This window comes from Clavelina lepadiformis, chromosome 6 (assembly GCF_947623445.1).
Source record: "Clavelina lepadiformis chromosome 6, kaClaLepa1.1, whole genome shotgun sequence".
In the NCBI taxonomy this organism is placed as follows: domain Eukaryota; kingdom Metazoa; phylum Chordata; class Ascidiacea; order Aplousobranchia; family Clavelinidae; genus Clavelina; species Clavelina lepadiformis.
This window is the reverse complement of record NC_135245.1, coordinates 19104199-19245263: the sequence shown is the minus strand read 5'-3', so window position 1 is coordinate 19245263 and position 141065 is coordinate 19104199. Positions and strand designations below refer to the sequence as shown.

The window sequence follows — 141065 nt, the reverse complement described above, 5'->3', positions numbered from 1 at the left end:
TTCTTTGCATTGTGTTGTTTTTATGCATGTTCACGGTCTGCCGTATTTTACTTGTTCTTGTACACCTGTTTTTATCAAATCTCTTGTGACGTCTCACGTAGTTACCCCAAAGGCTAAATTAGTATCGTGTTTTACGTTCCACGTTGATTCCTTCATCGCGTGGAATTTGTTTGGTGTAGTACTGTGCGCGGCTGGGCAGTTACGTTTCGGTTTTAGTGAGAGATGATCGTTTTTATTAAGTAAAATGCCATTAAAAGTAAACAAGGCAAAACCGGCTAAGTGACTAGCCGTTAGAGCGGGAAGATTCCTGGCTAAGGAAAAGTTTCGTTACACAACAAGGCCTTTTTCCTTATGTCCATTATTACGTCATGTATTCAAATTGTTTTCTAATTGTGACGGAGGACTACAACAGTCATATCTCTTGAAACTCGTTTTGTGTGTATACTTACTTGTTTTTTTCCTTCCTGTTGTTTTGTGTTACCATCATTTTTAATTTTAAAATAATAATAATTTAGCAAAATTATAATAAGCTTACAACGTTAGGAAATAGTTTCGTCGTATTAGTAAATTGCATATACAGGAACACTAATAGAAATCTATAAAGACTCCCATTTCGACAGAAATCTTTGAACCGGGTAGTGCATCGTTTGCACCTTGTAGCGACTCGCTTGCCGCAAAGTATCACGATCGCATAATCTGCGCACCTCAGCACTATACAAGTTTATAGCTCTGATCACCTGCTGCGGTGTGAGTTGTCCACATCTCTTTGGGTGACAATGGCGAAGCAGTAAGCATACCCAATGGCTACAGACAAGTTATAATTACAACTTTAACCGGGCACCTGCCTGCTTAAAGGGTCAATTCCCATTTCAAAGAGATAGGCTTTTCAATGCAAAGTACATTAAATCAAGACGCTACTGTCGCAAATTCACATCATAAACCTACACTGAATTTTGGCTTGCAACGACATCTAGGTCAGGACTGTCTGCAGTCTTAATTTGGACAAAATCCATGTACTCAGTTTTCTATAACAGCTACCTAAACTTTACAGCAAGTTTTGAACTTAAAAATTTAGCACAAATACTCCTAAAAGCCGAAAAATAAATCAAACCCTCAAAAAATGTACAATTTAGCCTAAACCTGGAACCAGCTGTCGCCAAAACAACAACAAAACTAGTTCACATCGACGTCACATGCGCATTGGACCGGAAAATTTCTTACTTTTTTTAATATGACGCATTGACGTACGAACACGTAATAATCACTGTGTTGCCGGCTCGAAATTGTCTTTATATTGGGAATTGAGCCCTTAAAGAAAATACCCAATTTCACTTTGGTGCAAGCGCTTGTTTCTCGCGAGGAACAACATCTCACTTTCGAACATCTCGAAAAAGCAAAATGCAAACTACATTCATTTTTTTCAAACGTTAATAAAAATCTGGCAGCAATACACACGATAGCAAGAATTACTCGCGAAAAGGACGTACAGACAACACAACGCAGGAAAAAAACCATAAAGCGGTGCTAATAGCTAAGCGGAATTAACTCGTTGAAATGACGACAAAAGAAAATTGGATTTTTGCACAGACATCACATTCGGTACCAATCGCTTGAACTCAAGTTTGAATATTTCCAATTTACGAGATTGGATCAACTCCATTTACACAAGCTCCAAATCGCAAATGAAGCACAAAATCATAATAAATTAAGAAACTTGCGCAATGAAACACCGTAAACTTTGTCCAAAAGCATAGAGCCGCGCTATCTTTCCGAAACCGTGATACAAACTATACAGTATAATATCGAACAGAAAAATTGCTATAAACCGCGAATGTAGATAATTGATTTCGAAAGGAATCGCTGCAATTAAAAAGACCGTCTACTAAGCCACGGGAAGTGCCGATCATCAAAAGTGCGACGTTCCAAGGTCTTCCGTGAAGACGAAATTTTCCGAGTTTGGTATCGGACTGAGCAAGGGGTGGTACCTCTGCGACGGGCGTGGCAGCGACCGGGCCAGAGTAGCCGCAAGCGAGGGGTCGATCTTACCCCTGAAAAACAAACAGAAACGGTTGAAAGTCTGCAAATGAACCAAACTAAAGACCGACGCGAGGGCTCTCATAGGTTTAGCTACACGGGCGGAAAGAGATGAACCAAGAATGAAACGGGTCCAAGTAACGTGGTAGCTAAACTTTGTGGGATGAAGTGGACGCACGGAAATGGGTAAATGAAAGAACACCGAAAGAAAAGCTGATCTACATGCAGAAAGTTAAAAGAGTTTTGTCTACGTGATGTAAAAGAGACACCATAGTAATTACATTTATCGACGACACGTCATTTCACTGGTGCCGTCGTTATAGAAATTCAAGCGCACATGTAAAGCAATCACAATATTTCAACATGTATTACGCACAGAAAGGGACTTGCACGAATTTCAGCCCTGTACCGATCAGGAGCAATATGGCTGAAAACAATTTTTATGAAGGAAATTAACTTTTAAGCGAGAGCTCGAACACACCGAAACGAAAGCCTCCATACTGGGCTAAAATTTGTGCAGTCCGATGACAAAGAAATCCATGCAACTCACGACGTTCAGGTGCAGGTGTGACGAGCGGAACAACCACCCCGACTGGCCGAGGCCACGGAAAATGTTAGTGGAAGCACAGAGGACAGTTAGGCACGGCACACGGCACACACGAAACCGACGAGCGGGTGATGCTTGAAGTAAATAAGATGTCTACTGATAAACATATGGTGGTTGGCGCCACAAAAAGAAACAGCAGTCACTGTAAATTGGAAGATGATGGATTTGTGGAACATACTTTAGCACAAAACGACAGTTATAAAACACTCGGCGAATGACAACACGAACCGACGATGACGAACGCGGCGTGAGACTGTCGCGCACCACACAAAGAAACATTGAATGAAAAATACGCTTATTATAATGGACTTGTGGTAAAGAAGTTAGTTCTTGCCTAGATAGAATGCAACGATCAGTTTCAAACGTATCGAGCAAGAATGTACCACGTTTTCATCATCAAAGGCTTGTAAAAGTTAATGAATTGAAAATGTGGAACTAACAAAATGTAAAAAACATAACTATCGCTTTTGCCCGCGACAAGAACGCAGTTCAGCAACATCTGAGGCACAGTTATAACTCATTTTACAAGTTAAGTTCTAGATGTGCCGCGAGCAGGGCGATATAAACCATCACCGTGTAACAAGATTTTTCGCCAAAGGCACTGACGTGGAGAATAGCTCGTAGCTAAATGAAAGCTTAATTATTATCGACGTTCGTGGTGAAGCCTCCGTTTGGTGAAAATAAAGGAACGAAAACCAAGAAAAGTTGGTTCGAAGAATACTATCCGGCATACGACGTTAAAAGCGGCGCAAAGGGTCAGCTAAAATGTTAAGATTTGGATAAAAATTACCGTCACCGGTCTACGAAGTGCAATTATTAGAATGACAACAGAGCAAAGGTGAATGACAATCGTAACACTCTTTCGTAGCTTTTACGCCAGCTGCACCATCAAGCATTCTGCTAGAGATTTCTAAACCCACCGAAATAAGCGGGGTGTTTTTGAAGGGATTACTGATCGACAATACTGACATTTCACAAAGACTTTAAGAATCAACGATAGGTAGAAAATTTGCTTGCTGAAATATGATATAATCGTTTAACATCTGCTGCAAAAAACAGAAAAAATTCTTTCGTGCGACTCCGATAATACTCTTTCAAGGAATCACTCTTCAAGATCGTGAATGGTAGAAAAAGTGCCATGCCTCAATGGGTCGAAGAGCCTCTCGTGCGAAATTCCCCGATTAACCCCACCGCGGCGGGGATGAGAAGACAGAGACCTGGGAATCTGGGTCTGCAACTTCTTTAATATGCCCATGAGTCCGCCGTCACTAAAGTCCGGGCGTCGGCTCGGATCGAACGCCCACGACTGCATCAAGATATCCTGAAAATAACCGGTAAATTTGCTCGCTGCGGTATTTCATAGCATTTCGAAACTCTTTAAAACGATCTGTAAGTTTTAGGACGGGGATCACTTTGGTTTCTACCTTAACTTCTCCACGACCCTGCAGTTGGCTCAGATTCTGTTTCTTCCCGGAGCCCACTTGCCAGATAATTGACTCGGCGCAGAATCCACTGAAGGGCCACGACCCGGACAGCAGTTCGTACCAAACGGTGCTGAAAAAAACACCAGAGACCGTTTACACCTGCGGCATCCAACTTTTAACCACGAATAACTTTCTAGAAAATTAGTTTTCCCGCAAGGTTTGTAACAAAGGCAGAATTGACGTGAAACATTTCATAAATACGGCATTTTGTACGTTTTGGGGGTATTATCGCATTTCTTAGTACCTGTCGCGTTTTTGTGAATTTCGGAACTTTCCGGTCCATACCGAACGATTTCAAGTTGACCATCGTGAAGAGGAGGAAATCTTCTTTAAGAATCTGCAACAAGGCCTTTTTCCTTATATCCATTATTATGTCATGTATTCAAATTGTTTTTTAATTGTGACAGAGGACTACAACATTCATATCTCTTGAAACTCGTTTTGTGTGTATACTTTGTTGTTTTTTTCCTTCTTGTTGTTTTGTGTTACCATCATTTTTAATTTTAAAATATGTGTCTAAATTTTTTTTTTTAACTTGGATGATTGGAAGCGTTAAACTTTGTCTGCTTTGTTATAAAATGTTGTTTCATTCTGTTTTTGAAAATTTTGGAGTCGGATACACTGTTGTTCGTTTGGATAGTATGATTCTGCTAGGATTCTGCCAGAATGACAGCGTGGTTTTCAGATGACGCAACAAAATGCTGAAATACTACAACGCGATTGAAACAGCTGAGGCATGTGACGTAAACACAGGCATGTGACGTAGGCAGAAGCCACAATAGGGTACAACTTGCCACTTGCGTAAACTTTGTAAGAAACCACAAGTACGGTATTTAAGACTGACGCAGTTAACCGCATTAATCGAGCAGCATGTGTAAATTTTGTCTTGTTGGTTATGACAACTGAGCAGCCGACACGACTTGGCTTCCATGAATGCATGTTAAAGTTAAATGAATTCTTCCATGAATGTTAAAGATGTCTGTGAGTATGCGTGACACTGCCTGTCATAGACATAAGAAAAGATACTTGTTGCAAACACACTAAGTGGATGAAGGTGAATAAATTAAAAAAATATTCTTTATTGTCCACTTTTATATTAATAAAATAAATAAATCTTCTCCAAAATTGATTTTATTCAGTACAACAATCAATCGCCATTAAACTGGCGCCGGTAATTTTCTTCACATTGTCGTCATTGTTATTATTTAAGTGATATATGTTTTGAAACTGAACAATACCCTTTCTGAATTAATGAACGTATATGGACATCTATAATTCTAGAAGGTTCTTAATACTCTTCTTTTTATTGTTGATGATTTGCGGCAGGTGTGGTCAAAACAAAACTCTTCAACATCGGTTTCTATGAAATTTCATAACATTTATTACTTTAAAATTAGATTTAAGTTCTACATGGCAACTCTGCAACACTCGGGAGCAATTAGTTTAGGAAATTTAATGATTTTAGAAAGACACAAAAAGAAAAATTACATTAACTTACCAGTCACTATCAGTGCTGTAACCAAGTCATTTTTTTAGGACTCGAGTCAAGTCAAGTCATTTGGGAAGTTGACTTAAGTCATGCTGAGTCAAATTACTGATTGGATCAAGTCAAGTAAAAATATAAAGCAAGTCAAATCAAGTCATGTCATTTGCTATAACTCTTTGACACCTCCTTAATAACAATTTAGCAAAATTATAATACATCGTTAGGAAATAGTTTCGTCGTATTAGTAAATTGCATACACAGGAAAACTAATACAAGTCTATAAACCGATAGGCCACTCACATTTCGACAGAAAAACTTTGAACCGGGTAGTGCATCGTTTGCATCTTGTGACGTGTAGCGACTCGCTTGCCGCAAAGTATCACAATCGCATAATCTGCGCACCTCAGCACTATACAAGTTGATAGCTCTGATCACCTGCTGCGGTGTGAGTTGTCCACATCTCTTTGGGTGACAATAGCGAAGCAGTAAGCATACCCAATGGCTACAGACAAGTTACAATTACAACTTTAACCGGGCACCTGCCTGCTTAAAGAAAATACCCAATTTCACTTTGGTGCAAGCGCTTGTTTCTCGCGAGGAACAACATCTCACTTTCGAAAAAGCAAAATGCAAACTACATTCATTGTTTTCAAACGTTAATAAAAATCTGGCAGCAATACACACGATAGCAAGAATTACTCGCGAAAAGGACGTACAGACAACATAATGCAGGAAAAAAACCATAAAGCGGTGCTAATAGCTAAGCGGAATTAACTCGTTGAAATGACGACAAAAGAAAATTGGATTTTTGCACAAACATCACATTCGGTACCAATCGCTTGAACTCAAGTTTGAATATTTCCAATTTACGAGATTGGATCAACTCCATTTACACAAGCTCCAAATCGCAAATGAAGCACAAAATCATAATAAATTAAGAAACTTGCGCAATGAAACACCGTAAACTTTCTCCAAAAGCATAGAGCCGCGCTATCTTTCCGAAACCGTGATACAAACTATACAGTATAATATCGAACAGAAAAATTGCTATAAACCGCGAATGTAGATAATTGATTTCGAAAGGAATCGCTGCAATGAAAAAGACCGTCTACTAAGCCACGGGAAGTGCCGATCATCAAAAGTGCGACGTTCCAAGGTCTTCCGTGAAGACGAAATTTTCCGAGTTTGGTATCGGACTGAGCAAGGGGTGGTACCTCTGCGACGGGCGTGGCAGCGACCGGGCCAGAGTAGCCGCAAGCGAGGGGTCGATCTTACCCCTGAAAAACAAACAGAAACGGTTGAAAGTCTGCAAATGAACCAAACTAAAGACCGACGCGAGGGCTCTCATAGATTTAGCTACACGGGCGGAAAGAGATGAACCAAGAATGAAACGGGTCCAAGTAACGTGGTAGGTAAACTTTGTGGGATGAAGTGGACGCACGGAAATGGGTAAATGAAAGAACACCGAAAGAAAAGCTGATCTACATGCAGAAAGTTAAAAGAGTTTTATCTACGTGATGTAAAAGAGACACCATATTAATTACATTTATCGACGACACGTCATTTCACTGGTGCCGTCGTTATAGAAATTCAAGCGCACATGTAAAGCAATCACAATATTTCAACATGTATTACGCACAGAAAGGGACTTGCACGAATTTCAGCCCTGTACCGATCAGGAGCAATATGGCTGAAAACAATTTTTATGAAGGAAATTAACTTTTAAGCGAGAGCTCGAACACACCGAAACGAAAGCCTCCATACTGGGCTAAAATTTGTGCAGTCCGATGACAAAGAAATCCATGCAACTCACGACGTTCAGATGCAGGTGTGACGAGCGGAACAACCACCCCGACTGGCCGAGGCCACGGAAAATGTTAGTGGAAGCACAGAGGACAGTTAGGCACGGCACACACGAAACCGACGAGCGGGTGATGCTTGAAGTAAATAAGATGTCTACTGATAAACATATGGTGGTTGGCGCCACAAAAAGAAACAGCAGTCACTGTAAATTGGAAGATGGTGGATTTGTGGAACATACTTTAGCACAAAACGACAGTTATAAAACACTCGGCGAATGACAACACGAACCGACGATGACGAACGCGGCGTGAGACTGTCGCGCACCACACAAAGAAACATTGAATGAAAAATACGCTTATTATAATGGACTTGTGGTAAAGAAGTTAGTTCTTGCCTAGATAGAATGCAACGATCAGTTTCAAACGTATCGAGCAAGAATGTACCACGTTTTCATCATCAAAGGCTTGTAAAAGTTAATGAATTGAAAATGTGGAACTAACAAAATGTAAAAAACATAACTATCGCTTTTGCCCGCGACAAGAACGCAGTTCAGCAACATCTGAGGCACAGTTATAACTCATTTTACAAGTTAAGTTCTAGATGTGCCGCGAGCAGGACGATATAAACCATCACCGTGTAACAAGATTTTTCGCCAAAGGCACTGACGTGGAGAATAGCTCGTAGCTAAATGAAAGCTTAATTATTATAGACGTTCGTGGTGAAGCCTCCGTTTGGTGAAAATAAAGGAACGAAAACCAAGAAAAGTTGGTTCGAAGAATACTATCCGGCATACGACGTTAAAAGCGGCGCAAAGGGTCAGCTAAAATGTTAAGATTTGGATAAAAATTACCGTCACCGGTCTACGAAGTGCAATTATTAGAATGACAACAGAGCAAAGGTGAATGACAATCGTAACACTCTTTCGTAGCTTTTACGCCAGCTGCACCATCAAGCATTCTGCTAGAGATTTCTAAACCCACCGAAATAAGCGGGGTGTTTTTGAAGGGATTACTGATCGACAATACTGACATTTCACAAAGACTTTAAGAATCAACGATAGGTAGAAAATTTGCTTGCTAAAATATGATATAATCGTTTAACATCTGCTGCAAAAAACAGAAAAAATTCTTTCGTGCGACTCCGATAATACTCTTTCAAGGAATCACTCTTCAAGATCGTGAATGGTAGAAAAAGTGCCATGCCTCAATGGGTCGAAGAGCCTCTCGTGCGAAATTCCCCGATTAACCCCACCGCGGCGGGGATGAGAAGACAGAGACCTGGGAATCTGGGTCTGCAACTTCTTTAATATGCCCATGAGTCCGCCGTCACTAAAGTCCGGGCGTCGGCTCGGATCGAACGCCCACGACTGCATCAAGATATCCTGAAAATAACCGGTAAATTTGCTCGCTGCGGTATTTCATAGCATTTCGAAACTCTTTAAAACGATCTGTAAGTTTTAGGACGGGGATCACTTTGGTTTCTACCTTAACTTCTCCACGACCCTGCAGTTGGCTCAGATTCTGTTTCTTCCCGGAGCCCACTTGCCAGATAATTGACTCGGCGCAGAATCCACTGAAGGGCCACGACCCGGACAGCAGTTCGTACCAAACGGTGCTGAAAAAAACACCAGAGACCGTTTACACCTGCGGCATCCAACTTTTAACCACGAATAACTTTCTAGAAAATTAGTTTTCCCGCAAGGTTTGTAACAAAGGCAGAATTGACGTGAAACATTTCATAAATACGGCATTTTGTACGTTTTGGGGGTATTATCGCATTTCTTAGTACCTGTCGCGTTTTTGTGAATTTCGGAACTTTCCGGTCCATACCGAACGATTTCAAGTTGACCATCGTGAAGAGGAGGAAATCTTCTTTAAGAATCTGCAACAAGGCCTTTTTCCTTATATCCATTATTATGTCATGTATTCAAATTGTTTTTTAATTGTGACAGAGGACTACAACATTCATATCTCTTGAAACTCGTTTTGTGTGTATACTTTGTTGTTTTTTTCCTTCTTGTTGTTTTGTGTTACCATCATTTTTAATTTTAAAATATGTGTCTAAATTTTTTTTTTTAACTTGGATGATTGGAAGCGTTAAACTTTGTCTGCTTTGTTATAAAATGTTGTTTCATTCTGTTTTTGAAAATTTTGGAGTCGGATACACTGTTGTTCGTTTGGATAGTATGATTCTGCTAGGATTCTGCCAGAATGACAGCGTGGTTTTCAGATGACGCAACAAAATGCTGAAATACTACAACGCGATTGAAACAGCTGAGGCATGTGACGTAAACACAGGCATGTGACGTAGGCAGAAGCCACAATAGGGTACAACTTGCCACTTGCGTAAACTTTGTAAGAAACCACAAGTACGGTATTTAAGACTGACGCAGTTAACCGCATTAATCGAGCAGCATGTGTAAATTTTGTCTTGTTGGTTATGACAACTGAGCAGCCGACACGACTTGGCTTCCATGAATGCATGTTAAAGTTAAATGAATTCTTCCATGAATGTTAAAGATGTCTGTGAGTATGCGTGACACTGCCTGTCATAGACATAAGAAAAGATACTTGTTGCAAACACACTAAGTGGATGAAGGTGAATAAATTTAAAAAATATTCTTTATTGTCCACTTTTATATTAATAAAATAAATAAATCTTCTCCAAAATTGATTTTATTCAGTACAACAATCAATGGACACTTTACTGGCGCCGGTAATTTTCTTCACATTGTCGTCATTGTTATTATTTAAGTGATATATGTTTTGAAACTGAACAATACCCTTTCTGAATTAATGAACGTATATGGATATCTAAAATTCTAGAAGGTTCTTAATACTCTTCTTTTTATTGTTGATGATTTGCGGCAGGTGTGGTCAAAACAAAACTCTTCAACATCGGTTTCTATGAAATTTCATAACATTTATTACTTTAAAATTAGATTTAAGTTCTACAGGGCAACTCTGCAACACTCGGGAGCAATTAGTTTAGGAAATTTAATGATTTTAGAAAGACACAAAAAAGAAAAATTACATTAACTTACCAGTCACTATCAGTGCTGTAACCAAGTCATTTGGGAAGTTGACTTAAGTCATGCTGAGTCAAATTACTGATTGGATCAAGTCAAGTAAAAATATAAAGCAAGTCATGTCATTTCCTATAACTCTTTGACGCCTCCTTAATAACAATTTAGCAAAATTATAATACATCGTTAGGAAATAGTTTCGTCGTATTAGTAAATTGCATACACAGGAAAACTAATACAAGTCTATAAACCGATAGGCCACTCACATTTCGACAGAAAAACTTTGAACCGGGTAGTGCATCGTTTGCATCTTGTGACGTGTAGCGACTCGCTTGCCGCAAAGTATCACAATCGCATAATCTGCGCACCTCAGCACTATACAAGTTGATAGCTCTGATCACCTGCTGCGGTGTGAGTTGTCCACATCTCTTTGGGTGACAATAGCGAAGCAGTAAGCATACCCAATGGCTACAGACAAGTTATAATTACAACTTTAACCGGGCACCTGCCTGCTTAAAGAAAATACCCAATTTCACTTTGGTGCAAGCGCTTGTTTCTCGCGAGGAACAACATCTCACTTTCGAAAAAGCAAAATGCAAACTACATTCATTTTTTTCAAACGTTAATAAAAATCTGGCAGCAATACACACGATAGCAAGAATTACTCGCGAAAAGAACGTACAGACAACACAATGCAGGAAAAAAACCATAAAGCGGTGCTAATAGCTAAGCGGAATTAACTCGTTGAAATGACGACAAAAGAAAATTGGATTTTTGCACAAACATCACATTCGGTACCAATCGCTTGAACTCAAGTTTGAATATTTTCAATTTACGAGATTGGATCAACTCCATTTACACAAGCTCCAAATCGCAAATGAAGCACAAAATCATAATAAATTAAGAAACTCGCGCAATGAAACACCGTAAACTTTCTCCAAAAGCATAGAGCCGCGCTATCTTTCCGAAACCGTGATACAAACTATACAGTATAATATCGAACAGAAAAATTGCTATAAACCGCGAATGTAGATAATTGATTTCGAAAGGAATCGCTGCAATGAAAAAGACCGTCTACTAAGCCACGGGAAGTGCCGATCATCAAAAGTGCGACGTTCCAAGGTCTTCCGTGAAGACGAAATTTTCCGAGTTTGGTATCGGACTGAGCAAGGGGTGGTACCTCTGCGACGGGCGTGGCAGCGACCGGGCCAGAGTAGCCGCAAGCGAGGGGTCGATCTTACCCCTGAAAAACAAACAGAAACGGTTGAAAGTCTGCAAATGAACCAAACTAAAACCGACGCGAGGGCTCTCATAGGTTTAGCTACACGGGCGGAAAGAGATGAACCAAGAATGAAACGGGTCCAAGTAACGTGGTAGCTAAACTTTGTGGGATGAAGTGGACGCACGGAAATGGGTAAATGAAAGAACACCGAAAGAAAAGCTGATCTACATGCAGAAAGTTAAAAGAGTTTTGTCTACGTGATGTAAAAGAGACACCATAGTAATTACATTTATCGACGACACGTCATTTCACTGGTGCCGTCGTTATAGAAATTCAAGCGCACATGTAAAGCAATCACAATATTTCAACATGTATTACGCACAGAAAGGGACTTGCACGAATTTCAGCCCTGTACCGATCAGGAGCAATATGGCTGAAAACAATTTTTATGAAGGAAATTAACTTTTAAGCGAGAGCTCGAACACACCGAAACGAAAGCCTCCATACTGGGCTAAAATTTGTGCAGTCCGATGACAAAGAAATCCATGCAACTCACGACGTTCAGGTGCAGGTGTGACGAGCGGAACAACCACCCCGACTGGCCGAGGCCACGGAAAATGTTAGTGGAAGCACAGAGGACAGTTAGGCACGGCACACACGAAACCGACGAGCGGGTGATGCTTGAAGTAAATAAGATGTCTACTGATAAACATATGGTGGTTGGCGCCACAAAAAGAAACAGCAGTCACTGTAAATTGGAAGATGATGGATTTGTGGAACATACTTTAGCACAAAACGACAGTTATAAAACACTCGGCGAATGACAACACGAACCGACGATGACGAACGCGGCGTGAGACTGTCGCGCACCACACAAAGAAACATTGAATGAAAAATACGCTTATTATAATGGACTTGTGGTAAAGAAGTTAGTTCTTGCCTAGATAGAATGCAACGATCAGTTTCAAACGTATCGAGCAAGAATGTACCACGTTTTCATCATCAAAGGCTTGTAAAAGTTAATGAATTGAAAATGTGGAACTAACAAAATGTAAAAAACATAACTATCGCTTTTGCCCGCGACAAGAACGCAGTTCAGCAACATCTGAGGCACAGTTATAACTCATTTTACAAGTTAAGTTCTAGATGTGCCGCGAGCAGGGCGATATAAACCATCACCGTGTAACAAGATTTTTCGCCAAAGGCACTGACGTGGAGAATAGCTCGTAGCTAAATGAAAGCTTAATTATTATAGACGTTCGTGGTGAAGCCTCCGTTTGGTGAAAATAAAGGAACGAAAACCAAGAAAAGTTGGTTCGAAGAATACTATCCGGCATACGACGTTAAAAGCGGCGCAAAGGGTCAGCTAAAATGTTAAGATTTGGATAAAAATTACCGTCACCGGTCTACGAAGTGCAATTATTAGAATGACAACAGAGCAAAGGTGAATGACAATCGTAACACTCTTTCGTAGCTTTTACGCCAGCTGCACCATCAAGCATTCTGCTAGAGATTTCTAAACCCACCGAAATAAGCGGGGTGTTTTTGAAGGGATTACTGATCGACAATACTGACATTTCACAAAGACTTTAAGAATCAACGATAGGTAGAAAATTTGCTTGCTAAAATATGATATAATCGTTTAATATCTGCTGCAAAAAACAGAAAAAATTCTTTCGTGCGACTCCGATAATACTCTTTCAAGGAATCACTCTTCAAGATCGTGAATGGTAGAAAAAGTGCCATGCCTCAATGGGTCGAAGAGCCTCTCGTGCGAAATTCCCCGATTAATCCCACCGCGGCGGGGATGAGAAGACAGAGACCTGGGAATCTGGGTCTGCAACTTCTTTAATATGCCCATGAGTCCGCCGTCACTAAAGTCCGGGCGTCGGCTCGGATCGAACGCCCACGACTGCATCAAGATATCCTGAAAATAACCGGTAAATTTGCTCGCTGCGGTATTTCATAGCATTTCGAAACTCTTTAAAACGATCTGTAAGTTTTAGGACGGGGATCACTTTGGTTTCTACCTTAACTTCTCCACGACCCTGCAGTTGGCTCAGATTCTGTTTCTTCCCGGAGCCCACTTGCCAGATAATTGACTCGGCGCAGAATCCACTGAAGGGCCACGACCCGGACAGCAGTTCGTACCAAACGGTGCTGAAAAAAACACCAGAGACCGTTTACACCTGCGGCATCCAACTTTTAACCACGAATAACTTTCTAGAAAATTAGTTTTCCCGCAAGGTTTGTAACAAAGGCAGAATTGACGTGAAACATTTCATAAATACGGCATTTTGTACGTTTTGGGGGTATTATCGCATTTCTTAGTACCTGTCGCGTTTTTGTGAATTTCGGAACTTTCCGGTCCATACCGAACGATTTCAAGTTGACCATCGTGAAGAGGAGGAAATCTTCTTTAAGAATCTGCAACAAGGCCTTTTTCCTTATATCCATTATTATGTCATGTATTCAAATTGTTTTTTAATTGTGACAGAGGACTACAACATTCATATCTCTTGAAACTCGTTTTGTGTGTATACTTTGTTGTTTTTTTCCTTCTTGTTGTTTTGTGTTACCATCATTTTTAATTTTAAAATATGTGTCTAAATTTTTTTTTTTAACTTGGATGATTGGAAGCGTTAAACTTTGTCTGCTTTGTTATAAAATGTTGTTTCATTCTGTTTTTGAAAATTTTGGAGTCGGATACACTGTTGTTCGTTTGGATAGTATGATTCTGCTAGGATTCTGCCAGAATGACAGCGTGGTTTTCAGATGACGCAACAAAATGCTGAAATACTACAACGCGATTGAAACAGCTGAGGCATGTGACGTAGGCAGAAGCCACAATAGGGTACAACTTGCCACTTGCGTAAACTTTGTAAGAAACCACAAGTACGGTATTTAAGACTGACGCAGTTAACCGCATTAATCGAGCAGCATGTGTAAATTTTGTCTTGTTGGTTATGACAACTGAGCAGCCGACACGACTTGGCTTCCATGAATGCATGTTAAAGTTAAATGAATTCTTCCAGGAATGTTAAAGATGTCTGTGAGTATGCGTGACACTGCCTGTCATAGACATAAGAAAAGATACTTGTTGCAAACACACTAAGTGGATGAAGGTGAATAGATTAAAAAAATATTCTTTATTGTCCACTTTTATATTAATAAAATAAATAAATCTTCTCCAAAATTGATTTTATTCAGTACAACAATCAATAGCCATTAAACTGGCGCCGGTAATTTTCTTCACATTGTCGTCATTGTTATTATTTAAGTGATATATGTTTTGAAACTGAACAATACCCTTTCTGAATTAATGAACGTATATGGACATCTATAATTCTAGAAGGTTCTTAATACTCTTCTTTTTATTGTTGATGATTTGCGGCAGGTGTGGTCAAAACAAAACTCTTCAACATCGGTTTCTCTGAAATTTCATAACATTTATTACTTTAAAATTAGATTTAAGTTCTACATGGCAACTCTGCAACACTCGGGAGCAATTAGTTTAGGAAATTTAATGATTTTAGAAAGACACAAAAAGAAAAATTACATTAACTTACCAGTCACTATCAGTGCTGTAACCAAGTCATTTTTTTAGGACTCGAGTCAAGTCAAGTCATTTGGGAAGTTGACTTAAGTCATGCTGAGTCAAATTACTGATTGGATCAAGTCAAGTAAAAATATAAAGCAAGTCAAATCAAGTCATGTCATTTGCTATAACTCTTTGACACCTCCTTAATAACAATTTAGCAAAATTACAATACATCGTTAGGAAATAGTTTCGTCGTATTAGTAAATTGCATACACAGGAAAACTAATACAAGTCTATAAACCGATAGGCCACTCACATTTCGACAGAAAAACTTTGAACCGGGTAGTGCATCGTTTGCATCTTGTGACGTGTAGCGACTCGCTTGCCGCAAAGTATCACAATCGCATAATCTGCGCACCTCAGCACTATACAAGTTGATAGCTCTGATCACCTGCTGCGGTGTGAGTTGTCCACATCTCTTTGGGTGACAATAGCGAAGCAGTAAGCATACCCAATGGCTACAGACAAGTTATAATTACAACTTTAACCGGGCACCTGCCTGCTTAAAGAAAATATCCAATTTCACTTTGGTGCAAGCGCTTGTTTCTCGCGAGGAACAACATCTCACTTTCGAAAAAGCAAAATGCAAACTACATTCATTGTTTTCAAACGTTAATAAAAATCTGGCAGCAATACACACGATAGCAAGAATTACTCGCGAAAAGGACGTACAGACAACACAATGCAGGAAAAAAACCATAAAGCGGTGCTAATAGCTAAGCGGAATTAACTCGTTGAAATGACGACAAAAGAAAATTGGATTTTTGCACAAACATCACATTCGGTACCAATCGCTTGAACTCAAGTTTGAATATTTCCAATTTACGAGATTGGATCAACTCCATTTACACGAGCTCCGAATCGCAAATGAAGCACAAAATCATAATAAATTAAGAAACTTGCGCAATGAAACACCGTAAACTTTCTCCAAAAGCATAGAGCCGCGCTATCTTTCCGAAACCGTGATACAAACTATACAGTATAATATCGAACAGAAAAATTGCTATAAACCGCGAATGTAGATAATTGATTTCGAAAGGAATCGCTGCAATGAAAAAGACCGTCTACTAAGCCACGGGAAGTGCCGATCATCAAAAGTGCGACGTTCCAAGGTCTTCCGTGAAGACGAAATTTTCCGAGTTTGGTATCGGACTGAGCAAGGGGTGGTACCTCTGCGACGGGCGTGGCAGCGACCGGGCCAGAGTAGCCGCAAGCGAGGGGTCGATCTTACCCCTGAAAAACAAACAGAAACGGTTGAAAGTCTGCAAATGAACCAAACTAAAACCGACGCGAGGGCTCTCATAGGTTTAGCTACACGGGCGGAAAGAGATGAACCAAGAATGAAACGGGTCCAAGTAACGTGGTAGCTAAACTTTGTGGGATGAAGTGGACGCACGGAAATGGGTAAATGAAAGAACACCGAAAGAAAAGCTGATCTACATGCAGAAAGTTAAAAGAGTTTTGTCTACGTGATGTAAAAGAGACACCATAGTAATTACATTTATCGACGACACGTCATTTCACTGGTGCCGTCGTTATAGAAATTCAAGCGCACATGTAAAGCAATCACAATATTTCAACATGTATTACGCACAGAAAGGGACTTGCACGAATTTCAGCCCTGTACCGATCAGGAGCAATATGGCTGAAAACAATTTTTATGAAGGAAATTAACTTTTAAGCGAGAGCTCGAACACACCGAAACGAAAGCCTCCATACTGGGCTAAAATTTGTGCAGTCCGATGACAAAGAAATCCATGCAACTCACGACGTTCAGATGCAGGTGTGACGAGCGGAACAACCACCCCGACTGGCCGAGGCCACGGAAAATGTTAGTGGAAGCACAGAGGACAGTTAGGCACGGCACACACGAAACCGACGAGCGGGTGATGCTTGAAGTAAATAAGATGTCTACTGATAAACATATGGTGGTTGGCGCCACAAAAAGAAACAGCAGTCACTGTAAATTGGAAGATGATGGATTTGTGGAACATACTTTAGCACAAAACGACAGTTATAAAACACTCGGCGAATGACAACACGAACCGACGATGACGAACGCGGCGTGAGACTGTCGCGCACCACACAAAGAAACATTGAATGAAAAATACGCTTATTATAATGGACTTGTGGTAAAGAAGTTAGTTCTTGCCTAGATAGAATGCAACGATCAGTTTCAAACGTATCGAGCAAGAATGTACCACGTTTTCATCATCAAAGGCTTGTAAAAGTTAATGAATTGAAAATGTGGAACTAACAAAATGTAAAAAACATAACTATCGCTTTTTCCCGCGACAAGAACGCAGTTCAGCAACATCTGAGGCACAGTTATAACTCACTTTACAAGTTAAGTTCTAGATGTGCCGCGAGCAGGGCGATATAAACCATCACCGTGTAACAAGATTTTTCGCCAAAGGCACTGACGTGGAGAATAGCTCGTAGCTAAATGAAAGCTTAATTATTATCGACGTTCGTGGTGAAGCCTCCGTTTGGTGAAAATAAAGGAACGAAAACCAAGAAAAGTTGGTTCGAAGAATACTATCCGGCATACGACGTTAAAAGCGGCGCAAAAGGGTCAGCTAAAATGTTAAGATTTGGATAAAAATTACCGTCACCGGTCTACGAAGTGCAATTATTAGAATGACAACAGAGCAAAGGTGAATGACAATCGTAACACTCTTTCGTAGCTTTTACGCCAGCTGCACCATCAAGCATTCTGCTAGAGATTTCTAAACCCACCGAAATAAGCGGGGTGTTTTTGAAGGGATTACTGATCGACAATACTGACATTTCACAAAGACTTTAAGAATCAACGATAGGTAGAAAATTTGCTTGCTAAAATATGATATAATCGTTTAATATCTGCTGCAAAAAACAGAAAAATTTCTTTCGTGCGACTCCGATAATACTCTTTCAAGGAATCACTCTTCAAGATCGTGAATGGTAGAAAAAGTGCCATGCCTCAATGGGTCGAAGAGCCTCTCGTGCGAAATTCCCCGATTAATCCCACCGCGGCGGGGATGAGAAGACAGAGACCTGGGAATCTGGGTCTGCAACTTCTTTAATATGCCCATGAGTCCGCCGTCACTAAAGTCCGGGCGTCGGCTCGGATCGAACGCCCACGACTGCATCAAGATATCCTGAAAATAACCGGTAAATTTGCTCGCTGCGGTATTTCATAGCATTTCGAAACTCTTTAAAACGATCTGTAAGTTTTAGGACGGGGATCACTTTGGTTTCTACCTTAACTTCTCCACGACCCTGCAGTTGGCTCAGATTCTGTTTCTTCCCGGAGCCCACTTGCCAGATAATTGACTCGGCGCAGAATCCACTGAAGGGCCACGACCCGGACAGCAGTTCGTACCAAACGGTGCTGAAAAAAACACCAGAGACCGTTTACACCTGCGGCATCCAACTTTTAACCACGAATAACTTTCTAGAAAATTAGTTTTCCCGCAAGGTTTGTAACAAAGGCAGAATTGACGTGAAACATTTCATAAATACGGCATTTTGTACGTTTTGGGGGTATTATCGCATTTCTTAGTACCTGTCGCGTTTTTGTGAATTTCGGAACTTTCCGGTCCATACCGAACGATTTCAAGTTGACCATCGTGAAGAGGAGGAAATCTTCTTTAAGAATCTGCAACAAGGCCTTTTTCCTTATATCCATTATTATGTCATGTATTCAAATTGTTTTTTAATTGTGACAGAGGACTACAACATTCATATCTCTTGAAACTCGTTTTGTGTGTATACTTTGTTGTTTTTTTCCTTCTTGTTGTTTTGTGTTACCATCATTTTTAATTTTAAAATATGTGTCTAAATTTTTTTTTTTAACTTGGATGATTGGAAGCGTTAAACTTTGTTTGCTTTGTTATAAAATGTTGTTTCATTCTGTTTTTGAAAATTTTGGAGTCGGATACACTGTTGTTCGTTTGGATAGTATGATTCTGCTAGGATTCTGCCAGAATGACAGCGTGGTTTTCAGATGACGCAACAAAATGCTGAAATACTACAACGCGATTGAAACAGCTGAGGCATGTGACGTAGGCAGAAGCCACAATAGGGTACAACTTGCCACTTGCGTAAACTTTGTAAGAAACCACAAGTACGGTATTTAAGACTGACGCAGTTAACCGCATTAATCGAGCAGCATGTGTAAATTTTGTCTTGTTGGTTATGACAACTGAGCAGCCGACACGACTTGGCTTCCATGAATGCATGTTAAAGTTAAATGAATTCTTCCAGGAATGTTAAAGATGTCTGTGAGTATGCGTGACACTGCCTGTCATAGACATAAGAAAAGATACTTGTTGCAAACACACTAAGTGGATGAAGGTGAATAGATTAAAAAAATATTCTTTATTGTCCACTTTTATATTAATAAAATAAATAAATCTTCTCCAAAATTGATTTTATTCAGTACAACAATCAATAGCCATTAAACTGGCGCCGGTAATTTTCTTCACATTGTCGTCATTGTTATTATTTAAGTGATATATGTTTTGAAACTGAACAATACCCTTTCTGAATTAATGAACGTATATGGACATCTATAATTCTAGAAGGTTCTTAATACTCTTCTTTTTATTGTTGATGATTTGCGGCAGGTGTGGTCAAAACAAAACTCTTCAACATCGGTTTCTCTGAAATTTCATAACATTTATTACTTTAAAATTAGATTTAAGTTCTACATGGCAACTCTGCAACACTCGGGAGCAATTAGTTTAGGAAATTTAATGATTTTAGAAAGACACAAAAAGAAAAATTACATTAACTTACCAGTCACTATCAGTGCTGTAACCAAGTCATTTTTTTAGGACTCGAGTCAAGTCAAGTCATTTGGGAAGTTGACTTAAGTCATGCTGAGTCAAATTACTGATTGGATCAAGTCAAGTAAAAATATAAAGCAAGTCAAATCAAGTCATGTCATTTGCTATAACTCTTTGACACCTCCTTAATAACAATTTAGCAAAATTACAATACATCGTTAGGAAATAGTTTCGTCGTATTAGTAAATTGCATACACAGGAAAACTAATACAAGTCTATAAACCGATAGGCCACTCACATTTCGACAGAAAAACTTTGAACCGGGTAGTGCATCGTTTGCATCTTGTGACGTGTAGCGACTCGCTTGCCGCAAAGTATCACAATCGCATAATCTGCGCACCTCAGCACTATACAAGTTGATAGCTCTGATCACCTGCTGCGGTGTGAGTTGTCCACATCTCTTTGGGTGACAATAGCGAAGCAGTAAGCATACCCAATGGCTACAGACAAGTTATAATTACAACTTTAACCGGGCACCTGCCTGCTTAAAGAAAATATCCAATTTCACTTTGGTGCAAGCGCTTGTTTCTCGCGAGGAACAACATCTCACTTTCGAAAAAGCAAAATGCAAACTACATTCATTGTTTTCAAACGTTAATAAAAATCTGGCAGCAATACACACGATAGCAAGAATTACTCGCGAAAAGGACGTACAGACAACACAATGCAGGAAAAAAACCATAAAGCGGTGCTAATAGCTAAGCGGAATTAACTCGTTGAAATGACGACAAAAGAAAATTGGATTTTTGCACAAACATCACATTCGGTACCAATCGCTTGAACTCAAGTTTGAATATTTCCAATTTACGAGATTGGATCAACTCCATTTACACGAGCTCCGAATCGCAAATGAAGCACAAAATCATAATAAATTAAGAAACTTGCGCAATGAAACACCGTAAACTTTCTCCAAAAGCATAGAGCCGCGCTATCTTTCCGAAACCGTGATACAAACTATACAGTATAATATCGAACAGAAAAATTGCTATAAACCGCGAATGTAGATAATTGATTTCGAAAGGAATCGCTGCAATGAAAAAGACCGTCTACTAAGCCACGGGAAGTGCCGATCATCAAAAGTGCGACGTTCCAAGGTCTTCCGTGAAGACGAAATTTTCCGAGTTTGGTATCGGACTGAGCAAGGGGTGGTACCTCTGCGACGGGCGTGGCAGCGACCGGGCCAGAGTAGCCGCAAGCGAGGGGTCGATCTTACCCCTGAAAAACAAACAGAAACGGTTGAAAGTCTGCAAATGAACCAAACTAAAACCGACGCGAGGGCTCTCATAGGTTTAGCTACACGGGCGGAAAGAGATGAACCAAGAATGAAACGGGTCCAAGTAACGTGGTAGCTAAACTTTGTGGGATGAAGTGGACGCACGGAAATGGGTAAATGAAAGAACACCGAAAGAAAAGCTGATCTACATGCAGAAAGTTAAAAGAGTTTTGTCTACGTGATGTAAAAGAGACACCATAGTAATTACATTTATCGACGACACGTCATTTCACTGGTGCCGTCGTTATAGAAATTCAAGCGCACATGTAAAGCAATCACAATATTTCAACATGTATTACGCACAGAAAGGGACTTGCACGAATTTCAGCCCTGTACCGATCAGGAGCAATATGGCTGAAAACAATTTTTATGAAGGAAATTAACTTTTAAGCGAGAGCTCGAACACACCGAAACGAAAGCCTCCATACTGGGCTAAAATTTGTGCAGTCCGATGACAAAGAAATCCATGCAACTCACGACGTTCAGATGCAGGTGTGACGAGCGGAACAACCACCCCGACTGGCCGAGGCCACGGAAAATGTTAGTGGAAGCACAGAGGACAGTTAGGCACGGCACACACGAAACCGACGAGCGGGTGATGCTTGAAGTAAATAAGATGTCTACTGATAAACATATGGTGGTTGGCGCCACAAAAAGAAACAGCAGTCACTGTAAATTGGAAGATGATGGATTTGTGGAACATACTTTAGCACAAAACGACAGTTATAAAACACTCGGCGAATGACAACACGAACCGACGATGACGAACGCGGCGTGAGACTGTCGCGCACCACACAAAGAAACATTGAATGAAAAATACGCTTATTATAATGGACTTGTGGTAAAGAAGTTAGTTCTTGCCTAGATAGAATGCAACGATCAGTTTCAAACGTATCGAGCAAGAATGTACCACGTTTTCATCATCAAAGGCTTGTAAAAGTTAATGAATTGAAAATGTGGAACTAACAAAATGTAAAAAACATAACTATCGCTTTTGCCCGCGACAAGAACGCAGTTCAGCAACATCTGAGGCACAGTTATAACTCACTTTACAAGTTAAGTTCTAGATGTGCCGCGAGCAGGGCGATATAAACCATCACCGTGTAACAAGATTTTTCGCCAAAGGCACTGACGTGGAGAATAGCTCGTAGCTAAATGAAAGCTTAATTATTATCGACGTTCGTGGTGAAGCCTCCGTTTGGTGAAAATAAAGGAACGAAAACCAAGAAAAGTTGGTTCGAAGAATACTATCCGGCATACGACGTTAAAAGCGGCGCAAAAGGGTCAGCTAAAATGTTAAGATTTGGATAAAAATTACCGTCACCGGTCTACGAAGTGCAATTATTAGAATGACAACAGAGCAAAGGTGAATGACAATCGTAACACTCTTTCGTAGCTTTTACGCCAGCTGCACCATCAAGCATTCTGCTAGAGATTTCTAAACCCACCGAAATAAGCGGGGTGTTTTTGAAGGGATTACTGATCGACAATACTGACATTTCACAAAGACTTTAAGAATCAACGATAGGTAGAAAATTTGCTTGCTAAAATATGATATAATCGTTTAATATCTGCTGCAAAAAACAGAAAAATTTCTTTCGTGCGACTCCGATAATACTCTTTCAAGGAATCACTCTTCAAGATCGTGAATGGTAGAAAAAGTGCCATGCCTCAATGGGTCGAAGAGCCTCTCGTGCGAAATTCCCCGATTAATCCCACCGCGGCGGGGATGAGAAGACAGAGACCTGGGAATCTGGGTCTGCAACTTCTTTAATATGCCCATGAGTCCGCCGTCACTAAAGTCCGGGCGTCGGCTCGGATCGAACGCCCACGACTGCATCAAGATATCCTGAAAATAACCGGTAAATTTGCTCGCTGCGGTATTTCATAGCATTTCGAAACTCTTTAAAACGATCTGTAAGTTTTAGGACGGGGATCACTTTGGTTTCTACCTTAACTTCTCCACGACCCTGCAGTTGGCTCAGATTCTGTTTCTTCCCGGAGCCCACTTGCCAGATAATTGACTCGGCGCAGAATCCACTGAAGGGCCACGACCCGGACAGCAGTTCGTACCAAACGGTGCTGAAAAAAACACCAGAGACCGTTTACACCTGCGGCATCCAACTTTTAACCACGAATAACTTTCTAGAAAATTAGTTTTCCCGCAAGGTTTGTAACAAAGGCAGAATTGACGTGAAACATTTCATAAATACGGCATTTTGTACGTTTTGGGGGTATTATCGCATTTCTTAGTACCTGTCGCGTTTTTGTGAATTTCGGAACTTTCCGGTCCATACCGAACGATTTCAAGTTGACCATCGTGAAGAGGAGGAAATCTTCTTTAAGAATCTGCAACAAGGCCTTTTTCCTTATATCCATTATTATGTCATGTATTCAAATTGTTTTTTAATTGTGACAGAGGACTACAACATTCATATCTCTTGAAACTCGTTTTGTGTGTATACTTTGTTGTTTTTTTCCTTCTTGTTGTTTTGTGTTACCATCATTTTTAACCCTTTCCTTCCCGAATTATTTTCCCTTACTTCAAAAATTCTGAAATTTAGGCCATGTGTTACTTTTGTCTTCCTTGTACCAAAACTAAAGAAAAAATTCGGAAATTTTGGTTGCCTTGGCAACAGCGTAATGTTGCCAAATGGCAACATTGGTAAGAAATGGTATGGATATCTGTAATCTTTCACAAAACACTTCATAATTTCTTAACACAATTGTAATGTTATCGTTTAGTACATGTTAAAAAAACCAAAATACATATAACTGGCGCCGCAAATTGGCTGTCATAAAACAGAAAAGAACAAGTTATTGCCTTTCAAAACGTACTCTCTGCTGGCCAAAATCACTTGGTGTGAAAGGCCATAAAGCAGTTGTTGCGTTCATTCAAGCATAGTCCTACGAGGCATTTGCTGCATTGCACCCGGGTGTAGCCAGATGGGCAATATCTGCAACGCATTCTTTTTGCAATATGATGAGGCCAGTGGTGCAAACCATCATACCGCACATCTGTAACTGGCAGGGCTTTCTTGGTCTTTTTTGAAGAGCATGTACTTTCATCATTCAGAGATGGTCTACCACGTTTCTTTATCTTTTGCTTTCCTGCCAAAGTTAGAGCAGAAGCGATACTGCTACGGAAATCTTTTAATGGAAGATACCTTGGCTGGTTGTTCTGAGCCAAATGTCTACGATATAACAGCCACGCATTTAGCACTGCTACATCTAAACAATAATACACAATGCGCATGTACCATTTTTTGCTCCGGATGTCTGTGCGATATAATTCCAGCATCATGTCGCACAGGCCTACTCCTCCCATGTGCTGGTTATATTCTTTCACAACGTATGGCCTCTCCACATCGATCCTTTTCTTCTCAGCAACACTCCAGCGCTTGCACTTGTCTGCTGGATCAATGCTGCAGTACGTCGAAATCAAGTGGACAGCTTTGTTGTCGCACCACTTCACAATGCTAACTCCTTCAGTATCTTCACATTTGTAGTCCAGGCTTCCACGTCCGTGCTGTTTCAGTTCTTTATCAGTCTTTAGTGTGCATCCTTTCAGCCTGTTTGATCGGATGGTGCCAACTGACCATATATTTTGCTGTTTGAGTAGACATACAAGATCAACCGAACTGAACCAGTTATCAAAATACACTTTGAAGTTCTTGTCTTCTGGAAGATTGTTTACAAGTCTCATGACAACATTTCCAGCAACGCCTAGGTTTCCAGGCAACTTCATAGCTTTGCCAGTATAAACCATGAAATCGTAAATCATACCAGACATGCCTGCTCTTGCAAATACCTTGAAGCCCCAACGATGAGGCTTATTTTTTATATATTGTTTGATCCCAGAACGCCCTTTGAAAGGGATCATCTGTTCATCAACAGAGTGGCGCTCTTCAGGTTCAAGCTGTGACATGGCATCACGCAGTCTTTTCAAAAGAGGGGACACTTTAAAAAGTGGATCGTAGTCTGGGTGGTCACGGGCCTTCATTTCGGCATTATTATTGAAGTGAATATATCTGAGATGATCTTGAAAGCGATTTCTTGACATTATGTCCGCTATCAAAGGAAAGCGAGAAAAATTGGACCAGTATGTGGTATATGCTCTGCAGGGAAAAATTCCTGTAAATAGCAATATTCCAAAGAACTGTTCTATTTCCTTTGCCGATGTACCAACAACTTTTCCATCTTTAGCCAGAGCATAACAGTTCGTTTGCTCTGCTATGTACGCCATGCAATCATCGTTTAAAAATAATTTAAAATACTGCAATGGTGTCGGGATTTCATCTGGTGGAGTTGAAAATTCACCTTTAAAAGAAACGTCTGGAAATGTGTATGGCTTTTTCCTCCATCTGTACTTTTTTTTCTGCTGTGTATTAGTTTGGTCCTCCCCCGCGTCCGTTTCAGAAGAGATGCAACTTAACAATACTTGATCTTCTTCCTCGTCGATTGAGCCACTTTCCTCCACTTCAATTTCTAATGGCCCAGCATTTATATCTTGAGCTGGATTATAATCTGGATCAACGAGATCATCATCAACATACATTTTCTCTTCATCGTCATCGCCATCCTCTAGATCTGACTCAATTCCATCCGGCAGAAAAATATACTTAATCACGTCATCAACTCCAAATCTCTTAGCCATCTTATATAACAGGAACACAAGGAACTATAAACAGTAATTTTTAACAGATAAGCAGCAATAATCAAAGCTAAAATCAATCCTTCAAATCACACCAAATCACTTACACTTACTCGCCTAACTTACCATTGTTGCCGATTGGCAACAACGAAAATTAAAAAATTCCTAAAAGCGAAGTACTTGAAATGGAAGTCTGACCTTCTGGTTATAAGCTGTGCCATTCCTAACCAACATGTTCTCAAACAAAATTGAGGAATATAATCTGTCTATCCCTTATAAACTCTCACTCAACATGTTGCACTTTTAGCAGTTTCTACCAGCTCTCTGAGCACGAGTGTTAGTCAAAGCAAACCAAGAAAACTAAAAATTAGTCAAGCGAAACAAAAGTCTCAGAGCAGTCTGATAAGATTATATTTATGACCTAATGTTCCCATTGTTGCTGAATGGCAGCGGATAAGGGAGAAAAGCATCACAAAAGTTGATGTTGCCGAATGGCATCGCTGGGAAGGAAAGGGTTAATTTTAAAATATGTGTCTAAATTTTTTTTTTTAACTTGGATGATTGGAAGCGTTAAACTTTGTCTGCTTTGTTATAAAATGTTGTTTCATTCTGTTTTTGAAAATTTTGGAGTCGGATACACTGTTGTTCGTTTGGATAGTATGATTCTGCTAGGATTCTGCCAGAATGACAGCGTGGTTTTCAGATGACGCAACAAAATGCTGAAATACTACAACGCGATTGAAACAGCTGAGGCATGTGACGTAAACACAGGCATGTGACGTAGGCAGAAGCCACAATAGGGTACAACTTGCCACTTGCGTAAACTTTGTAAGAAACCACAAGTACGGTATTTAAGACTGACGCAGTTAACCGCATTAATCGAGCAGCATGTGTAAATTTTGTCTTGTTGGTTATGACAACTGAGCAGCCGACACGACTTGGCTTCCATGAATGCATGTTAAAGTTAAATGAATTCTTCCATGAATGTTAAAGATGTCTGTGAGTATGCGTGACACTGCCTGTCATAGACATAAGAAAAGATACTTGTTGCAAACACACTAAGTGGATGAAGGTGAATACATTAAAAAAATATTCTTTATTGTCCACTTTTATATTAATAAAATAAATAAATCTTCTCCAAAATTGATTTTATTCAGTACAACAATCAATAGCCATTAAACTGGCGCCGGTAATTTTCTTCACATTGTCGTCATTGTTATTATTTAAGTGATATATGTTTTGAAACTGAACAATACCCTTTCTGAATTAATGAACGTATATGGACATCTATAATTCTAGAAGGTTCTTAATACTCTTCTTTTTATTGTTGATGATTTGCGGCAGGTGTGGTCAAAACAAAACTCTTCAACATCGGTTTCTATGAAATTTCATAACATTTATTACTTTAAAATTAGATTTAAGTTCTACAGGGCAACTCTGCAACACTCGGGAGAAATTAGTTTAGCAAATTTAATGATTTTAGAAAGACACAAAAGGAAAAATTACATAAACTTACCAGTCACTATCAGTGCTGTAACCAAGTCATTTTTTTAGTACTCGAGTCAAGTCAAGCCATTTGGGAAGTTGACTTAAGTCAAGTCGAGTCAAATTACTGATTGGATCAAGTCAAGTTAAAATATAATGCAAGTCAAATCAAGTCATGTCATTTGCTATAACTCTTTAACGCCTCCTTAATAATAATTTAGCAAAATTACAATAAGCTTACAACGTTAGGAAATAGTTTCGTCGTATTAGTACATTGCATACACAGGAAAACTAATACAAGTCTATAAACCGATAGGCCACTCACATTTCGACAGAAAAACTTTGAACCGGGTAGTGCATCGTTTGCATCTTGTGACGTGTAGCGACTCGCTTGCCGCAAAGTATTACAATCGCATAATCTGCGCACCTCAGCACTATACAAGTTGATAGCTCTGATCACCTGCTGCGGTGTGAGTTGTCCACATCTCTTTGGGTGACAATAGCGAAGCAGTAAGCATACCCAATGGCTACAGACAAGTTATAATTACAACTTTAACCGGGTACCTGCCTGCTTAAAGAAAATACCCAATTTCACTTTGGTGCAAGCGCTTGTTTCTCGCGAGGAACAACATCTCACTTTCGAAAAAGCAAAATGCAAACTACATTCATTTTTTTCAAACGTTAATAAAAATCTGGCAGCAATACACACGATAGCAAGAATTACTCGCGAAAAGGACGTACAGACAACACAATGCAGGAAAAAAACCATAAAGCGGTGCTAATAGCTAAGCGGAATTAACTCGTTGAAATGACGACAAAAGAAAATTGGATTTTTGCACAAACATCACATTCGGTACCAATCGCTTGAACTCAAGTTTGAATATTTTCAATTTACGAGATTGGATCAACTCCATTTACACGAGCTCCAAATCGCAAATGAAGCACAAAATCATAATAAATTAAGAAACTTGCGCAATGAAACACCGTAAACTTTCTCCAAAAGCATAGAGCCGCGCTATCTTTCCGAAACCGTGATACAAACTATACAGTATAATATCGAACAGAAAAATTGCTATAAACCGCGAATGTAGATAATTGATTTCGAAAGGAATCGCTGCAATGAAAAAGACCGTCTACTAAGCCACGGGAAGTGCCGATCATCAAAAGTGCGACGTTCCAAGGTCTTCCGTGAAGACGAAATTTTCCGAGTTTGGTATCGGACTGAGCAAGGGGTGGTACCTCTGCGACGGGCGTGGCAGCGACCGGGCCAGAGTAGCCGCAAGCGAGGGGTCGATCTTACCCCTGAAAAACAAACAGAAACGGTTGAAAGTCTGTAAATGAACCAAACTAAAGACCGACGCGAGGGCTCTCATAGGTTTAGCTACACGGGCGGAAACAGATGAACCAAGAATGAAACGGGCGCAAGTAACGTGGTAGCTAAACTTTGTGGGATGAAGTGGACGCACGGAAATGGGTAAATGAAAGAACACCGAAAGAAAAGCTGATCTACATGCAGAAAGTTAAAAGAGTTTTGTCTACGTGATGTAAAAGAGACACCATAGTAATTACATTTATCGACGACACGTCATTTCACTGGTGCCGTCGTTATAGAAATTCAAGCGCACATGTAAAGCAATCACAATATTTCAACATGTATTACGCACAGAAAGGGACTTGCACGAATTTCAGCCCTGTACCGATCAGGAGCAATATGGCTGAAAACAATTTTTATGAAGGAAATTAACTTTTAAGCGAGAGCTCGAACACACCGAAACGAAAGCCTCCATACTGGGCTAAAATTTGTGCAGTCCGATGACAAAGAAATCCATGCAACTCACGACGTTCAGGTGCAGGTGTGACGAGCGGAACAACCACCCCGACTGGCCGAGGCCACGGAAAATGTTAGTGGAAGCACAGAGGACAGTTAGGCACGGCACACACGAAACCGACGAGCGGGTGATGCTTGAAGTAAATAAGATGTCTACTGATAAACATATGGTGGTTGGCGCCACAAAAAGAAACAGCAGTCACTGTAAATTGGAAGATGATGGATTTGTGGAACATACTTTAGCACAAAACGACAGTTATAAAACACTCGGCGAATGACAACACGAACCGACGATGACGAACGCGGCGTGAGACTGTCGCGCACCACACAAAGAAACATTGAATGAAAAATACGCTTATTATAATGGACTTGTGGTAAAGAAGTTAGTTCTTGCCTAGATAGAATGCAACGATCAGTTTCAAACGTATCGAGCAAGAATGTACCACGTTTTCATCATCAAAGGCTTGTAAAAGTTAATGAATTGAAAATGTGGAACTAACAAAATGTAAAAAACATAACTATCGCTTTTGCCCGCGACAAGAACGCAGTTCAGCAACATCTGAGGCACAGTTATAACTCATTTTACAAGTTAAGTTCTAGATGTGCCGCGAGCAGGGCGATATAAACCATCACCGTGTAACAAGATTTTTCGCCAAAGGCACTGACGTGGAGAATAGCTCGTAGCTAAATGAAAGCTTAATTATTATAGACGTTCGTGGTGAAGCCTCCGTTTGGTGAAAATAAAGGAACGAAAACCAAGAAAAGTTGGTTCGAAGAATACTATCCGGCATACGACGTTAAAAGCGGCGCAAAGGGTCAGCTAAAATGTTAAGATTTGGATAAAAATTACCGTCACCGGTCTACGAAGTGCAATTATTAGAATGACAACAGAGCAAAGGTGAATGACAATCGTAACACTCTTTCGTAGCTTTTACGCCAGCTGCACCATCAAGCATTCTGCTAGAGATTTCTAAACCCACCGAAATAAGCGGGGTGTTTTTGAAGGGATTACTGATCGACAATACTGACATTTCACAAAGACTTTAAGAATCAACGATAGGTAGAAAATTTGCTTGCTAAAATATGATATAATCGTTTAATATCTGCTGCAAAAAACAGAAAAAATTCTTTCGTGCGACTCCGATAATACTCTTTCAAGGAATCACTCTTCAAGATCGTGAATGGTAGAAAAAGTGCCATGCCTCAATGGGTCGAAGAGCCTCTCGTGCGAAATTCCCCGATTAACCCCACCGCGGCGGGGATGAGAAGACAGAGACCTGGGAATCTGGGTCTGCAACTTCTTTAATATGCCCATGAGTCCGCCGTCGCTAAAGTCCGGGCGTCTGCTCGGATCGAACGCCCACGACTGCATCAAGATATCCTGAAAATAACTGGTAAGTTTGCTCGCTGCGGTATTTCATAGCATTTCGAAACTCTTTAAAATGATCTGTAAGTTTTAGGACGGGGATCACTTTGGTTTCTACCTTAACTTCACCACGACCCTGCAGTTGGCTCAGATTCTGTTTCTTTCCGGAGCCCACTTGCCAGATAATTGACTCGGCGCAGAATCCACTGAAGGGCCACGACCCGGACAGTAGTTCGTACCAAACGGTGCTGAAATAAACACCAGAGATCATTTACACCTGCGGCATCCAACTTTTAACCACGAATAACTTTCTAGAAAAATTAGTTTTCCCGCAAGGTTTGTAACAAAGAATACAACGAACCCGAAAGCGTATACGTCGGACTGCGCGGTGTAAGGGAGCGTTGATATCACGTCATCTTTCTCGTTTTCGGGGAATCGAAGAGCTTTGACCACTTCGGGTGCGAGGTAACACAGCCAGCCGTCAGGGATGACAAGCGTGCCGGGGCAACTCCTGGATAGATTTAAAGAGAAAATACGAATGACGGTGCCATACTTTTCAATTATCCGGCGCAAAGGGATCGCTTTTGTGGGAAATCCCCAGATCCATTTCATCACAAAAAAATGAGGGACTCGAGCCTTCGGCGGCCCTCCCAAGCGTGAAAAAAACATTTCTAATTAAAAACATTGTTGACTTGCGCATATCACCTTGACAAAAATGTCTCTGACGTTAAACATATGATCACCATTACAATGATGCGAACCAGTTCATTTAGACCCTCACCCAGTTTTATCCCCGGACACAGCGTGGAGACCCATCAGCCCAAAGTCGGTTATCACAACTCTCTTCCCATCCACAAAGATATTCTTCGACTTCAAGTCTTTGTGGATTACTCCTTTTGAATGCAAATAGCCCATGCCCTGGAATAAAAGCAACCTTTGCTTAATGAAGTGGTTTCTCGCCGACATATTAGTCCACAACGCAACTGTATGTTTGACAGTTTCCCCCCCGTAGACACGCAGTACCTGTACAATATGTTGAGCGATTATCTTCGCTTGATTGACACTGACTAGTTGCTTCCTGCTCTCTCTGATGTAGTTATAAAGTGACTTGCCGTGGCAGAAGCCGGTCACGATGGCCAAATATTTTGGATCCATGCACGAGCCCATGAATAACTCCAAGTTTTCGTGCCGTGTCTTCTTGTAGGTCATAACCTATACAAAGAAATCATGCTTAACATAGAACCCTACATGACAAGTATATTTCTCCGGAAAGCCGATAATTGCTAAAATTTTGCAACGACCCATTGAAGTTCTTTTTCAGTCAGCGTTGAAGCAAAGTGTTGTGGGACATGGATGAGACGTTATACGCCGAAGAAAAAACTAACCATGTTTTATTTTCCAAAGCTTCTAATTTACAGCACCTAATTCTCAAAGCGACACTCGGTTGTTGGGACAAAATAATCTCTCGTTTTACCTCTTGTTTAAAAGCTCGTAGCTTGTCCTCATCGTTGTGATAAACATCAATGACGCGGATCGCCACGTCTCCGTGCCAGTAGCCTTTATGCACCCTCCCCACTCTGCCCTGACCGATGATCTCTCGAATATCAAGTTCATCGTACGGAATGTCAAACTCCTCAGACGTAGACTGCGTGGTCTGGATAAATAACAATCCATACATCAAGCAGTGTGACTTGCAATAAGACTTTTCAAGTTCTTTTTAATCAAAATGCAACAAGAAATATGAAATGAGTAAAAATACGAGTCAAGGCGAATGTTAACAAATCTTAACTAGTCAACAAATGAAACATAGGCTGCACAAATAAATAACTATATTGAAAGCAAAGGTAAAATCCTTTTCTTGAAACGTTTAGTATTAACCTCGGAATGTGCCATGTAAATCAATCTCAAGCCAAATTCTATTTGAATAAGAGCTTTCGGCTGAATTTTGTGCTCAGTCAATGACAACATACTGAGTACATACAACTCACACTCTCTTGTCGAAAGAACCTCTCTCTCATTGTGACATTTTCCGAGAAATCGTTATCCTCCGTCAACGTGCTCTTTTCTTCCGACTCGATCCCGGTGAGAGACTCTTGACGCACAAGTGTATCGGACTTGTCGTCTGCAAGCGAATCCGGCACCAGCGTCCGATCGGTTCCAACGAGACTAGGGGAGTAAGAGCTGCACGTGTCATGTAAAGGCGGCTCTCTTTGTGGAGGAGCTGTTGGAGGCAAAAAATTCCGCTAGCACACACAAAAGATCAATATAATAAGGCAGATTGATTGATTAACAGATTGGTCACTGTACCGTGGAGACGATTAAAAACTTCCACTCACTAAAACGTTAATAAAAAATAAAAACCAGGAATGGTTGAAAATGACAAACTATTGTGATTAAGATATGAACGATTTGCCAATGTACAATCCTGGAATACTTTGTGTGAAGAGAGATTCACTCGGCGCAAACATGGGCGGCATCGACTTTTCTCCCGGCATCGTGTCGGAACGTCTTCGTGGAGGGAGGTCCCCTAACGTGGTAGACTGAGATGACTGTGGTGGATCATCTGACAAAAGCATGCATGACAATATGGCAACGTGGTTAGTCGTATTGATAGGCGTAAACAAACTAACTGTTTACAATGATATGGAAGTTTCTGTGTGTTTGTTAATGAATGGGAAATAATTACATTACTAGTTTTATGCATGTGAAAGAAAACTTTTGTTTGCAAAATACAACTACTGCACTAATAAAACAACGTAATGGGTCAACCTGCTAAATGACTATGCAAAACAGTGTCAGATGATTGTGAATGTACTCAATAACAATATCACTCAAAGCAAAAGGCAGTTATTTACCAAGCATCTGATCAATGCTTTTATTTCGTTTCAGTTTCGTCCGTTTGGCGAGTTTATGGAAGAAGACTTTTACGCTTTTCTGAAAAGTTGATTTCGGTGTTTTGGGAGTATGTAAGGAACCGTACTGGCTGGCAAGGTCACCGTCGCGCCGCCACATATCGGGGTTTAATGGGGTAGCTGGAGTCATAGGTGTTCTACAAAACATAAAAACATCGTGTATGACTTACACCTTTTAAAATTAACCCCAGTATTTTGGCTAGCACAGGTCAAAGCCTAAAGAACAACAGAAGCAAAACAGTGTCTCCCAATCCATGGATCGCAACCCAAATTTTGCTCGCCTAGGTTGCACTGAATAATATTTGCTGGGTCGCAAACAGTACATCAACATGTTTCGTAAACCACTTTGGGTCGTTTTTGCAGAAAAACGTTGCACTAGACTGACTAGAGCATATTTTCTTGCCAACGCACATCTTTGTCAAATATGAAATAAAACTACTTTTAGGTTTTGGCTCAGCTTGAAGATAATTATCGAAATAAGTTTGTGTCTTACCTTGGCGAGAGAGGGGATATGCTGTTTAGTCCACTCTCCGGGGAGATTGTGGTTGAACTACGTCTTGACGCTGTTACTAAACAACCATCGTATCAATTCAATTTAAAACCATGCCGTCTTCAGTAACCTAATGCCTCAGATATACTTATACTATCTAAGTGTAATACTTACAATTACTAAATTATTCGACAGCTTAATCTATGCGGTAAATTACAGGCGATGATCAACACCGAGCGCTAGGAGCAAAATCAAGTTACCTCCTGTGCGGGAGATGCGGATGAAGTCGGGCAGCTCACTCTCATTCAGGACCAGGTTGCCAGGACGATGCTTCCTCCCTTTCTTTGGAGGTTTTAAATGTTTCGACTTCCCCTCTGGGAGGGTTGCGATAGAAGACAGGCTTTGGTTGGACGCACTCATGCTACCAGTGATGCCCACGCCGGGTTGGATCCGGCTGCCGACCTGATTATTGTGAAAACATCACAAAACTGTCACATTGTAACAGCTTGTGCAACAAATCAAACTAACGCGTAGAAATTGACAATGCAAAAGAGCATGACAATGAAAAGGGAATTCCTAAGTTATGATTCTTAAGTAGTTTTAATTAAGTTGAAGATGGTCTCGTCTTAAACATGACTGGATGCTCAATTACATTTATTGAAAAGTATTAACTTTTTCACCCATATATCTTATGCAAATTATAGTATTTTACTCATTCTCACATCTAAGGATCAAAATAGTAAAAGTAACTATTGCGTCCAACCTACCAACCACTCCGATGACTTAGATGATTTTAAGTTGTTTAGCGGGCCCAACAATGAGTTTGGGTTAAGTTTGTTGGAACGACCCAGCGACGTACCGGCCCCAGTAGATGAGACACGTTCCCGTGACAACGTCGTACAGGGGTGAGCGACTGACCTGGGGTTGGATTGCACCAAGTTGTATTGGCTTTTATGGGGGGTGCCTGGGGTAACTGGTGGGGTATAAACTCCTAACGTATTCTGCCCTGTGGAAGGGGGGATCACAAATAACTTGGACGGGTGAAGTGGGGGTGAAGATGATCGGGGTATTTTGGACCCACTTGCTCCTGAGTCAGAGTCTAATGAGCTCCTTGACCCCTGGCTTAGGTAGGAGGGGCTAGGAGGGGTCAAACAGGAACTGCTGGTAGAGGGCAAAGGTTGATTGTGATTGGTGGATGAGAACACATCCATGTCAGGATTGGATGGGTCAGTGTTGGTACGAAGTCGTGAAGATGAAGTTGCATCCGATGGAATCGAATCCGAACTCTCGGAGCCGTTTCTTGATGGCTCATTGCTGTGATCAAAGGAGCCTGGAAGTAAATAGGATTCGTGTAGAACTTTGCTTTTATTTTTGCTATTATTTTCAACCCATTCAAAATTGCTTTTAATGTTTGCTGAATTATTAACAAACTATTTTGCTAGTAGATTGACAATTTGAACATGTCAGCATTAAAACTTGTGATTAAGCAGTTGTCGTCAATGGGAAGTTATTCTACAAACCGTTCTCAATAAAAGATTTGTGGTTTTCATTGAAATCGTTTTTGTGTTGTTCAAGCTTGAATACTTCTTCTTCGTCACCAGATTTTGACCAGGAATCCCAAAAAACATCCTTTGTGTTAAGATTATCGATGTTTAACTTGCGCCGTTCTAACAATAAAGAATTGACATCAAAAATTAGGGCAAGATCATGGGTAAATATTGTAAGTTGACTGACATATTGCAATTGCAATATTCCTAAAATTAACTTGGAAGTTATTAGGTTATGAAAACATTTCTTGAAAACAGCAATAAAACCAAATTCAGTCAAACCGAATTCCACTAGCGTGAGTGAATCTGTTATGGTTAATAAGCGTTCAAATGATGCTTAATAACGGCTTGATCTTTGCTACAGTGAGGGTATTTAAAAACGAAAAAAATTAGCGTGAATTATTCATGAGAAATCATTTCCTATTCGCGTATGTGTTCAGCAGTCTAATCATTTTGCAGAAATACATAGGCAGACACATAAGTAGTACAAAATATTGATACAACTTTTATAGCAGAACTTTGCTTCACACGCACTGTGGAACTGTTTTAGCTGTGTCAGTGATGAGCCGAGCTTGCGATTGTCCTCCGAGTCACCACCAAGCTCAATCACAATTGCACGGAGCTGATGCTTGGAAAGCTGAAGTAACTCTTCAACGGAACGACCTTGTGATTTAAGTGCCTTCACAGAAGATGATTTTTATTGCTATGACCTTAAAGACAGTCATAAATAATAGGAGTACGTTGGTTTCCTAGCGTATATAAGCCAATCAATCTTCCAAAAACATGTGTATATATAAGTCTATATATGATAAATTTTTACACTATAGTATGATTTAAAAAGTATGATACTCATTATATATCACAATGTTTCCAATAGCTTGTTAATTTTTTAATAGCTATTTATAATGAAACAACAAATGTGAATGACAGCTGGTCCTTCTAGGAACATCTTTCTATCCAAGAAGTGTGTTATAGAGAAATGTGAATATCACTTTAAAAAAAAAAAACTGCACAAAAACATTTATATCTTATTTATATGATATGCTTTCTCAACTTACATTAGCCAGCAGTGAACTCACACCAACAACTGCTAACCACTTTGACACTGAGGGGTATCGTTGAAGCTCTGCCAACCAATCTCCAGTCATAACTTTGGTTTTTGCATCTAATTGTTCACTGAAATGTTTTATCAGCTTACCCTGCAAAAAAACAGGATGAGTTGACAATATTTCTATAAATGAAAATAAAAAAAAACTAAGATTTAGACTTTGACCACCAACCAAATATCAGTGGTTGCCTAAAAAGACCATGTTTAGCTGGATGAATTGACAATAGCAATAAACTAGAAGTTTGTAACAAGCCTGTGGTTGCGATTGTCATAAGTCGATCAGATTAAGCTGAGGGCTACATCTTCAAGCAGGTTTTTGTGAACAGCACAGAACAAAATAGCCAAGAGCTGTAACTATTTTAGAAGAATAGCTAAGTTTTGGGCCTAACTATAAATAGCTCCTTGACTGAGCTTGAAGGTTAAAGATGTTGTCTACACTTTCAAGATTGTGTTACTAACAAACAAATACTTTACTTGAACATGACTTTGGGATGTTTGTGTAAATCAGAGTTTATCTAAATCAGAGTTTATCTACTTTGCTTTCATACAATTGCACATATCGTATGCATTACATCTAGCTGACGCTCAAAAGTGTTCACCTTCTAAGAAGAGTGTTGTAATAAGATTTGTTGCACCATCAACATGCTTGTGCAAATTTACTATGGCCATCATCATTACATAACTTTTTAATGTTTTGCATGATAGTTACCACAGCAATGCAGTATCTCCAATAGACGCCAAATTATAGAATTATAAATACAATAGCATGGTAGTCTATACATATACTGCTGTGGTAAGTATGATTTATACAAAGTGGAAAGTTGAATGCTTGTAACAAAATTATGTAGAATTAACTGTCTTCACTCTATTCTATTGTTTGTTCTATGTGTCTATGATATTAATTTAACTACATTATGGCTTAGATGTCATAGGTTTTGTCAGTGTATTCACAAACTGAAAAACATTGTAAAATACACCCTGTAATAATACAACCCTGTTAAAGACTGCTAAACTACAGAATCTACAAGCTTATACATGCTGTTATTCCTGTACAGTCTACAACACATTTTACACACACTGCTGAGTTATCATACCTAAGCGCACATTTCCATCAACAAAAACGTAACACAGCATATAAATTGTAAAGGGGTAAGCAAGAGTGATATCACGTACATGTATTGTCTCAAACGACACTTCTTTGTAAGAGATTTTTAAACCGAAACTGTGGAGTGCTTTGCAGGTTAGTGGCCAGACTACTGTTAGAGAGCCATGTGAAAACTTTATACGATTTCGAGGTGTGAAAACATTCTCTTATCAAAAAAGATACTCGAAAAAGTGAGCGTTAACTTACTCTGAATACCGCTGATTAACAGGATTGGCAACACATTAACTGTTATACGTATGGTACTGGTCAAAATCCTTTATTACGACTTGAAAAAAACAGCTGCAGCTTAAAATGGATATTTTTTATGATAATTTTGAGGGTTTGGTATGAGTAAGCAATATTATTTAATTAAATGAAAGAAATTACAAAACATTTTAGTAAAGATTCTTACAATGAGTTTGAATATATTCTAGCAATGGGGTTAAGGTAGGTGCCAAATGACAATATTATGTATAAATATATATCTATCACTATTAGCAAACATTGTTATTTCTACTAGAAAAACTAGAATATTTTTAAAACGCAGTATATTACAAACTATGTTCTAGATAAACAGTGCATAAAGCTGCGTTACTCTCCCAGAGGGGAAGTTTCAACATGAGAAATTAGCAGCAATTAAGTCAATAAATGTCAACATGTTCACATATCATTTGATGGGTAACTAGTTTTTTGTCAGTTTTTCAGACCAAAAGCTAACTTTGCGTTACGGTGGAGTGCAACGTGTACACTTTAAGTATGGAAAAGCTGTCACAGATTGCCTCTCATACAATGTTGCTGTTCTCTGTTTAAAGTGTGAGTTTGAGTAACAGAAACTTTGGAAACTATGAATTGCAAAACTCCATACATAACAGTAATTTAAACTTCAAAAATAATGCAAAGTGTTGCGAAGGCAGTGGGCATGTAACAATGGGAGGAAAAGGTTAAGTCTTGAAGTCTGCTCATTTGACGTAAACTTTTTCCATGGTTTAATAGCTCTACGTTATAATGGCATATGTATATAATGCACTCCATCAACGGTAACTTTTGCTACATCTTACGTAAAACAATCGTGATATCGTACCTCGAGTATGCGGATTTCTTTAAGTGTGAACTCATTTAAACCAAGGCCACGTAATTCCAACAGCTTGGTTGTCCAAATATCAATCATTCTTTGTAAGTTCATGAGTTGTTTTAGAGCATTTTCACCAGACATATAACCAGTTTTTTGTCTGTCGCCTGCTTCAAAAATAAAGTCAAAAACAAATAAAACGAACAGAAAACAAATTATAATTGCAATTAAATTAATCAGTAAATAAGTCAGACATAATAAATTTCAATTAACTAATATTGGGGCACGGTTAAAGGTCACTACCAATCGTGTTCATTATTATGCATATGTAGCATGCCATGATGACAATAGCATCATTGCAAAGTGCATGAACCATTTAAACTTGCATTGTCAACTGAGGCTGATAAACTTATACATGTACCGGTAATGGATACATCCGTAGGCGTCATTGCCAAAAAAATCCAGGCAGTGCGAATCTGAATATTTTCCAGACAGTCTGAGGATAAAGATTATGATGTCGTGCCTGTGCGTGATTTATACAGAATTCCAAACAGTACGTGCACTGCTTGAACTATAGGCAAGGACGCCTATGGATATATCATGGAATTAGTTTAAATGCATTGTGGTTGCAGCCAAATACATGCAGCATGGAGAACATCTTTCACCTGACAGATCCATATTGTGTGACAAAAAAAGAAAATCAGTCTGAGAAACTGCTTGAATTATTCAAAAGCCAAAATCCCCTTGTAAGTGCACTTTGAATTAGACATCTTGTAGACGTTTTGGAACCTTTATGTGACATCAAAATGGCTTCTGTGTGTCATAGTTTCTTGAATGTACCAAAACGATACCTAGCACATACTGCCCTAGTTATGACAAAACTATAAAATTCAAAGAAATCACATAACACCAGTTAATATTTCAATAACATTGAATAAGTAGCTATATTACGAGTATTTTTGCTTTAGTATTTTTGCATCCTGTCATTGTGAACTTGTATACTAGATCCAAAAAAACAAAACACAATAAAAATTTAAAGCAAAACCTGAACCTAATGACTTAACAACAGAGCAAAACAAATGTATTTCAACTCGGTCCTTACCAAATATGGCCTATTTTTCATCTGGCAGAAAACTGCGGCTTTTTTTGATAAAAAATTGTGCACGGCCCAAACAATAACTTCTTGATATGAGCAAATCAATAGATTTTCTGTGTAAATTTTCCTTTTTGTGTCATAATGCATGAATCCACTAGATGCTCATTTCTCATGTTTCTGATAAATAACATTCAATGCCAATTACTTGACATTCTTAAAGTTTAGTATATATTTGGACCGCTTTTCATGCGATGGGCAATGTTTATACGTGATGGAAATTGGCCATGGGTAGAAATACTGGATGTGCTTAAGACAAAGATAAAATGGATTAAGCTTGTGCTTAAACGAAGATTTTTATGTTACTTTGATTCATGCTGTGATAATCTTGCCCCAATCACTGCTGGTAGGCCTATAGTAATTGACCTTCAGAAGCTAAGATGAACATAGGCACTAACATGATGTTTAGCTAATTAATGCATTAAATGCGTCATGTCAGAAAATTCTTTAATTAAGAGTTTATGGACGTAGGAAGATCCACTACCCCGTTAGCCTATATGAAAAGTTTGTATGATACAACGGAGATCTATGATGTGGTGAAGGAGCAAATATCGTTACAACACTGGTGTAAATATCAGCTTCACAAGAAACAAGCACACAAAAATTATCAGTACATGCCAACATCTTTCCAATTGACTCCATTCATTAAATTAAGAACGTGGGTTTGGCCTGGTTGCAGGGGAACTAATTAAAGTTTTAATATTGGCGTGGTGTAAAACATAGATACTAATATTTTGGGGTAAATTTCGCTGCGCTAAAATGCAAGCTTTCCATACAGGCACGTCAGCTAGTAATCTGCTTGCGCTACTTCCGAAGATTTTAAAGTTTTTAAAAGTAATGATGTATTTAACTTGTAATTGGAAACAGCAAGCTCTACGTGGTGTAGGCCTAGCCTTTGCTATTATTTAAATGTAAAAAATTACACAAACTCATGAGCTGGATCTAGGTTTTAACTACAAACTAGGCCCTAGGCTTATAGTTTAACAAAGAGCAGAAGAATAACCATAAATCTGGTGTAACTTACAGACTTAGGCCTAATGTGTATGCTAAATTGGGGTCTATAATGCAGAAGTGGAAAACGACACAATACATTTGCATACTATAGAACCCACATGTATCCTGTGGTTGTGCACTTCTGCACTAGACCCAAAATATATTCTAGTAACTCGCTGGCTTTAATTAGTCCGTAGTTTATCTACTGCGCTGATGCTAGCCTAGCACGTACACATAGCTTTCGCTTTTCTGGCCTAATTTTGACTTAACTTTAAACTAAAACTAGGCTGAAATGGTTCCAATTCCGGGCAGAACAACAAGTATTCCTGTTTGTGTTGTGGCTATTACAATACCGTCATTTTGACAACTTCAAATTTAACGTGACGTCAACACAATTGGTAGCCTAAACAGCAAACACCTTTCCGGAAAAGACATGACAAAAAATTATGGCAAACAAGTGCGGCCAGAAAAGTTTTTCATTCGGCAGTCATTATCGAGTTGTATACCTTTTTTCAGCTTAAACTTCTTTAAATTCAGAAGTAAGAAATGTGTTTGTCAATTGAAATTCGCACTAACACAAGCTCGGTAATCAAGGCTCGAGCGATGGTTGTATGTATGGTATGATAATCTTTATCATCGTGCTGAGGAGAATCCTTAAACGACTAAACCCGGCGATGATTTTTTATCGCTCGAGCCCCGGTTGCGTAAGTTCCGATTGTCACACATTTTGTATTTGTTTTTTTGATATTGTTTATGTCATATGTTTATATATCATTTTTTCATATGATTGTACTGCCTGAATTTAGAACTGCCCACCAGGTCTACTGAACAGAACCAAGTGTCGTTAATGCCTGGGAAACGAACACGGAACACGAGCAGTGTTTATTGTTTAGTTTAGATCACTCGGCTACCGAGCTGACGAAGAAACGATGATGAAAAAGCTGGCATGATGAAAATGCCGAAAGAGCCGATGAAGAAGCCGGCATTGCCATATTGAAGTGCAAATTGTGCAAAAAATACATTTCAGTCGGAGGGTAAAGAGTCTTATACGGTAATAACGGTACGGTATGATATCATAAAGGTGTGTTTTTAGGCCTGTAACCTACTGCTGCACCCTACAGGTATACATACACCTTTTTCGAAAGTTGCATAGGCCTGATCTGCAAAAACGGGAAAAGGTTTGGTTTATGTAACGCCCTGGTCACGACACAAGAAATGGGCTTGTTTATGATCCTAAGATCGTGCAGATACGACAGATCCAGGAACACACACTGCCTGTCAAAACTAGAGCCTAGCTAAGTTTAGGTGATAAGTGAACACGCAAGGTTCACTCTCCAGGATCACTGATAGTTAGGGCGATTATTTTTTGACTTGTCAAAAAAAGTCAACAAATTGTCAAATTTACAGCGTTAGGTCAAAAATTGTCATAATTGTTTAAAAAGTCAAAATGTTTTACCAAGTCAAAATTGTTTACAAACTGCATTGCCGTGGTGTCATAGAGGTTGCACTGTAGGTGAACTTGTCATTTTACTTTGTACACCTTGTAGCCTACTTTATACTGTTGTAAACGGCCCATTGTCTACTTCAGCGGTTCTTAAACTTTTTTGAGCGCGACCCAAATCTGAGTTTCATGATCACCTCACGACCCAAACCTATGTCGCAACCCATTTTAATGTCCTATAGACCTATATTATATTATATTAACCTATGTCGCGACCCACCTATGTCACTATGTCGCGACCCATTTTCTGACCCTCCGCGACCCATGTTTGGGTCGCGACCCATACTTTAAGAACCCCTGGTCTACTTATTGTGAATCAGCTCTTGTTTCGGTTTTGCTTTAGATACTTCATGTATCTTTAGTTTAGACAAATGAATTGAACAGTTTTTGTTGTGTCTTAGTTGCAGTGATTTGTAATTAGCTCATTTCCCTTTTCAGAATAGGCTAGGTCTGTGTTCAGACTTTTGCTCTTCTTTACTACAATAAATTTTAACTTTTTGTACAAAAATGCCTAATTTAACTACTTGATTTCTTCATACGTCAAAATTTGTCAAAAAAAAGTTTTTTAATGTCAAAATTTTCAACTTTTAGGTCAAAAACTTTCGTTTTTTAGGTCAAAAAATAATCGCCCTACTTATAGTAGATCGTGTCAGCGGCACTGTATTGTGGTGGTACGTCTTTCAGTACAAACTGCACAGTTTTCAATAAATTAAAATAAAACGTATGAAAACGCAGAAAAGGCACACCAAAACGTACAACAAGCACAGCAGGTGTTATATGTCGCAAATACAGAATTAAATATCGCATTCGCTTACCGAACGTTTTTCGGACCAGGTACGATTAAATCATAAGGTATAACTATGGCCAATGTTCTTCGGAGTAACTATATAGCCTACACAAATGCGAAAATGAATACGTTTAGGATGAATATCGACCGTTAAGACGTTATCAAATAGCCTAGTCAAAAAAAGGTAATAATCATCACAAAATATCCGCAGAAAACTCAACGAAATGCAGTCCGATAAACCATATAACTTCAATAAAAGTGTAACGTAATCCTTAATCCAATATTATCACATAATAGCTTAAGCCTTAAGGGGTCACTTCCCAATAGGAAGACAATTTTGAGCCGGCTACACGGCGATTGTGACGATGTCGCATTTAAAACGTCATATTAAAAAAACTAAGAAATTTTCCGGTCCAATGCGCATGTGACGTCGTTGTGGTGTAGTTTGTTATTGTTTTGGCGATAGCTGGTTGCAGGTGTAGGCTAAGTTGTAAATTTGTGTGGATTTAAATTTTTGGTATTTTGAAGTATTTGTCCTAAAAGTTTAAGCTCAAAACTTGCAGTAAAGTTTAGGTGGTTGTTACAGAAATTTGAGCACAAGGATTCTGTCCAAATTAACACTGTAGGCAGTCATAACCTATATCTCGTTGCAAGCCAAAATTCAGGGGAGGTTTATGATGTGATTTTGCGATAGTAGTTTCTTGATTTATTGTACGTTGCATTGAAAAGCCTATCTCTTTGAATTGGGTTATGACCCCTTAACACCTTCTACAGTGCTTCTATCAGATAAGATGTACATATAAATGATAAAATGCACTAACTACCAGGTCGTTGTTGGTTAAAGGATAAGCTTTATTAAACCTAAGAAAATACCCGCTTGGTATGACCTCTAGCTTAAATGAACGCTCAATAAAAAATTTTGGAAAGACTACGATACGATTCACAGCACGACATTATAACCACGAGCGCAACCAAGCAATAAAAGACACGCCATAACACACTAGCCAAATCTGGCGAAGTATAATGACCATTTACGATGTAATAGTTTGGTCACGCGCAAGTTGTTACCGAACTTACCCAAAATAAAACTTGCGTAAACAGATAGCTGTCAATGAATACAAATTTTCAGAAGTTGCACTTGCCTACCCGAGAAACGGTTTTGTAAAAAATGTTTCATATTTCTAGTGAAATAGTTACTTTCAAAACTTATGCACTAACACGTAGGCTTACCATAACTAGTATTAGCACGCTGGCCATAAGTCAGTCTTTTTTTGGTTTTTATTGGAAGACGTTTCATCACATAATTTTGAAATTATGTAGCCTTACCCACTCTTGCTAAGGTTTGGTAAGTTACGCTGACTTGCTACTGCATCGACGTTTCTAATTGCCGCTAGATGTGCTGTCGAGCTGTCAAATTTGTGGAAAGCCTTTCAACATCAGACCACTAATTCGTTTAAAGAAGAAGTCGAAAAGATGGAGAGATCATGCAAATTTTCGTAAAAATTCACATAAAATCAATCATTTTTTAGTTAAATGAAGGTGTATTTTTAGGCTTGCTATGAGAAAACAAGATTTTCGGCATCAACAGTTAATGTTTGTCAATTTGTATCAACCAACTATCGAATGCGTACGTTTGTATTTTCAACTCTTGCTCTAGTTCCAGTAAATAATGCAATTTCTAATCACGGCTAGGATTGACTCTTGCTCTTCGGTGTCGTGATGACCTCTGGGTGCATCACGGTAATTGCCTGGAGTTGGTGTCGTGGGAAATCCCTGTTCGTGTTTGCTGTAACAACAGAGGAGCATTTGCATTGTCAAAAGCGTAAATGCTGGTGTAAATTTAGTTTGAGTTTGAATTTAACCCATCATACCGTCTGGCATCTTTAAATGAAAAATTGTTTGTGATTGGTTATTCTGAGCGGCAACGTCTTGTGTTATTACCGACCATTCAATAACTACATTAAGCTTTTGTTTTACAGCTGTCGTGGTCAATGTTTTTTGTTTTAGTTTTGTACTCTTGAAACTGTAAACACTAATACACTGATGTATGCTATGCCACTTTAATGTTGTTGGCATGCTCTAAATCGCTTTTATTATGTGTTCAAATTCGTGCGGTTGCCCAGTGATTTGACATTGCTATATTGTTACGACTACCAATCACCATGGCCTCAAAAGAATGGATCCTAAAGGTAGTAATTTCAGACATAGCCTATACACGGGCATGTGGTCAAGTGGTGTCTTGATGTAAATATTCTTTGGTAAATTGAAACATTTCTGTGATGTCGTCATTGAATAGATTTTCGTCTTTGCACATCTCTATAGCACAATGGTCCTCAAACTTTCATAGTTCGTGACCCTCAAGATCCGCGCCCCCCGCTCATCAATAAAAAATGTAAGTTGTTGATTTAAAAACACTTTTTACATCACTACTGCGTGTGCAGTAGCCTTCGCGCCGTAAATTTTTCACAGCAAGCACAAAAACGTGAGAAACCTGCGTCCCACTTTGCCTCGTCTTCCCCTACCATTGCGCTATAGCTCACTACTGAGGCATCTGGTCGTGGCCCCCGATTAAAAAAACCCTGCTATAGCCTACGAGAAGTTTATGTTGTCTACAAAAAATGAAATAATTTTAAATTGCCATGGCTACAATGAAGACAACGTGCATTGACCAAATCATATGCCGGGGAAATAAAAACAAACCGGTTGATTGTTATTTGAATAAGTGCAGGACCTGTTCCAGACGGCAATGCATGCTTTAATTCTGCTTTGGCTACGTTTCTTTCTTGGGCTGGCGTCCCATCCGACGATTTCACTTACCTTCAAATCTCTCAGCCGCATGTTTTGAAAATATAAATTGCTAAGTGAACATTTCGAGTTTATTTTGCAAAGAAATGACCTAAATTCCAAGAAGGTATAACAAAATTTACAAATGCTTTAGCCTGGTGCTACTTGATAAGAACAACATGGTTGCATCGAAGAGATAGCTTTGCTAGTAACTGTTTATTTTCGAATTTGTTTCATAAAAATTGAGCTAACAGAACAAAGTAGCAATCAAGTGTACAGTACGTGCTCTTACACGAATGCAGTTAATGGAACGTCGGAACAACTTGCACACAAACGGCAACATCAAACAGCGCGAAGTACGCCGCAAACGAAATAAAAGATGAACTTTATGTCACGGAAGGCAAACGACTACGATGAATTTAACATACTGTATATTTCTAACGAAAAAATAGAAAGTCATCCGACAATGGAATAATAATTATTATGTATCAAAATCGTTTTTCACTTGGATCAAGTAAATTCCACGAATACTATTCTCATTAAGTAGTGTTAAATCAAACCACAGAAGCGAGTTCTGATAACACATTCATACCTTAAGGCCAAATAAGCCGCATTTTTTAAAGCAATGTAAAAATCGTGCAGACAAAGGTGGCCAGACGATGATCTATAAAATACCGAAAGCAGAGTAATCGAATGACTTGCAACTTGATAATATCTGTTACATATCATGTTACATGTTATATCGTCGCAGATTATCACTCAATAAAGTTTTTGCTCAAGTTCGAATTAGGATTAGCTCAAGGCGTTTAGATGAATTTTAACTTTCTGTAGCAATATTACGTGCAAGTGATGCAATGAAGAGGAACAGTGTTGGGACAATTGCCCAGCGTGAATACACGAGTTGTATCAAAATGCAAAGCCAATTGAAAGTTTACAGAATTCTCAAAGGTCAGATTTGCTTCAAGTATACGCAATTACTCTCATAAAACTCATGAATTTAACCATCATTTGCTCATGTTCATTTTCTACAGACAGTGTCACAGTTAATACGAGATGATAAATAAACTCTGAACACAAACGACAACACAAACGAGCGAACCAAGCTTACTGCGAGCTAAAAGAAATCGTTAAGTAACTGATGTTAGTTGCACGACATAATACTAGCACCAGATAAATAATAGATATTAGACGTCGTAACTGCCCGGTAATACTGTTCTTGTAGTCATGACAACCGAAGAACAAGGGAGAAACCAACAATAGATCGGTCCATAACCAAACACCTCACGGAGAAGCGCCATTTTTGGTTTTCGCGGCCTAGGAGCTCTTTCTTTCCTACTTCTGTGTATCGTGTACTCCACACCGGTTTCGTCTCCGAATATTGATGACAACTATGAAAAAGTTCCCGTGCAACTAATCTTATGATAAGAATTTTATAAGATAAAATCTGCATATTATCTTGAACTTTTGAAGCTGCGTATTGTCTACCTATCGCTATGAATATATCTACATTACTGTATTTACAGTACAGGTATTACACGTACATGTACAGTATTTACAGTTGTGACTTATGCAACGGTATTCTATTCCTGACAAGTTGGCAGTAAATTACCTTTATTTTGTACATAAGAAAGCAAAGCAAAAAAAACAGCAATACTTCACATCAATATAATAAACATCATCACGGTCAGTTCTTACCTGGTCATAAAGCATTATAACAACAAAGAGTCCGAAAAGGACAGACTCAATGCAGAGTCCTATTCCATGTGCCCTGAAAAGTGAAAAAATTTTAGCAATCAGTCACAAATAGTCTCGAAATGCTTAAACTACAATGGGGCAAACACGAATTCTAGACTGGTGGTACCCAACCCCTCCTACTATTCGACTCCATCTGCAAAAATACATTTCTAACAGGCCCCAACATCAAAATCCATACGAAATCAAATAATACCCCAGATAATACAGTACAAATACCCCAGGTCGGGAAGCAGTGTTCTAGAAGACAAAAGCATAACAAGGTGCTGAGCTTATCTTACACAGTCGACTTCTTCGACAGCAAATCTGCATTGGTTGTTCTCCCGTGTCCAAACATCCAAATCCAGTTTGCAATGTTGAGCGCCAAGGCATAGGCACACAGCAGAACTGGAAAGGTATGAATATGGATTTGTTAAAAACGATAAAATATTCTGTCCAATGAACAAGAATAAATAACAATGTATGGAAATGTTGAAACGTCAGTTCAAACAGATTGCAGAAATGTGATTATTAAAACATTTATATCGGTTTGGATTTTACTTCTGCAACCACCCACTTTTGTAGATTAGGGTTGTTGGAAGAAGCAATGAACATTAGGTAAAAAAATGCGCTAACTATTAGGTAGTGATACAATACTAACCCTGGCTGGCAATTAGCATGAGTCAGTAATCTTTTTTCATACATTTAATGAGCTTCACATAAAATTGCTTTTGTGATACTCTCATTTAAACAAAACCACGAAAAACTGAAAGGGCGCAGCCAATAGAACTGTAAATTGGCTATGTGTGGCTTCTAATAGAGCGAGGTCACATATTTGGAGAGCACAAATTTATCAACAATTTTACACAGGTTGTTGCAAGCAGTACCACAGATAACATAATACGTGCACACGGCCATTGCATTTGTATGATATACAACCTAGGCAAATGCTGTAGGTTACCTGTGTAAAAGAGAAATTGTATGAAATACTTCTGATTAAGTTCGCCGATGCAGTTGTTGACCCTAAAAATAGAAGAATATTTAAACCAAGAGAAAAATGCAGACTTTAAATAAAATGGTAGAAATTATACAAAATTAAAAATTCAAGAGCACAGAATGTGGCATGTGGCACCAATAACGGTTTCAGTGGGCCTCAGAGGCCTTTTAGTTTGATAAAAAAAAAATGTTTAGGCAAGTCGATTGAGAAAAATCAAACCACAAACAAATGTTGCAAGCTTTACTGTATTTTTCTACAATACATTTATAAGTCTTCCTTTCTAATGAGTATACAATATATCTGTATCGCCTGAAGTAAGTTAAACTAATTAGGACTGCAGCATCATACAGGACTGAAACCTATTGAGTCATGTAGCATTATAAATAAATTATATAAATTAAGACAAGCGTGGTGACTAAAGCCAAGTAGTTTATAATAAGCCACAAATGACCGTCTGGCACTGTCTAGCTAAGAGGAAGCATTTACAGTCGCCTAAACATGATAGGATATGACTGTGGAAATTAGAACAACAACAAAAACAGAACATATCCATTAAATCATCACCTAATGCTTATTAATTACACAATACCTCTCATTTGATGTAGAAATTCTGCCAGTTCCCTATGATATATAAGTGTGTCTCCACGACACCACAATCTGCATCGAACAAACGAATATTGAATTGGTGGCATAACTCAAGCGATGATTATCTTCCTCGTAACAGTTTTTTTCAAAATTTTACCTCAGTTAATTCACTAAATATTGCCATGTAACATACGATGAGCTTTTCCTTGCACTAAACCCTTTCTCACCTTAATATTCTAGAAGACCTTGATGTAGTAGTTCTTGAACAGGGTTAGATTGAACCCCAGGGGTTTGCTGGGTTTGTTTTGGGGATTTGGCAAAGATCAGTACACATATAATGTGTCTATGATGTCTATGTTTCTGAATTTTATTTAATGGTTCAGCGAATTCACGCATGAACTTGCATGGTTAACTGCCATTGCCTTATTGTGTGTGTTCAAAATATATACATGTACAACTGTACATAACAGTACATGTTTGATGTATATACAAGAATAAATTGACTGTATTAAGCGTTATTCATTTTACTGAGTTGATTTATCAATCTGGCATGTTTTAAGCGATTAGAACTCTGCTGCTTGTTGTTTATTCACTGAATTGATATTTTTTAGCATTTCATTTTTCCTTTCACCCAAAGCAATGACAAAAAATAAACAATGCGATATGAAAAAACGTCTGGGTTTCAACTATGTTTCAAAAACTGTGCAACATTGTTTGTGTTGTCTCTAATACCAAAGCATTCTTCTAGTAATCTTAGCAGAACCAGAAAATGTGCCTTATTCTTATGCCCTTTTACTCTAAACAGTGCCCAACATCTTTCAACTTACCATGGACAGTGGTGATCCATTCTTCTGATGCATCTACGACAAACCTTGCAATGATGAGCTCTAGGTGGTCGATAAGTCTCACATCGCTGACAAACCGTCCAGTCTTCGCCGCTCACTGACTAAATAATGCAAGAAGTAGATACCGATTTTCTGCCAAGTGCCAACCAACTTACTGACTAAGGGTGGGCTGATATGAACCCATACCCAAAAAGATTTGACAAGTGTTGCCAGGGTGGAAGATATGAGTCAACAAAAATACTAACAATGCCGAACCCGAATATAACAGTATTATTATCTATATGTATCGACTTTGCTGAAAAATCACAATCTAGTTTGGCAGCTAAGCTAAAGTAGGGGCAATATCTCAACATTCTTAACAATGAAGGTCAATTACCAAACATTTTTGGGTTCAACACACAGATGAAATTTTAACATTTGGTCCTGTACGAACATACCTATTCAGGTTTTGTTCGTGTAGACAAACATGATATCCTTGTGGTACATCTCTAATACTGGCAGGTATATAAATGCAATTGATTTGACCATAAAGCAGGAATATAACAAAGTGCCTATTCTAATCTAACTGCAAGAGTATGACAGATGGCAAAGCAGTAATTTATGTATCTGGTTACTTCATGACAAAACAAGCGACTAAAAAACGTAAAACATAGATTGATTACTTCACAATCAAACAGTATTGTTTAAAAAGAAGTGACTATATAAGTGAGCTTTAATGCAAATAGTTAAATTATATGTATCTATACACAACATTTACATAGTCCCTCCCCCTAAACCAGCATTTTCAAGCTATACTGTACCAGTACAAAGGCTTTAAACAGTTTTTGGGCTTACGCTGACATCATTTTAAGCAAACCATGCCCCCACATGTTGCAAAGCACAAGTTAAATAATACATTAGTGCATTAAAGTTTATTGACAGTTTTGAAAATTAGATTTGAATTGACAAAATAATAGACACAGAATATCCTAAGTCTAGTGTTGTCTTTAAAAAAGCTGTCAAAGAAAGCATCAATCACCTTGTCTTTGTGGGGTTTATTCTTCTGCAGATGAATGTCAGAGAAATCTAGTCTTGTTAATGGCAGCGGAACGGCTCCTGGATCAGAAAGAACTGCTCTCGTGTGTGCATAAAGCAGAACAAAGATGATCAAGTTAAGCATGATCCCATGGAAAGGACCCCATAAACTGAAAAATCAGAAAAAATATTTAAAAGAACAATTATAAATAGTTTTGGCACATTTAAAGTAACAACAACATAACATATATATTTGATACAAGTTGTAGGCAAAACAGTTATTTCGAAATATAACTTTTATAGGCTATGTGTTTGCGGTCTCTTCGTCATATAATTAAACAACCCTACTTGATTCACATTTGACTTAATTTACTTTTAATGTATTGCAATATCATATTATTATCATATTATCACTATTATCAGGTCGATTAAACGAAGACACTTGATCTAATCTTGAGTAACGGACAAGATAACCCAAAAAATAGAAATTACCTTCCTGATAATGTAGTTGCAATAATATGCTGCATGATGACGTAATCCGCATAAATGACCAATGCATAGGTTAGTAGAATACAGAAGATGCCACAAGGATCCTTGTGAAAAACCATGTTGAAAATGCGAGAGCACTATCTCAGTGACGCAATGACATACAATACTACGATTGAATTTATGCTGAGGTTGTCAATCTTCTTTTGTTATCAATCAATACAACAATCACAGTATTTATACATATATAACTATATAGGCCTATATACATATAATGTTTTGAAACGTGTCATGAAAGACTAAAATAGACTAAACTTTATGTTACTTTATGTTAATAACTACACCGGCAAATCTGCAATAATTTTAGAACCTTTCATAGAAAACATTTACAACAGATTTCATTAAAATCATACATTGCTTGAAATCACTAAATTTGGCTTCTTGATTCAAGTTAAAACTATTGTTTCTGACGTTTGGCACTAGCCTAGGTCAGTGCTCAGCAAATGACAACGTTCCCAAGTTGCAGCTCACCAAAGCTTTTTAATAAGTTTGCCAAGATTTTCTACAAAGCCTGATATCAATACATCTGTATTTAGGTTAGAAACAAAACTAAAACTTTCATGCACAAGTTGTTAATGCTTTCCGAAAAATTGTTTTAAAACTGTAATTCTAAAGCATTTACCGGTACTGCAAATAAAATCATTCTATATAGCAAAATGAAGCTACTACCAATGTAATTAGGCCTACAGTAGTAGCAAAAATAAAGTAGTAGGCTAGTATTTCTGTAATTAGCTACATTCATGACTGGAAAGGAAAAATTTTTCGATAAGAAATCAAGTATGCAAATAGGCAAATTTGGGCGTGACGGCGTCCACTGAAGGCTAAATTCTTTGTTTATTTATTATAAATTGGCTTTGAAACAATCATTTTTCCTTTGTTTATTTACGATAAATAGTATGGTGACGGAATTTCGTGCTTGAAGGTGCCATACTTTCCACTATCAGACTATGTCTGTATACCACCACCGCCTTTTTGGCAGAATCCTGGCTGAATCATAGCTCCCGTAAGTCAAGGCGTGTTTCCAACAAAATTATTACGAATGCCTGTCTTAACAGAGCAAATAAATTTGATTGTTTTGCTGAAAGTTCGGCAAAGATGTCGGCGTTTTTTTAATATAAAAGCAAATTTCATCTAGTTTGCCATTGACCAGGTTAGATTGTTCTTTTCTGGCTGGAAAGTTGCGTAATTTCTGCCAATACCACCCTGGCACGTGACATTTTAATGTATATCGGTAGCGACATATTTAATTTTTGGTGAAATACTTTGCGGCGTTCTGCTAAAATTTTGGAAGAGACTTCGCCGTTTTCATTTCAAAAATTCAAACACCAAGTTAAGTACATCAACAGGTGGTATGCTCAAGCCACAGCAGTTACTTGGGGTCATGTTAGTAGTCTTGTGCGTTGTTGACGAATTCTGGTTTCGTACAGCGAAAATGCACACCAACGATGATCTTAAAAAAATGATTACATTGTTAAATACAGTATGTGCGTTAAATTAGTTATGTTTGTCGATCGTGTGACCTCAGCTCTAGGTGGTCTAAACCTAGTTCCCAGAAACAACATACAGTTTTATTGGGCCTATTTGGCTTTTATCTTTACAATACTGTTCATAAACGCAAAATATTAAGTTCCGATAAAAACAACGTAATGCATGGATTAAAAATCTCAAACGTTTCTATTTCAGAGAGTCAAAGTCTATGCTTTTCGTTTGGCTAATTGGCTTATTCACGAATATCAACTGACTTGACTCGAATCATTTCTACCTAAAGACTAGAGTCTAGTCTAGTCACTAGACATAGTAAGTATTATTTGTGCAGCTCTACATCACTATCTAGCGGGTATGTGTTTTAACAAAGAGGGTGCATGAGGGAATCGGGGACAAAAATTTGTTTTTGTTGAATCTTTCCTTGCAGGGAAGGATCACTCACAAAGCACTATTAGGTTTAACTATTTAACTTATTCTTTTTTGTTTTGCATATTTAACTATCTAACTATTGTTTTATTTAGTAGTTAAAATAGTCATTAGTTAGTGAACCTGCAAAATAAACCGACTGCCGCCTTGACCTGGTAACATAAATAACAAAATTAGCTAACACTATTTTCAAAAGCCAAAATGTAATTAAATCAAAATAAAAGAAGAACTATTTTTATTTTATGTTTATGGTAAAGTCAAAATTAAACAAAAACTAGATTCAAAGAAGAATCCATTTAAAACTAAATTAAATACATAAAAATATATGAAATATATATACAAAAATGATTATTTTTTTAAAACTCAGCAGGCTGTTTTCAACCTCAGACAAACTTATAGAACAACTTTTGTGAATCAGTTGGCGAATTTTACTTCAGCTAAAGTCACTTCATTTCATGTTTGTTAATGTGAAGTCATAATGGACTTTCAAATCCATCCACGTGGTACGACACCGCATTTATAGTTAACTTCAGGCACAAAAATGAATGAAGTAATCAATAAAACAAAATAGCTAAATTTGATTTCAACTGGAATTTGTTTCTAGTTTAAAGTGAATGTAGATACAAGGCATGTTCATATTTCTATTGAAATTAACAAACTAGTTAAAACATTACCTTGAATTTAGTCGGATTAACGGAAATTGTCTCTCGACTATAAAAAACAGTTTCATGAATGTATTCAGAAATATTTTGTTACCATGATTTTTTTGTGTACGATAGTCATACATTTGTACGCGTCCACAATTTTATTTAGCTCCGCTTTGATTTATATTTATAATATTGTTCAGCTAAACGTATGTATAATTAAATTGATGTCTCTGTGTGTATCAGTGTTTTTCCACAACGTTTGTCGGCAAAATTTTGTCGGCATTTCTGTGTTATAAATTTATTTAAATTAATTTTACATGCATCAATTTTACAGCAAAAAGCCACATAGTTATAATAAACTGCGATCTTCATTTAACTTATCCATTGATATTGCATTGCGAGTTAGTGCCAAGTTGAAGGTCACTTTCCTGTCAACTAAATACAAAAACGCTCTGAACATATTAGTTTCAGACAATAACTTGTATGACCCAAGTCTAGACAAATGTCCGATAACTGCAATGATTGTTCCGTAGCTACGGTAAATCCAACAATGTGTTCCATCATAGACTACTATAAATTATAAAAGTCTATAATATTCTATAATCCCAGTATATAAGCCCAGGGTAATCCCCCCACGTCATAATTCCAGGCCAGATGTTGGTTTTTAAAGCAAAGTAACCAAGACTTAGCATAGGTGACATGAATTTCTGTATTCAAACATAAATAACTTAAATGGTAAAAACATGCACTGATAAACAATATATGGCTTGAAACCAAATAACCTAGCACCTGGAACACCAGCTATAAGTAGCTGGCACACCAGTTACAGCTGAAGAGCTTTGCAAAAAGCTTTCGAAAACCTGTGGAGTTCGGTATAAAATTTGGCAATACACAAATAGTAAAATAATGATGATGTTATACGATGGTGTAGATTGTAGTGTCTTACAAAAGGGAAAATAGTCAGGAGATCTGCACCAGACAATTTTTTAAACCTTTAAATATATGCCACAACAAAATAGTAAGACTAAGTGCCTCTAGTGACAAATATACCAAATTAAAAACTCTTTACATATAGTCAAAAATATATCCTATATATTTCCCAAATCTATCAATTACAGACAGGTACAGTTATGCTTCACCAATTACTACATTCAATACTACACCAGTTCTATTCCCCATATATTCAACAACTATTTTTGTGAAATAGAAATTACAAACAGAACATCAATACCAGATCATCACAAGACAAACTATTTTTGCTCTGAACCAAAACCGAAAAAGGCCAAAGGAGCTTAATATTTAAAGATGCCAAAGTTTGAAATAAATTGTAAAATAAGTTGAAAAATCACAACTTTCTGTAAAATGCTTTTCTATAAAATTCAGATCTGAACTTATTTCTGTGTTCTAACGTTGTCAGTAGGCTAAGGATAGGTCGCAGAGTAGCAACAGTGGTGCAGCAGAAGAAATACAGCAAGTTATTAAAATGACAAAATCATTCTATCAAAGGTTGTATTTCAAAATTAATTACTGATTTCAAAAGGAGAGTGGCTTTTGTATAGTTTGCTTGGTTAGACGATTACAGTTGGCCTTAATAGTTTTGGCTACTGTTGTTGATGAAGAATCGACGGTGAAAGACTTTTTGAAACTTTACTGACATCTTGGCCTCCCGTGTCCAGCCGAGAGCTTTCTTTTCGTCTTTCCCTTTGGACTGAAACGCTAGGAACTCTGCTGTTACACAAAAGCTATTTTCAACGCTATTTAGACCCCAACAGCATAATTCACAAATGTGTAAAGTTTTTCACGTTAACTAAACAGATAAGTTTAATGCCTAAACTAATTGATAGAAACAGTTACAGGTATTACTAAAAAGTTTTCACTTCTGAAAAGCTTCAACGAAAAAACGAACAGCTTGTCTTACTTTTGCTGAGTAGTTGATAACACACTTCTCGACGTGTTCTTACTGGGGCGGAAAATTATGACGTAACATCGGATACAAAATAAGCAAATAAGCACTGTCAATGCACTCAGACTCAAACAGATTGATAAAGTAGCAACCTAAAAGGAAGTGTTCGGTTCAGTGATTCTTCAATGATCTAGGCCTAAAACAGAATTCGACAAAATACCTTCAACGAAATCACAGATGAGTTTGTCGCAAAAATTGGCAGAAAGGCCACCCAAATGACGCAGGTTGCATACATTGTAAAGCCTAAATGACAAAATCAATTGTCAGCAAAAAGTTTTGAAGTGACGGCTTTCAAACCACCGATTTACTGTTGACAGTAAATTACAAAAAGCAGCCTCCGAAGTAGTTGAAAGAACACAATAATCTGTCAATAATATTTTTTTTCAGCGAACCTATGTACTGAGTTTCATTGAAGCCTGTTGGTGCCTTGCGATTAATAGTTGCCAGAATGGTGCAAGCTATGATGAGCAGCGACGGATAAGCGAGTCCGATAAGCACCAACAAGTCACCAGCATCATTGCAGGCTAGAAAGGATTTTACAGGAGCAGAAAAGAAAGTAGTCGGAGTGGGAAGATCAAAAAGAAACCAAACCGACAATATCATCACTTGTAAGAGAATCAAAATGAAACAGGTCAGGATCTGGTACTTTGGAAGAAGAAACGCTTTCACCTATGACAGGGAAAAAACTGGGATATTTCAAAACTGTATTAAAACTTTTGGAGTCTTTTTAGAACTTGATTAAAGAGATAGACTGCTTTTACTTAGGTAATAATGAGTTATTATTATTTAATATAGTCAAAGATAATATCGAAGAAGAAAGAAAAAATTTGAAAAAGCTGAAACTCTCAAGGCAGTAAAACCAGTTTCCTTATTTCAAATGCAAACCGAAATTTGAAAAAGTGTCCTTACCTGTGAGGAGAGCATTTTCTTAGCTTGAAATATAATCACAACTCGAATGGTTTTAGTCAGGATTCCAGCGTACATGAGCGTGGGTCCACACGCCAGTAGGATCCTTGACACTGAACACGACACCTTTGACGCCCTTGTGGCCAACACGAAACTGTTTACGAAACACAAGAGGGCACCAAAGAGCACAACCGCGCACAATTCCTGCGTAATACAAAATAGCTCCCTTGGATCACACTCATAGCCTGTATGTCGTGTTGTGGTTTTGTGTGAAAACTTACAACACAGAATATTTAACTTTTCTAGAATAGCTTATTCCATAAATCCAGAATTTCGGTTTCTCTATTATACAATACAGTAGCTTGGAAGTTAAAGATTCAAACTCCAGCGGTGCCTTCAACTTTACAACTGATTTACAACGTTATTAAAGATTTTTTGTTACAAGTGTAAAACGGTAGTTATCAAACTGACATGTTGCAAGTTAATGCATGACGTGCGAAAATCAACACGTAGTTTTATGAAATTAAAAACGACCGTGTGTGAAAATTAAAGCATTTAATTACGAAATAAAATCGTTTCCTAGAAAAAAAAGGAAAATTGGATACAAGTTCTTTGAGATTTCGTTCTTAAAAATCCGTTATTGAAGAACGTGCATCCCTAACTGTAGTGTGAAGCAAGTTAAGTATTCGTATACGTACACACACACACATATATATAGGCTATATATATATATATATAGATAAATAGATACACATTATTCACTGTATTAATGTTTTCAGAAACATTTCATTTATAAGTATTTGGCAAAAAAAACTTAAATAATAATAATAATTATTAATCTATAGTTAATCGTTCACCTTGCCAGATGCTTTTACTATCGGTGTATCTCTGTGTACAAAGAAGATTATGCCAACAACAATCGTGACAATGACCCCGAATGACGCAATCGATAATGATGCAATACTATACGAATCACTGTACTTCACGTAGCTTAAACAAAACCAACAGAATTGAAACGAATTCAATCAAAATAAAAGAAAAAGGTAAAATGGTAGCACGGTATCATAATCTTTATTCTCGGATTGGGGGAAGTCCGCGCACGACTAAAACTCGGCGATTGTTCTTCACCCCTCAAGCCCAGGTCAAACTCCGCTTGTTTTTGTGCAAGTTCGGAAGGATAAAAACTTTTTATTTGGAGTTTTCTTTCTTTTTATTTTTCCCGGGTTCGGGATTGTTTATCAAAACCACTGAGCAGAAGCCTCATTCATACCTTGCTCAAAAGTTTTACAAAGACAGCACAACTGGGAATCGAACCTGGTTCGCAATTGTGCAACACATTTACGATTGTCCTTTAATTTATCGTGATCACTGTAATATTCTAAGTCACAACTAGCTGTGTTAAAAGTAACTGTAATTGTATTTTATTGTATATCTATTGCATTTCTATATTGCTGTTATAATCATATTGTTACGTCACTCACAAATAAAAGTAACATAGAGAAAAAAATAACGTTACTCGTTCTTAAGCGGTTGACAGCTGGTCCGATCTATCGTTGGTGTCTCTCCACGGGAACAGTCGAGACATTCAGTGCCGTTCGAACCAACGTATTGGTTGGCCGAACACGTTTGACAATGCCAACAGCAAATCTGGAGTTGAAATTGATAAATGAGGCTTTTACTCACCATTCAGAGCACGAAAGAGAGGGAGCTCTTCTTCAGAATGGTGAAAAAATAGCTCCACCAAGCATGCCGGCTTATTATAGGTTCGAAATCGCTCAAGCATAACCATTTTTTCTTTCGTATTCTAAATGGTGAGTAAAAGGCTCCACCGAAATTAATACAAGTAAAAACATAAGAGTACAATAAAATTTTGCAAGTTATACACAATTTTGCTGAACATCTCACTGAGGTTTCAATCTTCCTGGCTTGACCAACCTGGCATGGAGCACTGCAGATCGAATTTATTTGCTCTAAAATGACTGGTTCTTCATACCACACGATTTCTGGACAAAAAGGGTTGCTGCTATTGGTTAAAGAATCTTAACGCCATAAACATCTCATTACATGAACCAACGGGCATCACTGAAAAAAGTGATAAGCTTCAGGGTAATTCCCGTTCAACCTGTACTCACTGTTAATATCAAATAAACCAATGGTTTTCCAGGAATCGAGCGAAAATTCTGCGTCAGAACTTGAAATATTCTGGTAGGTTCGTATGTCGTAGATGGCCGGCCCGTCTTGGTTTTGATCGAAGGTGAAATTATCCCCGTTGATGCCTGGCATGGAACATATAGGAGTTATATGTGATGAAGAAAGCGCTGCGGTTGTCAACTTTGCGATCTTTATAACGCTGCTGCTGTTGATTGGTATTCGCGCACACTGTATGGCATGCTATGTTGTTTGCATGCCAAAGACGTTGTAGCGTTCACCACCCTGTCTATTAAATAACGGTAGGACACCATGTCATTTACCAATAAAGTAATATCAAGTTAGCCGCAATCACGGATCAGGAACAGCTCAACAACATATATATCTAGCGTAATGTCCTTTCGTTGCGCTATACACGAAATGACACATAATCATTATGACTCATTATTCTTAAAAGTCAAACGACTTCAATTAACTTGTGACTGGAACTTAATGACTTTGCTTACGACTGTGTTGCACACTGTGTACATTATGATATAATAAAGTTACTTTAGTGTGAGTTCAAATAGTATTTATCTATACTTATGCAGTGCATTAAAGTTAAGTTTCTCTGGTTTGACCTGTAAACGAGATGTTTTTCATTATCTCAGCTATGGCTTCCGCGAGTTGGGCAGTCCCGGCCTTTTCTGCCACTGCCGAACACAGGCCACTGGCGCGGCCACATATTCGAAGCAGGTAGATTTGTAAAGATTTTGCAATCGCCAGAACGGCCTCCGCCACACTCTACAAAAGTTACTGAAAATGGTGATGAATTGACTTTTTCGAACATCTCAGAGAGTTATAACAAATAAAGAAATGCAAATCTTGTCGCAATCACACATTATCACTAACAACTTTTAACCACGTTATCTGTTGACCTGTCATATGTTTTTCTACACGTTTTAGGCAAAACAAAAAAAACGTTTTATGAGTGTCCACGCGCATAAATATCACCAAATAAACAAAACAAAACCAAGCGAAGAAAATTCACCTGCATAAAACTGAGCGAAACATATTTATCCGGGTTGAGCCTGTCGTGGTCTTGGCAAGCACGTGATACGCCGGTATCGTTGTTCAGCAAATCTGTTTGAAAAAGTCGAATTTTTAAAAGTTTCTGAATAACTTAGATAAAAAAAGTTGTTGAAATGATGAACTTAGAGTTCCTATTAAAAGAAAAAGACACTTTGTGTGCCCAAATGAAGCACCTTGTATGACGCAACGGTGACGTAAGGCGAGGTATTCGGGAAACCACGGGTTTCTTGGGTTGACTGTTCCGTTTTTAAAGAGGTGTTGCCCCAACGTAAGATTAACCATGTAGGGTTTAAGAGATGGAATCACATTGGTCTTTGGGGCAAACGCTATTGAACCTGAATAAAGAAAAAAATTGAAATCGTAAAATGTCAAAGTCATTGTCATCTCTTTCATTCAACTTAATTCAATTTTAGGATTTTTTCAGAGTAGTTTATAACAATTTTCAAGGCAATTTAACAAATCCACAAGAAGTCTGTTTTGTAAAAACTTATATTTCATTCCTCACTATGAAGTGGAAAGCATAAAGATGCCGCTTAATTTCTTGTGAGGAATTCACAGAAATTTTCTCACCGGCCAAAGTTTCTCTGTAATCAAAATCCGTCGCCCCTGTTGGTATTAAACTTGTCCAAGCGTCGGAACCTATCCATGTAAAATACCCACGGATCTCCAGGTTTCTGTGTGCGGCGATGAGCAGCTTCTCGGCATCTTCTTGCTTCGAGAAAACGACCACAGCTACGAAGAAAAAATCACGCGGATGAGTCTAGGGGATTCCCCAGAAACTCGGCTCTATCCGGCATGGAGTTCCATCACCTCTGGCGCGCTTTGTTTGGAATAATTCTTTCACAATTTCTTCAAAGTCTTCTTTAATCGGATTTCTTGGAATGGCAAGGGAAACTGCCACACAAATGCCTCTCTTTATTGCAGCATTTTCCACTTCTAAAATAGAATGTGTTAATTTGTCTAAATAGATGGAATGTTTTTGGCTTCATTTTATAAAAATAAGTTTTAGTAACACTATATACCACGTATAGATTACAAAATCTTGTTTCCTAACTTTGCTAGTAATGCAAACACATTATTTGAAATAAAATTGATTTTTAGAATGATTTAAAATGGAAAACATAGAAAATGTGCAAATAGGTATTAATCTCAGAGGTAAATAACCTCTGTATCCACGAATGCCATAGGCGTCCTCTTCGTACACGATTGAGATGTAATTCCAGTTTCTCTCAGCAACGAACGCGACCATCGCTGAAGCCTGGTAAGCGTCAGAAGGGACGGTCCGGAAGAAATAGGGGAAGCGGGCTTTGTTACTCAGGTCGGGGTGCGTGGAAAATGGACTCACCTTGACACGAGTTTAAGATGTTTCTTTTTCTTTCAAACTTATAATAACTCATACTTTATAGTAAGCTTATGAGTACTTAGGAAATTGGAAAGCTTCCTCTTTGCTATACTCTTCTCACTTACACTTAGCAAATTTAAAACATTATCATGTTGACTATTTATCGTATGATGTGACATCACAATCTTTATCCTCAGACGGAGGAATGAATTAAACTCGGAGATGATTCCTATTCATCGAGTTCTGATTGACACACTTGTTAGCAATTTAGGCCTCGGCAGCAGCAAAATATTCACGAAAAGACAGTGTAGTTCTGCGATAAACCTGAGGAACTTTCAAGATTTGCAAAAGACTGGTGGTTTGGGTTGACACAGCACTTGACAGAGCTCCAATAACACCAGCAAATAACTTGCTGGATGTAGCAGCGTGAGCTTGTGTTCCAGAAAAGTATTGCCACAAAGTGTCGACAACCTGCCAAGAATAAGCTCTGTAGCAATGACCAGAAATATTCCGACTGAACTTCACTTGGGATGTCATGGCAACATGGTTGTCTGCAAGTTACTATACCTGCAATAAAGCATGAGTGTCAACGTCACAGGTATCCACAATCACACTTCCGAGTTTTACCCCGGGTAGAAACTCCTTGTCTGAATTGATCTGTAAAAACATGTTCGTCTCTCGAATTTAAGTAGCCTATTCATCTATGATAAGTTAGACTTAAATTTACTTGCTAGGTCTAAATAGTAAATCCCATGATTCAAAATCATTCTACCAATGTTGCTCATTTAACTAACCACAGCTTAAATTCATTACCATGTCAATCACCATGTTCACGGTTTCAATCGCCTGCACACCGACGCTAATAGGTAAGCCGCAGGTATCATCTTTGCCTCTGGAATGTACCTGCAGAATGCCGCCGATTAGAACATCTCCATCGCGATACTGAACCATGCTGCCTTTTCTTGCCTGAAATATGCGGTTTTGTTTGGTACGTGATGAAACCGAGCTGAAAATGTCGCTTATAATTTCAAAGAATGGTGCGCGTGTGACGTTGTCAAGGGTAATTTTGGGATCAATCAATAAAAAACTTTGCATCAATACCGCTAAGTCTAACCTCATAATCGCTCGACGCTGGAGAGACGTACCTATCGGCAAAAGGAACATTGGGTGCTGTGCCTGCGATGACAAACCAAAACATTAAACATCTTGGAGAGGCGAATACCAACTACTCTACTAATCTAAGCAGCAAGCCTTTGCTTAACGCATAGTCATGAATTTAGCAAGTGCGAACGAGATATTTTAGATTGCATTCGTTAAGCATGCACTGTAAGACATTTTGCTTATATCATAACCTACAGCATGCCGGGCTTTCTTCTAGCAAATGTATTTGCTTTCAGGCTTACCTAGATATAACATCTGAATCATGACAATTGCTGCAATAATACGGCAGTTTGGCCACGTCATAGGCCTACTTGTATCTCAACGCGATAAACATGAAAAGTGACAAAAAATAGTCTTGTCAAGCAAAGTAGCGAAAAGAACCCTTAATAAAATAAGATTTAACTTAAACAAAAAATAGCTTAACATTTTGTTAACTGATACGCCTTTTATAACGTACCTTGAAGCATTTCCTTGAGGCTGAAATGCGTAGGAAAAGGTTTCTGAGTTAGCTATACACTATTCACTATTTTTAGGGTAATGCGTATGACACCCACTTATGGTTTGAAGTGGGCGAACTGAACTATGTCTATATGTCGCTTTTTTACTGCTAGCTACCCACCCACCTAAAGCGTCATTAAAAGCTGGTTGTTACAATCTTTGCGTTGCACCTCAAGCAGGACAAAGAAAACATGTCAACTTTCGTGAAGAGTTTGTAATGAAAGGTGGTATATTTTACCTTAGCCTGTAAGGTTTACCCACTTACACTACAAAGTCTGTTTCCTTGTGTATTACTTAACAGTGAACTTTGATAGACTTCAGCAATAATGACACAGGAATGACTACTGTATAATCTGATTATATTTGAAGCTTCTTTGAACGAATACATCAAGATAGAACACTATAACAGCAACAGCACAGAGACATGTTGCGGCGTTGAACGTACGACTGAAAAGAGACTGAGTAAAACAAAATGCACGGACAAGGGAACAATCGATTACGTCACGCAGTGTTATGCTTCACTGATTCCATAGATGAGAATTCTATGCAGTACACAATTTTATATTACATTAATTGATATATTTATCACAAGTTGAACAAAACCTTTCGGTTAAGTCTCTTCATACAGACGTGTTCCCAGGTCGAGTCAGTTAGTTTCACCGGCTGTATCTATGGCAGCTTATATCTTAATCATGTATACAACATTAAAAGCAAAACGAGCAGAAACAACAACCGGCCTGGCGGCGGTAGTTTTCGAGCCGAAAAATTAAGCCGTGTCATGCCAAACCTCAACGTCACAATGACTGGAACGAATTTGGTAACCGGAACAAATTTAACATGACACCGGTACCCGACTAGGCTAGCGCCAACAGCCAAAACTGAGCTTTGTGAACTGTAGCTTAGCATCTACATTCAACAGTATAAATACAACGAGGGTAAGCTAGCTCAAGCTTATTTAACGCAATATGTTCTTGTTATACAGCAAAATCATTTTCGCATTAATTATAAGTATTAATTTTCTGCCACAAGAAACATTCTATTCATATTTGATACAAATACCTGAGTCATACACATCGTTTTCATATAGTGACGAATCAAGAACTGCCTGCTCTGTCATAATCAAACAATGCATATGCGTTTTTAGCCACCATTTTATGGCAATAAATGCTTAACCACAACATAGGCTATTAGTAAATATATTTGCTCCAGTATACTGATCGACAACTAATCTGAATTAAGGCCAACTTGTTTATGTATTTGCCCTTCACTTTAAATCTGACCGATGGAAACAAACTTAGTATTGTTAGAATCGGGAAGGTTTTCTCTCGTCGGCAATAGAATCAATTATGTCAAACATTTAACCCCGCGCCACCTTCCTAAGCTTAAGACGTAATATCTCGCCACATAGTCTCGCAATTTCAATCACACAACACCGAAAGGCCTGAGTTTCTTTTCGTCTTTATCTGGATACTTTTTGCTTGGTATTCATTGAAATGTATCACTATGTGAAGAGATTGTTAGTTGGATTGTGGCGTTTGATTGACGCCACATTTTTGGGAATTCCCTCTTTTATGACGACCTTACTGAATCCATCATGAGGGTATGAGGTGGTTTTTCGGTGCTATTTTGAAAGGGTTAGGTGGTGATTGTTGTTTAGGTTTTGACATCATTTCTACGTTGTTAAAAAATGGGTATATCTTCGTTAAAATAATATATTTTGGGCTCAAAAAACGTTTTTATTGACTTGTCATGGGGATTTCCCCTAGAAATTAATCACGGATATTTTGAGCTGTTATTCAATAATTAATAACTACAGTACTATAGCCTAGACCTACTGTATTATTAAAATTAAATTGTAATCACATAATAACTTGTGCAATGGTCCTTATGGAAAGTGCGCGCATGCACACACTAATTGTTTCGTCAGCAAGCAGGTGCCAAACTTTTGTGACATTCAAGCTGATTCATAGTAAACAAAACAAGTTTGTTAACCAAAGAATAAGCCTAGGCTAACCGCTGCAGTGCAAAATTTCATGGCTTCCGAACACACAATCTCTTTAAAAACTACTTTCCACTTTACACAAAGGAAATTTTAAGTTTTTGATGGTGGTGATGATGATGGCAAAACAAATTACATTTGCGCATGCCACAATTTTTCGATGATAAGTCACAAATCAAAATATCTGCCAACGGATGTTTAGACAATACACAATTAACTAGTAAATTAAGAACACTGCAATCTGCCCAAATGATTTCAAAGCAGACATATAATAAATGGCGCAGTTTAATTTGCATGCAATGATATAAACTATGTTTCGTACTCGGCAGTGCTGCTGACTAACGTTACTGGCAGTGTTGTAAACTCGAGTCACGGTTTTTGATGACTCAAGTCAAAGTCCAAAATTACTTGGGTCACGTTATGATAATTGTGAGGGCAAGAAAGACAGCTTTTACAGTAACAAAATCGAATACTTTTCTACAAACAATTACAACTCTCTAATAAATATCAACCTGACTAATTTGTAGACAGCAATAACACTATACTCATCGGCTTAATACAACGCATCGTGTGATCTCAGAATAGTTTTTAGGTAAAGTGGCCGACTTCAGTCACAGTTTAAACTGACTCTACTAGCCTCGAATCTCAACTCAAAATGACTTGTTTACATCCATGGCCAAAGCAGTAACCCCTGTTCTTCAGAGGCCTGGTGAACAGTCCCAAAATTGCAGGTAATTCAATAACTTCTGGTTCCAGTGGCAAAATTGTGACTAATTTAAAGTTGTGGGAAGGCTTTTAAGCCTAAGTAGCTGATGGCATATTGTACATAATCAAATATATAACAGTCCATTTCCGGACCTTTGCATTTCATCCAATTATGTGGTTACCTGGTTAAGACTGTTTCACTCCAAAATTGCTTTTCATGACGAAGCAGATCGAAACGAGGTGTTAGGCCTAGTACATGTCTATATTTAATCAATGGAGTTTTCTACAAAATTTACAGGTTAAAGAAAAAATAGCACAAAACACATCACAAATAAAACAAGATGGAGGTAAGGCAAAATATTCAGCAAACCTTTATTTGGGTTTTAACTTTTTGAACAGCTTAATCTCTGCTGCATTGCCTTGCAGGTGAGAATGAAAAGATATTTTGATGTAGCCCGTATTGTCAGCTACACTTGTAATACCTTTACACAAAAATGTTAACAGTAACGGTGACACGTATCCATGCAAGTGATTCTAATTCACAACCAACTGCAAAGTGGGAAAGATACACATGATATGGAAGCAGACACAATAAACGTTTAAGAAAGCAGTGCATGGAAAGAATACGCCTAATACTGTTCGATTTAATAATATTCAACGCAGATAATTATAAAAGCTAAGTACACTCTATAACATTCTACTGCTTCCGAAAATTTGTTTTTTACACATTTTCTATTCAGATTAACAGATCAGCACAAACCACCTACAGAAACAAAAACCATCAGTGAAACATACGAAGTAACAAGCTGCCAAAACTACCGACAGCATTGAGTTCAGTCTTGGAGCATTGTAGGTGATTTTGGTAAAAACATTATTTTGATTTTGGCCGACTTATTGACTAGATCAGCATTTTGAATGCCATCGCAAATGAGCCAATTCTCAAAAAGTTTCAGATTAACGTGAGATTTCGAAACTTTCCTTGAAGCTCTATTGAAAATACTTAGTGCAAATGACAAATCAGTACGTCCTACTCTAGAAAAGTCCTTCAATGATATCAATTTCAAAGCATCAAGCAGTGCTGTAAGTGCAGCAAGAGATGTTAGGCTTCACAATGAATCTTGAGATGAGTCTTACTCCCAATTCAAGTCTTCGGCAATGAAATCTTCATGCTAAAATGATGATCAGTTGAAGAGTGGTAGGTTGTAGAAACTGAAACCGCGCTTGCCTTTGACTGCATAATATACCGCTATGACGTGATACACTGCAAAAGCAAAACAAGGTTTTAAAAAAAATTAGGGTCTATTACATAATACTCTCACATTGAGGCCCTGTTATAGCATTCTACTTCGTTGATTATTTTAAACTGACCATTTCAAAAGATGCTCCTAAATTAAAAAAATTTAGCACCCCTGTATTCTCAATGAAATAGTATATTATGTACTGGTATTGAAAAAAGAATGTTGTCAGTTGAGTTATGGTAACGTATGCTCATGCAAATAGATGAATGGGTGGTACAACATTGCTTTTGTTGACAAGCTAGCTTGCCAAGTTTCCTATGGTACATTTCTGTAAAGCTGCATAAACTCTCCATAATTATATATGTGTGCTAAAGGTATAATTAATATCGCTATTCACAGACAGCAACTTGCGCTCTATTGTAATCAATCAATGCAAATCGTTACAATATAGACTGACAGAGGAAGCAGCCTCTGATCCAGGAAGTCATACGAAACCGTAACGCCTTGCCACCATATTGCAGTTATAAGGTTGTATGTTACTGGCACGAAGGGTTAAAAACTAGTTTGAACTCAAACGCTGCAAGCATAGAGTCAAGCAGAGATGAAGGTTATATGTGCTGTGTATATATGATTATATGTGCACACTTTAACAAAGATGTGCTGCTAGTAAGTAGTAACATTAAAAAGTTTTGTATAGTAAAACCTAACAGAATAGACAATCCTTTTCAATAAGGGTTCTCAGCTAAACACCAATAGAGCCTTACGCAGCACTACATGCCTGAGCAAATTTCAACTTGTTAGAATCAAAGTATTACCCTAATACTACTTCTGATAATTATGTATAACCATAAAGCAAACATTTATTGAGTTTTAATGGATGTGTCGATAAAACAGGAAATATGATTTAAAGTCATTAAAATGCCATTAATTGATCCACTGCTGAAAAGTGTTAAGTATCTAGTCCAAGAATTTCATTCCGTTGATGAAGAAGTGAATGACAAGAATATTTATCTGGAGCAATTTTGTGTCACACTCGAACAATGCTTCTTGAAAGGAATGAAAAGAGGTGAGAGTTAAATTAGTTGGGTAGTTTATGATAAAATTACTTATCTTCTGATCTTTCTCACTAAAATTCGAATATAAATTGGTTTTGTAGCTTTAATGCAATTTTATTTAAACTGCTATTTATTATAAAGTACTGCTGGTACTAACTTACTCCTATTTATAAACAAATTGACGATTGTGAGTGAATTTTACTTCAGCAATTTGATGCTATCACACTTTCTAACATCAAATTTCGGAAATGCTTGGATTTGTTATATAGGACAGTGGGATATTACGAAGGTCAGCAACCATTCAGCTCGCAGAAAACGATTGTGGTGTCTTCTCCGTTCATTTGAAACTGAAGGCCCGATGCCATTTGCTGTTAGCTCAGCAATAATAGGAGCACTTGCTGACAACAGGTCAAACTTTGCTGCATAACTTCATAGAAAATCAAACACAGCCAACATGTAGTTTAGTAAATGATACATCAACGCACAGAATAAAGACGGCTGATGGACGTGTACGGTACATGGTGAGGCACTGCCTTGCCCACAGAAGTCTGCACGTTTTGCTCGAGTTCCTTGTTTCCAAACGACAGCAGCTGAGAGAATGTTACTTTGAAAGCCAGAGAGGAGGAAAGGTGGCAATGCAGACCATGGCAGAGTTTGGAGGCGGGGACGCCATTATCATTCATGAAGAACTTGCAGAGCAATTCAGGTTAGTGTTAGACCATGCCTCGCAGTCTTAATAATTTCAACCTTAGTTTTTCAAACGGGATTATTGTAAAATACTGTGCTGTTCAACACGCATAAGCATGAACCTAATACAAAAACTTTTAATGTTTTCTTGGTTATCAATACCATGATACTTCTTTTGCAGCATCATAGTCAATAAAAAGTTTTTGAATGTTCAGGTCCCTGTTGTTGACTTGTTCTACTTCTTTGAACTTTGACCTGAGTCTGACCAATACTTATTTCCTGGATGAGACTTGGCAGATACCGATGACATTGACAATGGAATTAGTTCCAACACATGAGCTGGGAATCGAAATGGTCTACATCAATGGTAAGAAGGATCTAGACTTACAGCAATAAGAACACCCATCTTCACAAGAACAATATCTGTGCTTGATGATAACTAAACAAAATCAGTATGTGTCTGTTATATACATTTCACAGGTTACGCAATTGTAACAAGGTTAAAACCGGGAAGCGTGGCGTCAGAAGCTCTTGGTCTTGGAGTCGGGGACCTGCTTGTCGAAATGAACGATAAAGTTTTGTTCCCTTCCACCATGGGAGGTGACAACGATGCAATAGCTGTGTGGAGGCACTGCCGTCGTAAAGGTCTTCCGTGTGCACTAACAGTGATAAAACCACGTTCGCCTGTAACTGGGAGTATATACACTCCATTGAAAGAGACCTTAACGGAATATCATGATTGGATGGAGGTCTATTACGAAAGAAGACAAAAGAAACTGGAAAAAAAGAACGAACAGGCTGAGAAGAAGGAGGCAAAGCTCTTCCAGCCATCGTTGATGGATGACAGGACTCCGGTGTTAGACCCGGGGGCAAGCGGAACTTTCTCGGTGAGATATATTGGCGAGGTAAGCACGGGGCAATATGGCGGTATCGACCAAATTGAGAGTGTCATCAAGCAAGTGCAGCGGAAACAAATGGAGAAGACAACATTTGACGTCACACTAAGATTAACGGAAATTGCAGTGGAAACACAGGCATCTGATAACCGTTTGTTTAGACACAAGTACGCTGACATTGCAAGCTGTGGAAAAATGATCTCAGACAAACTTCACTTCTGCTACATTGCTGGAGATACGTTCTGTACAATAAGTAAGCAATTCAAAGGCTATGTGTTTGAGGCAAAGACACTTTCCCAAGCAAAAATAATCCTAAATGGAATCTACCAGGGCTTCAAGCGTACCACTTGGTTCATGTAAAAAAACCAGTTGCATGAAAGTTTGTGACAAAATGTATTGATTTTTATTGCTATGTTTAAAGGGCTTATTCTGCCTTGTTTTTTACAGAAAAATATGTGGTAGGTCTCTTTTCCACCTTGTACATACAGATACCTTTTTAACATGACTTATGCAACACAATACAGTTACACTTTTACAATTATCCCAAGGTTTGCACTTTTTCTATGTAGATAATTTTTAAAAAATCATGTAAAGATTTGTAGAAGTGCAAATATTTTATGCAGTAAATGCACGTAGGTTGCAATGTAGGTGTCTATGTACAAGAGCTGCTATCGTTTGTTGTCACTTCAGATGTATGTCAGTATGTGATGTAATTTGTTTGAATTTATGTGCAATATTACACCTTTGCAACGTTTGATATCCTGACTTCATAATCATGTGCATGTGTGAGCAAAATAAATAAATAAGAGTGTATCATACAGCTTAAATCTATGATGTAGCTGCTATGGTAGCGTTGGACAGAGCAACAGCACAACAGTGTAAGTTTTTCTATGACTAGTGGCTTATAATAAGCAATACTCGTAAATAGCAACAATATTGTGTGATCAATATATTACAATATCTGACTTACCGCCTGGAATAAAACATATAACGCCAAACACAAAAAGCATATAAATTCCGCCAACTGAAAAATAGAAAAAGATTTCATGAAGAACTTGTAATTAATGTTGACAAGGCAATAGCTATCTAGTAGGGATGTGCCGTGAGGAAGATTATTCTGGTTCGTGCGAACCCGAATATCATGAAGGTCGACACGAACGAATCCCGAATCTATTCGTATTAAAACCAAACAATAAAATTTCCTCCAAAAATTGTCAAGTCTTGCTTCTAAAATGATGTAATCGATAAACAAATTGCTTTCTTTCGAAAAATAGTGTTTAAAAAACGATCGAAAAAGCAAAATCGTTTGGAAAACGACCTTCATTGTAAGTACCGCAGACTCTAGTTTAGCTTTGTTGGGAAACTAGATCATCATTCTTAGCAAAAGTCAGTAAATTTATAAGTAATATTGTATTTGGGTTCGCCATTGCTGGTATTCGTGTTCGCCCGAATCTTCCATAAAGACGATATTTGGCGAATCTATTCGGGTTTGGGTTCGTGTCGGCCCATCCCTACTATCTAGTTTGATATCTGCAATTGCCTATTCATAAAATAGCAATATATTGGCAACTTTATTGTTTGAAATTTACTTCATTGCAGTAATTAATCCTTATACATTCATTCTATCATTTAAATTTTCATAAATATACACTACACAATAAATACTAAACAATCCAGTTTACAATAAACTTGTAGATTGGACCAGATGTCAAGGGACACACATTTGCCGCAGACACTGCTATTTAAAATTCCCGTTTGAGAAAAATGTGACAATCTATTTTGGCCCTAAACGAGTTCCAATCTATTTCTACGTTGCAAGTTAAATTTTTCTTCAAGCATAGAAAATAATGGGCCAACTAGTTGTCGACTTTAACAGCAAAAACAACAAAAGCTCCAACATGTTGAAGTTTGTCAGAAAAGAATTGAAATCTTTGCCCACTGAAAAACTATTAGAAACATAACACAATGGGGCCTTATTTTGAAACATTTTTTCAATAGAAATGTGGAAATTCAGCTTTAATCAAATTGTACGATTTCGTTAAATATGGAGACTTCGGTAAAGTTGGGTACACAAAGTATACAATAAGTATACTGCAGAAAAGTTTTAAGACAATATTTAGTGGTTGAGCAGTCACTGCCCCAAACTGTGTTGGTGTGTTTGGAGCAAGTGTGAATAGAGTGCTCACATTTGTCAGTCAAGTCACCCACATTCTTGCTAAACCAATTTTTTACAGCATCCCATAATTGTTTGACATTTATGCAATGTTACTTACGTTTTACTTGTAAAGCTTCTAAAACAATTCCGGTAATACATAAACCTAAACATGTTGAAACAATCATTAATAGGCAGCAAAATGGCATTAACATATACGAAAGACTGCAAGCAAACACTACAATGCAAATGAAACATCACAGCACAACCTGTGTAAAAATAAACAACATATAGAGATAAAACATCTTTTGATTTTAGAAATCAGGAAATACTTTTATGATATATATATATATATATATATAATATCTTAGGTCTATTTATGATTGGGCAAAGACACAAAGTTATAGTGCAAATTTCAGTAACAAAATTTGTAATTTCGAACAAAGGCATTTGATACTCACATAATCCGATAAAAAATAAAACAAAAGATGCGACGACAACTTTCCAGTGTTCTCGGACTTTCGGGTGTCGATACCATCTAAGAAGTTAAGAATTATGAGTATGAATAAACCAAGTTAAGAAAAGTTGAAGCTGATTTCAAGTATGATACAGTTGCGATTAGAACAGTTAAGGCCAGACAGGCTCGAAACATTTATTACGGCTCAAAACAGTTATGTTTATTTCAACATCTTTCAAAGTCCTTTATTCAATTTCGTTAAAAATGTACCCAGAAAATGGACAAATGTCAAGTCAAAAACTAAATAAACGTTTTGTGTTAAAATAAATGTTTTATTATAAGCCCTCCCGGCTTAGTTATTGTAATTGCAACAGCATGGTATATTGGTATATGAATAAATTATAGTTGTAGATAGAAGTGCGCTGAAATTTAAAACCCTTTTAGGCTTCATAACACAAGACAATACCAAAAGGTGAAGAAAAAACAAAGATATGTAGGCTACTCTAAATGTGTAGGTTGAATTGCTGAGTTAGATAGTGGGCGTTTGAGCTCAGAAACCATTGTGCTTTTGTATATGTGCCCACACACAATAACAAGTAACACACAAATCGTTGACACAAATCACATAAAAACAGCTCACTAAAAGGCACAATAGCCTAACCAACCTAATAAAGAGAAAAGATTTAATTTACATACGCGGTTATACCTTATAACAGGTGTTCCACTTGATGTAGTGCTGCTACCAAGCGACCAGGTACTTGTACTGTCCTGGGGGTTAAACCTAGAAATTAAATCGATCTGTTAATACATAAAGTGTTTATCTTCTAAATATAAGGACAATTGATCCCAAATCTGGCGACTCCCAAATCAAACATTAAGACAATGAAACAGATTTGAGTCTAATGCTATGCTGTGTATTTTTAACAAGAGAGCAATATCAGTTACTTCAAGCATCGAAACAAGGAAAATAAGTTTGGCAGGAAATTGAAGGTTTGCTTAGTTTTGGTACTTCCTGACAAAGTTCGTTCAAACCAATCAATTAACTTACAATTTTCACATAGTTGACCGGTGAAAGTTATTTTCGGTTTGAAATACGACTACAGCTTTACAAAAATGACCAATATATATGCAATAAAATGGCCAAAGGTTCTTAACCTACTTGGGGTTATATACAACCAAATCACAGAGTCTATCAAGTTTCACCGGCCCATCTGTATCTTGAATGTTTTCTCGTTCTACCTTAGCTACGGACAGCACTGACTGACTTACAGTGCAGATTTCAATGTTTTTATTTCCTTGGTCAGCATCCTTTTCCATTTCGAGTTTTCACCTCAACATGGTTATAAATAAATTTAAAGGAAATAAAAGTCACTAACACTAATTTTAAAACCATCAACAGAAACTACGAGCTCATTATAGTATAGATAATTGCACTAAGATTTCTTCCCAAAAAAAACCAGTTTTATTAATGCCATTTGAGTTAAAAGATTACTAGATTTAGCCTGAGTTTGCATTTTACCAGATGGCATGATCAGCTTAATGGGATTTGATTTAATAAAAATAAGGTCAATCTTCTATTGAGAATGAGCTTGGTCAGTGCTCCAAACAACTGCAAATAAAATATTTGCATCTTCCTGCCTTCTATTAAATCATTTAATACACTCCGTATACGGTATTATACAATCATCTAAAACTACAAGAATCTATCTTTCAATTAGTCGATGATTAATCATCTTTCCTATAAAAAAATGTATCTAAATGCTTGTGGTGTCGTTCTGAATAAAGACACGAGACACCTGTACTACTACGACAACAAATATTTCACTTAAAGTTACGTTTTTATCAAGTCAACGTTTTACAATTAACAATCTGCAAAGGACAGAGATTTGTAGCAAAGCACACTACATATTTCCTATAGCACTTGTTTTGCAGTACGGTTACAAAAATGTGTAAATGTTTGCAATTCAATAAGCTCTGCGTTTGCCTGAAAGTTACAGCTAGTTTTTAATTACTGACCGACAGCTATCATCCACAGCAGCTGCCCATATCGTTACATATAGAGGGATGTATAAAGTGGCCAACCAAAATGATAAAATATTAATGCGAAAAAACTCAACAACAGTTTCCTGAAGAAACTAAATACACGGCAACTAAGCTGATATAATTACAGGGCAGCATCAATTATGCATACATCAAAGCAATCAAAATATAGCTACTGAAACCGCAAAATTTTGTTTTCTGAGCAAAAATGAGCTATATACAAACAGACCACACATCCTATGTAAAAACAAAAGTAAAAACTGGCTCTGTGCTCACTAAATAAATCTGAGACGTCAAGATAAAACTGTGCAGAAGGTGACAAAAATGTCCTGTCAACTCAGGCTAATGCATCATAAATGTACAACGCATATCTACATCCTTCACAGCTGTAGGTAATAACTGCATGATGGCAATGATGAGAGTAGAATGAGTGTGTGAATTGCAACACACTTCCTGGTATACATAACTCTCAGCCTCCAACTTTAAAGAAATTATACTGAGTCTTTTTTGCATGTAAATTAATATTATGAAAAATAGTACTGACCAACTACACATTTGATTAAACTAATAAGCTACAAGCACCACACATGCAATATGATACATGGAGATCTATACAGCCTACAAAAATCTGTTACAGCAACTAAGCTACTATTTCCTGTATAAATATTTCCTTCTGACCATCGTCTATCACAACAGCACACAGTAACTTGTTGAGAACGGTGCAACTAAATGCACTTGAAATGGGAGTTTCAAGACACTTGAAACATCGTTCAAGCTCTCTAGAGCAACATGTGGGAGTGAAAAATGGACTTCACTGAACTAATCTATAAATTAACTTAATTGCATTCTGAGCAATGTTTCCTAATGCACTGCGTAAATATGTTTTATCATTACGCAGCTCTGCAGTCTTGCATACTTTCACAAGACGTTGTAGTTATGCGAACACAAATATATACATATATGTATATAGGAAATGTAAAACAAAAACTTTGATTTCATTCATACTGCAAATATTTTAAAAGAACATGAAGAATAACTATATATACATACAGCATAGGAACACACTGCAAACTTAATAGTACTGTATAACAATTCTTATTTGTATATATACCTACAACTACAACTACCTACCTACAACTCAATATACATATAGGATTACGTACTTCAGGATAAAACGCATTAGATTACACAATAACCAATACAAAATTATGGGTATGAGAGTTATGCTGATTACTGGTGTTACCATAATGGACAGCTAAAAGTTATCCAAGTTATTAAAACAACCTAACTAGGACAGATATTTAGTTAAAATCAATTGTAAAAAAGGGATTATAGCACAGAGTTAGATGTTGTAATTACATACATGATATAAAGAAGCAATCTAATAATAGACGTATTTATGTATGACTGATAACACTACGGAGACAGATAAGAAACTCATATATCACTATATGACTCTCATTTCAGATGACTCAATATGCCAATGTACTTACTGAAGCTGAACTGCACCTATCCTTGCAGTATCTCCATTGTCATGAAGGCTGGATTCAAGATTCTGCAAAACGAGAAGCGCTTGTTACTAAAATTAAATTAATACCACTAATTAGTTTGATTTGATGTGCAATAAGGTGCTCAGTAGAAGAGATTAATTAGTGATTTGGTATAACACGTTTCCCTTTACGTGACAATTTGCTTGTTAGAATTTCTTTTGTACAACACTTAAGATTTACAAGCCATAATGGATCATTAATATTAGTGGGGGTAATGCCATATATCTAGCATCAACATACAAGTAGTAACTACATTGTGGCTAGTGACCATAGCGACCAATAGAAAAAGTACATATGGCATAATATGAAATAGGACGGATATCATCTGGAGATTGTTTCACGCTAACAATAGTTACTCACTTTGTACTTCCCCACGCTGTCTGATTTTTGGTGAATGATGTTGCTTAGACCTTTATCAACAGCAACTTTATCAAGAGCGTCAAGGCTTCCCTTGAGTGGGGTGACTTCTCCTTCATTGCCTGATGGTGAGATTGGAGCCATATCTATCATTTAAATTATAAAATTTGGTTTGAGAAAAGTGATCGGTGTTATCAATGTGCATTTCACTTTCTACCTTACGCAAAGATATATCAATTAAGCATCATAACGTAATTATAAGCACTTTAAGTAGCTTATATGACATCTATATATTAAATTTAAAATGATTACAAGCTTATAATTATATGAATTAACACAAATATAACAAAAAGTAATCAAGCAGCTTTTAATTTTAATTCACATTCTGCTTCTCATGATTTAGGATTTAAGAACAAATAACTGGTGAAAAAAAATGCTTACCATAAACAAGATATAAATCAACGACAAACAGTAAGTGTTTATATATTATAACAACACTTGTCATGGCATTAACTGGGGTGCATAAAACCATTCACTACGACGTTTAAGGATACCATAAAACAAACCTAAATACGAATAAGTTCGCTGTATTGTGAGCTATTTGTCCAAATCTGGCAATAATGACTTATTGAGTTTATGGGCTTGTTGTACCGTTGTATATCACCAATTGGTCATGACCGATTGTGAATAAAATTGGTGGGCAAGTTTTTTTTTATCTGTGGCTAACTTCAGCCTTAACAACCATCTCTATTGTTTATAAACCAACGTCACATTGTGGGTATATGTTAACAATCGAGTCATTCCATGTATAATCAACCAGGCCCTGTAACCACTACTCTTGGATTTTGATAATTTCAATATATGTTATAGACCTTGGAAAAAGCCAAAGATTAAAAAAAAAATTTTGAAAATATCTCCAGGCGTTTTCGAGTTATTCAAGTTTGAAATTTTCGCCACACGATGGCTTTTGGCTAGTGAGCACTGGTCACGCTTTATGATTTTCTTTAATATCTTTATTTCTGAAGGTAGAATAATAAAACAAATGTTGAATTTACCATTTTTGGGGTCAAGGAATTCATTTAAGCACATAAAAAACCTATATCACACCTCCTTCATGGAGTAAATTAAGTTTTTTCATTGATGTCAAAGTTCAAGTTTACGACGCAATTACAAAAATAGCAATCGCATTGGAAACATAATTTTTGCACTTTTGTGTAGCATGGTTCATGTATTTTCATGTATCCAAAAATTGGAAACTTGTTTTTTGTCCTTTAGGAATAAAGTTGGTTTTAAAAGCAAGCACTATTTTTAAGATTCTTATAAGATATAAAATGCAGATTTGAGCAATATCGTAAAACTGGTCATGCATATATATGCAAGGTTGCAATTCCAAGGCACCAACTGCTAGTGTTTAAAGATTATTTATTCACCAAAAACATTAATTACTGCCTGCTAAAGGTGCACTCTGAGAGAGGTTACAGTAAATTTGAGTTCCTTTTTTGAACTTGAATTTTGCCTACTCCTATTTTGATTCTTATTATTTTATTATTATTATTCTTACTATTATTTTGATTTCATTTATGTATGAAAATGATGAATTTGCCCGCTTAATGCCTGGAATTAAAGATTATGTAAGTGTTTCCAAAAATTTTCATAAGCAAAAGAAGCTCATTTTGTGCAATTTGAAGGAATTATATGCCACATTTTGTGAAAAATATCCCGAGCTGAAGATTGGATTCTCAAAGTTTTGTTCACTCCATCCCAAATGGTGTGTCCCCGTATCGTCCAAAGGCACTCATTCTGTCTGTGTGTATCCAACATCAAAATGCAATCCTTCTGGTTGCTGCTGCCAACAACAATGAAACATACAAAACATTGATTGACAAAATAGTGTGCAGCACGGAGAACAAAATGTGCATGTTGCATCGTTGTGAACAATGTGCTGGGTCTCAAGCACTAGAAGGCTTTTTGCTTGGACAGTATGATGAGAAACTTGATGATGAAGTCCAATGCCAATAATGGAAGTCTACAGACACGATGGATGTTATCACGGTGTTAATGATGAGATATGAACAGATTCAACAAATTGTAAGAGTTTTGGATGACCTTACAAAGCATTCATTCATAGCTAAATGCCAATCTAGATACTTAAACTCCAGTAGAGTTCTTTAACAGATGATACCAACAGTCATTTTGCATTGTTTCAGATGACTTAACACATGAGACAGCTTTTGTGCATGGGCTTTTGTACAAACTCACTGCATTGATTCCAAGCTTGTCCAGCACCATTACTAAAGTTGAATATTTCTCGGACGGTCGCGCTGGACAGTATAAAAATTATAAAAATATGCTGAATCTGTGCCGTCACAAGTGTGATTTCAACCAGGAAGCGTGTTGGTCCTTTTTTGCAACCAGTCACGGGAAATCTCCATGTGATGGTGTTGGAGGTACTGTTAAACGACTGGTTAAGACAGCTAGCTTACAAAGACCTACATCTGACCAGATGTGATCTTGCATATAATACACAACAGCGGAGTGGATTGTACATTGCTGCTGGTTCCAGTGATAGCTTTGTACTTCATCTTAGATTGTAAAAGTGTAATTCTCAGCGAAATCCAGCAAAATCACACAAGTATCATCTGTTAAAGAACTCTTTCTGGAGTTTAAGTATCTAGATTGGCATTTAGCTATGAATGAATGCTTTGTAAGGTCATCCAAAACTCTTATAATTTCTTGAATCTATTCAAATCTTATCATTAACCCCGTGATAAGATCCATCGTGTCTGTAGACTTCCATTATTGGCATTGGACTTCATCATCAAGTTTCTCATCATACTGTCCAAGCCTAAAGCCTTCTAGTGCTTGAGACCCAGGACATTGTTCACAACGATGCAACATGCACATTTTGTTCTCCGTGCTGCACACTATTTTGTCAATCAATGTTTTGTATGTTTCATTGTTGTTGGCAGCAGCAACCAGAATGATTGCATTTTGATGTTGGATACACACACACAGACAGAATGAGTGCCTTTGGACGATACGAGGACACACCATTTGGGATGGAGTGAACAAAACTTTGAGAATCCAATCTTCAGCTCGGGATATTTTTCACAAAATGTGGCATATAATTCCTTCAAATTGCACAAAATGAGCTTCTTTTGCTTATGAAAATTTTTGGAAACACTTACATAATCTTTAATTCCAGGCATTAGGCGGGCAAATTCATCATTTTCATACATAAATGAAATCAAAATAATAGTAAGAATAATAATAATAAAATAATAAGAATCAAAATAGGAGTAGGCAAAATTCAAGTTCAAAAAAGGAACTCAAATTTACTGTAACCTCTCTCAGAGTGCACCTTTAGCAGGCAGTAATTAATGTTTTTGGTGAATAATCTTTAAACACTAGCAGTAGGTGCCTTGGAATTGCAACCTTGCATATATATGCATGACCAGTTATACGATATTGCTCAAATCTGCATTTTATATCTTATGAGAATCTTAAGAATAGTGCTTGCTGTTAAAACCAACTTTATTCCTAAAGGACAAAAAACAAGTTTCCAATTTTTGGATACATGAAAATACATGAACCATGCTACACAAAAGTGCAAAAATTATGTTTCCAATGCGATTGCTATTTTTGTAATTGCATCGTAAACTTGAACTTTGACATTAATGAAAAAACTTAATTTACTCCATGAAGGAGGTGTGATATAGGTTTTTTATGTGCTTAAATGAATTCCTTGACCCCAAAAATGGTAAATTCAACATTTGTTTCATTATTCTACCTTCAGAAATAAAGATATTAAAGAAAATCATAAAGCGTGACCAGTGCTCACTAGCCAAAAGCCATCGTGTGGCGAAAATTTCAAACTTGAATAACTCGAAAACGCCTGGAGATATTTTCAAAATGTTTTTTTTAATCTTCGGCTTTTTCCAAGGTCTATAACATATATTGAAATTATCAAAATCCAAGAGTAGTGGTTACAAATTTTAAAAAAATTGGTTGATTATACATGGAATGACTCAATTCTTAAAATGCCAAAATATCATGCCCCATCAAATTCATCTCCACTCAATTTTCGGAACACTATTGTTCAATAGAAATCTGATACAAGACCATTGTATAAGTAATCAGATTCAGAAATAAGACAAAAACTGTGTTTGATAATAAAAGACAAATTAGAATCAAGTCATTAACAAACTTTATAATATCTATCCTATTTAAGTTATTCTTGTTCTATATATTACACTGGTCTACAAAAACAAAACCATTTTTTTGGGGCATGAACTTTCATGACTGATTTGGGCTAAGTTTTGGTTGCTGTATCCAATTCTGAGCTCAGAATTGCTCTATCACATCAGTTTTTTGTCGCTGTGTATTTAGCCCAATTTCATAAATTGATCAATTTTTGACTTTTGTTAGTGGCGGTACGGTGAGCGTATAACAGCAACAGCTCAATTATTGTTAATGAAATTACCTATGATGAAACCTCGGCTGCCTTGGAGACTTAATGGGCCAATGCTTTTTGTGACAGTACCCTGCTCTTCAGTAAACCGCAGTGGTGGCGCTACGGGGGAGGGAAGTAACTACCCTGCTTATCGTACTAACTTAACATGTGTGCTTACCATGCTAAATCTGCTTATGAACAAAGCCTCAAAGTGTGTGTTACTTCACAATGGAAATAAACATGCATCGATTCCAGTAGGACATTCTGCGACACTCAAAGAGACGTATGAAAACGATAAGGATGTTCTGGAAGCAACGAAGTACAATGATCATGGCTGGAGGATATGTGTAGACATAAAAATGATGAACTTTCTGCTAGGACAACAAGGAAGTTACACCAAATACCCTTGTTTTCTTTGTTACAGGGATAACAGAGCCAAAGATGAACATTGGATAAAAGATAAGTTGCCAGAAAGGAGTAGTTTAACACCTGAAGAGAAAAATATCATTCATAACCCGTTAGTGGATACCAAGAAGATCATCCTACCGCCACTTCACATCAAACTTGGGGCAAGGAAACAGCATGATATGTTAAGGCCCTTGATCACACTGGAGATTGCTTCAAGTACATCTGCCAAGCCTTCCCAAGTCTTAGTGGAGAAAAGAAAAAGGTGGGAGATTTTAGTGGCCCACAAATAAGGCAGCTGCTCAGAGATCCAAATTTTGCAGCATCAATGAACACAGTTGAAGCAAGGGCTTGGAATGCTTTTTCTTTAGTCATTAAAAACTTCTTTGGCAACAGAAAGGCAGAGAATTATCGAGACCTCTCAAAAGAAATGTTGTCCAGCATGCAAGAAATGAAATGCAATATTAGCATAAAGCCACATTTTCTGAAAAATCATTTAGATTACTTTCCTGAAAACCTTCGGGACGTCAGTGAAGAACAAGGTGAGCGCTTTCACCAAAACATTAGAGTTATGGAAGAGTGTTACCAGGGCCGATGGGACTGCCACATGATGGCAGTTTACTGCTGGAACTTGAAGAGAGAAAGTTACACAACTACTCACAAACGAAAGCCATTAAAGCGTAAATTTTTCAGTTCATAACGATTGTGGGATTTTTGTATCATTTAATGGATTGTTCAACGTTTGATTTCTAGTAATGTTTTTTAAATGATTTCGAGGCTTTGTGTTCGTGTTTTGCATGATTAAACGTTCCAGCCGTTTTGATTAAAACAACCTCTACATTTCAAGACAGTTTCTAATTTGCAGTAATATTTTATAATGAACATATATATTATCTCAAAAACGTGACGTGATAGAAACAAAATAACGCCAGATTCGACTTCAGCACCCTCAAATTAGGTAAATTTTGCAAGAGCTAAATTCACACGTGTGCCTAGTCGGGAAACAACGTAATGTTAAAGAAAAGCATTATGAGGAGGTTGCATGTATAGAAGCTGTGAGGGAAATCAGAAATTTTTAAATGTTACAAATTAGAATAAGTTTAATGTAATACCTTATTGGTGTTGCAATCACTAAAAAACTTGGGATCATCCCATCGCTAGTCGAAATGTTTGACATGAGAAACTTAAAAGTATACCGTATACATAATAGAAATAATACTAATGTATTATATAACATAGTAGAACCTAACAAAATTACATATAAAGGTGTGTCAAAAACGAGGAAATACAGGTATGCCTATATCATAAATAAATGCAGGAGACTCAGACAGAGGAAATGTATATAGGTAATAATGAATTATGCATATATCACCAGGCGATCGTCATCTATCTGTTCCTACATTTAATCAGTGAATCACAAATTTATAAATACACGAGTATGTGAAATCAACACAACAATATGTAATATACAATATATTACTTAAGTAAACCAAATACCACTCTCCTTGGAAAGTAGGGGGTGAGGTAATTTGACTTTAAAAGGTTATTTGACCCCCTAGTCAAAAGAAAAGCATAAACCAAGTTATATAAGACACAATGGTTTGCAGAGTTTGCAAGTTTATTAAGCTTTTTTATATGGGCACACACTGGTATACAAAATTAAACCACATAACCAACTTTACATAAACATATATATATACTATTGCGATAGTAAACTGAGCTTGTTATGCTTTTTCTTACCATGTATTGGGATCGTAAAATCATCTTCCATGTTTAAAATTGAAAAATTGACCTATTATTCCTGCCAGGTTGGCTTGTAAAGAAACAAATTACAGAAACCAGCACTGGCAAATATCCAAGCAATTTCAATACAACCAGGTATTAAATATTCAGTGGAGTTCAATACAATGATTACAAGTAAGTCTTTTAATAAAGCAACAAAACGGAAGTTTCTATTGTTGAACACCTATGTAGTCTATTGATGAAGATAAAATAGGCTAACTACGATTTCTTTTTTTAAAACGTTATATGCACCATGTTATAGAAAACACTTGTCCGGCTAAGTTCTGTAGGCCTATATACTAAGATACATTTTCTGTGCTAAACCTCAACAGTTTACCAGCTAACCAGCCAAAACACTCAGTTTAACAAATGAGGGTCATTTCATTATATAGTCAGTTGGGGCAAAAAAAAACATAGGGGTACTTGGGGTAAAAAAGGACAGCCCCCCCAACTCCCCCTAAGAATGATTTTTTTGAAAAAGCTTTGCATGGTTAGAAACATCATTTATTTGCATAGTTTTTTAACATACAATACAGGTCTAGAGGTAAGTACTCTTCAGGAACTATGCAAATCACTAAATTTACCCAAAAACGGTCCAAAAAAACTTTTTTTGCTCTTTACTAAACTTTTAGTGGATCGAAAACGATGGTTAAAAATCACAATCTTTTTATGTGTATCTACATGATATTTTAGTATGATTGTACTCCAGTACTTCAATTTTGATTGCTGTTAACCTTTCATTCTATTCTATGTTGTCTTTTTTTACCCCAAAACTACACAATGTGTTGGGGCAAAAAAAAACAGTTGTTTTTATTTTCCCAGTGCTTGTTTTTTTTTACCCCATCTTTAATAACTTTCATTTTAGAACGATTTTGGTTGCTATAAGGAATTAAACTAGCACTTTAATGCTTTACTTGCATTGTCTCAGTTTCCTGATCTCTAGTAAATACATTAATCCTAATGTACTGATGATTCATTTGAAATTAAGTTAAGCGAGTGAAGTTAAGCGTTAAGTTTTACTCTCCAATCATTTTGTGTTGTTCTTTGTAGTTAATTGATTTATGTACCATTCCACTTTGTTGAACTCCTGCCAAATAGCTATTCAAAAGCTTAACCTTCTTGTAAGCATTTACCAGTTTCAGAAGTCTCTGTTCAGTAGTAGTTTAACCAGTCCTGGTAGCATTGTGTTTCTCCAAACGATGAAGAAGGCAATCCAATTTTGGAAAAGACCAGTCCACAGGAAACTGAATGGTCAAGTAATGTGGAAGAAATGCCATCCACCTCATCAATCTGCAACATTTAAGCTGTTTCCACACCGTCGACGAGCACCACAGTACAATCACGGATCAGAACAACAAAGGACATCATCAATGAGTTGCAACTTCATGCTCCCGAAGGGATGAAGTATGAAATACGGCTTGTGTCAAAAGATGAATCGGTTTCGATAGAAACTGTGTTAAAATCAAGGGGACGACAAACAAATGACAAGAAGAAAAAAGAAAAAAGAGTGAAGATGAATGGAAGCATTTTAACAAATGAAGAATTTAACGAGCAAGTTGAAAACTTTGAAGCAAATGGAACAATTGCTAAAAGGAGAAAAGCTGGGAGAAGGAAAAGGAACGCAGACGAAGATGAAGAAATAAATTCACTGTACTTGGAGGAGGAGGAAGAAATAGAAAGAAGGATGGAGCGGGAAATTCAAAAACAAATGGATGAAGACATGAGGAGAGTAGATACAGAGGATGAGATGGTAGAAGAGTCTGACGATGAATCTGAAGAAATGAATGACAAAACAAGAGAAGACACAGTTGTTAGAATGGAAGATGTAGAGGAAGAGAGAAGAGATGTAACTGAAGAAAGTGTAAACGAACAGAAGAAAGAAAAGAGAACATTTAAATTGGAAATAAACAAAAAGCAAGTTGGAAAGTACTTTGCAGTGTTTTGGGAGAAGCCAAAAACATATTATTGGGGAAAACTTCTGAAGGTCTTCAGAGACGAGGTTGATGGAAAAATTGAGCAAGCTGAATTTAAGTTTTGGGACAAGAAATCAACTTCAGAAGATGCACTGTATTGGGACTGGCAAACAAAGGAAGACATAGATATAGTCACCGTTGAAAATTGTTTTTGGGGTCCTTCAACCGCAGTGTTAACTTCTGTCGGACGTGCAAAATCATATTTTGGTTTTGCCGAAGAAGAGGAAGTGAAAGAAAAATTTGTGTTCCTAAGCAAATATGGACTTCATAATGCATAAACTTTTTTGTTTGTTTGAACAAGATGTTACAGTTTCATCCTCATCTGTATATATTGCTATTTCTTCTGCTTTGTGTTGCTTTTAATAAACAAAATTTGCTGTCGAAATTGATTGTTTTTTTTTACCCCGAGCATGGTTTTTATTGCCCCAAACACTGGGGAAAAAAAAGCAACACAAAATATTCGATAAAAATAAAAAGAATAAACATAATGTCCCAATTTTTTGTATACATCAATGGAATATTAATATTGATCAATAGAGGGTAAAACTTGACTTTTTGGCCCATTTTTTAGCGAGAAAATCAAAAGTTTGTCAATTTTGCATTTTTTTGCCCCACTTGACTATAATAGGAAAAAAAATTTTAACTTTTGGAACCACCTTAGATTTTTCATTTGTTTAAATGATTCTATTTACTTTTCTAAGATGAATGGCGATTTAATTCAATTTTCGTCAAGTTTTCACCATTCATCTTGAATATTGAATAGAATTATTTAAGCAAATAAAAAAATATGGTGGTTCCAACCAATGTCCCTGTTACGATGAAATGACCCACAGAAAGTTAAGCGGAAGTTATACAGTAAAATGTAAAAGAAAACAAATGTAAAAACTCCAAACAAACAAAAAGTGATAAGACATATACACGTTACGCTATACGATAGCAACACAAACTAACCTAAATCCCCAACTAGAAAATACGGCAGTTTTCAACAACAGATCGTGCTTGCCGCAATCATTCTCCTAACCTAACTGCCAACTTTTTAACAACAGTAAACAGGTTCCGTCACCATTAAGAGATTAACCACGTAGGCTAGGCCTAGTCGTTGATTTGTTGCCACTCCACTCCTACAAGGCCACCAGTCTGACGGTAATGATTTTGTCAGTAAATGATTCACAAACTAGGTTTTACATCCTACATCACTTAAACTTAAACTCAAATATTGCATCGTACACCTAATAGTTGTTAAACGTGAATTCATACTAGCCTATAAGACCTGTCGCTGTCCAACGCTCTTTCTCCTAAGTGGCTTTTTTGCTACCTACGCTTTCATAGAAATCTCATGCACAAAGAGATTTTCATACAAGAATGTCAACAAAGCATATGCTACACTTACAACTTCATAGCAAAGTATTTAAATGCTGGACAACTAATTCAGAAATGTGCCGCTAGAACAATTATTTGGGTTTGTGCGAATCTGAATATCATAAAGGTCGCTCCGAACGAACCCAGAATATATTTGTTTTAGCACCAAATGACAATATATCATCAAAAAGTTTACAAATATTGCTTGTAACGTGACGTAATCGCTACAAATGAATGACCAAACGGCGATTAGAACAGCAAAATGCTTACGTAAATGACCTTTAATTAGAAATGTTGACTTTAGTTTAGCTTAGGCAAGAAAATAGATCACCATGTCTTACCAAAGTCGATAAGTTTATAAGTAGGCTGTTGTACTCGGGTTCGCCATTGTTAATATTTGTGTTCGCTCGGATCTTTCACACAGGCGATATTCGGCCAATCTATTCGGGTTTGGTATCGACTCATCCCTAGTAACTATGCATCAGCATGTAAGATTTGCAAAACAAGGTCAATGATTGTTCTCAAGCATTTCCGGCTCTTATGCAGCAGGCTCTAATTGTCATGAGCTACGAACAAGATTGTCGTATTCATGAATTGGTAATGGAGGTCAATATAAAGATAGATACAGAACCTGCAATATCCCTGTTGACGCGCTGTTCGCGTCTGTCGAACGCGGTGCAGTACACTGAAGCGTGCGCCAGCAAACACGGCCCTGCTGAAGTATCCGGAGGTACACAGTTCGATCTGGAGCGCTCATATGCGCAGCTAAATACGACATCTGATCGATTTGCTTCAGGCATTGATTATAAACAAACACATAAATATCGTGTTTTGTTTGTGGTACTCAACTGAAATGAAGCTAGGATGTTTGAATACTGTGTCTTTTGAAAACGGTTGGAATGTTAAAGTATCTAAAACTCGGCTGTAGCTGCATTGAGGCATTTGCTTCAGTAAATTTTCTAGAATTTTGACACGAAATGTTTTTAAGTGCTAAACTGGATTCAACAACATGCCTAGTTGACATGTTCGTCCGAGTAAAAAATAACGACGTTGGTCTAAAAATATGGCGATAACCACTGTAATATTACGTTAGCAAGAAATCATGTTTAGAGAAATAAACGAAAGACCTAATTAAAAATTTTTACGACGATTAGTTTGTTACAGTACAAATGCCCATCAAAGAAAAAGCAGATCTGTTGAAGCGACGCAAGGACTTAATCGCTATTTACTTATATAGGCTGCGTAGAATATATGCTGACATTTTTATTTCAGAAACACTTAAAACGTCACTGATGCGACATAAGCGAGCTGTCGTACACGCCATAGTTGTATATTGTGCATTGCACAGTTATTGACAGTTTGTGACCGTATTTCTTGTTTGACCAGTCAACGAGGCTACCGCCATACTTTTCGTTACCCACATGCAATGGCGAAAAATAAACAATACAATACAATTTCACTACTTTTCGGAACTCGTTTAATTTTATTAAAAATTGCACATTAATTACATACAGTATTGGCTATGTGAAAAGAAATTGCAAAATCGAAAAAATTTCAGTGGATTTTCACGAGTCATGTAATTCCATTACATACAGCATTACACAACACTTTGTTCATCACAGTCAACATCGTCCTGCGGTAGGGAATATCCAATCTCCTTGCGAGCATTCTCTATAATTTGGGCAATACCAATGCTCATCTCAGAAGTGACAAGTGGACTTTCAATCAAACCTTGAAGGTGAAAGTGTTTATTAGACAAAAAATATTTCTTAGAGGTGACTGTGAATCTTAATAACTACCATGTTGTATGGTATGAAATACGTATCTATTACACAATACTTAGCTGATACCAAAATACCACAGCCTAAATTATCTAAATTAATAACAGAAACATCATAACGAATGAAGCATGACTCCATCCTGTAATGAAATCTACTTTTCCCGTTTGTGTACCCATGTTGTTTTGCCTTGACCACGTCACTCCTGTGATTCGCCAAGTGGTCTTCCTACCGTAAACGTCGTGTTTTATGTGTTAGTTAGCTGTAAGCTGGCGAACAAGTTTAGCTGTTGTTTCAGATTTTGTTACAATCACCTTACTTTTAACTTGACATTTTTACAAAAATAATTCAGTTGACAGTTGACACCACCGCCATGTGGTATAACAGCGCTAACAAGCGTGAAGAGAATAATCACTTGATGAGTGCAATACAGTAAACTACTGTATTCATTTGTCACCTCACACCCCCTGGAAAAAATAGTCGATCCGGCGCCCCCTATTTTATCTGAATAACCGAATTTTGCATGAGCGACCCCTATTCACTATGGATTCTTACACGTCCATTCTAGCATGCATAATTCGGTTTATTGTTTAAACCTAAGTAATTAGTAATAGTATGAAGCTGTACCTTCATTTATGCACCTCCTGACTTCTTCAGCCTCATACTGCAAACCTTCGCTGTTTCTGAAGTTGTAATCGGCATATGTAGGTCTTGCTGGTAAGTCAAATTGAAACACTTCAGGTTCACCATAGTTGATGATCAATTCAACTTTGTTAGGGCACCAAAGTGGAAAGCAGACCTATGTAACAGTTTATCAATGTTACAAATTGACTTATGCAAAGTGAATTGTAATTAATCATTGAAATTTCGTTGAAGATATGATAAATGTTTTGATACTGTCTGTGAGCATTTTATTTTCTGGTAACTTTCAAACACAGCACCATTTTAAAGATGAGTGATGAAGCCTTACTGCAATTCAAACACATCATCTTCCACAATACTCAACAAAACTAACCGTAAGGTATAAAACCGATACAATGCTATGGGTCTAGGTTGTCCACTTTAGGTTTGAAATGACATAAAATCATTCAAAAACACCCTCAAAATTTTAAGTCTATCTAATACAGGCCTAATGACATTTATTTGATACAAATTACCTTGATGGTGCCTTTAGTACCACAAATTACAGCCTCATTTGGGAAATTTGCCACAAATGATGTGCTGACAAAAGCCGTTCGTTCATTTGAGTAAGTTAAGAAGATGTGACAAGTCTCATCAACACCGGTCTAAAAACACATATTTTAAAGCATTCAGTGAATCATAGTAACCCATTGTATCCTAACAATGCATGTTTATGAACATGATTTGTTTTCTGAAAACGTTTTAGCATTCACACTTTGTTCTAATGTTTCATCAAATTTATGGTTGCAAGGGTATGAGTTCATCTCTGGAGCATGCGTTTGTAGAAAGTAGCTCAAATGATAAAACATTCATGTGTTACATACTGTATATTCATGAGTTACAAAAATATATATCCAGACAAAAGAAAACAGCTTAAAATCCATAGAATTTAAAATGCGTTGCTGAAAATATGTTGGAAAACAAATATAAAAAACTTGTTGAAACTATTTCAGCTACATTCTACATAGAACAGAAAGTGACAAGGTTAATTTGTTATGCATCGAGTTTTTATACTCATACCTCTGTCAGTGAGGCATGGGAGCTCTGCTTCAAAGGCTTTTCTTTGAAAACAAACTGAGCAAACTGCACTGGATAAATTCCTGTAAAAATCAAGTAAAGTTGTACTTCAGTGTTGAAGATATGAGATATGAAATATCAAATCTCTTAGAAATTAAACACTTCGTCTTATGCTGTCACAGGGGATAAAATCAATTATCGTTTTAGTGACACTAACATAGTTCGATTTGTGGTTAACACTTGTTTTCCAGGGATAAAATTGTGTTTTATCACCAGGGCAAATACAGCATGGGAGTATAAATTCACTTTCTTGCATAAACACAGACTTGATTGAACGTTCAATGATTTAAAATCTGCAATTATGTGTCAGCATCGCCGATTTTATTAAAATTTGTTGATTTATTGTTTGTGTTAGCAGAATGCCCAAGCGCAGAATTACAAAATAGCATAAAACTTAAATACTGTCTCTGGCCGAACATGTGTGATTTCAGAGTGTTCTTGTCAAGCGGTGGCGCAACCACACAGACTTTCAAATATATAGCACCTGTTATCTTATTCAATTTCATTTAAATGTCTTGCGCAACAAGGGTACCTTATTAAAAGCCAAGATGCAAATATGAATTGTATAAAAAATTTAAAATGTGGCGTATATGATTCTTTGCTTAGTGCAATGTAGCACTAGAAAACATACCAAAAAATTGAGGAAATTATAGCTTTATGGTTGAGGTTTTGAATTTCGATTGGTTTTGCGATTCGGTTATAAATTCGGCAAAAATTAAAATCGCCACAAGTGTCTACCGACCTCTATCCAACAATGCGCCTCCCGCTTGATCTCTGGAAAGTATACGAGGCGCTATAGGTTCAAAAACTTCGCCAAAGTGTGCTTGTACGTGATTCACAGTTCCTATGACGTCCGAATCTAGCAATTCCTGCACCTTATGATACGCTGGAAAACAGCGACTCCAAATTGCCTAAACAGTCATCACAAAATATCCATGGATAATTCACTAAAATTCGTTAAGCATAATACAGAATACAATTGTATAAAAACATTCGTCTCGTCTCTTGTGATCTCTCTTATCATCTTATTTGATGTGTTTTCAGTTTAAAGTTCATAATCGCTTGGTATTAAATGCCATGTATAGAATAGAAAATACACGCTTCATGATCACGCTCAATAACCAGAGTTGGAGTCATGGCACCAAAAAAGAGGAATCGAAGGTTTTGGTATCGACTATACAGCCCTTGATAATACAAATCATATAAACAGCATGTAAAAGAGGATGTGCACTGATTACGTAGCTCCATAAAAATCAAACAGAAATACATTGTATATTCAAAATGCTGTTTATGGTGGAAAATTAAGTAAGTCTCCAACTTGTCTTTAGAGATAAATTCACTTTGACATTTATAACTTTTTTAAATGGTGACCCCCTATAAGAAACAGATCAAGGCACTGGGTGATTTAGGGGCCACGCAGCTGGCTGCATGTACAGCGAGCTTAACAGTTATTATTGCTGTTTTCAAACAATCCATCTACGTTGGTTTTCGTTCTTGGCAGCCACTAACACGTTCTTTTTCACTTTTGTAAGTGTCATTTTGACAGCAAAGAATTCTTGCTGCACAGTTTATTAATAACCTAAAATTTAGATGGACCAACAACTGCAGGCAATGATGTTTGAAGTTTAATGTTTCAACCAGGTATACAATATATCTTAGTCGCTTAGTGGATTTAGTTACAACGTTGTCAGCCAATTTGCTTACAATTATGTTGTGAATTTGCATAATTTGTACTTCAAGCTGAGATCTATTTTATGGTGGTGAGATGCCATTTGTATTTAATACTGATAACGTGTTCAAAGGCTTCGGGTGCTTCAACGGCAAAAACGCTGTCATTAACCATTTTCCAATTTTCTGATGCAAATTGCAGTTCTTCATACAGAGTAGTGATCATACTTTGCACAGTGAACAAAATCTGCCTCAATTTCATAAAATGCCCATCCTTAGTTGAAAATGGGTTTTATGCTTGTTGTAAGAAATGTGCTCTTATGCTTGCTTAGATTAACTACCAGTACGTATGTAGAAATATCATTGGATACACCGATATGTTATGGATACAAACCTCCATCAAAAATAGATTCTTTGCTTTAGCAATCTTAAATAAAGCCTTTGTTTCATTCACATTGACAGCCAGTGGTTTTTCACAAAGTACGTGCTTTCCCGAAGACAACATCAACTTTGTGGTAGAAAAGTGTTGCGTGTTAAGATTCCCAATATAGACAATACCTAAATGATAAAAAAAACTTGTACTAGAGTGAAATCTCAGAAATTATAGTCATAGTGTGTACAGTGAATATAGTTTAGGGTATCTTAGCGCAGAATTATTTATCAGCAAAACCAAACCGATATTGAAAGCCACTTGAACAGTGAACAAGTAACCGAATTAGCAGCCAGGCAAGCGATAACCAGTTTTAAACTGGTGAAAGTGGCAACGTGCACCAAGAGCAGACATACAGTAGTTTGCATTTAAAATACATCTGCATTGTATGGAAAGAGTTGAACAGTTACTTGGCAATTTTAGAGAAGATAAAATACACACAAGAGCATGTTTACATAAGTTATGCCAAGCGTTTATAACTGTAACTTTGTTACTTATACAAATATATCCATTATACTGGATGTAACTCTAGTATATTATTAATTATTGTGTGTAAGTTTCATAAGAATTGTCAGTTATATTCAACACTAATTGCATCGTGACGTCCATTGTATTCAATCTCTTGGTGTATTCCAGTAAAGACTGCACTAAAGCATCAATATTATAAGAAGCTTCACACAATAACAATTGATACTAAAGAACAACACAATTAAAATTCTAAAACATCTTCGTACCAACATCCTTATCAGCAGCCAACTCTTCATATGATGAATATGCTTTAAGTATATTATGGGTTTTTGCAAATGCCTTCGCACGACCAAGATCACTTGCAGCAACAGCACAAATCTAATTAAAAAAACAACAGTTGACAAACTCAAGATGTTCTGGAATACCACATACAAATGCACAGATATTACAAATCTTAAAATCATGTCAACAATTAGCATTTTACCAAAGCATTCCACAAAATAAACTACATTTCGCAGAAGAGTGTTAGTTTAGTGTTGCAACGATTTAACTCAGTGTTTTGTATAACAAACAAGAAGGTAAAAACATAACTCAATTTTGTGAAACTATACGCACTGTTGAGCAGGCAATGCTGTTATAACAGACACTTAGCATACGATGATATGAATGCGAGTAATATTGTATCATATATATATATATAGAAGAAAAAGAAACTTGCACAAAAACACAGAAATCAGTCAGTTTGCAACTATTGTATAGTCTTTATCAGAATATACTATGCAGCCTGCATCCATTGTTAGGTGAACAATTATAAAGACAAAGAAAAACCTCTAATTAATAATGAACAGGCTATCACCCAGATTGGTAAGTTTGCTGGTTTTGGGTGAGAAATCTCTTGCACAACAAGATGAAAGAATGGCCATTATATGCAAAATTTAATTTTGGGTCCAGTATACAAGTGCACAACCACAGAATGCTTTTATATACTAGATCCAGCAACTCAAATTGTGACGTCATCTGGTTGTACACTTGTATACTAAATCTCATTTTTATCCCCAACGGGCTGGGCAAGCTTTCTAATCTGGGCTGTCACCATTATTTCTAAAAATATGCACAAAAAGAATCTACAAAAATTAAAACCCTAGTTTATACAGCTTACCTTGTGATCAGCATCAGATAAAGCATTTAAGCTCAGAACAAAGTCATTTGAAATTTTTCCAGCTGCACAGATGCCCCATTTTAAAGCCATTTCAATAATGATTTTTAATAACCACTCTTAAAGTCCAACAAATAATTTTCAAAAATCATTAACACAATTTAAGCTAAGCTAACTGTAAAAACAGTTTTTAAAAGAAAGATACAAGATAAGTTGTGCTATGATAAAAATCTTTATCAGTTATGATAAAAACAAAACAGTATGTTGTCCAATTTGACGTCACCAATTGCAAGGTGCAATTCAAAAAAAGCAGGCTGCAATTGGTGACATCGCAAGAAATTGTTAGCAAGCTTTTAGTTAAAACTGCACTTATAAAATGAAGGTCAACTGGTGCGATTGAATAGGCCGTTCACCCTCGAGTCATATTGAATAAATTTTTTTTCTATACTCCACTTCCCTTCCCTTCGACATTGTTTATAAAAAAAGAATTGGAAACCATTTTGCATTTGTGGTAACCAACCTTAACGCACAACAAATTTTTTGTTATATACTTTTATCAGCGCATTACTCATTTAGATTACACATTTAGATCGAGCAAAAAGTTCATATCAAAACATAAACTCCTCAACTTGGTTGTGATGTACAGATAAAGCTCTCTGCAGTTAAATTTTCTCATCGGTTCAGGCAAATTAATTAGTAACCAATTGCCTATAAAGTAGATTTTAATCATTAACCGCTTTCACAGTCAACAGACATAAAACATACGTCATTTTTATGCTAGAACTACGACATGCTTGTGTGGAAAAAATACTGTTTTATTTTCGTTTAAACAGCTTTTGCAGGCAATGGGCCGTTCAATTACTTTTGTGTCAACAAACGATTTTGATGTGGACTGAATTAATCGTTATGTTTATCATCAATAATAATCGCATTTACTTAATTCAAGCTGAATGCTTGTTTAGCTACTTGGTAGAAATAATCGCCCCAACTTTGCATGACAATCTTTCTTACACAAATACTAAATGATCTTTTGCATGCTTGGCCACAAGGCGCCAGAAGCAGGTCAACCATTAAATCAAAAGCATACAATTTGCCAATAAAACGTGCAGCAAGAAATAAAAATGATTCAAAAGTTTTGCAGTCAATTATCCTAAAAACGTTTCTATGTTCAATAAATCTCCTGCAATCAGAAATTTGATGGTGTTTGTAGTAATTCAAGACAAAATACAACAGTTTATGACAATAAGCAGTAGAAGGTTGAAACTGCAAACAAAAGAGGCTTTAACTTTTCAACAATTTGCAGATAACTTTTCAACTATAAGATATAAATTAGTCACAAAATATAAAATCAAAATAACTAGGAAGACCGAGAAACGTGGTGGAAACCAGACAGCAAGCCCCAATATGATGCCTAGAATTGTTCACTTAGGAAATATTTGCAGCAGGGAAAATTCCATGAAACTTTTGCCAGTTGAAAACTTAGTATTTAACTTTTCCAAAAAATTCTACAAGAATGTATTATCATGTCTTTTGTAAGCTTAGGTTCCAATTCTGATACGTGCACATCTAGTGACAAAATTTGAAAAGAATACTGAAAATCACAAATGTAATGGCATGCATAGGTCAACAACTTGCATAAATGCAGCGTAGCAAACCACAAAAAAATAATTCATTTCATCACATGACCTTAAAAAAAAAAACATAGAAATCATTACATACGAAACCTGTTTCAACAAAGTACAAAACAAAACTTAATGAATTGCACATGAGGCACTGGTTTGTATATTAAGTGCGATCTTTATAAATCTCGTAATCAGTGCCATTATATATCAGTATCAATTTCTTCACGGAGAGTTTTATAAGAAACAAAATCGTATTTTGTGTTTGTAATTCTTTGTCTCACAACTTCGCCTATGCCACCTCCAGCACCGTGAGCTGTTGGGAGTCCGAAATTGTTGTCGCCGATTGTTCTGGTGAATGAAACTTGATCAACGGCATCAAGAGCGCTCTCTGGTGGAGGTTTGTAAACCAGCCAGGCAGTAACGAGCAGGAATGTCACCAGTAACTGAAATCAGCAGAAAGTAATGAAATTTTTACGGCAAAAACAATGTAAGAATGACACTTGACTTACAAAGCTACAAGTCCTGCAATAAGCAAAGAAAATTCTTTAAAAGTTAAATACGCAGTGACAGATTGTGATGATGTTTTATATAAACGTCTTATTTGCAGTTATAGTTTTCATAAAATCATTAAATTCATAGAAATTTTTTGTAAACTTGGCAGTGAGTGAAAACTTACTTTCAAGACTGCAATCAGTGTTGCCATATGGGAGGCAAGGTTCTCATTCTTATAGAGCTCACACGAACCTCTATTCCCACATTCAGTGCTCCACACTACACAGGCGAGATCAAGAACCTTTCCAAATATGATTGGCCCAGGAATACTTCCAACTAATCGTACAAAGACGAACTGAGGAATAAAACTCTGTTAGCTTTTGACACATATACTGACATTATTTAAAGTGGTTTATAGGAGTTTGTTAGTTAATAAGAGATAGTTTGTTGCACTGCAGTAATGTGCAGTTAAGGATTGGTTTCTTACTTTTCCTTTTAATGAAACCCAGCGGAAGTTTTAAATATAGCTGAGTAATATTTATCTACATCAATGGAGGATCGTAATGATTCATTATTGTTTAAAAAGTACACTAGTTTTTGTTTGCTGTGCTTTTAAAAATATTTCAAGATTGCATTTTACCTTTATTCCGATTGCAAAAGATCGTTGCGTAAAAGGCACTACTCTTAAAATGGCTTGTATGGCTGGTGTTCCAGGTAGAAAAGTGGCAAAAATGGCAATGAAAAATATTGCAAGAAACAATGGTAAAGAATGGCACGTTTGGTTGTTACATTTTCCCTGTACTGCTGTGGCTATGTTACTGGCGATGCATGAACAGTTGCTGTAGACCTGCAGACACAGAGTAGAGTACAGTTTGAGAAAATATCTGGAAAAAATTGAAATCAACGAAAAAAAGAAACAAGATGAAACTATCTACAGTAAATAATAATATAAATTATTATTTAAATATATATTAAATATAAATTTTTGTTGCAATTAAGCATAGAAATAATATAACCTCTGTTCCATGAGCATTAGTATGACTCGTGCAGCCGGCAAAGCACGGCGAATAATAGGTGATACCATCTTTTCCACATATGGGGTCATATGCATCAGTGTCACAACGGCATCCTGCATTACATGATGATGTATGATTGTAAGGTGACAATGTCGCGTTCATATTTTTCGGGTAAGGCACTGTACCACCAGCAAACTCTGTTGAAGAAGCGATTTTTGGTTTAGAATAGATAAAGTAGGTTGAATTCTATGAAGTCAGAATAGTAATTAGGAATTTTATTGGAATTATCCAACCTAGATGGTTCGCATATGCCCACCATGTTGCATTTATATTTCAGTAAAACTCAATGAAGAAAAAAACAAGAAGAACCATTAAAAATTACAAAGGTAAAGTAACATACTTGTGTCAGAACAAGTCTTTGTGAAAATGGCAGTTGTACAAGCAGCTACCGCACTGCTCAGCGCACAGAATTTCAACATTCCAGAAACTGTTAATTTAGCTTTTGTCACCACCACACCACCAATCAGCTGTCCAGATGCTCCCGCAAGTATTGCCAGCACTCCTAGTGTTAAGAATTTTATTTATTTGTTCAATTGTTTTTTTAGATATGAGGTTTTCCATCCAACAGTTGAAATATTCGTTAAAAATGTTACAATGACATTTAGCATGTAAAGTGCACTAAAATCATGTACTGTGTATAAGCGGACAAGTTTAATTAAACAGGTAATGTGATATTTGATGACTATAATTGTTACTTTAAACATTTACAATCTGCAACTAGTATTTCTTCACAAAATTATCTACCAAAATATAATGCGGCTTCTGTAGGCGTCACACCAAACATGGATTCAAGGTATTTTGGACCAAATGTTGTCAGTGATAACACCAAGCCAGCGTCAAAGGATATTGCAAGTGATACCATCAAGTAGGTTGGATTCCTCATTAGAAGAACAACACTTCGCCAAACATCACCCAGCCTGTCATAAAAAAATACAAGAAAAATCCTGAGTAAAAAGACAGGCGATTACCGTAATTTTTATTCTGTTGTCAGTGGCGAAATTTGCACCGGTTTGTGCTAACTGTATTTTAGAGTATTTCAAAATGGTTTGCTGCCATGGTTTGTAAAACCTATTAATAAAATCAATATTTTTAGTGGAGATGACAAGTTCTGGATTCCAACACTGAACAGTCATCCATCCCAACACAAAGTGTTGTTCAAAAATGCTTATATGTATCATATGTCAGTATCAAATGCACACATTGGCAAAGGAAATGACTGATACACAGCGAACCATTACAAAGTACCTATGACCAAATGAGTTATCTGAAGCAACTTGTATGGCCATTTTGTCCTGGTGCATTTCAGTCTCCCTGTTCACTCTAAGACCAGCAGTGCCTGGAAGCTGTTTTGGAAACATCAGTATTGGAAAGGACATAACAATAATAACAATGCCCCCAATGAGAAAGCCAAACCACCAAGCACCAATCCATAAGGAGCTGTCTTCTGTGATGGACACACTTCATATTAGAAGCAAAAAAAGCAAAATGGTTAATGATAATGCGGCTGCAGCCTAATAAGATAGGATTAATCCTATTAATTAGTTTAGGGTTTGGGGCTAACTGTAGTTTAGGATGCTTCATTTAATGGTTATCAGCTATTTTATGTTTACTGCATCTTACAATGATTTGCCATACCTGGTTGTGATGTCAGTGTAAGTTTTTAAAAACCTTCCTCCGAGTAAAAATCCAAAAGCTGGACCCAACACACTACAGGCAAAATAAATACCTGAAAGTATTACTAATTTCAAAACATTTTTCGACCTGAAAATATTTTTTGAATTACATTGCTGCAACCACAACAACCATGCCAAGAAAACAAATACATAACAAACACTGCATTTTGAGCCTAAGACACGTTCAAGGTCGCTGTGAATTATTCTAAAGTATTTTGTCGATGAAGTTAGTGCACATGCATGCGTATTCTAACCATGATACAGTGAAGAATGAGCTTGAGGAACATTCTCATCGAGATACGTGACACCTAGTGAGAAAAGTGTAGTTCCACCAGCACCATGTAGTAGCTGGGCTATGATAAAGAATGACCTAACACAACATATAAAGTTGAATTAAAGTAATTCAGGGCATTAATGCAAATGTTCTTGAAAATATGAACTGTAAATGGTATAATGCTTATGGAAAGACTATCTACATGAAAATACATAAACCATTTCAAGTTAAAGAAATAATATTCTTACATGTAATATCTCAAGCCAGAAACAGTGCACTCTGTGTTTGATGTAGTTGCGTTACAAACATTGTGTTCGACTACCCCAAAGCTGTATGTGGGTGCCAAGAAATGTGGAAGAGTAAATACCAATGACCCTAAACCCAATAAAAAGATGCCCCATCCAATCCATAAGGGTTTGTGGCCTCTGCCGCCAATGTAAGTTATAAAAAGGACTGATAGGAATGACGCAATGTCATAACTGCTGGCGATAAATCCAGTCTCTGTGCTCTGCAAATGAAATCTGCAAAACAATTATTAATAGGTTTACCTGGCCTAGGTAAGTAAATCACACATGAGGTACAGTTTAAATGAACCAAAGAACTAACAATAACAGCTATTCCTATAAACCAGGGGTGTGCAACCCGCGGCCCGCGGGCCAAATGCGGCCCGCAAAGGAAAAATATGCGGCCCGCGGAGAAGTGACAATTTTGAACGGTGTGCGGCCCGCGAAACGAGTTTTAATTTAGTTTAGTCTGCTATGTGCAATCAATTCCAATCCCCTTGCAGTGCTGAATCAAACCTTGGCTGAATGTCTGTGACGTAACAATACCTTAACCGTTAGGGTATTGTTGCGTCACAGACAGACGATTAGGGCCTAACGCAGGGGTCGGGAACCTTTTTGGCTAAGGGAGCCATGAAAGCTACATATTTTTAATTGTATTTCCGTGAGAGCCATATAATATTTTTCAACAATTAATGCAACTAACGTGTGCATTTTTAAGCAAAACCAACAACTTTAGACTACGGTAAATGCCTGAATTTACTCTTTAATAACATGTTTCTTACTGTTATTGCGACTTAAAATTACAGAAAAAGTTTTATTCGTAACAATCGAGCTAAGAAATGCCAGCTTAGATTTATCTGCGAGCCAGATGCCGTCATGAAAAGAGCCACATCTGGCTCGCGAGCCATAGGTTCCCGACCTCTGGCCTAACGGCTAGCTTGTGCAAAGCAAGAACGCAATTCACAAAGATGTCAATTGCTGAGCAGTTAGCATTTCAAGGAAAATGTAGACGCTGTTAAATAAGTAAGAAAGGGCAATTGAAGGTTAAGCAATTAGTAAATAGTCTGAGAGATACAGTAGCTAAAGTATGTCACAGTCTTAACTAGCACCTTGAAATGACTGACTTACTGTAAACTGGTTTTCAGGTACAAACTTTTCACTCTGCAAATAATTGTAATATATATGAGATTTACTAATCACTCTGCAATGGCTAATTTTGTAGCAAATTTGCAGCAGACAAAAAAGAGAAAGTTGAAGGATGAGAATCGAATGTTTCAGACAAGATGGACTTTTGAGTACTTCTTCATTGAAAATACAGATAAAAGGCCTTTATGTCTTATTTGCAAGCAAACTGTTAATGCTACAAAAGAGTGCAACGTTAAACGACACTACAAGACAATGCATTCTAAAGATGTTTATGGAAAGCTAGCTGGACATAACAGAGAGCTGAAAGTAAAGCAACTGCAGGAAGAATTAAAAATTCAACGTTTGATGATTCGAAAAATGCACAGTGATAGCGAAAAAGCAGTCCGGTGCAGTTACTTAATTGCACTAAGAATAGCTAAAAGCATGAAACCGTATTCTGACGGCAATTTTGTGAAGCAGTGCATTATGGATATTGCACAAGAAATGTGCCCTAAAATGAAGTGTGAGTTCGGCACTTTTTGGCTCGACGTATTTGTGCGAACAATTTTTTTCCAAAATGGGCTTCATGAAATCCCCCTATCGATCGGTTTTGACAGACGAACACTTGGAAAATGGACTTCGAATTGCTAGCACTTCCTTTGAAGCAAATTTGGAAAAAGTCGTCGGGAAAATGAGCCAGTTGCAAATTTCTCACTGAATTCGTTTAAAGCGGGTGTGACAATAAATTTAAATTGCAGTTTTCTTTAGAAATTCCTGCGTCTTAACTTATATTTCTGCAAGGAGATAACCCCTAATAAAGTCACAAGACCAATAACGAAAGAAACTGTTATTGATTTTGTGCTTTTAACTACGTGTATGTTAATTAAAGGTGTGGCCCGCGGTTTCAACCAGTTGTTGGGATCTGGCCCTCTTGTACAAAAGGTTGCACACCCCTGGGCCCTGCTATAAACCTTTATGGATTAAAGAGTAAAAAAATAACAACGCGCAAAACATTTGATAATCAAGTAAACATTTGCTTTCGCATTATCATGAAACTATGTTTGCACAGAGGATATACCATGAACAATAAATAAGACAAAAACACATGATTTCTTTTCAATGAGAAATGACAATTCGCACACATGCTTGTCTTATGATAACCTGTTCTTCACCAAAACAATATATTTATTTTTTTTTTTGAGGAACTTGGAACTTTTGAGGCTTGAGTTGGCACAAAATTTTTGTAAACCAACGGTTCAAAAAGAATTAGAAGGCAGAGAAAATTTGTTTGCATTTTTTTTAAAATAAAAAATATGGCAGCAGCTATCAGTAGGTGTAATTTGTGTCGACGTGAATAAGTCAGTAGATAACTTCAAAATCTATTTCTAGATCACGTACCTTTTTTCTAAGGTTGATATGACGACACTTAAAAGCCCACTTGTAACAAAACCTTGACCGAGACTGGCTAAACATAGAAATCCCAACGCGTATTTTGGAGTAGCAAAGCACTGCAAAAATTTGAATGGAAATCTAAAATCCAAAATAGAATCCTTTATTAAGCATTTTAGCTTAATCTGCAAACTTAAATTATCAGTCACAGTCAAATTTGAATGAAATAATAACTGCAATCAAAATCACAACACAGCACTAAAAATTGGCCTAACAATTAGTCCATCAAGATACCAGAGTGGAAAAATGGCGGTTTTACGATTTTACTGGTTAGTTGTCACCAATGCAACTCCAGTGCCGAGCATTCATACCCCATTTATACTAAATTTCTAGCCTAACAAAGGCAAATTTGGTCATCTGGACACAAATTTATAACGAAATCATACAAATTGAGGCTTCAATGCGTGCTGTCACGTCACAATTTGTGTCCTTGCTAAAGCAAATTTTCGTTAAAAATTGCCATAGGCTAGTTTCCAATCCAGAAAATATGCAGTAAAACTTTGCTACCTTTTTCTTTTAGCGTTACAGCCAACTTCAAAGCCGCAGGTCTCGTGGTCCGAGTTGTTTATTAGTTCATCATAGGACAAACTACTACTGCTACTCGTCATTACTGCACCGTGCAAAAACAAAAACTACGTCATTCATTCATCATTTCAAATCTCGCTTGAATCAACTTTTGAGAACGCCCCAATTACGTCACGTTTTGTTTACGTTGCAACAGCTGATTTCACATCGAAATCGTACAGCGCAACATCCAATAAACTGACTTGTGTCGTTCTTTTATCTAAAGATTACTTGGTATTGTTTTATTTATAATATGCTATTTTTTTATATTTCTAGTTAAAGAAATATGTCTGCATTCTAACTTTAATCGCGTAGCAAGCAAATACCTATATTATATTGACAAAATTTGTTTGTTTTAATGAAAACGACAAGTTATAAACCGAAAAAATTAAAAAGGGTAGCAAATTTATTGACGCTGATTTAATACAGACAATTTTATGCAATTAATATTTGCTTTATTAGGGAAAAACATTTGGATTTTCCATTACTAATTTTAGTATGATTATTCTTCTTCTTGGCCGTGGGTGATGATGTAACAGAGAGATTTGTAATCAAGGTTTCCAGCAACATCGATCGGAGCGATTTCAAACATTTGGTCGATCTAAAGAGGAAAATATGTTAACACTTAGTTTTTTATCTCGGTAAAATACGGTTAGACTTTTAATCTTTTTAAATAAAAAGTTTAATGTTTAGTTTAGGGCATTGACGATAGGTGTGTAACTTAGTTTAAACGTTATTAAAAAGTTATAAAAAGTGCGCAAAATTTAACCTCTTCCTTTGTGAATTTGTCGGCTTGGGTCATAAGAAGTTGGGAGAGGCTGAAAATAGAAAAAAAAATAGGCTATAAATAAGCTATTAGGCTATAACTTATATAATAAGTTATTCCTATATAATAGGCTATTCCTATATAATAGGCTATAACCTATATAATAGGCCTAGGCTATAAATAAGCTAATAGGCTATAGCCTATCACTAATTGATAGCACACGTATGCTTCAAATGCAAGCCTAGACTACATCAACATTCTATAGTTAGGTTATGATTAGTTGGTTAAATCGGCTACATAACTAAGTTAAGACAGGATAGAAATTTTACTCACTAATCCTTGTGAAGAATTCCTTTCCCTTCGGGATCAAGGAGCTTAAAAGCCTGAACAATGGTGTCTTCAGGGTCGGTGCCTGGATAAAAAATTTATTGAACATGGTTTCGCAAATTTTGGAAAAGTCTTTAAACATTTGTTAATTTATTTATCAATTAAATAATTAATTAATTTATTTTTTCAACAAGTTTTGTTCTTCTCTCAGCCTACCATGAAGTTTGTCGGCCAACATGTTAAGGAAAACAGTGAAGTTGATCGCTGTTGGAGCTTCCAAAATCATCGCTTCTAATTTCTCCATCTTCACGTCTCTGATGCCTGTAAGATTTTACCAAATGATTAGGCGACTTTGAAAGTTTGAAATAAAGAAACTTTACTAAACAAACTGCTAAGACTTTTCTTATAAATAAAGTATAAAAGAACATGTTTACTAAAACCCTTCAGCCTTCGGGATCAATTTTCTTTTTTACTTCCGTAAGCCTAATTGTTTCTTAAAGTTATTTATCGTATTGTTTAAGCAAGCGCTAACCAAGAGAAGCGTAGGTGTCTTTCAGATCAATTTTGTCGATGAAACCGTCGCGGTTGGCGTCGATCATGGAAAACGCCTAAAAAGTGAAGTAGAAAATACTTAGCATGGCCTTGTACGGAATTAAACTCACTTCAACGTAAATTAATCTTTGATTATTACAGTTAATACCGAGTACAGTTTCGGGAATTTGTACCTCCTTGAATTCTTGGATCTGATTCTGATCGAACATTGAAAAGACGTTTGATGTCGCTTTCTGGGCTTTCTTGCCTCCTTCCTTTTTGCCTTTACGTCCACCGGCCTAGAAAGAACAGTGACTGTGAAAATGCTAATTACTATTAAAATAATACTGGCGTACAATTATTTCACGTCGCAGTGTCTAAAAAAGACCTTTGCATCCTCAATGTTCCAAATGCCTAGTTTTCAAAACCTTCATGTGTCACATAGGCTAATGTTGCAGCACACAAAAGAAGTAATAACTTAGTCTTAGCTTATCTTACCATTTTTCTGGTTGGTTCGTAAAACGTCTAAAAGACTTGCAGAAGTTTAATCGAACAATATGCTATTGTAATCGTGGAACAGTGACTCTGACTTAATGGCAAGAAGCACTTCGACTTTTTTTATATAAAGGACATTGTCACTTCACAAAGGTGCTGAACGATTCAGCTGCTCGGTTGTCTGTCTTTTACCTGAATACATCGACTCAACTGTCAGCAGTTTAAGCTTGCTGTTTATAGAAGACAACGGCAAAGCGAGTTAGAAAACGTCTTTCAAATCGTTTAGATAGATTTCTTTTAACTGATGGGCCAAAACACATTCTACAGAAACGGCATCCCAAACTGGAAAGTATAGTTGTAGGTAATATGCAATATAAAAAAATGTCAAAGTATAATTTCTATCCTACAGTACTTTTGAATATTTGCGTACGAATGTTGATTGTCATATAATTATTATATAGTATAATTACTATTATAGTAACAAAATTGATTAAACTGGAAATGATCGAAATATGTTACCAAGCATAAGCAAACCAAACTTCATATGTTTTAAATTTCTAAAAATTTTCTGCATAGCTTATGCTTATTTTAATTACTTAGTTGTCTGCCATGCGCCTAATTGCTGGCAAAGCTATAGGCCTAAGTATGGATCAACAGAAATTCTAGATTGTTTGTTTCAACAATTTTACCGTTGAGAAGGATGAAAATACAATAAAAACTTTAACCGATGTAGAGATAAAGACGATTTCATGTTGTCAAAACGAGCCAACTGAAGCTTGAAGCCAACTGAAGCTTGAAGCCAACTTAGTAAATCAAACGAGTTTTTCGGTGGTCGAAGTAACATAAAAACAAACAGCATGTACATTTTAAGAAAGAGTGGTGTTAAAAAGTGCTTCTTTCTAAACGAAAGAGCCAAGTTGAATAGAACTTATGTCTTCGGTTTTCATTCAGCTTCCTCCAATATCATTAGTAACGAAATGAAAATGGGAAAGTTTAGGCAATCTTTAACGAACAGAACTGTTTGAACTCATGGCAATAAGAGGAAGTTTTGCCTTTCAAGAACACGCTTGACAGCCCGGCAAAATATTGTAATACATAAAGGCACCCTACATATATTACAGTTGTTCTGTTACATCACACGCGGATATTACAATTTGCTTCTGATTCACAATTCTTACCCCGGTTTGGCGCCGCGACTTTGCAGTCACATCTGCTAACGTACACGAATGTATGGCCATGCGTGCATTCATCTTGTTTGTGCAATGCTAAAGCGCATATGGCGCGTCTGCTTGCATGCTAGTTGACATTACGTGCATTAAACCTAATACAGAATACCTGCAACAGTGACACAACTATTTGTCATGTTTATACAACGCATATCAACACAGGAATTCTTAAAACGCTGATTGGTATGAGTGGATGTACACTGTACGTGCATTGTATAGTAACCTGATTCAGCAAGATAGCTGATCACCTGCACAGCAGAGACGCAGCAGTCATTTAAGATAATGAATTGATGAAGATATGTACCTAAAAATTAATTTGTTGAGTACCTAAAATTGATTGAACATCTTTATGAATAAAAGACCATGTAGCTACAAATAACATATAGTAGTAAATATGGGCAGAGAAGATTTGAGCAAGAAACTGAAATTTTCAACTTTAGATTTCAGATTTGGTGAATGTTTACAAGCAACACCACGAAACGTTTACATGCAGTCATTAAGAATGTGATCGTTTGGGTGAAGAAAGTTTCTCATTATCTAAATGTCACATAACAGGCCATTTTTATTTTCTCATTGAAAGAAGCAGCTTACAAATTACAACACTTAGGGCTGTGAATAATTAATACACTGATTCTCTCCAACAAATGGATTCATCAGAAGACGATGAATCCACAAGCAACGAATATATGGACCTAGGTCCAATAACCGTAAGTTTTGTGTGAAACAGCATTTAGCTGTAAGAAGGTGTTTATATGTTTTCTATTTATAGCATTGCAATGATAAACAGTTTGCGCTGTACAGAAGAACTCGTACAAATACCTACAAATACGTACAACTGAATAGTCCCACTATACAAGGGACAGCAAAAGGACGCCAAATACAATATTTGTTGATAAATTTGATTTTATTGGTATATATCTACGACGGTTTGGGTTATGGAATAGCATAAAGTATAAAACAAAATTTGAAATATTGCTGCAATTTGTACGATTTTAACTACATGGTTCGAATTATTCCGACGTTAAGATCCAAGTACAAGCTCTTGCAGAAAAGATTGTTCCCTCACTGTAAATCTATTTATTAGGTCATTGAAGCCGACCCAACTTCTTCACAACCGAAAGCAACGAGAAACGACGAGAAACACGTCATGATCAGTTACAATTGGGAATCACAAAAATTGGCCAAAAAAGTAAAAGCTTGTGACGACATTTTATACAACAATTGGCATTTTGACAACAGCATTCAAAGGTATTGTGTTGATTTTCATATGTTCTTCTGTTTTCTTAGGTTTGCAAAAAGTTGGAGAAACGTGGATATAAAGTTTGGATCGACATCAAATACATGCAGAAAAATATTTATGATCAAATGTACCAGGCAGTTCGTAACGCCTACGTCGTTCTTATATTTGTGTCAAAGAAATATCAAGAAAGTGAAAATTGTCGAAGAGAAGCTTTTATGGCAGCAGATTTGAAAATTCCGATCGTTCCCATTTACACTGAGAAAAGTTTTGAACCGGAAAAATTGTTAAGTTAGTCCATTGTAACTTAACTCGTAAAAAAAACTTTGACATTTGTAAGAAAATGAAAACGTGTCTTGTATTTTCTTACACTTCGTTCAGAATGTGTGATTGCTGGAAAACTCTATCACGATTTTTCAAACGAGAAAGATTTTGACTTAAAGTTTCCGGAACTCTGCAAGGCAATCAATTCCTGTAAGTACCTCATTACTTCGTATAACTTTAATCTTCACTTTAGCATGAAGGCTACTTGCAGAATATATTTAGTGTTTAAAAAAATGTAAAATAAAACAAGTTAGTTTGTCAATCAACGGGAGTCAATCTAACAAGATTAGCGTACTTTTCACTATAGTTATGTCGAGACTATACAAATTGAATAATTTTTTATTATCTCCTTGAATAAAATTTAAGCTTAGGCCTATGTTCTATATTTGTTAAATGTTTATGAACTGATGTGGACACATTGTCGTGATTCAATTTGGTTATCTTATAATTCTATGCTTTCAATCCAACATATCTTTAAAATATAAACTCAAGTAGCCTTAAAACTTCTCGGTTAATTAAATTGACTTAAACTTCTTGAACACATGATAGCCAAACATTTTTATTGAAAATTCTTTACTTTTTGTACGTATTTGCTCTGGTCTAAACTGTCGCTAGAATTTAAAAGGTATAGCCTTTTGTGGGCTGTTAGTAAAGCTTTCTATAAGATCTTGCACCATTATTAAACTGTTTTAATTATTTCATACATTTTCAGATCATATGTATTCTGACGAAAATGCAGTTGTACAAGCCACACAAAAGAAGAACCAAGTGAATATTTTACGAAGACTTTTTGGGATTAAAAGTGAAACCACGCAGCATACTGTACCTTATAAATTAACACTGAGACCTATTTTATATAGGCTATAGTTCTGTTGTTGGATGATTTCCTCATACTCATGTTTTAGCCAAGAAGAATGCTGGTTTTCTTCCACCACGCGTACTTTTATTCAGGTTGCTCCAAACTGCGCAGACGAATGACTGCGTTAGGTTTTCTTCTTCTACTTATAATCGTTGCGGCATCGGTCGGAAGCTACTTTGGCTACGTGGCTGGAATTTTGAATCCTAGCAATCAAACCGATGCGTCAGCAACGCCCACTGTTAATGCAAGCCCCGAATCAACAACAACTACCAGCTCTGGCATTGGAGAAGTGCAAAATGCGACGGAATTAGCACACACAAGGTCGAATACTGTTACGGGCCTGGAATCAACTACTCCAAGCCCGGGTATTGACCCAGTTTCAAGCTACTTTTGGAAAAACATTAGACTACTTTGTAACGTGCAAGATATGTTGTATAGGCTTAATAGGCTTAGATTGTATAAAGTCAACCATAGGCCTAACTCGAGTTAGAATTAAAACAATTTATATGAATTTATCAACTTACGCAAAACCATTGATGATAGCCTACTGCTTGATGCAAGTATCAAGATTTTGATGTATAAATTCTGCAAGACCAAAAGCGTTAGGCTATACTGTACTGGTTAAAGTTATACTGGGTAATTTACTAAGTTCTTGACATTAAATCGTCTTAAACCGAACGAAATTATTTACAGACCTACCAAGATCCTGTCAAGATCATTACACGTCTGGCTCCGATACAAGTGGTGTTTATACTATCTACCCAATCTCTGATCCAATCCAAGTTTATTGCGACCAAGTGAGAGACGGCGGTGGTTGGACGGTAAGACCAACACGTTTCATGTTGAAATGGTCGCACTTGACACTTTTTCCTTTCCTCAGTTCTATACATAAAATTTTTTTAAAAAAAGATTAAACTATTTCAACAAAGTGTTTTCAAGTACATTGTGAAATACGTGTGCATAATTCTTTTACCAGTTGCTATGTATAATATAGGCCTACTGTAAGTTTAACTAATGCAATTGCTGTACATGGTATACAGACTTACCAATACTAATACTCACACACTCATTCACTCATTCACTGAATTATGCAACAAGCACAAGAAAACGAGCAGCTTCAATCTAAATTGCCCGAAAGTTTTGCTTAAACCAGGTAATTCAGCGAAGACTTAATGGCTCACTGAATTTCAACAGACCTTGGTTGGATTACAGGAGAGGTTTTGGAAGTGCAAGTGGCGAATATTGGCTTGGTATAAATAAATGAAAGTATATAATTGAGTACTCCATTAAATAGAGCATTAATTGTATTATTTTACACAATTTTTATATAGGACTGGACCTGATTTCCGCAATTACAAGAGCTGGCTTTCAAGAGCTTAGGATAGATTTTGTGAAAAGTTTGTTTTCCCAGCATGGTTACGCGAAATACAGGTTGAATTTTGTTGTTCATTGTATTTCTACATATCACCGTTCGTCGTCATGTGAGCAATGCATTTCAACAACCCGGACTATACAGAATGGCTCGGGCAGCTGGTGCTGGCCCGTGATATCATCTAAAAGCCGCCGGTCATGTATTCTCTGAAGTACGAAGTAGATGGAACAGTCAATATGATCTGCGATTTCCTCCTCCGCACCACACTCACAAGCCGCTAAGTTTGCCACCAAACACTTGCAAGGATCTGAGCGGAATCAATCGACGTCGGTTAATCCGCAGCCATCCGGGCTGTTCTGTACAGCGATAGTCCGATGCTGAAGTGAGATACAGCGTCGAAAGTAAAATTGCAAAATCCGGCAGGACTTCCATGCCACTCTGCCATCATTTTATGGCTGGACCAACGAGCTGCACCTGAACAATTGCAATGCGCCGGCTCAAATGGCTGTCTCGGTCTTAATTGTTGGAATTGCTTACTTGGTGAAGCAAGAAGCTTTAAATGGGGCGAGTGTGACAGATTGGTCGCCTGAAAAACAAAAGAAAGAGCTTTCTCGCGATCAAGACCCGCTGGTTGGAGGAATCGGGAAGTTTTCCAGTGATGCAAGACGCTGACATTCAGTCACAACATACGTTAGCCTACACAAGACACCGTTAATGACAGTGTCGATGTTACCGTGCTGTAACGAGCAGCGAAGTAGACTGCTATTGTCAAAGCTACTGTACGAAGAGCAGAGTAAAAATACCAGCGCCCCTATGTCATCAAGGCGGCCCGAGGCGTGATTTTCATGCCTATTGGCTCAAGGTGTCGGCAGTACGTGAGCAATCGGTCCAGGGTTACTTTAACTACTCCCAGCCACACTGAAGTGATCCTGACCTTTCGAACCACTTGCTCGATAACAACTCGGTGTTATTCACTCACTCATATTCACAGAAGAGAACAGGCGTCCCATTTGTCTAAACCTTGAGCGGGCCTTTTGCATTCTTACTGTTATCAGGGGAAGGCTGCCGACACAGTATTTGTTTTTCTTACCTTTTTTGGTTTTACGCTTGTTATTTGCTCTGTGCATACTGGCAACATGTCTGATGCCGACTCGTTGCTACAAAAGTTTAAGCTATAGCGGCTTTCAGTTCGCCTTTCTTAAGTTCCATCACGTCTCTGACATACTTGGAACTGGTGTCATGAGTTTGCAAGCATTGACAAGCGGAAACCGATGTTGGGACCACGGGAACTTTTTTAATGTTTGTCCGCTACAGTTGGTTGTCAGCATTGCTGCTTGTAAATGTCAAGTCATGATTTGTCCACGTTCCTTGTGCGTCCAGAAAAGAATGCGACTTCTTTTTGGGCTGGAAACTACGAACGTTGTTATCTATATCGTTGTGTATGAATGTTCTCATCGACGAATTAGTTGAACAAAAGATAACTCAAATAACTTAACTCTTTCCTCTTTGTGTTTTTGCAGCACATTTGTGGTTGGACATCAAAGCACTGAATTTGCGATCACCTCCGTTGGGACATTTTCGGGGTCCTCAGGTATATTAAGAAGATTTTATAGAGATATTTATATTTCATTTATATTTTAGATTATATGTATAGACTTTATATGATTTTAAGGGTCATTTTGGATGAGTTAAAACATAATGATATTCACCAGTTTGTGCTCCACTGTCCTGTATAACACAACCTACTTTAAAATTTCATTTTTTACTCTTCTTAATGGTGTTTATATCTTAGGTATTCCCAACTTTATGGATCATTCCTTGAACACCAAATTTTCCACAAGTGACGTCGAAAACGACATGGAAAGTTCTAGAAATTGCGCGGAGATTGAAGAGGGCGGGTGGTGGTACAGGGACTGTATTTTTACAAGCGACAGTGCCAACTTGAACGGAGAATATTATTTCCATTTCGAAATTGGTTCTTCCATTCTTGTTAGTAGCGAAATGAAAATCCGGACCAGCCGTTAGACAATAATTTTAACCAATCAGATATGCTTGGACCATTGTTAATAATAAATGAAATTTCCTTCAAAGTATATCAATGCTTGACACCCCATGAAGCATGTCACGTCACTGCCATGCAAGCTATGGGTATAGTGAATAATTTTATATTTTATATGAATAATTTTACTGAATACTGCAGACGATTTCAAGGACTTTTCTGCACCTCCCAACCACATCTTAATAGTTATAATTATAGTGATTATTGAGTGTTTGCAACGCAATAGCAACTTATTCATAAAACGCAATCCGAGATATACGTTTGCTCTTCTTTGTTTACTCGCCCTGGAAGAATTAAGTTTCAGTTTTTCTTGTAAGTTTCAGTTTAGCCTTTTAGTGCTTTAACTTTAGGCTAAAAGTGCTGGCGGCGTTTTAACATCGAAGTGATTCTACTTATTACATTAAAACACTTTCCCTATTTCCTTGAACATGTGCCGCGACTCACGTTTATTAATTTCGTCTACTTAAACGGTTCATATTATTTTAGCCGCTATACAGCAGTAATGCATATTAAGTTAACATAATTTAAGTTTAATTATATTAATTTATAAGGTACACCATAATGCACAAATCTTACAAAATGTCCATCCTTATGGGAATGTATTATTTGATTTAATATTATTCACTTGTAATTTGTACTGCCAACATTTTTTTGCGTATTCTTACTACGGATTGTGTGGCATAATTTTGGTGAACTACGGGTTTCAACACCGCTTTAAGCTCAAAAATAATTCTTGGGGTGGCTTTTGTTACGAGAGCGGATTACACTATAAACAATTAAGGGCGGTCTATATTTGAAAGAATGTGGTAGGTCTAGCGCCAATCATGAAAAAGTTTTTTGCGTCTATCTCGTCTCCAGGTTACTTTAGGTCATGTCATAAAATTTAGATAAACGAGCGAGATTTTCTATTGTTTATGCCGCGGTCGCTTTATTGTAGAAGCTTTTTGCTTCTATTTTTTAGCAACTATTTAATTTAATTTTTATCTTCTATTGTGTTGTTCGCTTATGACGATGTTGTGTTGACTTTGTAAAAGAACTTTGATATATGACCATACCATTGGTTAACCTGCGTATATGAAAACTCAGGTCTTATAAGTGCTCAAATCTTAAGAATACCCGCGCATCTTTCTGTAATCCCGCTCGAAAGTAAAGAAGAGGTTATTCCCTTTTTGTTGAGCCAGGATTATGTTGACTCGTCTTAAAGCCGCCGTCGCGACGAAAGCTTTATTCACATTTTTCCTTTGTCCAAATAAAACTTTGGGTTGATATTTACCCCTATTCTCTCTATTAGGCGCAAAAATTGAAACAACTTTTCCAGCGTGACGGGTCACTTTCTCACCGAACTTAACCAAGCACAAGAATAGAGAAGCAAGCAGCGATCTGTACTGTAATAACAATTTATATTGTGTTTTGCGACCAATTCCAGCAAAATAATTCCAACATTGAAACGCGGATTTAGACCGTTATATAACCTCTGGATTAATTTGAGCTAAAATGAAATTGAGTAATTTTTGAATTTAAAGGATTTCAGTTTTTCAATTCGATCAAGTTCGAAACGAAAGTTTTGTTTTATTTCAACAAAACCATTGATCAAGGAACGTTTTAATTCAAAACGAAAGATTCGGATCGATTTGTCAAGAAATTGTCATAACCGGAATCGCCATAATAATCGTGGTGATCTTCTGATATTAAAGTTGTCGTGTGCTCATTCTCAAACTACAGTAAGCAGTTATAGATTTTATACTCTTCTGGTTTCAATGACTTGTTATTTGGATTTTGAGGATACTTTTGGTGCAATTTTAAAAAAACAAACAAAAGCGTTTATAAAAGTAATGAACTTTTGATTGATTTTGCCACCGCGACATTTTATTCTGGATGAGCTTTAGAAATGAATAATCCTTAAAATGAAAGGGAATCTTAATTATAAAGAGCACAAAGATGACTACGTTGGAGTACGTACTCCCTATAATTTTTCGGGTATTGGGTACCCTATAATTGTTTTGATCGAGGGCAGTAGGAAGCTTTAGTAATATAGCAAGCAATGCATGTAATAGGAAGGTAGAGAAACTATAAAGAAAAGCTTGAACTGCTCATACGTAGGTTACAATACTGAAATACATCTCTGGAAACAATACCAGATTATTGAGGAAAAAAAATTAAATTAAACTTACAAAAAGTAGAAGTCATGGTAATAAACCCACTTTACCCCCGAGCGTTATTTCAAGCACTGGTCACGCGGATTAAAGCAGGAAAGTCAGGTTATTTGAGATTCGTAAAAATATAGGTCTAACTGAGACGAAAATTTATAGTTCGAATAGGTTTAAAACTTGCTGACGAGAATGCACAGGCCTTAAAACTTGGTTTGCAAGTTTTGTAGAAGTTATCAAGAATCGATAGGCTAAGACGTTTTTTGTCATTTATTGGAGCAAGCATAAGAAGAATGGTGGATATATTATAATCTGGCATGTCTGCAAAAAGGAATCCAGAAGAAAATATATGCGAGGAATATTTTTTTGTGAGTTACAGGTTTTGAGTTTTGATTATCCTTATCAGCTGTTCAGCATTTAAATCGTTGTGACCGACCTTATAATGTAAACTTTTGACTTTATATTTTGTGCTATATAAGGAAGTGGTTCTCATCTTTTTGTGGCTCTCATCACTCTGCAAACAACAAAAAGATTTTGCGGCACCCACAGTCGAACCTAAAAGTTTCCGCATCGACTGAAACCAAATTTAGGAGTAAAGTTTGAAATCAAAATTCTACATTAAAAACAGTTTTGAAAAACACAAAATAAACTGCAGTACCGGTGCATAACATTTGTGACCTCAAACATAGCTCCGGTATTATGGCATAATAAAAGCATATGATTTCAAAATAACATCAAAGCATGCTACCGTATTCCCTGGACTAATCTGCAATAGCTCGCGGCACCCTAGCAAAACGCAAATGGCACCCCGATTGAGAACCACTCATATAAGGTTATGATGTTTCAATTTTTAAACCTTTATTGTTTAGGTTAATGAAGCCAATCCCGCTTCCTCACAACCAAAAGCAAATAACGATGAGAAACACGTCATGATCAGTTACAATTGGGAGTCTCAGAAATTGGCCAAAAAAGTAAAATTCCTTCGCAGTGAACCGATGTATAGGAAGTTGATTGTGGTAAGCATTTAGTCTTTGCTCATATTTATATGTTTTCATTTTGATTTTGCAGATCTATGAAAAGTTAGAGAAACGTGGATATAAAGTTTGGATCGACATCAAATGTATGAATAAAAATATTTATGATCGAATGGACGAGGCGGTTCGTAACGCCTACGTCGTTCTTATATTTGTGTCAAAGAAATATCAAGAAAGTGAAAATTGTAAACGGGAAGCGTCCACTGCAGGAGACTTAAAAATTCCGATCGTTCCCATTTACACTGAGAAAGATTTGGAACCGGAACAGTTTTTAAGTAGGAAAGTTAATTTTGCTAATTATCGCGAAACAATGTTTTATTTGTTTCTGACAATAACGGTTTTGTTATAAATTGTTTTGTGTTGTTCAGAACTTTTGACAGCTGGAAAACTCCGCCACTATTTCACAAACGACAAAAACTTTGACTCAAACTTTGATGAGCTTTGCAGCAAATCCATTGAATCACGTAAGTCTTTTAAAGTTATTGCAACTGTTACGAGAAGCTCAAAGATGTATGAACATATTATAGTAAACTTTGTAAAAACTGCTTCTCGAATGTAAATGTCGAATATAACGCAAAGTTTAAAGTTTTTAAATATACATTATTTGATGTTGTAAACATTTATGCATTTAGTTCACAAACGTTTGTAAGCTATATTCCATCATACACCATTGCATTCGCAACTTGGAAACTTTACCAGGCGGATATAAAGCAGTCACATGCACAGTACAATACTTTAAACCTAAATTTGAAAAAAATTTTCTTTATCAGATCAAAAGAAACAGGGGCAAGATAAAGCACTGGGAATCTCACCAAAAGTAAAGCAGAGCCATGATTCGCGAAGGCAGGAAGAAAGACATTGTAAGACTTCAGCCATATTTATGACGTCAAAATTGAACTGGATTGAATTGTTAATTAAATGCTAGATGATACTTTTAGATTGCAGCAAACACCGCAAGCAAATATTTTTGCTCGTCTTTCTTCTTCTACTTGCAATTGTTGGCGCCGGTGTAGGTGGATATTTTGGGTTCATAGGAACGAGTTCTGGCGGTGACAATCAACTAATTCCCAATTCAACGACAGTAGTTAGTTCAGGTGCAATGGACTGTATGGATGAAAATATACTGTAATATGGTCATTACTGTACATATATGTATGCTGTATATTAGTGGTGTATCTTGGAATTTAGAGTATTTAGACTTTAGAGTGATAGTGTCTTGTTTGTTAAAACGAAATTGCGAAAAACATATTTAATATCGTAGTGAGACAAAATTCTTGTCAAGATCATTACACGTCTGGCTCCGATACAAGTGGTGTTTATACTATCTACCCAATCTCTGATCCAATTCAAGTTTATTGCGACCAAGTGAGAGACGGCGGTGGTTGGACGGTAAGACCAATTTCACGCTTGAATGGTCACGCTTCTCTTTTGCAATATTTAAAATATCCTTTAGATTCCATCTTAAAGATTTTGTACAGATGTTAAAGACACCTATATCATTCAAAGATTGTTTTAAACATAAACAAGACAGTCTTTTCCCGAGTCCATCGCCTGTAATATTATTTATATCCGTAATTATTCAACCGGGTCGTCTTACACTAAACCCGAACACTCGTAGCGAGTTGTAAGCAAGAACAATAACGAACCAATGTTAAATTTTCCATTGTGTTGTTTGCTTAAAACCAGGTTATTCAGAGAAGATTTGATGGCTCAGAAAATTTCAACAGGTCTTGGGTGGATTACACTGAAGGGTTTGGAAGTGCCAGCGGCGAGCATTGGCTCGGTACTGACAAGCTAAGCATATAATAAGTATACAAATTATAGCCTGCGCATTATAATTATCGGTTAACCGAAACGTTTTTTAGCGTGACAATAAAATGACGATTTATTTTCGATTCATGGACATCTTATTATAAAAACAAAAAATATGGACGTGAATAAATCATGATTTAGATGACTAATAATAGTTACACTGCAGTTATATAATAATCAACATAAAGAAATTGTTTTGCAGGGCTGGACCTTATATCCGCTATGACTAGTGGTGGTGGTCAAGAAATCAGAATAGATTTTGTGAGGCGTCATTTATCGGAACCGGGTTCCATGAAATGCAGGTTAATGTTCTTGGTCACATAATTTCAGAATTTTAATGCTCCTTGACCTATTCATTGAATGAAGGATTTTCCTTGTTTTTTTTGCAGCCTATTTGTGGTTGGTGACTTAAGCTTTCGATTTGCAGTCACTGGCATCGACACGTGTTCCACTCTTTCCACAGGTATGGTCAAGCTTTGTGATTGGTATGGTTTGAAGATCGATAAGTACAATATTGTTGCAAACATAATAGTATTTATTGTACTACAAGCTAAAATCTATATAGATGTTGCTTTCATAATAATGTTCAAGGTATTTTTGTAAATGTTAAAAGAAATAACCGCGCTTTTAATCATGATTCAATCAATTTAATAAATTTTCTCAGGTATTTCTCTCGACTTCATACAACTCCTATGGGGCCAACAATTTTCCACATTTGACGTTGATCACGACAGGGAAAGTACCAAGAATTGCGCGGAGAGTGAAGAAGGCGGGTGGTGGTACGATGAATGCAGTTCGGCAAGCAGTAGAGCCAACTTGAATGGAGCTTATCACCGCGATTTTAAAATTGCTTCCATCAATCTTATCAGCAGCGAAATGAAAATACGACCAAGAACCGAGGCTGATATTTAAACAAAACGGTTTGAAGCAAGCGACATTTCAATGATTGTGCGTGTGATTTTATGCTGCTGTTCTGGTGTATGCTTGACTCTATGGTGTATGCAACGGGTTATTACATATTCGGGTTTGCATAAACGATATTCCATTCGTTTATTTCTTTCAGCATTTATTTTGTAAATTGACATTTTCATGTGAATATGTGCCTTTGAAAATTTGTCATTCAATATAAATATCTCGAAACATATCGCGTTCTGGTGAACTTTTATGAAAAATTACAATACGTGACGTGTGACGAGGATATAGCGCTGGACCATGAAGTGTACAATGAAGTCTCAACTACTCTTTGTCAACACCAAGTGGCTAATCATGTTGTTTTGTGATTCGCTGTTCCACATTTGTACTGACGGTCACTATCGTCAGATTTGGAACCCAATGTGCTTTAAGCATGACAATGCGATTAATCCGAAGCTTTAACGTGCAATGGACAAAGCTTGGCATCATCATGGAATGATTTGGATCAAATTTAGAGAAAAAAGCTCACATAATTACGAATAATTAATCGTTAATTATAGACCAGTAGGTTAAGTGCTAATCGCTTTATTTTTCTGCTTCTCTCATCAATATTGTGATATGCTAATATGCTAATTGATATGCTAATTCATTGCGTGTTGATTTATATTGAAGTTTCAAGTTATTCTTAGTTTACTGCAAGGCCCGTGTTTTAGCATCAATTACGTCATAATTGAGAAAGCATGCACCGGCGAGAAGGTTACGCCTGTAAAGGCGGTTAGTTTCCATTAAAAGCACGGTTAAAGGACAAAATGTAGTTTATTGTGCAACATAAACCAAAGAAAAACATAAAAAAAGTTGGAAACAGGTTTTTTTCGAAATTCATGCAACTTTAAACAGTACCACATAATTGTTTGGGGCAAGTTAGCTCATTTGCTATAGGAAAAGCGTTACCATGAAGACGTTTATGGCCTATTTTCAGAAGACCAGGAAAAGACAAATTTTGATTTTAAAAGTTTGGATTCTGGAATTCTGGTCACATCTTATCATCATCATCATGATTCGCGCAACTGAGATAGCATTCTAAGCTCGTTGAATCAAGGCTTGCCACAATAACCAGCTTCACATCGGTGTTTTTGGATATCGCATCAAAGTCTAAAGCAAGTTCCTTTGTTCGATTTGCTTTTGTTGCAATCGCTGGAGCTGATATGGGCCGTGCTTTTGAGAAAAATAAAGTTAAACAGCTCGGTGAACATTGAACCGTCAAGTTAAGCTTGTAATTTTGTTCGGGAAAAGCTTAAACTGCTCATGCGTATAAGGCTAAAGGAAAGCTTCGGATAAAAACTAAAAAAAGAAGTCACCGGCACTTGCACAATAATTCCCGCGCATTATTTCAAGCAGGCGCTCGCAAAACAAAGACGTTGAATTATTTTGAACTCTTCAGACATACGCAGACGAAGAACAAGTTCCACGAAAGGCTGACGGTGAGAATTTTGTTGAAAGGATCGCAATAATTCCTCAAAATTGGTTGCTAGCAACAACAGGACTGAGAATAGATCAAAATTTTCGTAGAATATCTGCAAAAAATATGGATCAAGCAGACGACCAAATTACAAGCAACGAGAATTTGTCTGTGAGTTAAAACTTTTGGTTTAAAATTTGAGTTTAAATTATTTCAGTTATTTTTTGAGTTGTTTAGCAGTTTTTATTGTGGTAACCAACAATATGGATTGTTGTAGGTTGTAGGAACCAATTCACCCTCATCACAACCAAAAGCAAGTAACGACGACAAACACGTCATGATCAGTTACAATTGGGAATCAAAAAACTTGGCCAAAAAAGTAAAAGTTTCTTCATATAGCATATAGTTTGTGTCATTTAACCTTATCTTTCTTGATCTATTTTTGAAAGTGCGGCTGAAACTAAAGGAGGAAACTTTAGGAAATGTCAAGAAATTTCAAAGTTATAACTTCTGTAATTTTTTTCTGTTTCAAATTAAGTGACCTGTGGCTTTATAGTCTAAGACATACATAAGTATGATTTAGAGCAATAGAATTCAGTCGGAAAATAAGGCATACTTATAATTGGTTGGCACCTGCTGTGTTTCTATTTCTTTTTGATTTTGCAGATCTATGAAAAGTTGGAGAATCGTGGATATAAAGTTTGGATCGACATCAAATATATGAAAAAAAATATTTATGATCAAATGGACGAGGCAGTTCGTAACGCCTACGTCGTTCTTATATTTGTGTCAAGGAAATATCAAGAAAGTGAAAATTGTCAAAGAGAAGCCTCTATGGCAGCAGATTTGAAAATTCCGATCGTTCCCATTTACACTGAGAAAAACTTTAAACCGGAAAAGTTTTTAAGTTCGTGTGTTTTTTTTAGCTTTAACGATGGAACAAAGTTTTTATTTGTCGTTGGCAAAGGCTTTTTTCATAATTTATTCCGTTTTGTTCAGACTGTGTGACGGCTGGGCAACTTTATCACGATTTCACAAGCGGTAAAAGTTTTGACTCAATCTTTAAAGAGCTTTGCAGCAAATCCATTGATTCGGGTAAGTCTTTGAAAATTATTTGTTATTTGGTGAGACTATATATTATTCTAGAAATCATACAAAGTTGGATTTGTACAAAAGTTTGTGCAAAAACATCTGAGAAGAACGTAGGCGGCAAAAGTTTACATTTAATCTTGACGAAACGTTTTTCTTTCAACTTATTATACCAAGTGAATATGCCAAACGTTTTGATAAGTACAAAAAGCACGCCGTCCCATCGTACTCCAACACCGATTGGGACCAATTGTGAGTATAATACAAAATGTTGGTGTATCTTGTGCTGTACACAGAATTTTATATATTTCTACAAAGATATTGGGCGTTTGCATGTGCTGTTATTTTTAGATTGCAGCAAACACCGCAAGCAAATATGTTTGCTCGTCTTTCTTCTTCTGCTTGCAATTGTTGGCGCCGCCGTTGGTGGATACTTTGGGTTCATAGGAACAGCAGCTGACGCTAATCCCAATCTTACCACAAATTCCAATTCGACACCAGCAGCTAATTCAGGTATATCGGTTATATGTAGATAAAGTATGATGAAAATATATATATTTTACAGAATTAGTAATATTCTACTTTGTTATAGTTTAATTACAATTACAGTTATTAGTGTAGTACACGTTCTTATATAGTAAACTTATAGTACATGTTCGTTCAGTAAAAGAAATGATAATTTACAGACCTACCAAGATCTTGTCGAGATCATTACACGTCTGGCTCCGATACAAGTGGTGTTTATACTATCTACCCAATCTCTGATCCAATCCAAGTTTATTGCGACCAAGTGAGAGACGGGGGTGGTTGGACGGTAAGACCAATTTCACGCTTGAATGCTCGCGTTACGTCGTTTTATTTTAGAAACTCGAAAAAACTTTAAAAATGGGCATCTTATCGTATACAATGCTTTTAGCCACGTATTCAACTGATAGTTAAAGTTAGAAATGTAGTATGTTGTATGTTAGGCTACTTTTGAAGCGAGTTGTAAAACAAGAACCAAAGCGTATCATCTTTTCCAATTAGTGTTTTTTGCTTAAACCAGGTAATTCAACGACGATTTGACGGTTCACTGAACTTCAACAGACCTTGGCTGGATTACAGAAGTGGGTTTGGAAGTGCAAGTGGTGAACATTGGCTTGGTAGGTGGTTTGCTTATTAAGCGAGACGCGATTGTGTATCAGGAACAGAGTAATATCAGACAAATAGAATAATAAGTAATAGAAAATAGAAATAGAAAACAGAGGAATAAGTTCTGGATGGTTTGATTAATTTTATCAAAACAAAAACTTTGTTATGTTTTCCACGCTTTACTAATTACGCGGTTAGTCGTATTCCAACTTTTGTTGGTCTTATTTCAATGCTTTTGGTTTGTTTACAATGTTGATATAACAAAGGTAAAGATAGAATTATAGGCTCTATTCAAATTTGGCGACAAATAAAGCTATATACAGTATATTACGGCACTTCATGAACATTTAAAGTATACAACTTCAAAAAATAGGGAAAAATTTGACAGAGACAAAAAAACAAAACGTAATTACTGGTTTGACAACAACAATTTTTTTTCGCAGGATTGGACCTAATTTCAACAATGACCAGTGGTGGCGTACAAGAGCTTAGAGTAGATTTTGTGAAGCGTATTTTCTCTGAACGCGGTGACGCAAAATACAGGTTCATTTTGTAACCACAAAATTCAAAATACGTATTTATGTTTGACGCATTAATTGAATAAGCGATTGAAATTGTTTCCGCAGCTCGTTCGTGGTAGGAGATTTGAGCACCGAATTCTCGATCACTTCGATTGGAACATTTTCAGGGTCCACAGGTATATAAAAAAGTGTTACCTATATGACATGGTTACTTTGTGGTTAAATATAGCTAAATCATGGCCTCTTCTATTTACACTTCGGTTATTTGAGTAAACGTTGGCTTTGACGCTTAAGTAACGACATGTTTAATATAGTCTGCAATCGTTGAACCTTACACCCGACCATTATCCTTATTATCACGACTCTCTCGCTGATACAAAGTTTCTTTCAGGTACTCCCAACTTCATGCAGAATGCTTTGAACACTAAATTTTCTACAAGTGACCTCGAAAACGACATGGAAAGTTCCAGAAATTGCGCCGAGAGTGAAGAAGGGGGGTGGTGGTACAGGGACTGTGTTTTTTTAAGCGACAGAGCCAACTTGAACGGAAGATATGATTTACATTTCGAAATTGGGTCTTCCAATCTCGTTAGCAGCGAAATGAAAATCCGACCAAGAACGGGATAGGTTTAAACCATTTTGAAAGCAAATCATTACGTGGTTGTGAATGTGTACAAATGTTGAATTTCTGAAATTATTGATTAAGCGAATCATGTGGATAACCAAAAAGGTTCATAATGTGATCAGCGTGTATATCAAATTCATGCTATTCGACAAACTCATTCGGCAACGGTACGCTTCCTGCTGATTAGCCATTATGAATTCGGCAATCAAACTCGGTTATTTCTTAAACTGACTGAACGACAACACAAAGCCCTGGACTCCCAGCAATGTGCTTGCGACATCAGATCCATATATCTTGGTATCATGTAAACGAAAATTAAAAATTGGATAACAATCTCGTAATGTCCTTGTTTTCATGTTTGTAGCATATTTTAATACATCCAGCTATGACCATGCTGAGTCGTATAATATCAAACTATAGCCAGTAGGTCATCAAGCCTTAAACAAAAAACCTCTGATGAGCGTTTTACTGCGTGTTGGTTTGAAGACGGGTAAGCTACCAAGTTCATTAATGGGTCATGTTAAATAATTGGAGTTTGAGATTAGGTTTGAGTATCGAGGTATCAGATGACCGCGTTGCAACTGTTTAACATTCCAAACACGATCGACGCCTGGTTTTAAATGGTTTTGGTTTTATGTAAATTGGTTTTGGTGTATGTTTTTTCATTGAATAAAATCTCTTTTACAAATTTTACGATATCAGACTTTTTTGCAAATATTAGGTGGCGGATAATTTACTTCAAAATCTTTGAATGAACGTTTTTAATTTTCTTTGAGATTGCAACTTTTATTTCCGGAGCGCAAGTCACGCTTTCAGTTTTCGTTATGAACAAAATTTTCTAATTAAGAGTAATTTGTCACGCTGTCAAATAAGTTTCCTACTATGCTGAGCTATATCCCGTTAAAGGCCTATTCATGCAGCGCCTGGGAGGTTTTTGTCAATAATTTTGTACATCTGTCGCCACCTATTGTTATTTTCAGTGTGTACATACTTGGAAAGAGCAAGATCAAAAGTATGTTTGAAGATTAGAAAAGTTCTTCAAACCATGAAAGATTGAGGTGATACGCAGTGCACGTAATCGTGTGTAAATGAACTGAAATGAATAAGTTTAGTGAACTTAAATTGAGATAAGTCAAAAGTTTACTCAAACAAAGACACAAAAAACTTAAAGGATTTGTTCCACCGCTATCACGAAGCAACCGGTTGCTGGCAAGCATCTAGTGGCAGATTGTGATAATAATTAAAGCAGATCTTTTTGTCAAAGGTTCTGAACAACTATTTTTCGAAAACTTGTCTTACCAAAAAAGAAAAGATTACAAACTTGTTAGATGAAATTTTCGTACAAGTAAGACAGTAGTTAGTTCTGTGTTGGCGTAAGACAAGCCAAAGATGTGAAAGATTCTAGAGATAGCTGGAATACTGCATAACGATTGGATGACGTTCAGACAACTGATCGTTCCTATCATTTCCATTCTACAAGTTTCTCGAAGAACCCAATTTCGAATGGCAACAATGGCATTATGTTGCTAATAACCTGATGACTTAGTAATAGCCAAATCTATAAGTAACATTTATTAATATGTCTTGGCTGAGTTTCTAGAATGTGCTGCATAATGACATTTTCTGCGCAGCCTCTATTTCCGACGAATAAATCACGTTTTACATATTTGATTGCAAAAAATTTTGTCATGTTTACAAGTAATGTTTCTAGATCGAGCAAGCTTTATTATGACGTAGCGTCGCCGATAAAAACATGCCTGCCAATCATCTATTGTACCTATGATGGGTTGGCAGCTCAGAAAATGACAAGCCAAATAGAAACTAGCAATTCCAAGGAAGCAACAGTTCAAACTAAAGTTAGGCTGTAAAATTCAAAGAAAAAATATAATGGAAAGAAAGCGTGTAAAAAGTGAATATATTTTGAAATTTCTACAACAATTGCAGACAAAGACAAGAAAATATTATATTTTTAATGTACTCCTGTTTTGATCATATCAAGCACATTGTATTTACGGGATGTATTTCAGGCAAAGCTTTAAGGGATTTTGCGGACAAGTTTAACATGGAATCTTTTGCTTACCGGTCTCAAGTGGATGAAGTTCAACAAGAACCCAGCCAAATCTGTACGTATTACGCAGGAAAAAACATGCTTTCAACCAGCTTAGTCTATATTTAAACGTAATTACGTAAGTTAGTTCGAAATCGAAAGATTCTAACAAATATATAAAACTAAACAAAACCAAAATGGCACAAACAGATTCACAGTTATAGTTGTTTATAACCATAGTTAGAATACCATCATTAGTAACTTGCAAATCAAATTATGTGTTTTACATTTAGCCGACGCAGGAGGACTACGGTTTTCTAAGAAGTTATGCAGCAAGAGAATGAAGTTTATGTTTGTGGTTCTCTTGATGGCGATTATGATAACTATTCTGGTTGTTGTATTGGCTGTTGTGCTCACTCGCCACCAAGTGAGCATGAATCGGCTTAAGCTCATTTAGATTATTAAGCACGATAAGCTTTGTGAGTTGGCTGAGTTAAGCGATTGGCCACAAATGTGAGAAATTGGTTTTATTGTAACAGCTTGCCTTAGAAAAACGTCTAATTTTGAATATATTCTAGAAAACTTTTTCTTGTTCTAGGTTCCCCCACAGCCTTATTCATCCTCGTCAGCTCGTTTGAATGGTGAATCATCAAGTAGGTTTCGGCTGCATCCTTTTAAAGCATAATTTCATTTCATCAGCTTTAGGCTAACGCAAGCACATTAAGTCATGCATGAAAGTTTTGACATCGATGATATTTAAAGATTGCACCCAGCCACCAACGCTAGAAAATGGAGGAGTGCGTCACAGATTTCCGATGTATTTCGTCAATGAAGATGTTCCTTATACATGCACGAGCGGTTACAAGCTTGTGGGATCCAATACATCTGTGTGTGACAAAAGCGGTTTGTGGCGATGGAAATATCAGCAAAAAGCCCCGGAATGCAAAAAAAGTTAGTGAAGTTATAAAGATTCGTAAACATTCAGTTTTCTACATTTCTCGTCTCCCTTTATTGGTGTTTTGTTTTTCTTCTTTTTTCTCTCTTCTCTCTGTCTCTCTCTCTGTCTCTCTCTCTCTCTCTCTCTCTCTCTCTCTCTCTCTAAATTTTAATCAGAACTTGCGTCAAAATATTAACCCAAGAGTAGTTTTAAAATTACTAACCAAGCTAAAACTAACTAAAAGTCCCAATTATTCGAAGTGAGAAATAAGTTATGATTGTTGAAAAGACAAACGTAATTACTTTAAACGTTCTCTTCTCTTAAGTTTGTTCGGCGCCACCAACGTTAAAGCAAGGCACAATACAAGATCAGCCTCCTCCAGTTTATCTACAAAGTGATAGGGTCCAGTATCAATGCAATGAAGGATTCCACCTGGATCAGTCCAACTCTGTCACTTGTCAAGTGAATGGAAGTTGGACTTGGGAGACGGGACACCCCCCGATGTGCCTCAAAGGTATGCTCTCCATTATGATTAAATAAACGTTTAACGTCACCACTTGTACGTAAAAGGACACTTGAGAAACAATACGACGTACAAAAACCTGAGCTAAAGGTTAAAGCATGGCGAAATAGATTTGTGGATGTTCCACTGAATAGATTGGTTATATCCTTATCTTCATAAACCATAGGCTTGACCACCAGCAGTTTAAGATTGTAAATATAAACAAAGTAAACAAAAAAAAATGGTTCTGAAGAAGTGATCTACGTTTAAAACTGTGTATAATCTTCAGAAAAGTTCTTAAGTGATGCTAGTAATAAGGTATTGGCGATTCCTGTGATTTACCACAATTCCGCCATTTTAGGTTGTGCAGATCCACCACTTGTCAGGTACGCAACTCTAATAAACTCAACCGACCAGAATAGGCCGTTTATTGCCGGGGACACCGTCAAGTACACATGCAATGATGGTTACAACTTCACCCACGGACACTACGTTACTTGTTTGTCAAATGGCACCTGGCAGGGAGAAGGGAATAAAGCCCCCCGGTGTTTGCAAGGTAGACCTAAGTCGACCTGACCATTCCATTGCCACATTTTCTTCTAAATATTTAAGTGGGACTACACATCCAGTCGACATAAGAGTGTCCAGTACAAAACACTTATATGCTTCATCATATTTAGATATTCGACCGAAATCATGTCTGGAACTACTCGGGGCCGGTTACTCACAGAGCAAGGTCTATAAAATTTATCCCTTCGGGGGAGCAGGATTCGATATATATTGCGACCAAGACACGGACGATGGAGGCTGGGACGTAAGTCCTTAAACAACGTCATTTGCTTTGGCAATAACTGTTAAGAATATCGAGTGCAATGCTGAACGTGGATGGTTAAACCGGTGTTAAACACTTCAGGTAATCCAGAGACGTTTGGATGGAAATCAAGATTTCTACTTGGGCTGGAACAACTACGTCATAGGATTCGGAGACCCCGACGACGACTACTGGATAGGTGATCGGTCTTTGTTCGTTTGTCATAATTCTTAGAAACACCCAGTCAACGCAAAAACTCAACAGATTTTTTACAATAGTTTCTTTTAAATAACTTCGAAGCAAAGTAAAATTCTTTTTACAGTCATTACCATGGCCTATTTGACAGCATCATCAACATCCTAATTTAAGTGATAGCCTTTTAAGTTTTCTTTCAGTAGATCAGGTTACCACCGTGCAGTACAAAAACGTCGACACAGTAATACTACCACATCGCCATGCATTGCATCAAAGATTCTAGTGAATTCATTTAACAAAGATTGTCTTGTAAAGGTCTTGAAAATATTCATCGTATCACCACTGCATCGCCTCACGAACTCAGGATCGATTTGGGGGATTTCCTCTCCCTGACAAGATTTGCTAAATATAGGTACGCACACTGAAGAAACGGGTAGCAGCCTAAACTACACTGCAGTGGTTTATTGACCTTTTATTGATTGACTACCGGACCTTTTTCAGATATTTCCAGATAAATTCGGCCGCTACCAATTACTCGCTTAGCGTTGGTGGATTTTCAGGAAATGCAGGTATGCTGTGAGTGACTGTAGACACCAAATAATTAATCCACTGGTATTATAAGCCAGCCACTTTTTATGACCATATTTTTGCGGTCCGGAATAATTCAAAATAAAATATCCGTTTTAATCTGTTTATCACCCGCTTCAGAGTGATATTTTTTCTTATTAACTTCGTCGAACCACGCACTGGTTCATTGCATTTGCTAGCGATTGCTTAGCGTCCGAAGCGTCATTCTTCAATAGTTACTTCGCCTTTTCGGTGTTTTCGCTTGTTTTCTTGCCAAGCGACAAATGACGTCAGTCCATAACAGAGTCAACAAAATTCTTATTTGTACCAAGTCTGGTATAGTGTCCATTTGCATAATACGATCAGAATTTCCTGTCCCAAGTGAGCCAAATTACACAGCATTTACTAGGCTATATACTTGATATAGCGTTGGACCATTAAAAACAACTCATTGTACAATTGTCTGCAAGCACTTCAGTTTACCAATTCAAAACGAAAAGGATAGTAGAAGAATGCATAAGTCGTCTCACTGATATAATTCACCACAAGTTCATCATAATTTGATCCAAGCGCCAACGAACTGACCATAAAATATATTTTATTCAGGTGACGGTTTGGGACGATTGAATGGACGTCCCTTTTCCACCTACGACAGAGACAACGATGGGTCAAGCAACACACATTGTGCTGTGAAGTATGGTGGCGCTTGGTGGTACGCGGCCTGTTTCAGTGGAGCCAGCAACCTTAACGGTGAATATCTTCGTGGCGCGCATGACAACAAAGGTGGCGTGGCCTGGCTGCCATGGAGAAGCAATTACTCTCTCAAAACAGCGTCAATGAAAATAAGGCGCCAATCCATTGTTTGAATTTTTTGCTCTGGCAGCTATTCCAGCTTCTCGTTCACATGTAAATACATTACTGAAATTGTTTACGCCACAATGCTACTACGAACTTTTAATTCTGAAGTTGGGTATATACTTAATATATAAATGTTTGAACCGGCTAGCACTGTTATACAACATTAAGCATGTTTCACCGTATAACTTTGTGTATTATCCCGAATGACTCAACAAAAAATAAAAAACAAAACGTGAAGAGTAATGCCTTGGACACCACCTGAAATACTATACCTGAAATACTGCTGGTTTCCAGGATAATCTTAAGTTATATTTACGTAAAGTACCATCACAAACATACGTTTAGTTAACGTATAGTATTCAACAATTGTAACATTATTACGTTGACAGCAATAGGCAGTGTTGGAGATATTAATTGTAAAACCGGCTGATCAACTTGAAAAAGTAGAAACCTTTTAAAATGACGTCAAGCGCTAAGTGACGCGGGCCAGAAGCATCAAACAACGAATATGGGCAAGTACTACGAAAAATCATGCTTCAAATCAGATAAAGACATCAGTTAACAAACGTCACTAAACTTTGATTTATAACTAAGAGGTCCGTTATACAAAAAAAAATCACTGATCTTAAGAAATCATCGATAAATGTTTGTCAGTTCCACAACATTTGCAAATTTACATCGGTCAGGTCTGCGTGTTGTCTGCTGTTGTTCGCAAACATATCTCGATGTAAGATATTTCTAGACTTTCGCAGAATCCTTGCGAATTACTTCATAGAAACAAGATTTTTGATTAACAATCTTGCCATTTAAGCGAGCATGCTGGTAATGATAACGATTAGGCCTAAACCAATGACGTGAGCCCGGATTTCGCGTGTGTGATTAAGTCAAAAATTGAAGCTTCAAAAAGTTTATCTGTATTCCCATCTTTCCATTCCCACCTAAGCGGTCGGATATTTGCTGACCAGCTTGACCTAATCGAGTAGAAGAAATATCTGCTCATTCTCACGATCTCCATTTCAGTTAAGGATATGACGTCATCGTGACTAACCCAATCAGCTTTCTGCCAGCACTGTACAAGACCGGTTTTTTTGAAATATTGTTCCAATTCAACCGAAACAGCTTCAAGCGAAGGGTTAATTCGCTCCATATGTGAGAAAATTTCAAGCTTAAAATCTTTCAAACTCGGAGGAGCTGCGATGTAAACCGGCAAACGTCCTCTCAATTTAGCATTGTTTTGCAAGGGCGGCAGGTTGTTGACGATAGCATGGGCGACATCTTGCGGAGTAATTTTTTTCAAAGCCTCGCACACTGGTTTCCTCTCCGGACGCTGACATGGCTTAAACCAGTCTTCTTCATTATACCTCCAGTGCAGAGCAACATATTCCCTGTTGCCTATGATAGCATTAACATAGTTCTCAGCTGCTGCAGTAACGCAGGGTGGTAAATGCACGGAGTCTGTAACGGCCGAATACAAGACGTCGTCCGGAATTTTATGGATATTTGATGCGCTCGGAAGCAAAGGAAAAGCAATTTTTCCTTTCTCCATTATTTCTACGGAGCGATAAGACAATGCATGAAGCGCGCAGGATGCTGTCGTGTTATAGACCGCACGGATGTCGTCCTCGTTTGATGGTAGCCAGTGGTCACGTGAAATCACGTAGCTTGAGTCGGGATATGTCAAAAGCGCGGATTGAGCGGTTTGAGATAGTTTCAACTTGTCTGCCCCGTCGTTATCAGGTTTTTGTAGAATATTCATCTCTGTGTCTCTTTCGTACTTTTCCACGTTTTGAATGGTGACTTCCTTTGCCTGAAACGAACGTTGACAAATATTTTGAGATTGCTATTGTGTTGATTTCGTTTGCAGCCACTGTGGTTTGTTCTCCCGATATAGTTAAAGCATGAATTTAATAATTTTATCAAACTGACAAAATTCACTTGTTAAGCGTGGCGAAGGCAATTTGACGACATTACTTGATGATGCCATTGTTTGCTGTCATAATTATATAGTGTACGTGTAGATCACAGTAATATGAGTTTCAAACGGCTTTGCTTTTGTGAAAGATGTTTGCGGTTGAATTACTTATGGTTAATTGCCACCAAAGCGGTTTTGTGACTGTACTTCAAATACTTGATTATATATACATCACATTAGCCGGGGGCTTTGTCCATTGATCTTGGCGACAGTTCTTAAAATATCAACTACATGGTTTCACTACATACAAGCAATATAACGACAAAAACAACTTAGGCCTACAGTTATACTTTGTCTACAAACATACGTTTCAGGCTATGGTAATATTTGAAATCAAAGAAAACGATTAAATGTTATTGGGTAGATCCACGCAAACAACTGCTTACGTACTTTAAAAATGACGTCCATTTTTCCCCGGCAAGTTTTGCGAAATTGCTCAATTGAAATGCAGCTTACGAACGAACACAGACGTCCGATGTTAATTCGCTGAAATGCGGGAACAATTTCGACTTTTCCAAACGTGTACTGATGTGTGGAGAACCTTGGAACCACTAAAGTCCTACAAAGAAAATTCAACATATTTCACGTCGTTGTCCTTTTCAAGTGATGCAACAATCCATGAATCCGCTTTTGCGAGGCTAGGTTTAATGTTGAAATAAAATCTTGTAAGGTGTATACGGATACAGCAAACTCGAATTAAACCAAAGAAGAAACGTTTAAATATAATTTACTGAATCCACACAGTTATAAATTATCAATTACTTTTCGAAACTTTCCACGTCAATTAATATCAGAAAAATCCCTTGTTATTTTAGGTTAAAAACTTTTCGTTTTAGTCACTTGTAACGTAACACATCAACGTGTACGATAGGCACAGTATAGCAGCAGGTATTTCAACTTCATTCATGTAGAATCGACATTGGCTTTGGTGTTGGAATATTCACTACATCTTGTCCAAATAGCTGCAGCCACAATTAGTTATGTGGATGCAGATCATAAATGCTTACTTTTCTGTTTATTCTGTTTTAAGTTATTTACATAACTACAAGGACGAAATTATGGAAAGATTGTTAGCAAATCGTAATTGGTTTGCGAAAAATTTTTACAGCACATACAGTAGGTGGTATTTTTGATGTTAAATCAATATCTGCAATATACTGTATACGGTACAGCTTTAAACTTAAGGGCTGAAGTCTCAATATCAAATTTCAAAATTGCTCGTTGACCAGCCTAATGCAACGAAAATGCCAGCACAAAAGCCTTTTTTGATACATGTAAAAAGTTAATGTATATTGCTCACCGATTCAGGCGAATTGCGACATAAATTGACTGCAGCAAGCCCATAATTTGGTTGTTGGGACCTCCATAAAAACCTGGATATAGAAATCTACTTGGATTGAGTTGTATTCGAGAAGGCAATGTGGCGATTAAGTCATCCCGATAAGGTTCCCATAACGTGCAATTGACAGAATTTGTCTGAGTAAGTTCGTTTTCATTCGAAACCTTTCCTTGATAAGCACGTTCTTGGTCATCTTCAGGGGTGATATTTTCTATGTTTAACGACTCATTGAAATAAAACAGGGTTTCCTTCATCGTACTTTTTTCCATGATGTCTGACTGGAAGAGCTGATTTTTAATGAGGCTTCTAGAATCAAGGTGTGCCACTAACTTTCTGCTTCTAGTAGTTATTATATGTTTATACATGAACAATGAACAGGCTAAAACCATCGCTATAATTTTAAGCTGGCGTTTCAACCGTCTTAAACGTTTAATCAAGTTAACTTTCATTTCAAAGCAACAGTAAACCTGCAACAGTTCAGTAAGACAACAAAATAAAGCTACTTTTAACGCAAATGCTAACTGAAAAATTCTTCAAATATACTGCCCTTAATGTTATATCAGTCCTAGCATTATACTAATGACAGCTAATCAAGTACGTTAAAACGAATAATTAAGGTTTTGCTGAAAGAACAGAAGCATTTGAAACAGTTATTTAGCGCCATCAAGCGGATTAGATTTTGCTGTTAAATTTTGGAAGCTTTGATGTTTTTTACACAAGTTAGCGCGAAATATAGAAATTTGTATCTGTATCCAAGTCAGTCTTCGAATGTCACTTTCAGTTATTTCATTTGCAAGATTTAATATACAATTTACGACCATACACGTGATAATGACTGCAATTCGTCAATAACCTGCATTATACATGAGCTGGTGTTAGTTGCTATCTACATTATAACCTACTAATCTCTTCAAATGAAACCATTCGGTATTTGACAGGGTTAGAATTATTAATTGGTAAACCGACTGGACCAACTAGAAGAAATAAATCAAAACTTTTCAATTTACAAGATATAGGCAGATGTTTTCATTATGCTGTCAACCAAAAATATCATTCAACATTGCGTAAAACACCACAAAACGAATGTAACCGAAGTGTATGCATTGATTTAGAATCGAAAGTATAACGTTATCTGTGCAAAATTTTCCCAATTAAAAATATCAATAAGAAAGTTTTGTCAGTGCAAATTTATTAAATGGAATTATTTTCGCGATTTTACAGTAATCATCTCAAAATCCCTTCGTGTTGTCTCCTGTGCTACAGAATGCATCTCGATATACGGTGTTTCTAGATTTTCGCAAAATATTTGCCAATTACTCAATAGAAACAAGTTGAACAGCCTTGTTGCTCTTAGTGTACAAGCAAAACCAGACCAATGAAGATTAAGCCGTCGGGGTGAGTCCGGATTTCGCATTTGTGATTAAGTCAAAAATTGAAGCTTCAAAAAGTTTATCTGTATTCCCATCTTTCCATTCCCACCGAAGCGGTCGGATATTTGCTGACCAGCTTGACCTAATCGAGTAGAAGAAATATCTGCTCATTCTCACGATCTCCATTTCAATTAAGGATATGACGTCATCGTGGCTAACCCAATCAGCTTTCTGCCAGCACTGTACAAGACCGGTTTTTTCGAAATATTGTTCCAAGTCAACCGAAACAGCTTCAAGCGAAGGATTAAGTCGCTCCATATGTGAGAAAATTTCAAGCTTAAAATCTTTCAAACTCGGAGGAGCTGCGATGTAAACCGGCAAACGTCCTCTCAATTTAGCATTGTTTTGCAAGGGCGGCAGGTTGTTGACGATAGCATGGGCGACATCTTGCGGAGTAATTTTTTTCAAAGCCTCGCACACTGGTTTCCTCTCCGGACGCTGACATGGCTTAAACCAGTCTTCCTCATTATACCTCCAGTGCAGAGCAACATATTCCCTGTTGCCTATGATAGCATTAACATAGTTCTCAGCTGCTGCAGTAACGCAGGGTGGTAAATGCACGGAGTCTGTAACGGCCGAATACAAGACGTCGTCCGGAATTCTATGGATATTTGATGCACTCGGAAGCAAAGGAAAAGCAATTTTTCCTTTGGCCATTATTTCTACGGAGCGATAAGTCAACGCATGAAGCGCACAGGATGCTGTCGTGTTATAGACCGCACGGATGTCGTCTTCGTTTGGCGATAACCATAAATCATGACGAATCGGTTGATTCGAGTCGGGATATGTCAAAAGCGCGGATTGAGCGGATTGAGATAGTTTCAACTTGTCTGCCTCGTCGTTATCAGATTTTTGTAAAATATTCATCTCTGTGTCTCTTTCGTACTTTTTCGTTTGTTGATCTGTCACTTCTCTTGCCTGAAATTTAAATAGATAAAAAAATAAAGATTTCGATCACATTAAGTTTGTTATTAGGCTTGTATCTGTGGCAAAGTTGGTAGCTTTGTGTCAAATTGACCTACTGAAAACGCGTTAAACGTTGGGTAAAATTTAGAAAGCAATACTTGACGGTGCTGTTGTTATCAATCATATAATAGTTGAAGAATATCAAAACTCAATTTTTACAAAATTCTAGCTATACCGAAATTGCCTGCGGGTGATTTTTACCTAGTTATCAGGGGCCTAAACTGTTCAGTGAATTGTTCAAGCAGTCTTATATAGCAGATAACGTTTTTTTCGAATAGTTAAAGGCCGGTACAAAATTACAATCGTAGATTGCTTATGAGATAAAACTAATTGTCTGACGACTTCACTTGCATCGAAATTGCCTGAGGGCCCGTCAAGGTACGCAGAAACAACCGGTGGGCTGTTCATAGCGATCTTGGCAAACATTTTTGAAACACCTGGTAAGATTATCGAGTAATATTTCCTGCCAACTATATTTTGTGCATAAATATGTACCTCTGATTGCTGTACAACTTCATGTCAGGTATAATTAACGAAAAGTTGTGTCACGCAAACATCAGCTTTCGTACTTTAAATATGACGTCCATTTTTCCCCGGCAAGTTTTGCGAAATTGCTCAATTGAAATGCAGCTTACGAACGAACACAGACGTCGGATGTTAATTCGTTGAAATGCAGGAACAATTTCGACTTTTCCAAACGTGTATGGATGTGTGTAGAACCTTGGAACCACTAAAGTCCTGCAAAGAAAATTCAACCTATTTCATATGCTTTCGGTGCTTTGTATAAGTTATACGCACCAATCTATGATTTTGCTTTTGTGAGGTTACAATTGGTAATAAAATAAAATCTCTAAGATATATTTTGATATAAAACAAATTATCTTGTTAAAGTATTTAAAAAAACGTTTAAATATAATACTTAAAGTTAACAAATTTTTGTATTCTATTTTTCAGGAATTTATCATTTATCAATTTCTTTCCAATAATTTCCACATCACATTTACCACAAAAAGCGAGTCGTGTATTTAGATTAATTTACTGTACTTTTCGCTTAACTTGCTTGCATTTCAAAATGTCAATATGTTGTTGATGTATAAAACAACATTTATTGCGGTTATGTTTATAAAGCAGCTGCCTGCAGCCCTGTTATGGTAATAGAAACAATACGGCAAAATACTGTTTTATTCAATAATAATAAAACTTTTTTAGTTTCTTTGGATTTCTTTTAAATTTTATAAATGTCGTGATTAAAATTCATTTGAGTTCATGTTAAAATTTGTTCAAATTTATTTGATCTTTCATCTTTTTAATTAAGAAAATTTTAAAAGAATTTACAAAATTCATAATTTAGTTTAAAACTGATATTGCATTTGTATTGATTTCATTGGATTTTCATAACTTCTTTTGGTTTATGTTTACAACAGAGAGTAAATGATTAGACAACATTGAGAACATTTAATGTAAATTTCAAAAATGTAATTATGGAGTGTGATTTTTTGGCAGACAATCTTTCTTAGTTATTTTGTTGTCAGCTTTGAAAGCCAAAATAAGGGCCCTACATGAGGAATTTGTTTGAAACTTTGCAGAAAATTTTATAGAAGAATAAAATGATATAAATATTGATTGGGAATGTGGGTATGGATCTTGATTGCAACAAAAATCGGAGAAATCTAATCTTACTGATATAATAAGTAAAGAAAAAGTTTCAATTGGCGCGTTAAAGTAGTGCGAATGGGTTACCAAAGATGTAATTGATAGTGCAGATGCAGACAATTAAATGCTTATACGTTTCTGTTTATTTGGTTTTAGGTTAAATAAAGTTAAAGTCACATTTACTGAAAGAGTGACAGAAAATAATTCACGTTTTGCCAAATATTTTTAGCAACGGAGTGATCTTTTCGCTGTTAAGCCAATATTTACACCGTATAGAATACTAAGTCAACGGGTATATATTTTCAAATTTAGAGCAGCTGAGAGAAAAAAAAGAATTCGTGAAATCAGTGCTTTATATCTCCATATCAAAAATATGAATTATTTCTAGTTTGACTACCAAGCTCTAGTCTGTTGACCAGTCTGTATGCCAAAAAAATATTACTACAAAAAATATACATTTTCCTTAGTTGTCTATATAAATTAAACTAAATGCATACTGCTCACCGATTCAGGCGAATTGCGACATAAATTGACTGGTGCAAGCCCATAATTTGGTTGTTAGGACCTCCATAAAAACCTGGGTATAGGAATCTACTTGGATTGAGTTTTATCCGAGTAGAAAATGGGGTGATTAAGTCATCCCGATAAGGTTCCCATAAAGTGCAATTGACAGACTTTGTTTGAGTAAGTTCGTTTTCATTGGAAACCTTTCCTTGATAAGCACGTTCTTGGTTATCTGCTGGGGTATTGTTTGTCTTCTTTAGTGGATCTTTGGAAACAACGACATCTTTCACCAACCTGCTATTTCCCATGATGTCTGACTGGAAGAGATGATTTTCAAAGAGGGTTCTAGAATCAAGTTGTACCACTAGATTTCGGGCGTTATTGATTAGAATGTGTTTATACATGAACACTGTACAGGCTAAAACCAACGCTATAGATATAGCCCGGCGTTTCAGTCGTCTTAACTGCTTTATCAACCTCACTTTCATTATGAAGCAATTCTAAACCTGTATCAGGTCTGTAAAGCAACACAAGAAATCTATTTATAACGAAACCAAATAATAACATAATTCAGATATGGGTCTACATTGGTGTAAATGTTACCTCAGTCCAAGCAGCACACTACTGTCAGCAAATCACGCTCGTTTAATGTTTAATGTGCTTATGTTTTAAGGTATTTACCAATCTGAGCGTTGCTGAAAGGACAAAAGCATTTGAAACAGTTCTTTAGTCTCATCAAGCAGCTGAGGCTTTAGCTTGTTTGAGTTGTTTGTCGCACGAAGCGTACGACAATAAAATTCATTTTTATATTTAAGTCAGTTTTTAAATGTCACATTCACTTGGTTCCTTTGCGAAGTTTAATATGTTTTACGACCATACACGTGATAATGACTGCAATACGTCAAAAACTTGCGTTGTGGATGGGCTAATCAGTCTTTCTCTCTCTTGCTATCTCTATCCTATACTGGCCCCTTCAAATAAAACTTTTCAAGAACGCTATACGAATTAATTGTTTAAGCAATGAGCCGCTTTGATAAGCATATAAAATTTATTATGCCTAGATAATACCTTAATAGATGATTATGATTACCAGATCTTGTTCGAGTGCGAATGGATAGATAGGCCTACATAGTAGTTTATATTGCATATATACTTTAGTATATTACACAGGTCTATTAATAAAGAATGATGTGCACCATATTCCTGGTTCATAACATGGGTTTAAGTCGTGCAAAAACATTCCTCAACCCGAGGATATAAGTTATCACATCATATCACCATGTTTAATATTTTATGGTGTTATTGATAGCAAACAAACGTTAATGATACTTTTACCAAACGTAACGAAGATACAAAATGGAGTCTCCATTTCCTTCCAGCGTTCCCCGTATAAGCCTATATCGACTCTAAGTTAGCTTTATATATAAGTTATACTTTGCCATATAGGAAGCTATCTGGTTTATTTCATTCTAAGAAAGACTGTTTCAAAAGTTGTGGCATCACGTTGACTGGAACAGAGGTCGGTACTCCATAAATAACTTATGTTTCTTTTGAATTAATGCTTCCTGAAACTCAAGTCAAGTCGAAACGTGTCTGAGAAACCTCCCAGGTCATCTTATTAATGGGACGGGAGTGAAGCTGAAGCAACTAAAATCTGAATCAAGTCCAATCAAGTTACGGAAAGCAAAAATGCCAAGCTGAAACTTCTTCAATGTCTACAAAATGAGCGACCTTAAACTGCGCTGTGTCCGTTTATAATATATATATACCTATCATCTATAGACCTATCGCCTACAGCGTATACGAGGAGATTTTTGAAGACAAAATCATCGACGTATTTCGTCCTGGTCTAAAAAAAGTCATCCTCATTATACCTCCAGTGAAGAGAAACATATTCCCTGTTGCCTATGATTGCATTAACATAGCTCTCAGCTGCTGCAGTAACGCAGGCTGGTAAATAAACGGAGTCTGTAACGGCCGAATGCAAGCCATTGTACGGAATTCTGCAGATATTTGACAAGTTTGAAACCGAAGAAAATGAATTTTTCTCTTTGCCATTATTTCTACGGAGCGATAAGTCAATACATGAAGCGCGTAAGATGCTGTCATGTTAATGACCGCACGGATGTCGTCCTTCGGTGGTAACGAGAGATCTCGGTTAACTGAATAACTTCAGTTTGGAAATATGGGTACATCAGCGACTTAGCCTGTCTTTCTTGTTGTCATTGAAAGGTGTGAATAGTAGGCCTAGTTTACGTTGAATATTTACCTGAGTTTTTTTTCGTTATCATCTCACCTGTGCCAATGCGGCCTCCGTCGTCTCAAACAGAAACGGACAAATATATGCAAGCAGATTTCATCAGAAGATTGCTCTTGTTGTATTGTTCAAATGCTGAGAGCTTACGTCAAACCGATGAGGAACGGCCTAAAGCACAACAAAATTATACGAAACTACATGTCGTTTATTTCCGTACGTAGAACTAAACTACCTGTAAGACAAGTTTCATAAGCTGACTAGTTGTAATCGAAATCGCCTGCGGGGAATCTACGTGGTTTATTTTACATTAGCCTACACAGACATCTTTGTTAGATAAAAATTTGGTAATGAGAAAATAGGTCGATTCCGAAAATATTTATAAATTTTTGCTTTTTTCGTTTAAAAGTTACTGGCAAAAGCGTTTTAAAAAATTGGAGTATATGAAGCGGATATGACGTCATCTTGTCGGTAAGATGTTTTTGATAATATCAGGTTAGAGTAAGTAGCTCGTGCAAATGTAAATCTACTTGTTGTTTAGATCTTTCTCTGTAAATTCACATTGCGAGATGAATGACTAACGGCAATCCTGTTTAAATTACACTTAGTATAGGCGTGATCTCGTCTTAAATCTCGGGCAAGCCCTGTTGTGATAGCTGTGTGTGGGCGAATTGCCTATATTTGTTGAAGTATCATTGGAATAGCAACAAAGACTTTTGCGTCAAATATTTCCGCAGTGCGTATTTTTGCTCACATGTTGGAATCAAAAACAAAAACTCAAACAGTAGCTGTTGAACCAAGAAAGACAATTAGTTACGTCATAAAAGCAGGTTCGGTTGTGAGTTGTGACGGTCCAGTTAAGTGACTTTCAAGGATCAACTGCATGGCGACACGTCCGCAACACTGGCTGAAGAAGTCCTGCTTGTCCATCGGTGACAAACGCAATCCAAGACGAAAAAGACGTAAAATATGCAATGAACGAACAAACACGGCCTAATAAATGCTTTTACTAAAAGCCATGTAGTCAATGGAAGGTAAATATGAGACAGTAGAAAAAATCAAAGCAACAGTGGCGGCAACTAATAACACAATTTATAACGAAAGCGTCACGTTAAAGTCGACTCCATCTTTTCTACTTCTAATTTTATGAGTTGACAAAAATCTTACTTTCCGACTATTACTGCAGAAGCCGGCTATATGTTTGAATTGACGTAGGTCTTATCCTTATCTCAACCATCTTCAAGGAGTAACAAGACGTGTAGTTGTCTACATGGCGACCAGGGAGATACTTGCCGTTGAAGATACCATACTGGTACGCATAGCACCACCATGCGCTTTGGAAACTGCAATTTTCTTGCCGTTTTGGGTCGTTGTCCGAATCGTAGATGAAAAATTTCATCTTTCTATGCCAGTAAAAGATTATCGCCTGCAGTGCAAGAAAGTTGCCATGCAGGGTTGTATTGACAAAATATTATTAACCAAGCAGGTTAAACAGGATCGAAAATAATGTTACCTGCAGTGCCCAAGTAACCATCTATGTATAATGTTCAATGGGTTGCTTCTGAACCAACATTAAACTCACTACAAAAACACGTTGTTAAATACATCGATAAACGTATTCGTATAACTCAGGCAAAACTTAATAATGTCGTTAACCTGTGTTTCGCAAATCTCTTTTGGTTTTTAAAATCTTGCATATCGATGCGAAGTTTATAGCCGGCTGTATTTGTTATTTCATGAATGTTTCAAGACCTGCGCATAGATACAAGTGCAAAGTCATATTCTGATCTGTAACACATTATTTTTTTACATACATTTCATCTAATCAACATAAAAATCAAAAAGCAAACGCACCTACTGCTGTTGTTGTTGTCCACTGATGTTGCCAAAACCAAATTTGTAGCCTTTTCAGTTTCTGTAGAAGCTGACCGAACCGTCCATTCTTCATTGAATTAGCTAAGAATATGCAAAAATTAAGTTGAATATAACTTGATTCAGGAGAGTTGTTGCAATATCAGGTCATACCACACTGTCTCCCACCATAAACCCACCAGAGTCCGTCTCCACATAACAAAAATCTTCCAGGCTTCTTGATTTATCATGAAATGAATGAATCCGGTAAACTCCGATCTTTTGAGAGCTATGATGAAAAGGCACCGTGCATGAAGCAAAACTCTTGCCGACTCTGCCTGAAAACAGATAAAAGCTCGATGACAAGTTGCCTACTTGGTATTGGTACATCGGTATGTAAAGTTTAGCTTATGGATTGCCGGAGAGTTGTTGAACTGTTCTCGATGATCTACGATCTCTTAAAAAGTACAAAAAGTGTAAGCATGCTGTCTACGTATCTCGAATAAAAGCAACACAAGTTCACCTTAATATCATAACAATCAGTTTTATCGCCTAGTGCAGTGGTTCCCAAACTTTTTCAGCTTGTGGCACACTAGAAAAATTATAAAATGCTCGCGGCACACGTACAAAATAAAAAAAGTTGCTTTAAAAAAATTTATTTTCAGGTGTTAATGCAATGGATGTGCTTATTGGATGGACATGTGCTTAGTTATCAGCTATTGAAGCAGTTAGAGCGCTTTTAAGTCGCATATGCTTGTCTACATGCCTTATTTTA

The 141065-nt window shown here is 37.1% G+C and overlaps 14 protein-coding genes across 36 annotated transcripts in view; 5 read left to right on the top strand and 9 right to left on the bottom strand.

The window, feature by feature from the left end:
- Positions 1-30481: 30481 nt before the first annotated feature.
- On the bottom strand, positions 30482-39847 carry LOC143461846 (uncharacterized). 3 transcript variants are annotated; one of them, XM_076959747.1, is made up of 17 exons: positions 39636-39847; positions 38983-39140; positions 36708-36848; positions 36184-36328; positions 35623-35769; positions 34870-35432; positions 34363-34564; positions 34106-34181; positions 33556-33749; positions 33135-33263; positions 32689-32921; positions 32175-32354; positions 31724-31912; positions 31482-31618; positions 31062-31211; positions 30819-30948; positions 30482-30715 (listed from the first exon to the last, which is right to left on the bottom strand). In XM_076959747.1, the coding sequence occupies exons 1-17, from the start codon at positions 39646-39648 to the stop codon at positions 30497-30499; spliced, it is 3006 nt and encodes a 1001-aa protein (XP_076815862.1). In that variant the 5' UTR covers positions 39649-39847; the 3' UTR covers positions 30482-30496. The 3 variants fall into 3 exon arrangements, with proteins under 3 accessions (XP_076815862.1, XP_076815865.1, XP_076815863.1); XM_076959750.1 differs by having other exon boundaries at positions 34106-34175; XM_076959748.1 differs by having other exon boundaries at positions 38983-39137.
- Positions 39848-46389: 6542 nt separating this feature from the next.
- On the bottom strand, positions 46390-52549 carry LOC143462741 (palmitoyltransferase ZDHHC3-like). Its single transcript, XM_076960996.1, has 7 exons — positions 51853-52549; positions 51365-51530; positions 50329-50447; positions 48881-48942; positions 48222-48327; positions 47884-47956; positions 46390-47576 (listed from the first exon to the last, which is right to left on the bottom strand). Exons 1-7 carry the CDS (start codon positions 51966-51968, stop codon positions 47373-47375), a joined length of 846 nt encoding a protein of 281 aa, XP_076817111.1. The 5' UTR covers positions 51969-52549; the 3' UTR covers positions 46390-47372.
- Positions 52550-55155: 2606 nt separating this feature from the next.
- Positions 55156-64138, bottom strand: LOC143462952 (metabotropic glutamate receptor 4-like). Of its 9 annotated transcripts, none has more exons than XM_076961273.1 (21): positions 63513-64138; positions 63298-63437; positions 63009-63070; positions 62708-62860; positions 62462-62551; positions 62219-62365; positions 61717-61897; positions 61363-61488; positions 61123-61284; positions 60726-60887; positions 60512-60603; positions 60102-60264; positions 59466-59609; positions 59239-59336; positions 58850-58980; positions 58191-58323; positions 57337-57537; positions 56820-57096; positions 56588-56670; positions 56383-56519; positions 55156-56192 (listed from the first exon to the last, which is right to left on the bottom strand). In XM_076961273.1, the coding sequence occupies exons 2-21, from the start codon at positions 63356-63358 to the stop codon at positions 56066-56068; spliced, it is 2730 nt and encodes a 909-aa protein (XP_076817388.1). In that variant the 5' UTR covers positions 63359-63437; positions 63513-64138; the 3' UTR covers positions 55156-56065. The 9 variants fall into 9 exon arrangements, with proteins under 9 accessions (XP_076817388.1, XP_076817385.1, XP_076817386.1 ...); XM_076961270.1 differs by having other exon boundaries at positions 63298-63372; XM_076961271.1 differs by having other exon boundaries at positions 55156-56189; positions 63298-63372.
- Positions 64139-66500: 2362 nt separating this feature from the next.
- LOC143461829 (transmembrane protein 134-like) lies at positions 66501-86524 on the bottom strand. Of its 3 annotated transcripts, none has more exons than XM_076959720.1 (8): positions 86254-86524; positions 76693-76835; positions 76276-76337; positions 73449-73523; positions 72747-72823; positions 72407-72451; positions 71104-71157; positions 66501-67518 (listed from the first exon to the last, which is right to left on the bottom strand). In XM_076959720.1, the coding sequence occupies exons 2-8, from the start codon at positions 76831-76833 to the stop codon at positions 67439-67441; spliced, it is 534 nt and encodes a 177-aa protein (XP_076815835.1). In that variant the 5' UTR covers positions 76834-76835; positions 86254-86524; the 3' UTR covers positions 66501-67438. The 3 variants fall into 3 exon arrangements, with proteins under 3 accessions (XP_076815835.1, XP_076815834.1, XP_076815836.1); XM_076959719.1 differs by lacking the exon at positions 86254-86524 and adding an exon at positions 83288-83517; XM_076959721.1 differs by lacking the exons at positions 76276-76337; positions 76693-76835; positions 86254-86524 and adding an exon at positions 73902-75486.
- LOC143461828 (uncharacterized) lies at positions 68035-70960 on the top strand. The gene is made up of 5 exons (XM_076959718.1): positions 68035-68561; positions 68820-68958; positions 69038-69256; positions 69453-69604; positions 69718-70960. The coding sequence occupies exons 1-5, from the start codon at positions 68414-68416 to the stop codon at positions 70491-70493; spliced, it is 1434 nt and encodes a 477-aa protein (XP_076815833.1). The 5' UTR covers positions 68035-68413; the 3' UTR covers positions 70494-70960.
- Positions 86525-88121: 1597 nt separating the features above from the next.
- Positions 88122-94119, bottom strand: LOC143461563 (trans-1,2-dihydrobenzene-1,2-diol dehydrogenase-like). The gene is made up of 8 exons (XM_076959326.1): positions 93923-94119; positions 93030-93141; positions 92260-92423; positions 90940-91108; positions 90141-90220; positions 89597-89725; positions 89067-89238; positions 88122-88392 (listed from the first exon to the last, which is right to left on the bottom strand). The coding sequence occupies exons 1-8, from the start codon at positions 94010-94012 to the stop codon at positions 88259-88261; spliced, it is 1050 nt and encodes a 349-aa protein (XP_076815441.1). The 5' UTR covers positions 94013-94119; the 3' UTR covers positions 88122-88258.
- Positions 94120-94908: 789 nt separating this feature from the next.
- LOC143461562 (solute carrier organic anion transporter family member 4A1-like) lies at positions 94909-102603 on the bottom strand. Its single transcript, XM_076959324.1, has 12 exons — positions 102422-102603; positions 101864-101995; positions 99305-99577; positions 99037-99152; positions 98745-98835; positions 98355-98567; positions 97854-98026; positions 97450-97611; positions 97050-97246; positions 96674-96880; positions 96218-96388; positions 94909-95984 (listed from the first exon to the last, which is right to left on the bottom strand). Exons 1-12 carry the CDS (start codon positions 102520-102522, stop codon positions 95742-95744), a joined length of 2079 nt encoding a protein of 692 aa, XP_076815439.1. The 5' UTR covers positions 102523-102603; the 3' UTR covers positions 94909-95741.
- Positions 102604-102809: 206 nt separating this feature from the next.
- LOC143461564 (myosin regulatory light chain, smooth muscle-like) lies at positions 102810-104737 on the bottom strand. Its single transcript, XM_076959327.1, has 7 exons — positions 104601-104737; positions 104297-104401; positions 104104-104179; positions 103788-103892; positions 103578-103656; positions 103248-103296; positions 102810-103079 (listed from the first exon to the last, which is right to left on the bottom strand). Exons 1-7 carry the CDS (start codon positions 104601-104603, stop codon positions 102981-102983), a joined length of 516 nt encoding a protein of 171 aa, XP_076815442.1. The 5' UTR covers positions 104604-104737; the 3' UTR covers positions 102810-102980.
- Positions 104738-106400: 1663 nt separating this feature from the next.
- LOC143461559 (uncharacterized) lies at positions 106401-112710 on the top strand. The gene is made up of 11 exons (XM_076959321.1): positions 106401-106530; positions 106908-107012; positions 107111-107351; positions 107442-107534; positions 108097-108186; positions 108336-108608; positions 108937-109064; positions 109397-109493; positions 109575-109674; positions 111136-111206; positions 111408-112710. Exons 1-11 carry the CDS (start codon positions 106468-106470, stop codon positions 111638-111640), a joined length of 1494 nt encoding a protein of 497 aa, XP_076815436.1. The 5' UTR covers positions 106401-106467; the 3' UTR covers positions 111641-112710.
- A 1282-nt stretch (positions 112711-113992) lies between these two features.
- Positions 113993-117811, top strand: LOC143461561 (uncharacterized). Of its 2 annotated transcripts, XM_076959322.1 has the most exons (11): positions 113993-114189; positions 114691-114792; positions 114890-115130; positions 115224-115319; positions 115626-115715; positions 115794-115949; positions 116117-116244; positions 116542-116638; positions 116870-116969; positions 117057-117130; positions 117332-117811. In XM_076959322.1, the coding sequence occupies exons 1-11, from the start codon at positions 114139-114141 to the stop codon at positions 117577-117579; spliced, it is 1383 nt and encodes a 460-aa protein (XP_076815437.1). In that variant the 5' UTR covers positions 113993-114138; the 3' UTR covers positions 117580-117811. The 2 variants fall into 2 exon arrangements, with proteins under 2 accessions (XP_076815437.1, XP_076815438.1); XM_076959323.1 differs by lacking the exon at positions 114691-114792.
- A 1179-nt stretch (positions 117812-118990) lies between these two features.
- Positions 118991-123084, top strand: LOC143461558 (uncharacterized). 5 transcript variants are annotated; one of them, XM_076959320.1, is made up of 11 exons: positions 118991-119209; positions 119316-119417; positions 119705-119945; positions 120038-120133; positions 120305-120379; positions 120479-120640; positions 120814-120941; positions 121173-121269; positions 121702-121801; positions 121885-121955; positions 122171-123084. In XM_076959320.1, exons 1-11 carry the CDS (start codon positions 119165-119167, stop codon positions 122404-122406), a joined length of 1353 nt encoding a protein of 450 aa, XP_076815435.1. In that variant the 5' UTR covers positions 118991-119164; the 3' UTR covers positions 122407-123084. The 5 variants fall into 5 exon arrangements, with proteins under 5 accessions (XP_076815435.1, XP_076815433.1, XP_076815434.1 ...); XM_076959318.1 differs by having other exon boundaries at positions 120038-120079; positions 120185-120640; XM_076959319.1 differs by having other exon boundaries at positions 120305-120640.
- A 1029-nt stretch (positions 123085-124113) lies between these two features.
- LOC143462233 (uncharacterized) lies at positions 124114-128460 on the top strand. The gene is made up of 12 exons (XM_076960305.1): positions 124114-124313; positions 124432-124527; positions 124745-124878; positions 125050-125104; positions 125214-125402; positions 125714-125902; positions 126252-126446; positions 126571-126704; positions 126804-126900; positions 127212-127308; positions 127398-127465; positions 128070-128460. The coding sequence occupies exons 1-12, from the start codon at positions 124292-124294 to the stop codon at positions 128327-128329; spliced, it is 1536 nt and encodes a 511-aa protein (XP_076816420.1). The 5' UTR covers positions 124114-124291; the 3' UTR covers positions 128330-128460.
- Positions 128461-128608: 148 nt separating this feature from the next.
- On the bottom strand, positions 128609-136508 carry LOC143463324 (uncharacterized). 2 transcript variants are annotated; one of them, XM_076961785.1, is made up of 3 exons: positions 136186-136508; positions 134598-134766; positions 128609-130128 (listed from the first exon to the last, which is right to left on the bottom strand). In XM_076961785.1, exons 1-3 carry the CDS (start codon positions 136491-136493, stop codon positions 129163-129165), a joined length of 1443 nt encoding a protein of 480 aa, XP_076817900.1. In that variant the 5' UTR covers positions 136494-136508; the 3' UTR covers positions 128609-129162. The 2 variants fall into 2 exon arrangements, with proteins under 2 accessions (XP_076817900.1, XP_076817899.1); XM_076961784.1 differs by lacking the exons at positions 134598-134766; positions 136186-136508 and adding exons at positions 130684-130852; positions 131594-132189.
- Positions 136509-139167: 2659 nt separating this feature from the next.
- LOC143463503 (uncharacterized) overlaps positions 139168-141065 on the bottom strand; it is a 3037-nt gene continuing 1139 nt past the window's right edge. The window contains exons 1-5 of one of the 5 annotated variants that reach the window (XR_013118321.1): positions 140465-140762; positions 140294-140395; positions 140096-140191; positions 139953-140020; positions 139168-139865 (exon numbers count right to left, since the gene is read on the bottom strand). Coding sequence is in view for 4 of the 5 variants with exons in the window: in XM_076961993.1 (XP_076818108.1) it covers positions 140169-140191; positions 140294-140395; positions 140491-140680 (315 nt within the window). In the remaining variant the exon portion in view is untranslated. Of the gene's footprint in view, positions 139866-139952; positions 140021-140095; positions 140192-140293; positions 140396-140464; positions 140763-141065 lie in introns of those variants that run through there. The other 4 variants (XM_076961995.1, XM_076961996.1, XM_076961993.1 and 1 more) reach the window with 4 other exon arrangements.

Excerpts from the sequence above, each read along its gene's own strand:
- LOC143461846 (XM_076959747.1), bottom strand. Across the intron at positions 33,750-34,105 it reads ATATCCCCTCTCTCGCCAAG|AACACCTATGACTCCAGCTA; the intron begins GTAAGACACAAA and ends TATGTTTTGTAG. Across the intron at positions 32,355-32,688 it reads GGTTCTTTCGACAAGAGAGT|ACCACGCAGTCTACGTCTGA; the intron begins GTGAGTTGTATG and ends TTATTTATCCAG.
- LOC143462741 (XM_076960996.1), bottom strand. The coding sequence starts at position 51,968 with ATGGTTTTTCACAAGGATCCTTGTGGCATCTTCTGTATTCTACTAACC. Across the intron at positions 51,531-51,852 it reads GCAACTACATTATCAGGAAG|TTTATGGGGTCCTTTCCATG; the intron begins GTAATTTCTATT and ends CTGATTTTTCAG. Across the intron at positions 48,328-48,880 it reads ACAATTTCTCTTTTACACAG|TTCTGCTGTGTGCCTATGCC; the intron begins GTAACCTACAGC and ends ATACCTTTCCAG.
- LOC143462952 (XM_076961270.1), bottom strand. Across the intron at positions 60,265-60,511 it reads TTTCGCTCAGTTTTATGCAG|AGTGTGGCGGAGGCCGTTCT; the intron begins GTGAATTTTCTT and ends TAACTTTTGTAG. Across the intron at positions 57,538-58,190 it reads TAGTAAAAGCATCTGGCAAG|GAATTGTGCGCGGTTGTGCT; the intron begins GTGAACGATTAA and ends TGTATTACGCAG.
- LOC143461828 (XM_076959718.1), top strand. The coding sequence starts at position 68,414 with ATGCCATTAATTGATCCACTGCTGAAAAGTGTTAAGTATCTAGTCCAA. Across the intron at positions 68,562-68,819 it reads CTTGAAAGGAATGAAAAGAG|GACAGTGGGATATTACGAAG; the intron begins GTGAGAGTTAAA and ends TTTGTTATATAG. Across the intron at positions 68,959-69,037 it reads GGAGCACTTGCTGACAACAG|AATAAAGACGGCTGATGGAC; the intron begins GTCAAACTTTGC and ends ATCAACGCACAG.
- LOC143461829 (XM_076959719.1), bottom strand. The coding sequence starts at position 83,318 with ATGGAAGATGATTTTACGATCCCAATACATG. Across the intron at positions 76,836-83,287 it reads TTTTACGATCCCAATACATG|ATATGGCTCCAATCTCACCA; the intron begins GTAAGAAAAAGC and ends TTTAAATGATAG. Across the intron at positions 67,519-71,103 it reads TATATGTTTTATTCCAGGCG|TGTATCACGTCATAGCGGTA; the intron begins GTAAGTCAGATA and ends TTGCTTTTGCAG.
- LOC143461563 (XM_076959326.1), bottom strand. The coding sequence starts at position 94,012 with ATGGCTTTAAAATGGGGCATCTGTGCAGCTGGAAAAATTTCAAATGAC. Across the intron at positions 90,221-90,939 it reads AGGCGCATTGTTGGATAGAG|GAATTTATCCAGTGCAGTTT; the intron begins GTCGGTAGACAC and ends TGATTTTTACAG. Across the intron at positions 88,393-89,066 it reads CAGGAGGTGCATAAATGAAG|GTTTGATTGAAAGTCCACTT; the intron begins GTACAGCTTCAT and ends TTCACCTTCAAG.
- LOC143461562 (XM_076959324.1), bottom strand. The coding sequence starts at position 102,522 with ATGACGAGTAGCAGTAGTAGTTTGTCCTATGATGAACTAATAAACAAC. Across the intron at positions 98,568-98,744 it reads TACACTGACATCACAACCAG|TGTGTCCATCACAGAAGACA; the intron begins GTATGGCAAATC and ends TCTAATATGAAG. Across the intron at positions 98,027-98,354 it reads GATAACTCATTTGGTCATAG|GCTGGGTGATGTTTGGCGAA; the intron begins GTACTTTGTAAT and ends TTTTTATGACAG.
- LOC143461564 (XM_076959327.1), bottom strand. Across the intron at positions 104,180-104,296 it reads AGATCCAAGAATTCAAGGAG|GCGTTTTCCATGATCGACGC; the intron begins GTACAAATTCCC and ends TTCACTTTTTAG. Across the intron at positions 103,297-103,577 it reads GGAATTCTTCACAAGGATTA|CCTCTCCCAACTTCTTATGA; the intron begins GTGAGTAAAATT and ends TTCTATTTTCAG.
- LOC143461559 (XM_076959321.1), top strand. The coding sequence starts at position 106,468 with ATGGATTCATCAGAAGACGATGAATCCACAAGCAACGAATATATGGAC. Across the intron at positions 107,535-108,096 it reads CTGCAAGGCAATCAATTCCT|ATCATATGTATTCTGACGAA; the intron begins GTAAGTACCTCA and ends ATACATTTTCAG. Across the intron at positions 108,187-108,335 it reads AAGACTTTTTGGGATTAAAA|GTTGCTCCAAACTGCGCAGA; the intron begins GTGAAACCACGC and ends ACTTTTATTCAG.
- LOC143461561 (XM_076959322.1), top strand. The coding sequence starts at position 114,139 with ATGTCTGCAAAAAGGAATCCAGAAGAAAATATATGCGAGGAATATTTT. Across the intron at positions 115,131-115,223 it reads GGAACCGGAACAGTTTTTAA|AACTTTTGACAGCTGGAAAA; the intron begins GTAGGAAAGTTA and ends TGTGTTGTTCAG. Across the intron at positions 116,639-116,869 it reads CAGCGGCGAGCATTGGCTCG|GGCTGGACCTTATATCCGCT; the intron begins GTACTGACAAGC and ends ATTGTTTTGCAG.
- LOC143461558 (XM_076959316.1), top strand. The coding sequence starts at position 119,165 with ATGGATCAAGCAGACGACCAAATTACAAGCAACGAGAATTTGTCT. Across the intron at positions 119,946-120,037 it reads TAAACCGGAAAAGTTTTTAA|ACTGTGTGACGGCTGGGCAA; the intron begins GTTCGTGTGTTT and ends CGTTTTGTTCAG. Across the intron at positions 121,270-121,701 it reads AAGTGGTGAACATTGGCTTG|GATTGGACCTAATTTCAACA; the intron begins GTAGGTGGTTTG and ends TTTTTTTCGCAG.
- LOC143462233 (XM_076960305.1), top strand. The coding sequence starts at position 124,292 with ATGGAAAGAAAGCGTGTAAAAA. Across the intron at positions 125,903-126,251 it reads CCCCCCGATGTGCCTCAAAG|GTTGTGCAGATCCACCACTT; the intron begins GTATGCTCTCCA and ends CCGCCATTTTAG. Across the intron at positions 126,705-126,803 it reads CGGACGATGGAGGCTGGGAC|GTAATCCAGAGACGTTTGGA; the intron begins GTAAGTCCTTAA and ends TAAACACTTCAG.
- LOC143463324 (XM_076961784.1), bottom strand. The coding sequence starts at position 132,081 with ATGAAAGTTAACTTGATTAAACGTTTAAGACGGTTGAAACGCCAGCTT. Across the intron at positions 130,853-131,593 it reads GTCGCAATTCGCCTGAATCG|GACTTTAGTGGTTCCAAGGT; the intron begins GTGAGCAATATA and ends TTTTCTTTGTAG. Across the intron at positions 130,129-130,683 it reads AAATGGACGTCATTTTTAAA|GCAAAGGAAGTCACCATTCA; the intron begins GTACGTAAGCAG and ends CGTTCGTTTCAG.